Below are 144,179 nucleotides of genomic sequence, written 5' to 3' on the forward strand. Positions count from 1 at the left end.
TGTGTGTGTGTGTGTGTGTGTGTGTGTGTGTAAACAAACGAGGAAAATATATATGTCAGATGGTGATAAATGTAAAGAAAATAATGGGGATGGGAAGGGGGTTGCAATTGGAAATAAGACAGTCAGGTGACGTTGAGCACAGACTTGAAGAAGATGGGGCAGGGGACCTGAGGCTGTTGGGGAGCAGTCGGATCTGAGGTGGAGGGGGGCCTGGCTTGTTTGAGCCACCACAGGGACGTTAGTGTGGCTGGAGAAACGTGTGAGCAGGAGAGTAGGAGGGCAGAGGTCAGAGGCTAACAGCAGCCAGATTGTAGGGGCTTTAGATCCCTGCGAGGACATGGCTTCCTTGCCCCATGTGATTGGATTTTGAACTGCTTAACCAATGAAATGCAGGAGGAAGTGATATTTGGTCTTTCCAAGCAGCAGCTTTGAGAACCAGGGTGCGCTTCTCCATTTCTTTCTCTCTGCTCCAGTGGTCTAGAAACAGGTCATTTTATAAACCTCGTGTGGTATGAAGATAAACTGGAACGGAATTTCTGGCTACCTGGTAGATATGTAGTATGAAAGAGAAATAAACTTCCAGATGGTCCTTTCCCCAGCCTGTTTCTGGGTTGGGGCTTGTCCTGGAGCTATATTTGCAAAGCACTTTATGGAATATTTAAAATATTCCATAAATCATCCATATAAAAAAAACTGAGCTGGGGGAAGCTCATGGAAGAGCTGTCCACTCACCTCCTCCTCTGTAGCCAAGCCTCCAGTGCTGCCTTAGCCTCCATTACTGCAGTCGCTTTCTCATCTGTCTTCCTGCCAACCTCTTTGCCTTACTGATGCCGAAGTAATTTTTCAACTTGCAAATTTAATGTCTGTTCCCTGTTTAAAGCTCTTCAGTGGAAAAGCACAAAAATATATGTCGAGTCTGAAAAGACTGTGCATCAAAAGTACCCAGAGGAGATTCTTCACAACGTTATCGGCAATTGTTTCTAGGTGGTGGAATAGTGGGTGATTTTAATTTTCATCTTTGTATTTTTCTATATTAAAAATACTTTTTAAAACCTCATATAATAAAAAATAGTCCTTTACTGCCTCCTTAATTCCAGTTGTGGCAGATTCAAGAGGGCCACAAATTCTTTGATGCTCCTTCTGTTGAAAGATTGAGTTCAGTTTCCTTCTTCTTGAGTCTGGGATGACCTTAGTAACTTACTCAGCCAAGAGACTGTGGTGGGAGTGATGCTCTGGGACTTCAAGGCTAGTTCATAAAAAGCCACGCAGTTTTTGCCTGGCTCTCTTGGGAAACTCACTCTCTCTAGAAGCCCTGAGCCACTATGGAAGACATTTGACACCCTGAGACCTACACTTTGAATATTTGTGCTCCATTTGCCCTCCCGCCCCCACCAAATCTGGATTTCTGCTCTTATTTAGGTGTCTTCTGATCCTGATATTTATCCTTATTCATATTTAAACATAATTTTATTACAAGTTTATTATTGTGCCCCTTCAGTCCTTTTGTAAGCATGTCTGGGTATAAATAACAACATAGGTTACAGTTGGTGAGGATCTAGGGTGAATGGAGGGAGATAAGTCAAAAAGATAAATTGGTGTCAGGCACTGGGTTCAGTCAAGCTCAAGCAAGCTGGTAGATGTTTCCACCTTTAAAAAAAATAGCTGCAAGCCAGCTAGTTGCACTTCTCATGCCCTTGCCTCTTGCAGCCTTCTTTGGGATCCTGGCAGCTCCCCACTCATTTCCTGGAAACCTGGCAGTTGATCCTAATTCCATCCCATGCCTCTGCCCCTCGCTTCCTGGACTGGCTCTGAGGTCGGTTGGCATCTTCTCCTAGTGTTGACTCCCAAGCATCCTCTGTTTCAATCTTGTTACCAAAGAACTCTCTGGCATCCTCTGACCTTTCTAAAGTGTATCCCTGATCGGGTCCTTCCTCTCCTTAAAGGTCTTCAATTACTCTTAGGTGAAAGTCCAACTTCTTTAACTGGGCTTTAGGGTCTTGGTTCCACCCAGCTCCGCCTTCTCCTATCTGCATAACTTGGGCAAGCTACTCAACTCCTCTCTCCCTCAGATTCCTTATCTGTTAAATGGGAATAACAATCATACCTACCTCCAAAGGTTGCGGTGAGGATTGGATGAGTTAGTGTATGCAAAGCAAGGGAACAGTTCCTGGCATAAGGGAAGCACTCTATGTATGTGCTATCCTTAGTCTTAGGAATTCGTCAGGCCTGTCTTTTGCCAATTTCCCTCCTAGTTTCTGGTCCCCAGTGTTCTGAATGATCTGCAGTTCCTGAAATGTCCCACAGCCTGCATCCTCTCACCATTAGGTATTTTGCACATTTCCTCTGCCTGAAAAGTGTTCTTTCCCTCTTGTCACCAACTCTTTCTCCTTTTTCTTAGCTCGGTTTAGATGTCACCTCCTCTGGGAAGCCATTCCTGTCTACTCTCCATTCCACCATGCATATTTTCCTGTCCTTTCTCTCAAGACCACCTGTAAGCTCCCCGAGAGCAAGGACTGCATTTGGTTCCTCCTTGTAGCACCAGTGCCCACCACAGTTCCTGGCACAGAGCAAGCACAGGTTAAATTATTACTGATTGAAGGAAAGGATGACTGCCCTGGTCAACCCAAGGTAATAGTTTACACAAAAAAAGTATGAGCTAGAATTATGCGAATTTGAAATAAGGTCGTAGCCATGCAATTTCAAAGCTGGAGTGAATCCTAAATTTTGTTCACACTGTTGCCACTCGGTGGCGCTACTTCAGCTGATAAACAAAATACCCATCATCCTTCTTCAGGATTAGTCTTAAATTATGAGAGTTCCTCAAGAATTTGTGCTTTGCATAAAATGCTAACACTTTCTACTCCCAACTAGGGCTGAAGGACACTCTTTGATACCAGCTCTGGGTCATAGGAGAATGGGGCAGAGCAGGAGAATACTGGGACAGGAATTTAGACGAGGTCAAAGGGATAGGAGAGTAAGAAAAGTCTGTGAGAACCTATGGTATTGGCCAGGAAGTCAGTTACAAATCCAAAATGCCAAAGTGAGTTCAGAGGATGGAGATGTCATGGAGGCAGGAGTTAGAAATTGAGTGGGGAGAGGGATACGAGGAGGTAGGAACAATTCAGCAATAAGGGTTAAGAAAACATTTGGAAACTGGGCACCAAATTCCATTCTGGGATTCAATTCTAGGGGCACATAGGGCTAGGACAGCAAGTCAGGATTCAGTCCAGAAGGGCCAGTCCTAAGAGCTGTTTGTTAGGGCTCACCAATGACCACCATTAAGACTATCCCATATAGAATAATTATTTCAAAGTGTAAAAAGTATATAGAGTTTCTCAGTGTGGGTATTAGAAAGTTCTCTGCAATTTTGTTTAGTTTACACTTAAGTACTGTTTGTGCTGGTCCTTTCTAGTTGAGACAACTGCTGTCCTGTAGAGCGATGAGCATTAAGTGATGAACATTAAACAGAGCTCCCTGCTCTGGGTAGCCGCCATCAGATGTGGGTGGCCCAGCAGTGCTAAAAGTGTGACTGGCCAGCCCGGGTTCTCCCTGCAGTTGTGACTTTTGACAGGCTGACCATTGTCACCCTCTCACGGTCTTCTCTTCTTGGTTGACATGAACCTCACATTAACTAATAGGTTACTTCCTGATTATCCAAACAGGTGCCTAGAGATTTTTATATTATTATTATTATTTTTTTAGGACGGGATAAGGGACTTAGACGAGCCAAAGTTCTTATTTGTAAGCAAAGAAACAAATCCTAGGTGACATAATCAGAAAAGGAATTTATTGAACGTATGTCGGGTAACTGTCAGAACTCCTGAGAGGGATGGGAACCAGGTTTGGGGTTGTGCCAATTGGGAACAACACTCAAAATCATCCTGCAGAAGTGGTTGGGTGAGGATAAGATTGAGAATTTGTGCCATGGGATATGAGTAGAAAAGCAGTTCATGAAAACATTGCAACCTGGACATTCTCCATACTCCCAGTGTCTTTTGATACAAGTTTCAAATGAACGTTAAGCAGCATATCAGCTTCACGATTATTTATTCTCTGATCTCTTATTGGTTGGTCGATGCAAATGAGTTCATGTGGAGAACCATCTCCCAGTGTAGTCCCTCCCTGATGGTAGATCAGAAGTATCATTTGGGATTCCACTCTCTCACGTGTGCTGTGATTTGCCCTGACTCTTCATTTCTCACTTGTTCTCTCCGTAGCATTTGTTCCTCCAAACACTTGTTTTCCTCTGCTTCTGTGATCCCATTCTCTCCTACTTCGCTGCCTACTTTCTCAATGTTGCTTCTGGGTCTGCTTCCTCCCTTTATCCTCTCATTGCTGAACTTCCTCATAGTTCTGTACTCTGTCACCTTTTCTTCCCCTTTCTTCCCTCTCAACCCACCCTCCTAGAAGGGATTTCATTAAAGTCCAAGGCTTTGCAATCAATATGCTGATGATTTGAAAAGCCCTTAGCTCTCTCTTGAGTTTCCGACCAGCCAGCAAACGGAGGCTCCACATGGATGTCCCACAGCCCCTCAAACTCAACGCCTTCCAATCTGAAGTCGGTACCATCTCACCCACCCTTGCTGTACCTCCTGCGTTCTCTGAATCGGTAAATGGCAGCAGCAATGATTCATTGCCTGAGTCAGAATCCCGGTGTCATCTTTGAGTCCCATCTCTCCTTTATTATCCTCATCAATCACAAGCGCCAATCACCTGCATGGAAACTCTTTTTTACGTTTCAGTCACCACTATTCCTCACTTGGAGCATTGCAACAGCCTCCTAACAAGTCTCCTTGCTCCAGGCTCCCTCACACTCCCACATTCCCATCCTTGCTTGATAATAGAGTGATCAAGTGTATACTTGGCCACATCTCTTCCCTGCGTGAGATGGTTTGATGGATCCTCGTAACTCTAAGAAGAAAATATGAACTTCTAAGGCAAGGGTCAGCCAACTGTGGCCCATGGGCTGAATCCAGCGCTCACCTGTTTCTGTACAGCCTACAAGAAAGAATCATTTTTACATAAAAAAGAATGGGATATGTGAAAATTACGTGAACCTTAAATTTCAGTGTTACGGAGTTTTATGGGACGCATCCACTTCCATTCATTTACATAGGGTCTATGGTTGCTTTTGTGCTACAATGACAGAGTTGAGTAGTTGTGACTGAGACAAGATGGCTGGCAAAGCCTAAAACATTTGCGATTTGGCCTTTTACAGAAAGAAACGATTGCTATCCCCTTGTCTAAGTCATACACAGCCCTTCCTTATGAGGCTACTGCTTACTTCTCCAGCCTCATCCCCACCATCTATCCATCTTATCCTTCAGCCATGCTCTGTCTTGCCCATCAATTTCCTCTGCCTGAAAGAACAGCCAGGTATCATGGGTACCACTGGGTCCCAGGTACCTCTTTTGGGCAGCCCTCCATGACCCCAAAAGCCTCCATTAGCCACCCCTTCAGTGTACTCCTTTAGCCTCCCCCCCCTCCTGGTAGGGCTTCTCTATTGATTACCCATATCCTTAATGATCCCCTGAGACTGTGAGCTTTAGTGGGTGGGGCTGAGTTCACTCATCTCTGCATCCCTGACACCTAGGGCCCGACATATGGATCTGCAGGAAATATATAGTTTTAAGGGATTCTATGTCCATGCATGGATAGGCTTTAGGATCTGAGAATCCCCTGAGGTGTGTTTAATTGTGCATATTTTCTGGGGGGAAAGCCCATTGTTTTCATGAGCTTCCCAAAGGCTACTGTGTTCGCCCCCCCCAAAAAAAAAAAAAAATATATATATATATATATATATATATATATATATCAAGAATTTCTGGAAGAGATACAGGTACGTGGTCAGTAAAGTGCTAAGAGTGGTGAATTAACAATATTCGTTCACTTTGTCAGTTCAACGGAGACAAATGAATTTCTGTATCCTGGTCAATGATCCTACTATCCATGACAACACTCAAAAGGTCTGTGTGGGTGACAAACCCGTCACTATATTTTTTAAACCTCAAATCCACTCACAAAGGGTTAATATTGGTTTAACAGTGTAGGCAAAGGAGCTCGATATCCAGAGGAATAACATTTTAATATAGATTCTTACAAATATTTGAACGTGACTTGATTCACTCTCTCTTTCTCCCGTTGAACATTGTAGGTTTAAAGATACTATCTGAGATGAAGATAATTTTACTTGGAACACTCTTTAGTGTTAGACCCCAAGATTGTCATCCTTCTGGTTTCTTGGTTAATGTTTTCAGCTAACAATTAAGATAATCCACTCCTCCTCAGTTTAGATAACCATTTGCCAGTGAGAAAAGTAAGAAGACTTTTGGCATCTGAAGGTTTCCTGGAATTGGATTATGTTTAAAGCCACAACTTTGGGTCCCATGGGAAGCATAAATACTCAGTACCACTGCAGTCTGCAAATAGGCAGGCAGAGCAAAAGGTTCTCCATGGAATCTGAAATATGTGGCTCTGTCCTTAGTCCATGGAAACTTTAAGCACAAGAAACACTAAGAAATGGGCCACCAAAGTGGTCTTTCCTTTTATGTTCTAGTTCTCTTTGTTCCACTTCTGCTTACTAAATGTTCCACTGATGTGTATTTTCCTTAAAAATTTTCTTTGCTATTGTTGCACAAACATGCTAACAGCAATTAAAGAACTTTGTTTAACAGAGAAAAATTTATTTACAACCCCACCACCCTGAAAATTTATTTTTTGAGTTCTTCTGGGACCCTGGCCAATGCCTTTGAATCTAGGGCAGAAGGCCTCTGGAGGAGAGGGAACCACACAGAAAGGACAGTGGAATAATTGTAATTTCTGAAATGTAATTTACAAGTTGGTACTCTCCCAGAGGCACTGAAAGGACATTCGCGCCCTTTGGAACTGACTGAGGCAGTTTGGTTTTTCAGAGCAGCTGTCTCAGTGAACTCTCCCCAGGCGCAACCACCTACTGCCCGTTTCCCTTTTTGTCTTCTAAAGCCCTGGCGTATGAGGATGTGGCAGCTGGAACAAAGTTGAGCTCCACTGACACAGGAAGCAGCTCGTGGCTGGACAGGTGCCTGGATGCAGCTGAATGGGGACACAAACCCAGGCCTTAGCAAGGAAGCAGCTGTCACTCAAAGCACCCAGTTCAATGTCACCACTTTGCTTCTTTCCTTATTCTAAATGTCTTGACTGCTTCAGGAAGGTAACATGAGCAGTGGGGGCACAACCCAACTGTCTTAACCTTGTAGTTTGGGTACCTCTTTAGGAAGGGGGGAAAGAAGTGGGAAGTAAACTAACATTTATTTAATGCACCCCACACTTGTGCGAGGCACTTTATTTATATATATACTGCAAAAGGGGGTGATGAAGATCACCGCCTGGGTTTGAGCCACACTGTCAGCACAGATTTCAGCAAGTCATTTAACCTCTCCATGCCTCATGTTTCTTCCGTTACAATAACAATTCCTATGTCACAGTAGAATTATGAGGATTAAATCAATTATTATTTGTAAAAGCACTTAGGATGGTGCCCGGAAGTTAGTAAGTGCTACATACATGTTTGCCATTATTATCTTTATTAGTTAATTTTAACGCAGTCCTGCTTATCCTCTTCCAATTGAGGAAACCGAGGCTCATGGGGATTAAGTCAATTACTGGAGATGGCAGAGCTGGAGACCAAACTCAGATTTATATGGCTGCAATGTTTTCTTCCCAGAACATGACTGGGCCTGCTCAGTGCTATCGAATTCCCCCTCCTGTTTGCCAGCCCAGAGTTCAGTTTATCAGCCTCCTCTTTGTACAGACAAGGCCAAAATCCTTTAAGACTGAAGCTTGGTCTTTAATGCCCCATTCCGCCCACCCATGCAGTTATATCAGTACCTGGAAAAATATCAAAGGTTAACATTGGGGGTGGGGAGGGGGAGAAACTGCCCCCCTGCTGTGGTTGCCTTCTGATGTTGCCTCTGTTCCCCCTGACCATCAGAATGTAGGGGACAACCATAACTAAATAAAATATGCAGGCCAGCTGGACTCTTACAGCCTGGTGGGCTTAGGGGAGCTGTTGGTCTCCTAGGGCAGTGCTATCTAGCAGAAATAAAACACCAGGCACATATGTAATTTAAAATTTCCAATAGCTACTAAAAAAAAAAAGCAAAGGTGAAATTATTCTTAATGGTATTTAACCTAATATATCCAAAACATTATCTTTTCAACCTGTACTCAATATAAAAATTGACATATTTTGCATTTTTTTTTGCATTAAGTGTTAAACATGTAATGTATTTTATACACAGAGCCCTAGAGTACAACAGACCTCAACAAGACAGTTGGATTCAAGTCCTCGAAGAACCATCTTTATTTATAACAGCGACTTTATACATCTAAACAGTCTCTTGTCCCCATTTTCTTCCACCATGGACAGATGGAAAGAAATGGCTGAAGGAGTAAAGAAGTCGTTTTTTGCCTGAATTCCCGACGATGAGGGTAGTGTTTGAGGGCAGCACACATCTCTTGTGTCCTCATTGAGCGTTTGTGACAATCTGCACGGCTCTCTTTCTCACCGTGTGGGGTCTGGCACGATAATGGGGAACATTTCAGATTCTGGAAGGTTCTTGGACCCTGACAAAGTCCTTTTTTGTGCCTTGTGTCCATAGGGACGATGTGGCCTCCACTGACGACAGCGCTTCTGGAGGGGACAGCAGGCCCAACAGCCAAGCAGAGCCCTGGCAGGGCTCTGATTTCCTGGACCGGATGGCGGGCCGGACCCCGGAGCCCCGCGGGGCGCTGGCCGGGCACAGGATGCACGACTCGGCTGCGCATCCCGGGCACCCGCCCGCGCTCGGCCCGCGGCGCAGCTGCTGCAGATCCTCCGGGGCCGCCGCCTCCTCCGGCGCCTGGAAACGGCAGGACTCTCCCCGCCCCCGGCCCCGCGTCCTCCTCCTGCAGGGGCCGCGGGGCGGAGTCGCCCATCTGTCATCCGAGACGCCCCACGTGGGTCGGTCGGGGGTTGAAGGGAGGGAGAAAAGGCAGAGGCGTCGAGGAAGGTAGGAGTGAGGGAGTGGGGAGGAGGAGAGGCGGGGAAGATGAGAGGAGGAGGAAGAGAGTAGGAGACTCAAGACAGCCACGCGGACCGGGAGCAAAGAGCAGAAGAAAGAATAAAGGCGATCTGAGACATCCAGAGAGGAACAGGTAAGGAAGGGCAGGTGAACAGGAAGGAAGGAGGAACTGGACTAGAGCGAGTGGGGAAAGGGGGAAAGGCGAGATTGAGGAGAAGGGCTGCAGATAAAAGATGCAAAGAAGTGGAGCAAAAGGGGACCGATTCTAAGGTGTGGAGGGACGGGAGTCCTTCAAAGCGGGGAAGGGGAAGAACAGGGGCCACTGCGCCTTTAAGGTTGCCAAGGCGACGGCTCTGGCCAGAACGAGGCGCATTGACGACAGCAGCCAAGCGCTGATTGGCTGAGGCCCGGTCGTTTCCGGTGGCGCTGCAGCCGAGTCGCTGTCTCTGCGCTGAGCCAGGCTGGGAGGGAAGCGGTGAGGAAGCTCGGCGCGCCTCAGCCTCGCATCGTTAGCTCCGTACCCGCTGCATCCGGTCCCCAGGTGAGTCGGGTCGCCTGGGAGTCCCGGCGTAGCTCGCTTCGCCGCCCCGCTGCCCGTTTGGGGACGCTGGACCAATCCAAGATGGCGTCACGGGGAGCGACCTGCAGGGGGACGGCCGCACCCCCCTGCTCCTCCCCGGCAGGCGCCTCCCCGGAGGCCCTGCGCCCCGGCCGTGCCGTTGTCTCCCATTTTGCATCCTCCGGGGCCCCAGACAGCCGGGGCGTCGGCTGGGGTGCTGGGCTCTGCGGCCGCCCCGCCCCCCGCCTGCGTTCCCTCCCCCTCCGCGGCGCCCCGGCCCCGCAGCCCCCGCCATCCACGGCTCTCCTCGGCCGTCGGCGCTCCAGTCGCCTCCGCACCCCGCGGTCTCTTCGCTCGCCCTCCCCCGTTTCCTGAAGGACAGCAACTCTATTTTACCGGAATCGGCCATCGTCGTTTCCCCCGCTCTCCAATTGTGGCTGATTTCGGGACTGGGCAGTTCTTTTCATTTCCGTCTCCTTCCAGCTTTGCCCAGCAATCGGTTTTCCTCTCGTTGCCAGTGTGAGCCCCCACCCCCCACGATGAGATAATCGTAGTCTGGCTCATAAATTTCCTTTTGTCTCCCTTCCACCTCCCTCCCTTTCTCGATTTTTACCCGTGAGGCCATCTCGATACCCCGACTCGAGTAGGTTGAGAGGTGGTCCCCAATTCTTCATTTTGTGGTCATGATCGTGGTGGTATAAGTGAAGCGAAGGGCACGTTCTTGGGCCTTCCCTTCGAAAATACGCGATAACCATTAACCCCTCTAGCTCATTTGTTCGTGTGGTGCCACGAGAGAGAGAGAGAGCTTTTCAGCAGAGGAAGGAAAGATGACCCCACGAAAGTGTCTGAGGGAGTGCGGTCTGAGTCAGGAACAGTTTTTCAAAGTGGTTTAAATATTTCCTGACGTGTAATCTTTCTGCAACTGAATTTTATCACAGCTCAATTTCCAAAAGAAAGAGCTGAGTGTGTCCTTATTAGTCAAGACGTAGTGTATGTTTTATAATAGTTAAAATAACGGAGTGGTTGTGGTGGTGAAGTTGTTGGGGATCTTAAAAATAAGTATAAATACAGAGTTAATGTAGATATCTTACGTTAAAAATATTAAGACCGTGAAATTTGGATATTCAAGGATTCACACGTTGACTGTATTAATCTTGGGGCATTTTCGTTCATATACTACTTTATTACTAGCGTGGTCTTTTTGGTCTTTTTAATACATTACTTTGTTTCAAACATAGAGAAATGCTTTTACCTGTTGGACCCGATTCTCTCATCTCTACCAGCCAAAGACCTGATCTTTGAATTAACCTTCTGATCAGTTGAATAGATGTCTTGGTATTTCTGAAATGCCTGAATGTTTTGAAGCATAAAAGGTTTGATTTATCATTGTTCTTGGTGGCCTTCAGAATTATTTGAAATACAGAAAATCCTACTGAAGTGAATTCTCAGTTATATGATTTGACCTGGAAACGTGGCTGGTATAAATCTACCCTAAAATAAATACACATCTGTGTTTTTGTTCTCGAGTATTTCTGAAGTAGTGGCAGGTTGTTGTTCCATGGCCTTTAATTTATGTGCTTGTCATGGAGCCACATACTTTCTCATGGTCTGTTAATTAATCTACTTGTTAATTGACCTTTATCATGAAAGTTGTCAAAACAAAATGAGTAACACTGTACCACTTGAGAGTAGGTCTTACTCTGATATTCCTTTCTCCTTTTACATTTACAGTTGCATACCAGTAGTTTTGTGTGCATTATAATTGGAAAACTCCGATTAGTATTGAATTCAGTTGTAGAGTGGAGAGGAACATTGTCTAATCTTAATTGCCTAGTAATTAGGGGGTGGGAGGAAAACAGTTTATGACCCTGCTGTTAAATTACTGAGCTTTTGATTCCACAGTAAGCTGCTCATTATTTTACATCAAGGTAGTTCAAATCCACTAAAATTAATTAAATGTATTTTGTTAACTGTTTATGTAAGGTTCACATTTACACAAACATTTCAGATGAAAATGTTTTGACATTTTCTTGTCTAAATTTTTTACAGTTTATTTGATAAAGTTTTTTTTTTTTTTTTTGATTGCTTTAAAAACTCATCTGGTATTCCTTTTTAGTTTCTAGTGTATTAAGATAGGTAGATGGAAATACCTGAATCTGTTGAACTGTAATCCAGTAGACCTTATTTTTGATGATGAGTGTATAACTATGTAGCTTTTATTGTGTGATTGTGAAAACCTTGTGACTGATACTCCCTTTATCCAATGTATGGGCATATGCATAATAAAGAAAAAAATATCTATAAATAATAGGAGGGGATAAGGGGTATGGGATGTTTTGGGTGTTCTTTTTAATTTTTTTCCTTATTTTGAATTAATGAAAATGTTCTAAAATTGATTGCAGCAATGAATGCACAACTATATGATGATACTGTGAGCCATTGATTCTATACTTTGGATGGATTATGGTGTATGAATATATCTCAATAAAATTGCTTTAAAAAACAGTTTAAAAGAAACTCATTTAGGGTTCCTTTTGTGTCATTAAAAATTTTGATTACTCTAGTAGTTGGCTAATCAGATCCTTTGCTCCAGTGGTTTGCTGTGTGACATTAGGACACTCCCATGGGATAGGAGTTGTGTGTAGGGAATGTCAGATGTTCTTCATTTTGCTTACTTGCTCTCACTTAGAGTAGACTTGTGTGCCCTTGTAACTCTCTGTCCTGTTTACCATTTACACACTTCCTGCGTCATTATGATTCCTTTTGCAGGGGAGAACTGAATGAAATTCCCTTAAGGGCCTGCCTCCTCAGCAGCCTGCCTCTGCAGAGGATAGTGGCTCATACTTCCTCTTAGGAACTAAGGCTATTGCCTCTTGCTGTTGCTGTTTCAGAGCCCAGATTCTGCAGCAGGAACCAAATGAAACTTTTTAGAAGAATGCTATAATTATCTACGTATTTTATTCCCTAGTCTGCATGTAGCCCCTTAAAACTATATATATTTAGTGGGAAAAAAAATCTCTGTGAATCATTTGCCTAATGAATTTGGCAGGTCAAAGGTCAAATTGGCATTTGCTCTTTGTAAGTAATTTACATAAGCGTATGTATGTATGTTTTTTGTGTTTTTTGGTAGAGAAAACCATGGCGTCTGGCAGTACTTCCGCCAGTGAGGAGGAGCGCAGCCTCCGGGAATGTGAGCTCTATGTCCAGAAGCACAACATTCAGGCCCTGCTGAAGGATTCTATTGTGCAGCTGTGCACTGCTCGGCCTGAGAGGCCCATGGCGTTCCTCAGGGAATACTTCGAGAGGTTGGAGAAGGTAAAAAATAATGTAGAGAGGTGATGAAGGGCTGTGGAAATTGTTAAATTTAATACAGTAGAGTGTCGTTAACTTTCTCTTTTAGGGGAAAAGGAATTCTAACTGATGAGTGGTCTAAAACAGAATTTCAAATAAGAAATACAGTTAAGACATCTGTAGTAATTTAAAAATTTAAAATCAGTAGAATTTATCAGAAAATGAATTTGTATGCTAAGCTAACTTGGCTAACAAAGAAATTTCAATCAGTTCCCCGTAACTGTTTTAATTAACAGATAAAACTAGCAGTTAAAATTGATTAGAAGTAGTACAGTACAGTACAGCAGTTAATAAGAAATGAGAGATTCTGGGTACTTGAAAGCAGGTAATGCTTTTCTCTTGTTCAACAAATCAAGTAAGTTTAATAAGCCTTATCCCACCTTTTAAACAAGTGTAATGAGACATTTGAATCCAACTTGTAACAGATATATAAGGAATTCTGATTAGTGAAATCTCTTACTGTACAGTATATCTCACATGAATTGACTGTAGAGCAGAGATGTCGTGATTGATGGGTGTCAAAAATTTGCTCTATAATTTTGTCAGGACTTTTTCCTTATTGAAAAAAAAAAGTAATCCAGGTTTTAATTTTTGTTCATTATCATTGTGAAAATGTCATGTGATGTAAGTATATGATACATGCTTTTTTAAGCAAACACACAACACTTCAGTTTGTTTCCCTCATGAAGTAATGAATGAAAAAGCCTGGGTTGCTAAATGTTTTGAATAGTTTGAGTTGTTTATTTGATTTGTTTCTTTAAATCAGCAGGATAAATTTATGGGTTTTCTTGTACATACTGAAATTTTGAGGTGGTTCATAAGGATTATGAATCAATTGGTGGGAAAATTTTTAGGTATATGATCATTAATTATCTTTATTTAAATAAAACTTTATAACATTTCCCATTGATTTGGACAATTTCTTAATCAGAATTTATTAGAAAAATAATCTATACTAAGTTTTAAAAAATGTTTGGGTGGCAGTGATTAGATATTTTCTGTTTTCTTGAAAAGCTCTTTGTTAAATTTGGAGTTTAGTATCATGATTAGAATAATTAAAAATAAAAAATTAACCAGTTACAATGAATGTTGCTTTGCTGTCTTTCAGTTATAGTAGAAATTCTGGCTTTTTCTTATTTAAATAACTTCTGTAACGGTAGTGAAAGTACCATAGAGCCAGGACATGGGTGTTCCCTGTTGTGAAATAAAGTGTGTTCCTGGAGATCTGTTTCTGAAATGGGTCACTGTAAGATGATCCCTCTTCTCTTTGGACATCAATAGAAACCATCAAATGAGGGGCTAAAATTGGTGAGACATTAAGTATGTGTCTTTTTATAGGGGGTGTTGAATGAGTGGTGCTAGTTTCAAAGCCTGTACTTAACCATACACTGTTTAAACACTAACCAAGGTGGAAAGCCAGAAGTAATTATTAAAGTAGTTTCTTTGCAAATGGGTTTTTAAGATTTAATGTGTGTTGACTTCTTTATCTCCTATTAAAAGTCACCACATTACAAACTTTTCCCTGTAATTCAAGGGTCTTGTTCATTTGTATACACTCCGTTGATCAGGGTTGACTATAGCTACCTGGATTTTTGAGTAACTCTAGATTTTTAGCTTTTAACAGGTCATTGTTCTACGTGTTAGGTGTCAGGTTTCTATGTCTGAAAATATGCAATCCCATTCAAAATCAGTATTTTTCCTCTTCACCTTCTTCTCTGTGACCCAGAGTTCATATTTCTGGTTGCTTCAACCACTTATTAGGAAATGTACCAAAAAACTCTCACAGTTGGTCCCTTGAGAGCTTTTGCACTTTACTTCAGACTGTCATTTGGAATTTGAGACTTCTTTTATGCTTGTATTTATTAGAACCTAGCCTGTATGATAGAGCAATTATAATGGCTATGGCCAGAGACTGTCTGCTGTGTGCCAGGAACTATGTAAAGCATCTGACATATAGTAGCTCATTATTTCAGATGTGTGAGGTAAATGATTATCACCATTTTACAGAGGAAGCATTTAAAGCTCAGCTAAAGTAAGTAACTTGAGTATGGTCATACAGTGCAGTAGTCAGCTTTTGCTGGAACAGCAGACATCCCCCAAATTTCAGTGGCTTACTAGGACAGATCATTATTTCTTAGTCATCCGCAGCTCTGTTGGGCTCAGCCCATCTTGTCTTCTCCACTTCACATGCCTTGTGGGGTGAAGTGGAAGCAGCAGCCACTAAGGCATAGTATTCTCAAGGCAGAGAGAGGACAGAAGCTCAAGAGGGCAGAGCCAGACCATACAAGCAAACGTAGTATGGCATGTCAGCTTACATTCCATGGCCAAAGCAAATTATACAGCCAAGCCCAAAGTCCAGGATTGTGGGAAGTTTACTCCACCTATGGGGAAGAATGGTAAGGGAAGAGAGGGAATGAATAATTGTGAAAACATAGAAAGTGATGGGGACAGAATCTGAACCGAAAGACTCTAGACCATGATGCCTTTAACCATTAAGTAGACTGGGGTTTTTGTTTTTGTTTTTGTTTTTGTTTTTGTTTTAGTTTTAGTAAGTGAAGGAGCTTAGGAGAGGGTACTGAGAGCAGAATGACAACAGCATTAGAAAGGGTATAAAATTTATCACAGTACATGTTAGAAACTGATGGCTTCAGAAGTGGCTCTGAGTCATCATGATAAGGTTATATTCAGATTGCTCTTTGAAAAAGGCTTGCAAGAATCAGTGAAAAAGTGTTAAAAATCAATGTTTTTTGGTACCTCAAAATTGTCTTAAAAATTCAGTCCCAAGTGAGATGTTGCTTCTGCTTTCCCTATCCCCCCAAAACATTTTTGTGAAATGCCAATAACAATTTTGGGGGTAGGGTTTGTCTTTTCATTTATAATCATATACTTTGGGGAGACTTGAGTTTTATAGTTCTCTGTTGATATGGCATGGGAATGGAGTGGGAAAACCTTAACTGGGTTTGGAACTACCAGAATGAAAATATGAAATGAGTTTTCTAAAAAATGTATCTTTTTAATGGGTTATATATTCACACTTAAATCAGATTTCTGTAGGTATAGAGGGGTGTAACAATGAAAAGTCTTCTTCCTACCCCGTGCTCTCCTTGAATGCAGCTAGTATTCCAGAGATAATCTGTGCATTTGCAGACAAATTCATATGCAAAAGAGCTTCCTTATTCTTTTCTAACCTGTCCATGGCAATCCATTGTTATGGATGTAGTATAATTTGCCATCTAGGCTGTTTCCAGTTTTTCACTCTTAAAAACTGTGATGCATTGAATACCTTTGTTTGTATGTCATTTCACACATATGCATGTCCTAGAATAAATTCCTGGAAGTAGAATTTACTGGTTCAAGAAGTAAATGCAATAATAATTAAATGTGTATTAAAAAACTGGTCATTTTTGTTACATGTTTTTCTCATTGTATTTTTCCTTAATTGAAGATGAGAAAATCTAGAGAAGTGCAAAAAATAAAGATAAACTTGCCCCCTCTCAAAAAGAAGAAAATAAAAATCAGGCAAGATTTTACTAATAGGAATACCTTAATGATTATCCTTATCCTTCTAGACTTTTCTTGTAGCATACATAAGTTCTTGTTTTTATTTTGATGCCCAAAGCAGGGCAGAGTACCATGCAGGAAAAAAAAAAGAGACATTTCCTTAATTTCTTTGTTATCCTAAAATTTTTGACAAATGTTAAATTCATTTAGAATTTGAAATGAATTTGAAAGATGGCTTAGAAAAATAATGCAGAACGGATCACATGAATGAGAAAGTAGTAGACAACATGTTTTTCCCCTCTTCAGTCAGGATTACTTACCCAATTCTTTATGGTAGTTCTGAGAGGAATTTCTTTTTAAGACCCTAGATTTGAAAAATAAAAATGTTAAGTAGTTTGTCTCAGTTTTTATTTAAATTGGCCCAATAAGAAGTTTTTAAAAGCAGATAAATTCTTTTTTTGTTTTAACTTCAGGTGTAAGACCTTATAATAATAAAGTATTCTTCTAAGCTCTGCTGGGAGAAGTTCTGTCAGATCTGATTGTATTTAAATTCTTGGTTATCACATCATTTCTTTATTTGTTAATGTCCAGTACTCCGGCTAGAATGTGAACTCCACAAGCTCAGGACCCTTTTCTATTTGTTTTTATATTCCATTACCTCTTAGAATTCTTGGAATGGCAGATCCAGGGAGTGCTTATTGAATTAATGAAATAACCCAGTAATCTAGACATTCTTTGGTCACTTTCTATGTATGAATTGTTCTAGATAACATTCTTTTTGGGGTGGGGTGGGGTGTTTCTTATTATCTGCAGTAGCAGCATTAAAAAAAATCTTTGTTTTGTAGTTTAGTACTGTTGTGTGGTTTACAGGTCATTGTCAGTGTTTTGTTATTCTGAATATCTTATTTTTTCCATAATATTATGTGTCCTTGTACTAATGGCTTTAGTTCATTAATAAAGTATGGCAGCTCTTATCATATGAGAAACACTGTGGTCCTTTGAGAGTGTTTCTTTTCAAACTTTACTCTCCATTTTTCCCATTTAGAATTGGCCTTTTCCCCTTGACTTTCACACTGGTAGTAGAAGAGATTTGAAGTGACTGTGATGGTTGTGATTGTATGAGAATACCAGCTTTACATGCTGAAGAATTTCATTTTGCAAACTTGTCATTTCTTTCAGGAGGAGGCTAAACAGATCCAGAATCTGCAGAAAGCAAGCACCCGTGCAGACTCGCGGGAGGATGAAATTTCTCCTCCTCCACCCAATCCGGTGGTGAAGGGCCGGAGGCGAAGAGGTGCTATCAGTGCTGAAGTCTACACGGAGGAAGATGCGGCGTCATATGTTAGAAAGGTAGTTTTGATACCTAACATTGGGAAAATGTTTTTGGACCCATGTGGTGGTCATCTGTTCTCATTCAATGAAAGCATGCAGTATTTTGAATAGTATATAGAGCATAAAACAGGGTAAATCCTACTTCATCCTGTATAGAGCACAAAACAGGGTAAATCCTACTTCATCCTGTACAGTCTTGGGTACTGGAGAAGAAGTTTCTGTAATAACATGCCATCACGGAAAATTACCTATGGTAATGACAAACCAAGGAATAATGGCTTTGGGCAGGGCTCTGTCTTTTCCTTCCTGTTGTGTTGCAGTGGAAGGAGCAGGTAGCAGTAGCACTCATGTTTCTCTGGAACCATAGTGTCTGTTTTTTGACATCCTGTCTTCACGTGGAGGCTTTTAACCTTTTGTCTTACAAGCTTCATTCATCCTAATCTGCTCTTCCTTACAGCTGGCCTGTCATTTCAAGTTATGCTATTAGCCCTAAGGGATACCAGAATTGTCCTGGCACTTAAGGCTCATGAATGTAATAGTACATGATCGCAGTTTAAAAATGACTAATTGTCATGAAATAAAGACTTAGTTTTGCTTTAGAATAATGACCTTGATCACGGTGTATTTGTTTATTTCTTTAGTTGTTAACTGGAAACCAAATAGTAGCCTTTAAATTTAGAACTAGCTGTGTAGAAGGGGATAAATAGTCAATATTTGTTGAGTACTTTGTGGATCAAAGATAATACAGGTGTGTTGTAGTGCAAATATTTAACTCAAAGCAGTCTTGTTTAAATACCATAATGTAGGCTGACATTTAATTGTAATGCAGGTTACAATTAACAAACATTTTTGGTTTATAGAATCATCATTTGACCTTCAATTCTTTCATAGGTTATACCAAAAGATTACAAGACAATGGCTGCTTTAGCCAAAGCCATTGAAAAGAATGTGCTGTTTTCACATCTTGATGATAATGAGAGAAGGTAGGCACAGATTTTTTCTTATGCATACTATTTTTCCAGAAAGGCTATAGTCCAAAACTATTCTCATTGTTGTAAATGTCAAGGGTCTTGATAATCATTCACCCAGTGACTGTGGGACTGAGAATCTGGCAGCTTTAATTCTAAGGTTAATGTTTGAAATCCAGAGAAAAGACATATGTGAAATGTAACCTGAGGCCTTCTCTCCTTTGCAGTGATATTTTTGATGCCATGTTTCCAGTCTCTTTTATTGCTGGAGAGACTGTTATTCAGCAAGGTAAGGGCTGCTGTTTCTGTGCATGCAATATTACAGAAGAGAAGATGAGAATGTAGGATTTATTTTTTGTTTTGTTTGAGGTTTTTTTTCCCCTCTCTTTCATTCTACTTCCATTTGTTATATTATATATGACTTTTCCTGTTTCTTTTTTTGAATTAAAATCCTCTGAGCTAAACTGCAGTTTTTCCCTAAGGGAATAATAATTCTCGCATCAAATACAATTTTGTTTAATAATAACTGTTAAAGGAAATTCTTGCCTTTCAATTTTGAATGTTGTATGGAATTTTATAGCAGTATGTCTCATAAATCCTTTTATTGATGAATAATCATTTTTAAAATAAAATAGATAAGCAAAATATACTTCATATAGCCTATCTGTAAGGTTCCATGCCTTCTATTGATTCTTTTGTTTGTTTTTTTAATTCAATTTTTTGAGATATATTCACAAACCATACAATCATCAACATTGTACAAGCATTCACAGTATCAACATATAATTGTGCATTCATCACCATAATCCATTTTTGAACATTTTCATTACCACACACAAAAAAGAATAAGAATAAAAATTAAAGTAAAAAAGAACATACAAAACATCCCATACCCCCCATCCCTCCCTAGTATTCATTTACTTTTTGTTCCCATTTTTCTACTCATCTATCCCATTCACTGGATAAAGGGAGTGGGAGCCGCAAGGTTTTCACAATTACACAGTCACACAGTATAAGCTGTATAGTTACACAGTCATCTTCAAGAATCAAGGCTCCTGGCTTGCAGTTCAACGGTTTCAGGTATTTCCTTCTAGCTATGCCAATACACTAAAAACTGAAAAGGGATATCTATATAGTGCATAAGAATAACCCCAAAATGACTTCTCAACTGTTTGAAATCTCTTAGCCACTAAAACGTTAGTTTGTTTCATTTCTCTTCCCACTTTTGGTCAAGAAGGCTTTCTCAATCCGATAATGCCAGGGCCAAGCTCATCCCCATGAGTCGTGTCCCATGTCATCAGGGAGATTTACAGCCCTGGCAGTCATGACCCACGTAGTGGGGAGGACAGTGATTTTGCCTGTAGAGTTGGCTTAGAGAGAAAGGCCACATCTGAACAACAAAAGAGGTTCTCTGGGAGTGACTCTTCAGGCACAATTTTAAGTAGGCTTAGCCTCTCCTTTCAGTAACAAACTTCATAAGTGCAAGCCCCAAGATCAAGGGCTGGGCCTTCTAAATTGGTAATCCCCATTGCTTGTGAGAATATCATTAATTCCCCAGGTGGGGAAGTTTAATATTTCTACATTTTACCCCAGTCCCTCAAGGGGGCTTTGCAAATACATTTTTATTCTCTGCCCAAATTACTCTGGGGTGTATCAGGGCTTCACACTAACCTGTAAGAACCAACCAGATTTCACTCCCTATTCAGAGTTCCATGTAATTATTACGGTGTTTAAATAAACTGGCCATACAAGTTAAATTATATAGTGTGTTACAAAAAATATAGCTTTTTCACCCAATAAACATCTCTTTTGTCTCACATGGAAGTTGAAGTTTTAAAACACCATCAGTATTGTCCTTTACCCTTTAGTCTGATTTACCTTAGTCCTAACCAAGTCCATTTCGTTCGTATCTCTAAGTGAAGTCTGATCTTTTTTTCAGACTCTTTAACATTTGCTATATGGGGTAGTGCTGACGTTCATAGCTGCTGGACTCTGGCTCTGAGTCTCAGTTCTCACATATCCAATGTTCTAGGGACTGACCAGGTTATGCACAAAGAGCTCAGCATCTCAGAATTTAGAAATAGCTATTACAACTCAGGAATAGATGTAACGGCTATAAGAGCTTACAATCTAGGAACTTTTACCATTAGCCTTCCCCTGATAACCTGTGCTCTCAGATTCAGTTCTCAGAGTTTGCACATTGTAGTTTATCCATATTAGTGAGGTATTATAATGTTTTTCTTTTCATTTCTGGTTTATTTCACTCAACATACTGTCCTCAATGTCCATTCACCTCACAGCTTCATTCTTGTAGCAGCTCAATAATCCATTGAATGTATACACCACAGTTTGCTCTTCTGTTCATCAGTCGATGTATCCTTCGGCCACTTCCATCCACTGTGAATCGTGAATACTGACACCATAAATCCCATTGTGCAAATGTCCATTCATGTTCCTCTTCTCAATTCTTCTAAGTATATACCCAATAACGGGGTTGCAGGACCATATGGCAACCCCATGCTTAGCTTCCTGTGGAACCACCACACTGCCCTCCAGATGGGCTATACCATTCTACTCCCCACCAGTGGTGATTAGGTACATCCCTTTCTCCACATTTTCTCGAGCACTTGTATCCATCTGTTTAATTTTCGGATGGTTTTATTCACACACCATATGTTCTGTCCTAAGTAAACAATCAGTGGTTCCCTGTATAATCAAATAGTTGTGCATTCACCACCACTATCTATATGAGGACATTTCCATTTCTTCCACAAAGAAAGAGGAAGAGGCAAAAAAAAAAAAAAAAGAAAAAGAAAGAAATGACAACTAAAAAAGCAACAGCAACAAAAAATTAAAATACAATAAAAAGTCAGACACCATCACCAATGCCAAGAATCCCATACCCCTCTTTTATATCCCCCTCTTATGGACATTTAGCTTTGGTATATTGGCTTTGTTACAATTAATGGGAACCTATTACAGTGCCACTGTTAACTGTAGACCCTAGTTTGCATTGATTGTATTTTTCCCCAATACCATCCCATTTTTAACACCTTGCAAAATTGACAAACTCATGTAAAAACATTCTTATATTTGTACATTTAATCACAATCATTGACCACTCTAGGTTTCACTAAGTTACACCATCCCAGTCTTTACTGTCTGTCCTTCTGCTGTCCTACATGCCCCTAACCTTCCTCTTCCAACTGTACTCAGTCATCTTTGTTTAGTGTACTTAAAATGTGCTACCGTCACCCAAATTGTGCTATCCATTTCTGGATCTATATAATCAATCCTGTTGAACATTCTGTACTCTTTCAGCATCAGATGCCCTATCTTTACCGTCTTTCTTTCCCCTGGTATCTTGATTTTTACACTCTTATCCAAACCTTGCTGTCCTGTCTTTTCCTGTCTGTAGCACTCCCTTTAATATTTCTTGCAGAGGAGGCCTCCTGTTTACGAACTCTCCCAGTGTCTGTTTATCTGTAAATATTTTAAACTCTCCCTCATTTTTGAAGGACAGTTTTGCCGGATATAGAATTCTTGGTTGGCAGTTTTTCTCTTTCAGTATCTTGAATATATCATACCACTGCCTTCTCCCCTACATGGTTTCTACTGAGAAATCCACACTTAGTCTTATTGAGCTTCCCTTGTATGTGATGGATTGCTTTTCTCTTGCTGCTCTCATAATTCTCTATCTTTGACATTTGACAGTTGGATTAGTGTCTTGGAGTAGGTCTATTTGGATCAATTCTGTTTGGGGTACACTGTGCTTCTTGGGCATGTAATTTTATGTCTTTCATAAAAGTTGGGAAATTTTCATTGATTATTTCCTCTGCTATTCTTTCTGCCCCCTTTTCATTCTCTTCTCCTTCTGGGACTCCTATAATATATATATTCGTGTGCTTCATGTTGTCATTCAGTTCCCCAAGCCCCTGCTCATATTTTTCCATTCTGTTCCCTATCTGTTCTTTTGTGTGTAGGTTTTCAGATGTCCTGTCCTCTAGTTTCGTAATCCTTTCTTCTAAAAGTCTGCTGTTGAATGTCTCCACTGGTTTTTTCATCTCTTCTGTTGTGCCTTTCATTCCCATAATTTCTGCCATTTGTTTTTTCAAACTTATGAATTCTTCCTTATGGTCATCCAGTGTCTTCTTTATATCCTTCATTTCTTTTGTCCCATTTTCTTTCAACTTGTTGATTTGATTTAGAAGATTTGTTTGAACATCTTTAATTGGTTGGTTCCAACTCTTGAATCTCAGTTGAGGTGTTAGTTTGTTCCTTTGGGCCATATCTTTGTGTTTCCTGGTGTGACTCATGATTTTTTTGCTGTCTAGGTATCTGGTTTTCTTGATTAGTTTATTCTGAAGGTAGTTTTCTCTCTTTTGCTTTGGGTTTTCAGGTTACTTTTCTTTGATCTCTGTATTTCTTTGTTTCTCTTGCTGGCCAGTTGTCAGATTGGCTCTGCCTCCCAGTCTTTCCCCCAAATCAGGCACCCACTGTGGCCTGCCACAGGGGTGCGAGGTAGGCATTGGGCACCCCAGCAAGTTCACTGTATGTGGTAATACAAATCTGCTGGCATCCAGTGCTCTGTTTTCCGCCAGTACCAAGACCTGTGTTTGTTTTAGAGCCCAGCTTTGACAGTTGGGTTGTCCGTATTTCTCAGTGAAAACGGTGCTGGGTTTCTGTGCAGGGCATGTAGACCAGCTCCTGTGGTCCTAATGAAAGGTCTGAAACATATTTTAAAAGTGGTTCAATTCCATTGCACTTTCCAGAGCGTCCAGCAGATGGCGCCGTTCGGTAACTTAATCATCCTCAGAGGCAGCTTTGCCTCTGAGCACAGGCTGCGTCTACACAGGTGAGCTTAAACTGTGGGATTCCTGTGCCCTCACTTTGCTGGCCAAAATCTGGTTTAATGTGGGGCTACACCTGTGGCAAAGTACTCCCTCACCTGACCCAGTACTCCAGTCATCCCCAAGGCGAGGAATCGATGGTCGGCTGTTATTTCCCTCAAGGGTGGGGGTAGGTTTTTTAGACCCAGGGCTGGAAACACGTCTCTGTCCATGTTTTCTCAGTCTCTTTGTCCCTCACTGACTTGGGCCTTGAAATGTCCTCCCATATCCCCTGGGTCTTCAGACAGTGGGGGTGTGTCTCACTGCTGTGAGAGATTTTAAAATCTGTCCCTGGTGGGAGGGGTCCTCTCTGCTGATTCTGTGCCTTTCCCGTACTGAGCCCGAGTGAGAGGGAGGAGGGAGGACCATCTGGTCTGGGATGGAAGATTCCTACCTGATATTTCTTCTCTTTCTTCAGTTCAGCATCTGCAGGGTCCTTCTCCAGTCTATATCTTCCTCCAGAGTTTTCAAACAATTCAGAATTGTCCTTTCTTTTTTGGTTGAACCTCTAGAGAGGAGTTTTCAGTAGCTGTTTATGTTGCCATGTTGATGACGTCATCCTCCTATCGATTCTTATATTTTTGCCTACTTAGGCTAACATGGATCTCATCTTTTGGTTATCCTCTCCTTTTTTTTTTTCTTTGCTCTTGACATTTTCCTGGGTATTCATAAGCCATATATTTTCCCATTTAGTGGCAATCTGATATTTTGCTGCTTAATTATTTGAGATGTTTCTGGTTTTTTTTGTTGTTGTTAGAGGTGACATAGCAAGTAGTATCTTTGTACACATACATGGCTTCTTTTTTAGTTATTTTTTCCAGAGGTATTCTTCATCAGGAGATGACTATAAAATTATCAGTTTTTTGACTTTTAAAATACAGTACTGGATTTTTCTTTTTGAATGATTGCATTAATTTGTAATTCAGTCTTTCATAGCACCACTATAAAATGGGTTTGTTTTAATTAATTGGATAGTTTTGACTTGTCTTTCTTTAATTTGGAATATGCTTCTAACTTTTTAACTTTCTTTTAGGTGATGAAGGGGATAACTTCTATGTAATTGATCAAGGAGAGATGGATGTAAGTTTTAATAATAACAAAAAATATGTTGATAATTTTCAAGTCATTGAAATATCCTTCTAGGATAGTGTTTCTGAACAGCTAAATGTTATAGCCTTGTGTTTCAAATTCCACTGGTACTTGCAGCCACACTTTTACAAAGTATTTTAATGACATAGAGAAACTTTGTGAAGATAATTTCTCTAGCTTGACATGCATTTCAAAAGTTGTTGGAGTAGTGGTTAAGAACTGCATACTCTGAAGTAAGACAAACCTAAGTCTAGACCCAGCTTCTATTAGCTATGAGACTTAGCACAACTTTCTTAATTCTGTAAGGCTTGTTTACAGTGAAATAGGGATAATAACAGCATTGATCTCACAGGATTATTAGAAAATTTGGTGGCCTCTGTAAATAAAATGTTTAGCACAATACTCTGTAAACATGTATGATTATTAATGCTTAAACTTTACTCCTGGCTATCCCTAAAGAGTACAGAGTACCTTTTTCCTACTAGATAATTAAACCTAGTAGGTCCCAGGCACTTTTAACTTCTTTAACTCATTGTCACAAGTCAGTCGTTTTGCTTGCTGTATACCGAACACATGTATTTTATGTTTTTGGAGCGACGTTCAGGTTTTTGACCCTTTAAAAATGTTTGAGGGCTTTTAGTTCCATGTGTTTGTGTATATAGAAAAAACTAATTATTTTATATCGTTTGCATTTTAGGTTTATGTTAACAATGAATGGGCAACCAGTGTTGGGGAAGGAGGGAGCTTCGGAGAACTTGCTTTGATTTATGGAACACCTAGAGCAGCCACTGTCAAAGCAAAGACAAATGTGAAATTGTGGGGCATTGACAGGGACAGCTATAGAAGAATCCTTATGGTAAGACATCGTGGTTTTTTGGAGTCTGATTTAGAATTCCTGCCTGTGTAACTAATGTTTGAATAACATTATCACCAAATTTAAAAGAGAATGTTACTTTTCATAATCACATGTTGTGCTTTAAGGCTAATTTAGCTTTGTTCCTTATACCATTTGAAGACAGGGATTTTTTGAAGTAAAAATTTGGTCAGAAATAACATGGGAAACAAAATTTGGTCTATATGATGGTCAGCTCATGGTTGAAAATCTATCCATTTGCCAGTAGGCACATCTTAACTGACCTAATCCTAAGCATCACAGATAGCCTAAGTGCACATTTAAGTGCCTAAAGTGATTTAGGACTTCCTTAAACTGTGAAAGGGTATTAAAATGCAAGTGTCAGTGTGATTGTGAAGACCTTGTGGATCACACCCCCTTTATCTAGTGTATGGATGAGTAGAAGAATGGGGATAGAAACTAAAGGACAAATGGGGTGGGATGAGGGGGATGATTTGGGTGTTCTATTTTCACTTTTATTTTTTATTCTTGTTCTGGTTCTTTCTGATGTAAGGAAAATGTTCAGAGATAGATTGTGGTGATGAACGCATAACTATGCTATCATACTGTGGACAGTGGATTGTATATCATGGATGATTGTATGGTGTGTGAATGTATTTCAATAAAACTGAATTTAATAATAAAAAAAAATGCACGTGGCATATCCCTTCTCACTAAAGGTGTAACAAAGTAATAAAGCATGGGAACATTCTGCTGATATAGTCCAGCTTTTTGAGAAGTTTGTGACAAGTTTTTAGGGTAGCTTTGGAGGTTTAAGTCCCAAGTAATGGCTTCAGTCTTTCTGAATGGTTTTCTTAAATTTGTACAGTGCCTCTCTGGTTTGAAAGTATGCAATCTGATGTACTTTGAAAATTTTTTGTTTTTTGAAAATTAATGTATATATAATGCTAAGACAATTCAGCAGGTGTAAGAAATGGTTATTGTAGTGGTCTGTGTGTTTCTCCCTGTTCTTCCCCAGATATATTTAAAAGTATGCAAATGTGGCAACTTGGTTAAATTTGGGGCTATGGCCCGTGGTTTGTTGTTGTTGTTGTTTTTGTTTTTTGTTTCTCTTAAATGGCAGCGGTTTATTTCTTTACTTCTGTGGGGGCTGGGGATGGGTAAGGACCCTTGGCTGGGAATACATTCAGCTTTAATCACATATCACATATCTTACTTGGTTGTGTGGGTAGTTTTGTTTGTTTGATTTTTTTTGGGGGGGGGGTGATAACTGTGATCATTTGCTTATTTGGAATTTCACTAATTGGTGGTGCTAGGAATGTTCTCTGGCTATATGCCAGGTTTTCCTTTTAGGTGCAGTTTACCAAGAGCCTTTTAGAGCTGAATACAGGGGCTCACCATCTTCAACATGAAGAAAAATAATCTCACATCAAGAAGAAGCAACAGCAAGCTTTGACTTATTCTGAGTTTTGTTTTTTTGAAACTTAATATTTATTACTTTACTGCATTATGTGATACTTACACATTTTTGGGTGTGATTTTTGTTCTGTTTATAGGGAAGCACGCTGAGAAAGCGGAAGATGTATGAGGAGTTCCTTAGTAAAGTGTCCATTTTAGGTGAGTTTTGGAAGATTGCACAGAGAACTGTTAAAATGAAAATGTTATTGATAATTTAAGCAGAACTATTGTTTTGTAAAAACTGTTCTAGTTATCATACTCATTTATACTTTTTTTGCTAATAGAATGAAAAATATGTGGAATTTTTATTTGACAGAGTCAAAGCTTTGACTCAGAAGTAATTTTAAAGGGTTTTCTTTGCTAATATATCACAAACCTTTTAATAGAAATTATTGGACTGGGGAAAGCTTTCTGGACTTATATGTGCTACTTATTCCTCCTGAAAAGACAGAAAGGCTAAAAGGGTCCTCCTTCTGACTATGGACAGTTACAGTTATTCTGACTTTTGTCCTTGTTCCTCCATCATTGAGTTCATTTGTTCAGAAAAGTATTTCCAAGAGTGCGTTTCCTCTGTGGAAAGATTAGGTGTCATTTGGTAGCGTCCTCTGAAAAAATAACTGAAGTTTGTTGAAATTGAGAATAAAGTAGGTTAATTGAAAGTGTTTCTGTGCTTTTTGTTTCTGTGGCCTTGGAGACTTGTTAGAACCTGTTCTTCTTAGGAGGGAGATGACCATTTTTATAAGGTTACAGTTATCTGTCCTTGTTTTGCCTTTTCTATGGAATGGTTACTTCTATTTAGTGTCTTAGATGTTAGTTTTGGACTTTGGGAACAAGAGTTATTTTCTAGCTCTTCATTTAATAAATAAATTCAAGTGAGGATTTAAAGAGGGAAGTTATTTCTATGAATTGCTGAAGTAATGTGAATAATACGGTAAGTGGCAGTATTACTTTTGGGTACTGTGTTGCATTGTTGGCAGTCATTAGGAAAACTTGAAAGTTGTGTTTTCTTATTCCTTCACCAGTGAGTGCAGTTGGTATTAATTAAACTGGCCCCTGGGCTACTAAAGGAAGGATCTGAGGGTCGTCTGTAGGTAATATGAGACTACGGTAGAGGTCACTGAAGACAGGTGCCATGATTAATCTGAGACACTGCTGGTGTGTTGAATGGACATGGCTATTTGGTTGAATCTCTTTATACTTTATGTTTTAAAACATTTAGCAACACCAAATAAGGTACAACAATACTTTTGATTCTTTCAGAATCTCTGGACAAGTGGGAACGTCTCACAGTTGCTGATGCATTGGAACCGGTTCAGTTTGAAGATGGGCAAAAGATTGTGGTGCAGGGAGAACCAGGGGATGAGTTTTTCATTATTTTAGAGGTAAAGAACCCTGCATTTGATACTTTAAAAAGTTGTACACCATAAGTGCGTAAAAGGGGTTAATTCTGATTTATAGCTTTAGTTTTTTTAATATTTTTTTTGTTGAGGTGAAATTCACATAGCATAAAATTAACTATTTAAATATATACAATTCATCGACATTATGTGCTTTCAAAATGTTGTGCAGCTGCCTCTTCTATTGCGTTCCCAAAACATTTTCATCACCCCAAAAGAAAAACTCCGTATCCATCAAGCAGTCAGTTCCCATTCTCCCCTCTCCCCAGCACCTGTTAACCACTACTTTCTCTCTGTCTCTGTATTTACCTATTCTAGATATTTCACATAAATGAAATCATACAATATATGGCCTTTTGTTTCTGCTTTCTTTTATTTAGCATATTGTTTTCAAGGTTCATCTATGTGGTAGCATGTATCAATATTTCATTCCTTTTTATGGCTTAATAATAATCCATTACTTGGACATGCCACATTTTGTTTATCCAGTCATCCATTAATGGAGATTCAGGTTATTTCCACCTGTTGGCTATAGTGAATAATGGTATTATGAACAGTTGTATACAAGTATATGTTTGAGTACCTGTTTTCAATTCTTTTGCATATATTCAGGCATACCTTGTAGGTATTGCGGGTTTGGTTCCAGACCACCGCAATAAAGCGAATATTGCAATAAAATTAATCAATGTTTTGATTTCCCAGTGCATATAAAAGTTATGTTTACATTATACTGTAGTCTAAAAGTGTGCAATAGCATTATGTCTAAAAATAAAACAGCCTATATACCGTAATTAAAATGTGACACAAAGACATGGAGTGAGCACATGCTGTTGGAAAAATAACATTGATAGAATTGCTCAAAGCAGGGCTGCCACAGACCTTCAGTTTGTTAAAAATGCAGTATCTGCAAATGCAGTAAATTGAGGTATGCCTCTACCTAGTAGAATTGCTGGGTCATATGGTAATTCTATGTTTAACTTTCTGAGGAACTGCCAGACTGTTTCCACAGTGGCTATACCTTTTTAGAATTCCCAGTGTTTGTTTTTCTCTACATTCAAGCCAATATTTTTTTTCCCCTATTTTTTGGATTTTAGACTTTCTAGTAGCTATGAAGTAGTATCTCATTGTGGTTTTGATTTGTATTTCCTTATTGGCTAATGATGTAGAGCATCTTTTCATTTGCTTGTTGGCCATTTGTGAATCTTCTTTAGAGAAATGTCTATTCAAGTCTTTTGCCCATTGTGTAAATTGGGTTGTTTGCCCTTTGAATTGTAAGAGTTCTTTATATGTTTTGGAGACTAGACCCTTTTTAGATACTTGATTTCAAATATTTGCTCCCATTCTGTAGGTTATCTTTTAACTTTCTTGATAATTTCCTTTGGTGCACAAAAGTTGTACATTTTGATGAAGTCCAGTTTATGTATTTTTCTTTTATTGCTTGTGCTTTTGGTATCATAGCTAAGAATCCATTGCCAAATCCGAGGTCATGAAGATTTTCCCTTGGTTTCTTCTAAGAGTTCTTATAGTTAGGTCATTGATCCATTTTGAGCTAATTTTGTATATAGTGTGAGGTGGGGGTTCCAGTTTTATTCTTTTGCATGTGTATATCCTGTTGTCCCAGCACCGTTTGTTGAAGGGGCTGTTGTTTCCCCATAGAGTGGACTTAGCATCCTTGTTGAAAATCAAGTGGCCATTGATGTACGGGTTTATTTCTATACTCTTAACTCCTTTCTATTAGTCTATGTCTATCCTTATGCCAAGTACTGCACTGCTTAATTACTGTAGTTTTGTAGTACTTTTGAAATCTGGAAGTGTGAGTTCTCCTAATTTTGTTCTTTTTCAGTAGTGTTGTGACTTTTTGAAGTTCCTTGCAATTCCATGTGAATTTAAGGATCATCTTTTCCATTTCTGCAAAAAGGCTGTTGGAATCTGATGGGGATTGCATTGAATCTGTAGATCACTTTGGATGGTATTGCCATCTTAACAATATTAAATTTTCTAATCCATGAAAATGGGAAGATTTCCCGTTTATTTAAGTCTCAAATTTCTTTCAACAATAATTTTTAGTGTTTAGTGTATAAGACTTTCAGTTCTTAGGTTAAAATTTATTCCTAAGTATTTTATTCTTTTAGATACTATTGTAAATGGAATTGTTTTCTTGATTTTCTTTTTCACATTCTTCATTGTTGTTGTTTAGAAAACATCACTGCTTTTTGAATGTTCATCTTGTACCCTACACTTGCTGAATTCATTTACTAGCTCTAATAGCTTTCTTGTGGAGTTTTTGGGATTTTCCCTATATAGGATCATTTCTTCTGATCCTAAATGTCAAAAGAGATAGTTTCACTTCTTCCTTTCCAATTTGGATGCTTTTTATTTCTTTTTCTTGCCTAATTGCTATGGCTAGAACTTCCTGTGCAGTGTTGGATAACAGTGGTGACGGTGGGCATCCTTTTTTGTTAGCTTTATCTTTCATTTTGAAATACTGTTGTTCGGTTTTCTGCCAGGCAAGCAGATTTTAAATGAATTTGAGTTAAAATTCTGGAATGACTCCAGACCTAAACCCTGACCTAACCAAATGAATCCTCACTATGTAAGTCAAGGAAAACTCAACCATTTAACATAGTAAGCCATGATGATTCTACACTGTCCTTGTTTAAATGCCCGTGTTTGGGCTATTTGGCAAATGAGGATCACAGATAATTTTTAAAATTTAAAAAGTTACCATGTTTTATATCTTCACGATTAATGGAAATATATAGCAGATCATCTTGTCTGTCAACCATATTTGAATAGCAGATTGCTGCAAATGTGGCTCAGTATTTTCTAATTGGTTTTGTGTGAGCCAGGGTTCCAGAGATTCTTTCTGCCTGGGGCCAGATGGTAAGACATAGGCTTTGTGGGCCACAGGGTCTCTGTTGCAACTACCCAACTCTGCTGTTATAGAGCAAAAGCAGCCATAGAAGATATGTAAACAAATGGGCGTGGATATGTTCTAATAAAACTTTATATACAAAAACAGGCCTAATTTGACTCGGGCTGCAGTCTGTTAACCCCTGAATCTAAACTTTTTTGGTATCTTAGATTGGTGGGAAGAACCTTCAGGGGATGGGAACGTGGGGGCGGAACACATGCTAGCTAAGTAATCAAAGTTTGTAACTTTTCAGTCATCTTTTATTATAGGAAAATGGGTTTTGAAATAATCACTGAATCCCCTTTTTTTTTTCCTTCCCCTAAGTGGCTAATGTTGCTTAGGCTATTTAAAATGTCACTCTGGATTTGAAAGTATTTTTGTTTTGTTTTGTTCTTGGTGACTTTGTTATAGGGTTCGGCTGCTGTGCTGCAACGTCGGTCAGAAAATGAAGAGTTTGTTGAAGTGGGAAGATTGGGGCCTTCTGATTATTTTGGTATGTGTGTTTCCTCACTATAAATAATGAAGTTTCTTTGAGTCACCTTTCAGTGAGATGTTGTAGTCTTTTGTAACTTTGTCTTTTCTTCTTCTGAATTTCATTTTTTAATTGCAGTCTTTTTTGGTTTTTAGGGAAATAGTGTAAGATTTTGACCTTTACTCAGTTAATAATTAAAGTTGATTGTCTTGTATCTTTCAGTTGGGTTCTTTTTTCTTTTTCTTTCTTTCTTTTTTTTATAAGTTCTGGTGTGGTGTAACCTGTACTAAGTTATTAGAGAAGTAAATATTTGTTTTCTTTCTCCAAAGTGAGCCTCTAAGAAAATGTTTTCCATAGAAGTTGACCACTCTCATCCTTCTCCTTTTCCCTTATCCAGGCGAAATCGCACTGCTGATGAATCGTCCTCGTGCTGCCACGGTGGTGGCTCGTGGCCCGTTGAAGTGCGTTAAGCTGGACCGACCTAGATTTGAACGTGTTCTCGGTCCATGCTCGGATATCCTCAAACGAAACATCCAGCAGTACAACAGTTTCGTGTCGCTGTCTGTCTGAAATATGCTTCCTTTGCCTCCCTTTTCTCCTCTCCACAATCTGTGCTTCATTCATGCAGGCGGCTTTATTTTCCCTCTTTGCAGCGCCAAATGGCCACTGGCATCGCAGCTTCTTGTCTGTTTATATTAAAAGTTGCTTTTATTGCACTGTTTTTAATTTGGAGCATTAACTGAATGCTCATACACAGTTAAATAAATAGAAAGAGTTCTGTGGAGACTTTGCTTGTTACTGCTTCTCTTTGTGCAGTGTTAGTATTCAATGTGGCAGTGAGTGCCATGCTTTTTGGTGAGGGCAAATGCCAGCACCAAATGAATTACCATAGAGTAATGATGTAACAGTGCAAGATTTTTTTTTTTTAAGTGACACAATTTTCCGGTTATCATAAGCATATGTAAGACTGTGGCCGTATATGCTGTATTTCTTTATAGAATAAATGATTTCTCATTAAGCTCTAAGGTTTCAGAAAACTGGATATAGAAAAATCTTAGTATGGTAGAAAGACATCCATCTGTATTTAAACTAGTTTAAGGGTGGAAGGATGCCCATTTTTGCTAATTATCAGATGGTTATGATCTGTTCAGTTTTTCCTGTTTTTAACCAGAATTTTTGTTTGTCAAGCTAATTTGCCTGGCTTTCTTGTTATTCGTGTTTTCTGTCCAATTCTTAAATATTTCTAGATGTGGCTATCTATACCTGCCTTTTAAGTTTCAAACCAAATCATAGATTGCAGATATTAGGTTATGATTTAATTACATCTGCCTCAGCTCACAAATTCTGATTAGACCTTTATTTATCCTGCTAGTGCCAAATATTGATCATCAGATGCTGAATTGAGAATTAGATTTTGAGCCCTACACTCTTGGTTGTTAGTTGAGAGCTTTTAGTTAATGTACATCCCTCAGTTGACTCCAGTGTAATCTCCGATGCTCGTTAAACACTGTGATTCCAAGAGATTGAGTTTTCTGGGAGTAGATACAAATGAAACAGATGTCATGACAGAAAAATGGAAGTGATGTGCTAAAGAGAGAAATGTCAGGTGGGCAGAGTTCAGAGGGGGACAAAGTTCATTGGGGTGTGAGGCTTGGGAAGTATTATTTTACTGTAGTTTAACCATTTTTTCCCCTCCTTTTTACATCAGCTAGAATATATGGTGATTGGGGATGGGATGGGCTGTATCTGTTGTTTCCAATTGTTCTAAAAGGCCATCCTGCTGAAGGTCTTGCTTTCCTGTCCAGCAGTTGTTTCTCTGGCAAACATTTTTTTTCTTCAAGTAAAACTTGTGGTTTGAGTCTTAACTGTATTTCAGTATTTTCCAGCCTTGTGTGTTACATTATTCCACGTGCACCAATGATACCCAACAGTTTATTTTTATTATTGTTATTTTTTAAAACAAATTTTCACAGTTCCATAATGTAGGCACTTTTATTTTCCTTGTGATTTATATATAATGTAGGGTTATGTTTGGGAGTGACTGTAAGCATTTTTCCATCTGTGTGCAACTGGCTTTGATTATTAATCCTCTTTCCTACTCTTTCCCACGTAATTTAAATTGGTCATAGTAGATGTTCATAGATTTGAACACTTTTTAGACTGTAACTAAGTATGGAGTGTAAGTGGGAAAGAGATTTTATTTACATTTTAGTGTGGGGTAGAAAGTTACCTTGTTGCAAATATTTTTATTTTACAAAAGTCTATATTGAAGGGTGGTTTTCTGATCTGTACTTGTCTTTTTGTTTAGCTACCTTTTTATATTTAAAAAGTTAAAAACAAAACTTATGTTCTTATTAGCTTAAAGCTTGATTTGATCTTTGTTTAAATGCCAAAAATGTACTTAAATGAGTTATTTAGAATGCCATAAAATTGCAGTTTCATATATGTATATAATCATGTTAATGTATGTTCAGATACATATGATGCTTTCTAAAGTTTAACTCTAAAATCATTTGGCTTGCTGTTTACTCCCTTTTGTAGTTTTTGACCTAAGAAATTTTAAGCTAAGTCTAAATTTAAAAATTACCACATTTAAAGCTTTATCTTTGTGCAGTCCAAGTACATGCAAGAAATCACAATTGGCATAGTTTGTCTTAGCTGATATTCAGGACTTTAGAAGTCATTTCTGGCCTTGGTAAGTGAATTTATGAGTTTTGCTGCCCTAGAAAGTATAGTTGGCCAAAGGACCATTCTGTATTGTTTCCTGGTTACCAGTCTGAGTATATTGTATGCGCTAATATATGCTACTTTTTTGTTATAGATTGTCTTAATGGTAGGTCAAGTAATAAAAAAAGATTAAATAATTTAAATTCTTAAATGTAATCAGTTTTTCTTCCCTTTCTCCTTTTCTTCTCTTCTCTGTCCCTCCTCCTCCCCCATCTCCTTCTCTGGTGGGCAAGAATGGAAAGTGAAAGGGAATTATGGAATCAATGTAATGCATTTATTTTCACTGATTTCCAATTCAGTTTGTCAGACAAAGAATGGGTCTAAACCTTGCTTAAAGGGTAATTGAGATGGAGCAGATTTGTTTATCTGCTGAGTCACGGAAGGAAAATATCAAATCAGAAGCCAAAGATTTCCTTTTTATTGAAGACAGACTGGTTTTGTAGCCCTGGAACTTGCCCAGACTTACTGGGGAAACATCATTTCTGGCTTAGCATACTCTTTGGCTTAAATCTAAAATATATTTCGATATTTAGGTGTGCTTTCATATGCAAAATAATAAAGCCTTATTTCCAATGCCTAGTCCTAAGATTTCTAACACAGGTGTTAAGTTGTGCTCATTGATGTGTTGGTATTCATTTTTTCATATCCAGTGAAGTTAGAGATAGATTGTATTCTGGAAGACTGTCCTTAATGTGTCCTGCTTTGCAATATGTGTTCTTTGTCCAGGTTCCGTAATCCTTTCCCCCAGCCCACTGGAGTTGGCACCTCTAGAGTAACAATAAAATATAACTAAAGAATATTTTCCTGGATTGACTGCTGTGATTATAGTTTAATTCTCCCTCTAAAATAGTGGCTCATGTAGAATCATTTTTTTTTGTTGTTTTTTATTAACTTAAGTGTTGACACTTTAAAACTGAAGTAGCATGACATCAGTTTTCTTATACTGCTTTTTCTCTAACCCCAAACTTACAGTAAATGAACGCTTTGTGCATTTTTCTTAGACCCTGGCAGTGTGTTTCTGGGTGGACTAAAACAGCATTAAGGAGCAATGGCTAGATAACCATTTCTTAGTTCCCAAGGTAGCCCTCAGTGGTTACCAATAAAGGCTGTAGCTGTGGGAATTTAAAAGGAGGAACCGCTCCCTTCTTACTATATGGAATTTTTATGTAGAAACTAACGTTGTGTACATATAGAGCTAAAACTTGTTGACGTAAGTTCAGAGCTGTGACATCATTCTGACTCCACCTGAAAACAAAGCCTACCAATGAGTATAACTGTTCATTTTGTAAAAGTTCTGCCAATTTAGCTTAAGCAGCTTTGTGATTTTAAAGTTCACCACTAGATGGAGAGCTTTTTTATCATCCAAGTTAATAGATCTTAAAATTAGTTCTTTTTTGCAGTTTTTTCAAACTCAACAAATTGCCCTTAGTCTGACTTTGGGAAGGCTAACATGAATTCCCTTTCCCCACTAATTCATATACTATACAATCCCTTTTCATTTTTTAGATTGCTGTCAGTAATAACAATAAAAGGTTTTACATAGAGGAGAATTTTTATTTCGTGGGAAGTTAAGCAACAGTTCCAATATGTTGGAAGAAGTTGATAGTTCCAAGAAGGAAATCTTTTGTTTTCTGATATTTTTGACAAACGATAGAGCCTTAACTTTGTAATTAGGCAAAAAAATAATGGAATGTTAAATATAAGTGAATTAGTATGATGTTGAGGTATTCTACATGTTGTGGTCAGATTCAGCTCTTAGTCACTTCAAGATTGGTTTGGGGGAGGAAGGGAAAAGGTAACAGTTAATCCTTAGTTTCTGTTGGATGGCATTGTGTCATTGATTTGTTAGTTTTTCTTTTGGTCAGACTTATTGCTGTCATACAAAAAGTGCAACAAAATTTTATTTGGGGGCATTTAAAAGCGAGTCCGTTAGGACAGAAGTGACTGGGTTTGAGACGGAGCTGTAGCTTACCTTCCTGAAGTCCTACAACTTGGAAGTCCCAGACTAAATGGCCATTTTGTGCAATCTTGTGAACTCTGCACTGAATATTTTTTACCTTTTCTCAGTGTGATTTCCTGGTCCCTCCTCCAAAGGGCAAAGCTGAAGTAGGAGAAACAGTGGGAAGCCCTATGCATCAATAGAGTCACCTCAGTTAAAGAATTCTCTGGGATTAAAAGTTCCTCTAGTAAATAGTTGATTTTTTTTAAAAGCAAATAAGTATAAAGTGGTTGAAATGCTGTTCTTTTTTTTTTAATTACAGTAGAAAACACCTTAAAATTGTGTAATTTCAGTTAAGCTCTCTGAGCTTTAGTTTTCTTCTCTGTACAGTGGCAGTAGGGGATTCTGTCTGGATGTTTGGGAGGACTGGAAACCTGAATGTTGATTCTGAAATGCAGGTAAAACTGCACATGGGAGGAACTCAGTGAATGGTCATGACTTTAAAATTGTGGAGATACACGTTCAGGGGCAATGCGACAGGAAGGTGGGGTACTGGCGTGGGTCAGATATTGATCCTTTCAGGGCTGTTTTTGAACACACTGCAGAAGTCTTGAATGACATTTCTAGTCCTTAACCTTGTTTCAAATTAGGGTAGAGAGTAGACTTGCTTTCTACTCCCTTCACACTCGTAGTATTTGAATCTCTGGCCTTTATCAGAAGAGAAGTTGATCTGATGAAATCAGACATTTTTACTTGTTGACCAGTTAATAACATAGTATGAGTATGTTCCTATCATTTGCATTTTCTGTCATTAATTGTGGAATGAGAAACAAAGCCCCCTATTAAAGGAATTTCAGATGCCACCAAGTCAGTAGGGAGGTCGAAGAGGCTGGGAATCCCTAATATTCTACTTTCAAGGGAGGCTTGGAAAGGAAGCTTGCCTTAGTCCCTTTTGAGCAAGCAGCTGTGGGGAGGGGTATTTAAAGTGTCCTCTCTCTCCAGATAGCCCCCTACTCCTCTGGGAGAATGAAACTGCCTCTGGTTATCGGGAGTAGGTGGGGGGCAGTTCCTAGGATTTTATGGGAAAAGGATTGTGGTTGATGGGGCCCCAGCTTTCCTCTCTCTGGCCTTGGTACATGCTCATCTCCGTGATGGGCCTGTTTCCAGGCTGCTCCACCTGACCTTCCAGAGACCTCCTCAACTGGCACCCCCCCCCCCCTTCTCATTTACCCTCCATTGAACTTCCTTCTGTTGTTCTTGGATGTAATTTTTTTTACTCTTCAATACACTTGATATTATTTTAGTTGATCCTTAATACTTTTCAGATTGAAACACCCCTTTTCTGATATTTTGAGCAAATCCCTATATGTTTCTTTTACCTCTTACCATAGCATTTCTGACAAGTTATGTTAAGACCTATCAGTAGAGAATATTGTATTCTAATTGGGCCCTAATGACTGGAATCTAAGTAGAAAGTGTAAAATCTCATTTAAACCAGTCTAAGTATTAGTGGTTGCCAATTTTTAGCCTGCTGGTGATATACCTGGTCTGGGGAATTATCCTTGACTTGTAGATATAATAAGAATCTAAAGGAAAGTTAGGTAACCACTTGATGTCCTTTTATTTTATTCATCATGGTTAATACTCTCCTAGGACTGAGGCTTCCAAACCTTCCAAGCCTGAACCATATCCAGATTTCCCAGTGGGCTCAGAGGATAGACTGTGGCCTTGATGAAAACAGTGCTTTCTGGGAAAGAGGGAGCCAAGGCATTTCACTCTAGACACAATGCACCAAGAGATACAGGTTCAGTGGATCCCACTTATCTTGCTGTTTCAGAACAATCCCAATGCCCTCCATCCTTCCTGAGATCGAGACCTCCAGCAGCCATGGGTGAAGGTGAAGGTGAAGCAGCAGTGGTCAGCACTTGGGGAGTGCACTGCTGGCTCCTGGTGTATTTTCTAAACGTCTCTTCCTGCCCCTAGCTGGTCACTTTGGCCAGGCTGAATCTGGGGCTGATTGTTCTCCTGGGCTACTGGCTATGACACTCTGCTCTCCATGGGCCTCTAGGCACCCCTCCACTGTCTTCAGGATGATTTGCAGTCTCCGATCCAGGGCAAGGAGGTGGGGTTCTGTGAGGACTGGGGTGAGCTGGTCGTCTAGCAAGGACTCCCGCATAACATCACTGAGTCTGTAGTCTGGTTGGGCCAGCAGCTGCAGGTGCAGAAGTGTTTTCCTTTTTATCCTGAAAGCACAGAATCATAGGAACCAGATAAGCAAATATAAAGAAAATAACTTGGCCCGAGTTCACTTTTTTCCCCACAAGCAGCTGTTATAGCTTGTGTTCTGGGAGTTTTCTCTCCTAGTGTCTTCGAAGCACATTTTATTGAGAACCAGATAAAAAGGGATTGAATGAATGGTGACTTTACCCAGTATTTTCAGTCTTTTTCTCAATGGCCTTTTGGTCAAGGGCCTGTTGAACTATCTGTAATCCAATAGTTGTATGAAACACATTGTACCAGGCCATGTGTGCTTGCTCTGACACTGCTAAGGGAATCAAAAAGTACAGTGATGCTTATGATTCTCCAAGGAGATTTCAACTTAATGGAAGAAGTTTTTAGGAGGTGAACTGATGAAGCTGCTGCCCTCTCAAAAGCCCTAGGTACTGCCAGTCTCCAAACTTGTTCCTTGCCAACTTTTTTTTTTTTTTTTTTAAATCATCATTTTATTAAGATATATTCACATACCACGCAGTCATACAAAACAAATTGCACTTTCGATTGTTTACAGTACCATTACATAGTTGTACATTCATCACCTAAATCAATCCCTGACACCTTCATTAGCACACACACAAAAATAAGAAGAATAATAATTAAAGTGAAAAAGAGCAATTGAAGTAAAAAAGAACACTAGGTACCTTTGTCTGTTTGTTTGCTTCCCCTACTTTTCTACACATCCATCCATAAACTAGACAAAGTGGAGTTTGGTCCTTATGGCATTCCCAGTCCCACTGTCACCCCTCATAAGCTACATTTTTATACAACTGTCTTCGAGATTCATGGGTTCTGGGTTGTAGTTTAATAGTTTCAGGTATCCACCACCAGCTACCCCAATTCTTTAGAACCTAAAAAAGGTTGTCTAAAGTGTGCGTAAGAGTGCCCACCAGAGTGATCTCTCGGCTCGTTTTGGAATCTCTCTGCCACTGAAGCTTATTTCATTTCCTTTCACATCCCCCTTTTGGTCAAGAAGATGTTCTCCATCCCACGATGCCGGGTCTACATTCCTCCCCGGGAGTCATATTCCACGTTGCCAGGGAGATTCACTTCCCTGGGTGTCTGATCCCACGTAGGGGGGAGGGCAGTGATTTCACCTTTCAAGTTGGCTTATCTTGCCAACTTTATAATATTTAATTGTCAGATTCTAAAATCAGAGGGATAGAAATAGGATGGGACCAATGTCGACTTTCGGATTTTGGTTTCTTTTTGTAGGAGAATCTGACTTGGACTCAGATGTGTAAGCAGCTTAATTGTCGATCTTTTGGTCACTGCTCAGGTGGAGAAGAAGGGAGGCAAACGGGGAAGCATGTTGAAATTAACCCAAGATGTTAAGAATATTCATGCTCTGAATTTCCCAGCTGGAAATGAATGAGATGGTTTTGCTAGGTGTGAATCACATATTTATAATTAGCTCTGGATAATGCAGCTGAGCAGGTGGACGATTTTACAAGGCTGGCTAAAACACTGGAGAAGGATGGAAGTAGGTTAGAGGGTCTCCAGAGAGAAAGGGTGGCCAGGCGACAAGCCTTAGTATTTTCAATCTGACATGGGTTTATGGGACTTTAATAAGGATTTTGCTTAGCTGGTGAGCAAATAGGAATATTTATGAGCTTAGATTAGTGCTGTGCGAAGCAGGGGTCTGATTAATAATATCAAAGACTGTCGGGCTCTGCAAAAATGGGTGATTATCTGAGTGGGTTAAAGATTAAAGTTAGTGATTGAGAGGTTTAAAAGATTAGTTTCTAATTCATCCTGTGCCGGAGGAGGAAAAAGTCTGAGATGTTGCTGGGGAAAATTCTGTAGTTGTATAAGAAATGAGGTAATTTATGTTGTTATTCTACCCACCCATATCCTAGACCAATGAAAATTTGATTAAGACCTCCCGAGGTTGGTTGCAGGCAGGATGAAATGTCACAACTGTTAACTACCCATTAACTGGAAACTTACATGCAGCACTGGGAGAGAGGTGAGAGGATGGATATTTCATCATGGGAGTGTCGTCCGAACCTAGAAGAAGAAACAGTTTTTCATGGGTGGCAAGCTATTATCTCTCATTTCTTTAATGTTTTCTCTCTCCTCTCTACCTCAACCTTTTCTTGAATCATAGCTCCAAATGTAAAATGCTAGTGATCATGGCAGCTGACTCTAGCTCTCTTCCAAATCAGGTTACAAAAGCCTCTGTCCAAAGATGTTAAAACCAGGCACTTCCTTTGGTCATTCATCCATTGGTTCATTCATTCATTCATTCATTCATTCATCAACCACAAAGGGCCAGCACTGAATGAGCCAGGTTCTCTGCCTCTGGGAGTATACCATTTAGCAAAAAAAATTACGGAAAGCCTCAATCTACTTCACTTGGGCACATGAGTGCTCTCAGGCTGAAGGAGAACCAGATGATACTTCTCAGAAATCAAGAGAAACAAGGAAATGGAAGGAGGGGACGGGGAATGTGACAATGGGACCCCTCATTCTTGGGGCCTCTGGTTTCCTCTGAGCAGCTGCATGGAGGCGTAGGGCTGCGGGACACAGGAGGTAACACTTACCCTCTGGCATTGTCAAGGTGAATAAGGAACCCATCATCCCCAAATTTTGTGAACATCTCATAATGGTGACGGTCCATATTTCCTGTAAGGAAGGGGAGAAATTGGAGGTAGGGCCAATCAGCCTGGGGGACACAAGCTCCTGACTGAGTTCAGGAATGGAGGCCTGTTAGCAGACTCTAGGGCCACAAACTGTCACTCCCTCAGGGTATTTGTGAAGTTGGGGAGGGGGAAGAAAGTTAAACAAGCAGACCCGAATATGGACTGTTTTCAGATGTAAGGCTTTCAGTTCCCTCCCTCTGTTCCAGACCCTGCTGGCGATTCTAACTCAGGCACCAAAGTGGTATTTTTGTGACTCCTGTATGATGGATGCCAGCCTTTCTAGGCCCAGAGATCCTCAAATGAGGTCCTGCTACAGCACCCAGGAGGTAACTCCCAAAAGGAATGGCAGTGAGCTGGGCTGGGTACTGTCTGATTGGCCACTCTGGTCCCTTGGGGGACTTGAAGGTGGGCTTACTAGTCCCTTGGGCCTGTGGCCTTGCACTAGACGCCCCCACTGCTCCGCAGTTACTGAACACCTTCCTATCTTCCTGCTGGTCTCCCCTCACTTAGAAAAAGCAACAACTAGCTTCACATCTGAAGCCCATGCAGGCCTTGTGACATGGTTGTATGCCTCTCTTGTGAGTGATGACCCCTTCAGTTTCTCCCCATTCTTTGAGAGAGGAGAGCGTGTTAACTTCTGTCCTGTTGGACCTCCGCCACTCCTGAGCACGTGGGGGGTGCCGTGTTCCCTGAGTGGGGGGACCTACCTATCAAGAAGTCAAAGATGGCCATGTCGATGACATTGAGGAGCCGGTTGCTGCTATTGTAGGGGTAGATCTGTTTCACTGTGTCGCAGTAAAGTGGATTGACCTCCCACCTGAGGGTGAGAAGAAGTCCTGGGGCTGGAAAAGCCAAAATGGCAAGTTGTTGGGGTTGGGGGCCCACCCTACACCTCCCCGCGAATCTCTGCCTTCCCCCAGGCTGGAAGCAGCTCCTCAGCATGGCAGGTGGTAGCTGGTACATTCAAGAAGACCCTGGCCAAAGACAAATGGGAGGTGTAGATTCCAAGTGGTAAGAAGGTTCTGGGTTCTTTCACCATATGTTTTCTGAACACCTATGTGCTGGGTGCTCTACTGATGGCTGGGATACCACGTGCCAGAGGGGAGTGATGGGGCAGGCAGGGGAGGGGCTGGTGAAGTGCTGTTCACCTGCATCCTTACAGCCTCTTTCACCAGGCCCCTTGGACTTCGACCCTCCAGTTCTGAACCTTGTGTAATCCCCTTTGAGCTATTCTTCATCATTTTGCTCTTATACATAATTCTTTGCCTTGATTGCCCCCCAATGCACTTTTTTTATCTGGTTGGCTCTTAGCCTTCATAAGGCCTTCGAATCTGACGTGTCTTCTAAGAAATTTTTCCATGATTACTTCTCTCCTCACCATGCAGCAGGGTGACTTGATTGATAGACTGAGTCATTCTGTCAACTAACATTAATTGAGCACCTACTGTGTGCCAGGGACTCTGCTAGGCACTGTGGATACCACTATGAACAAGGTCAGGTCACGGGGCTGGTGAGCCAGGTGTTCTCCCACGGGCTCCTCTATGATAGCAGTTACTGCACTGTGTTGTAATAATCTGGTTATTCATCAGTCCCTCCGACTAGACTATGGAACTGTGTCTTCTTTTGTATCCCCTAGACCTAGGCTTGGGTACGTATTAGGCTCTTTATAATTGAATAAATGAACTAAAGGAAGAGAACACACAGGCCAGCCAGTCCCACAGCCAATATGAGATGGGGCAGAGGAGAACTGAGGCAGCCTGGGGGTGCCAAAACAAGGTTAGGCCAGGTCGTTGGGACAGTGGCTGCAGCCACTCTCAAGGACTGGGCATGGCCTTGTGGCCACAGGGCTAACTCACTCTTCTTTCCCCGCCAGTGAGTAGGAGCGGATCCAGGGGTTGGGCACAGACAGCCTGGGGGCCAGGTGGAGGGATGGCAAGAACGCAGAGAGGGAGCCCTCCAGCAGGTGGGGGCTGCCACAGACAGCGTACTCGGTCTTGCACATATATGGACACTTGGCGAAGAAGCACACGTTGCTGGCTAGAGGATGAGGGGGGAGAGAGGAGAAGGATGAGAGGAGGGTTTTGGAGGCCTACCATCTTCCCGCCCCAGAAAATCCTTTAGGAAGGCAAGGAGACCCTGAAATCACTGTTTGGGGAAAGGCAGAAGAAGAAAATATTGCCTTTTCCAGATGTAGGGGCAATGAATGCTACTGCACTGAGCCTTCTGGGTAACAATTTCCATGTCTCACAGCAGAGAGAGTGTGGGGCTCAGGTTCACTGCATCCTCTGCTACACAATTAGAAGGTTCTTCATTAGCCTGGACGGATAACATCCGATTCCAGGGAGGGAGGCCAGCTTGCAGTTTCAATTCCCACACAGGCTATTAGCATCTCATACAAAACCATTCCCGTTCACAGTTATGTTGTGTTATTCTCAGGCAGACCACTTGGGAGGGTAGGATGACAGCATCTTCCCATCCCAATAACGGACGGTCCTCCCGGGAGGGGGTCAGACCACAGCGGAATGTAATGGCAGGCTCGCTGGCCTACCAGGTACTTAGACTGGAATATTGCTTTGGCCAGTACTCTACCTGGAGAGACAAAGAAAACACTTTGCAGGATTTCATTCTTGGTGACCTCCAGGATTTCCCTGGTGACGTTTACTAGCCTCCCCACTGTTGGTGGCACCCGTCGGAAGTCCAGAATCCTGAAAGAGAGAGGGCCCTGTCAGATCTGAGGGAGGTTCAGAGTGGGAGGGAATCCTGGCTCCAGACTAGCGCACCTTAGGAAAGGGCTGACGTTCCTGACCACACCCAGCAGGGGGGAGTCTGAGGGGATGTCTGCAGGGGGGCGGCTGAGGGGGCGTCTGCAGCACGGAACTGGAGAGTGCCCAGGGCAATCCCAGGTCTAAAGGGGTGGAAAAGGAGTCCTTCTTCTACCAAGTCCCCTGGGCAAACCTTCCCACCATCCAAGATGTGGTCTAGGTCAGTGCTTCTCATCCTTTAACGTGCGTGCAAGTCTCCTGGGACGCTTGTTAAAATGCAGATTCTGATTCAGTAGTTCTAGAGTGAGGCTGCTATTCTGCATTTCCAGACAAGCTCTTGGATGCTGATAGGCCACGTGACCACACTTTGAGTAGCAAGCACTGACTAGACCAGTAGGAACTATGAAGTTAAAGAATGTACTTTCCTCTTTTAACATCATAACCTTAAGCCTCCTCGCACAAATGGGAGTGGGCACAGTCTCCCTGTTTTAAGATCAGGAAACTAGAAGACAGTGCAACGTTATGACCGAGATGGCAAAGTTAGGAGAATGGCAAAGTTAGTGTTCTTTAGAAGTTACTCTTTTCATTACATAAAAAGACCTTGTGTTACTCAATCCATGGGGTTGGATGGGACATGTTGGGTTAGAAGTCATCATTGAAAGATGAAGCAGAGAAAGAGCCAGAAGGGAGAAATGTCAGGGAGGCCCCACCTGGTCTCCCCAATGCCCCCTCCTGGGACTGGCTCGTGTGGTCACTGCCGTCTCCAGGTAGGGGACGAGCCCTACCTGTCCAGATGGAAAGCCGCGATCTCCGCGTTGTGTCTCTGAAAGTCAATGAAATAGAAGAAGTCCACGGGCGTCTCCTCATCTCGCTGCTGTCTGGAAGGAAGGAGGGATTCACGCCTCGGACTCAGACTCAACTGTGAGCCTGAAAAGAGAGCTGGTAAGATGGCCAGAGAGAAAGGGAGCGAGGCTTTGATGCTTTCTAGGCACACAGAGATGGAAGGACAAAACAGGAGTGGCCTGGGCCTCCCTGAGCTAGGTGTAGACATGCAAATTAGGAGGAGCCAGGCTTCTTGCGAGATACTGTCCGATATCTCGTACCACCAATACCAAGTTGCCTACCTGAGTCCTTGGTGACAGGGGCTGACCAGAACAAAACAAAACAACACACCCAGCAGCTGAGAAGGAAGAACTAGATATTCTTCTACAGTTAGAGGCAGAAGGGAGGGGACTGACGAGCGGAATGAGAGTTAGTAAAGACCCAAGACGCCTGGGACTAAGAAAGAAGGAGTGAGACAGGACTCCATAAACTGAATAGTGCCCTAGACGTGCCACTTAGTATATCTGAAGTTTGAAGAACAGGGGAAGTTCTGGATCTTTGGGGGATTGAGAGGAATAAATGGGACCATCTCCTACAAGAAACCTCAGCTGGGTCATGGGGAGTGGACCTAGCCAGGGGGCTGAGGGAGGCCCGTGTAGAGGTCAGGGACTTAACACATTCTTAAATCTCTAACGGATTCCTGGAAAGCGTCGGCTGAGTGCGATGGGGCCGGCAGAGTGTGCGTGTTCCCTCCAGCAGATCCCACTACACTGAGGGCACCGTGGCACGACCTCTGGCCCCAAGGTCGACTTTGCCTAGATGCTAATAAACATGGAAGAATTACGACCTTCGAATAATTTTATAATCCACTGCGTGGGACTATACAGTGACTGCAGAAGCAATTTAGATGTAAATAAAAGTAATGTGGCATAAAGCTGTGCAAAAACAGCATTGGCATTTGAAACAGTGTTTGCCAAAAAACACAAGCTAGTCTTGGGACCCGCAGCTAAGTCCTGCCAAAAGCAGGGGCTCTGTTTTAAAAGGTACAGCCGTGCTCAGGCAGCCCTGCTTCTCCTGGTTAGGATCATCCAATGGCTAAGCCAGGAAAGAAGCTTCCATGCTTCCCAATCTCATCTTCACTCCCAAATTCCTTTCCTAAGAATATAATCTCTCAAACTCCCTTAAAAATTTTTTGAAACATCATTTCCTCATTTTGTACGGCATAGGATACAAAAGTGATTTTAAATTAGAAAATAGTTTTTATTTTATGTCAGCAAAATATTGCATATCTTACATTAAAAAAATATACTCTTTAATTTCATTCATAATGTATTTTATCCAAAGGTAACTTTTTACTTTCCCTCTTTAATAAGGGACATGTTTCTTTAAATTACCTGTAGTAAAAGAACACATGATTTTTCAAGAAATACATTTTAAAATGATACTATGTTTGGTTTTGGACTATGTTTTGTACAAAATATAGATTGGATGTTGTGTTATGGCGTAAAAATAGGTAAAATTGCTCTTGGAACCTAATGTTGGAAATTTTTGCATTATATTTGGGAAAATACTGGTTAATTTTAGCCCTTTTTGTATTTCGATTCTAATTGATAAGGCAGAGCAGAAGTATTAGGTGTTATCTCATGCATGTTTCTGCAAACAAAGACTGCAGATCCAAGTAGTTTTTCTTTCTTGATACACGAAAAGTGGAAGCGGAGCTCAACCACTCCATGTTAGTGTCTAGCTTTTAAAACTTAGAGCCATCCTAATGTGCCAGAAAAGGCACATGGAAAACAATCAGTGGATCTGGAGATTTGTTGTGAATTTGCAGGTTTATTGTTATTTTTATGCTTCTTCATTAACTTCTGGTGTTTCTGCATCAGTGTTCCTATGCTTCCTCTCTTTAACCAGTTCTCTTATGAATATGCATTAAACATGCATGACTAACCAAAGCAATCATTGAAAACTACAACGGGTGAGAACCACCCGAGGCTCGGTGTTCAGCTGAGTGACACACCAATGGATTGAGTCACGTGCCAGCTTGTCCTACCTGCACCGACAGCCCTGTGTGCCCATGGCTATGCCTCTCTTTTAAAAGGCACACAATTATATTTTAGTACTTTATATGTCTGGATATTAGATGAGATCCCCTCCTATAATTAATCCTCAGAAATGGACTCTCTTTATATTTAAGTCCTTGCACAGACTCTCAAATCACAGGGCCCTTTCTCAATGACTGAGTTTGTCTGGGGCAGATATGTTAACCTGAAATGACATCACCAAGATCTGGTTTTGTTATGCGAGAGAAGTGGCTACAAGAGCTTGGTGATGGTGGGAAATTTGACACGGATGACCCCAAGTTTTACTGTCATGGGGATGATGACCAATGTCAAAAAGTTTTGACAAATGAAACATGAAAGGGGAGGGCAATATTTCTAAATCTACATATTGTTTTATGCAACTGGCTTTTAATCAATAAGTTAAGTAAAAGCAGACATTTGATTGTTTCAAGCACATCTCTGAAAAGTTATGTATTTAAAGGGTGAGTTGATGATGCTTCTGGGCCTAAACTCAGGGCTGTGACCCTTTGTTAATTCAGTAGACACAGCTGGCTTCTTTTCTCTTATTTCATACAACCCTAAAGACAGCTATGGAGAGTGCATCTAGAAGCTCAGACCATACAATTAGGTTTTTGGATTTTCACATGGGAAAAATGGGGACTCTCCTTCCATAGCAAGGGTTCTCAAGCTTGGTGGGGTACTGGGATCCCAGGGGGGCCCCCAGACCACTCCTGTCACGCTGTCTGGGGGACGTTCCCAGGCATCAGGATTTTGTAAGGCTCTCCCAGTGATTCCAACTTGCAGCCGATCTACTCCAGACCCCTTCTTAAAGGGGTGCTTTTGCCAAAGAAGTGCAGGGACCAGTACTAAGTAAGCTGAGTGACCCTATAGCCAGGACTCATTCCACGGAGCCAGCCCACCAATCTCATTGCTGGGCCTTTCAAAAGGCCTCTTCTCAGTTGGCTGAAGGTTTGGAATCTAAGTCAATCTAATTCGATTCCACTGGAAGATGGTGCACTCTGGAGGAGACCATGACTTGGCTAAAAGAAACCCCTCTTTTCTCTTGTGCATGACACCTCTACTTGGAATATCCACTGGGTTGAGGTGTTAGGGTCTTACTTCAGAGGTCCCCAACCTGCACTCTGCAGACCTTTTGGGGACCAGAAATCCATACTTACTCTAAGCTCTATTAGACTGAATACATAATATTTTGCCCATATATAGTACTACAAAATTTAAAGCATGTTGTTGTGGTTGTGTTGAGCAAAATAAAATTTTTCAATGTTAAAAAGAAGGTTCTAACCCTGTAAAAAATTGGGGACCCCAAGAGTGATAGAGTGGGAGCTCAGCAATCCAACTGCCTGATTTGAATCCCCCTCCTTCCACTGCCTGAGCCAGCTGTCAGACAGGGGAAGGTATGAACATGGCCCCTGGAGGGGTTCTTCTTACCCAAGTCATGCTCTCCGTCAGAGCAAACTGTCTTCCAGTGAAAGTGAACTAGATTGACTTTTATCGACTTAGATTCCAAACCTTCAACCAACCCCTTGGAACCTCCTGGTCTTCATCTGTAAAGTGAAGGTTGGAATCATACCTGGCTCATAAAGTTGTTGATGACACGAAGACACAGTTCACATAAAGTGCATGGCATAGATGCTAGCAAGGACCTGATAAAGATTACCTATTACTATTTTAATTATTATCACTGACCCAGTTATATGTTTGGGCAGGTTGCTAAAAAAGAGAGTTCCCTGATGATTGGCCTGAAGATTTTAGATCACATTTCTTAATTGCTGGGGTGAGCTTTGTGGCTAAAACTCCCCCCAGGGCTGCCACAGCTGGGCTTGGAGGTGAGGAACGCGGTCACTTACCTCATGGGTTTGAACATGGCCTTCCCAAAGTCTGCAAACCTCAGAACCAGCTTCAGGTGGACCCCACTTGGTTTCACAACTGTGATGGGCAGAAGAATGAATTAATGATACCGCTAGCCCTTTGTTAAGTCAATAAACCAAGCCGGCCTCTTCTCTTTTCTCTTACTTAATATGACCCTATAGGCCAGGCCTTAGGATTTGCTTTACAAAGCCTGCAGAATAAATCTCCATGGTGTTTAGCTTGGAGAGTGCGTCCAGTGGTTCAAGATAATATTTTTTCTGCTGGTGCAGGAAAAGGACCAAAAATAAAGGTTTCCCCAGATTGACACTCATTGAAAACCCAAGAGAGTGATTCTCTAGGAAGAACTGACTCCTTCTTCAACTGGAGATTATACCCGTATAGATTATTATCATGCTTCTGTTATATTACATTACCCTGGTTTGGTAATTTCTGTGTCTCCCTACTAAAGTCCGTATGCCAGGGCTTGGACTAGGGGAAGGTCCATGAGGCACCCAGGGTGTACTTGCACGACCTTGAAATGTCTTCTGACATTTTGCCTCCATTTGCCTCTCCTGTCCCTGCCTGGCTGTAAGGCCCATGATGGCCCAGAGGCTATCTCACTTGCCTTGGTGGCCAAAAAAATAGCAAATGGCAGGTGCTTAAAGAACAGGGAAGCCCCAGGCCCTCCATCTCTGTGCTTCCAAACCTCGGTCATGTCCCAGTACACGTAGAAAGTTCTGACGCGTATTTGGCATGCTGGGGTCAATGATGAGGCTACTCCTGACTGGCATTGACTGGCTGGGTGGTTCAGGGCCCAGGCCTGGCCTGGCCTCTCTAAAGGCCGGGGAGTTCAGTGTCCAGGTACATCTGCATCCATTTGTTGCACCCTTGGAGGGGGCTCTGTTGAACCCCATTCCTCTCCTATTGATTCTGTTCAGCATTTACCCCAGTGGATCACAGTCTTGGCTTCATCAGAGTCACTTGGAGAGTTTCAAAAATTTTGATGTTTGTTCCTCACCCTCTACAACTGACTCATACACCCTGGGGGTGGAGGCCAGGCATCAGCACTTTTTAAAGCTCCCCAGGTAATTCAAATATGTTGCCAGGGTTGTGCATCACGGTCCTGTACAATGGCTTCTCAAATTTGAAAATGTGCTCCAATCCTTGGAGGATTTTGTTAAAATGCAGATTCTGATTCAGAAAATCAGAGGTGGAACCTGAGAATCTGCATTTCTAACAAGCTCCCTGAGGATGCCAAGGATGCTGGTCCCTGGACCACATGTTGACCAGCAAGATCTCACCCAAGAGGGTCTCAGAAATGCCTTTTCTTCTTGTGGGTGGATGGACGGGAGTGGTGGTGGGGTGGTGGTGCATGCTGGGCCCTTGGCATTGCTGTTAGGTCCTGCGAGGGGTCCGGGTGGAGGTGGGCCCAGGTCACTTACTCTGGCTGCAGTCACACGCCCCGAGCAAGGCTTTCTCGTCCTGACTGTAGTCTGTGAAGGAGAAGGTGGTGAGAACCTCCAGCCACGTCCCATCCTGCCACATGGGGCTCTCACCTCTGGCTCAGGCCACCAGAGGGGGAGGCTACGATGTGGCCTGGGGTCCTCTGGAGTTGGCTGCAGCCTCCCACCCTGCTCCAAGCCCGGCCCCCTGCTCACCAGCCCTGAGATGGACCATCTAGCAGCACCTGCCAGTGCTGTCTCCAGCAATGCTAGTTTTATCTCAGGTAATAAAGCACCAGTAACTTGGACGGTCCTGGTGCCTGAGAGCCCAGACCTGGAGCCTGCTGGCCTGCATTGGAGTCCCAGCTCCACCACTGGGTCCTTGGCCAAGTTACTTAACCTATCTGAGTCTCAGTTTTCCCATCTGCAAAATGGCAACGATAATGTTCACGCCATAGGGTCACTGGATGAGAGAGAATGCATCACCTGATTCTAAAGAAGCACCCAGTAAATGGAAATGATCACCTTCGTTAAGTCTGCTGAACACCTCCTTAGGCCTCCTTTGCGGGGTTGTAATGAGATTATAGTTGCAGGGTCTATTTCATAGGGAGAAAAGGACAATGTCTATGTTCTCATAATTATTATTCTATCTATCAGGTGCCAGGGTCACCCCTTTACTATTCCGCCCTGGACCCTGGTCCGAGGTGGTTTACCGAGCCTCTCTGGGGGGAAAGCAATCCACCTGCCCATCCCAGGATCCTCACCTGCACTGACGGTGGGAGAGAGCCTCATGTCCTGCAGGAGCTTGCTGACGACAGGGCTGGCCAGGGAGTACAGCCCGCGGCGACTGATCCCCAGGTGGAACTGGACCCAGCTGGCCTCGAGCTGGAGCTGCAGTGGGGGGCCCGGGGAGGTGAGGTTCAGCTGCTCTCTGTACATCTTTTGTCGCCTGAATAAGTAGGAAGAAGTTTTTAGTTGGAGGAATAAGAACGCACAGTCCTGCTGAAACTCCTTGCCTGGATGCTCCTTTCATTCTTTCGTTCATTCAACACGTGCATTAAACACCGAAGATACATCAGGCTTTGTGTTGTGCTTAGGATACTGTGGGGCACAAAACAGCCACATGATCCTTCCTTACCTTCCTAGGGCTTACAATCTCGTGAGGGAAATATGCAAACCGATATACAAATTCTCAATTAGGGACCTCAAATAATTTGGGACCTCAGGGAGTGTTCCCAGGCCTCTCTGTGCACTTTTCCATTCAAAATCTGTATTTTACGTCTCCCAATATTTTATATCCTAAGAAGTCAGGACATAGGGAAGAGAAGGTAACTGGTGAGAATGAAAAGATGGAGGGTGAGGATCCCTAAGTGGAGCTGGAAGCTGATTTACATTAGCCAATATGTCAAATGGGAAAAGAAGAATTAATTAGCCAGTTATTGTTTGTCCTGCTCGGTATCCTTTTCTGTAAGGATTAAAAGAAGTAAAACAATGCCTTTGCTGTTTAGAGGCTTAGAGTCTAGTTTGGGAGGTAAATTGTATTAGAGAAAAATATAAGGTGGTTGAAAATCAGATGCTAGACATGTGGTTCAGAAGGGAAAGAGGATTATGCGATGCAGAGGAAGACTACAGTGGGAGAAGGGGGACTTCAGCTGGATCCTAAAGAATGAATGGTGCTGGATGGACAGAGAGAGGCGGAGGGCACCCCTGGACTGGGAACAATATGAGAAGTATGAGAGGCAGGCAAAAGACGGGGTATATCTTGGGATTAGAGAGGAAGACATGGAGGCCTTCTGATGGGAAGCCAAGGCAAATTAGTGTGACGTCATCTGGCTAGGTGGAGCTGATTGTGGGGGTTGGGCGGGAAGATGGGGTAGGGTTTGGGTGTTCCTATGCACCCATATTTCTCAAACTATGATGGCATATCTCCAGGATATGTGTTGGGGTGAATAACAAAATAAACAAAGCCGGCCTTCTTGGAGTGTTAAATTTTCACATTGGTAAATAATTTATAAAAACAAAGCAAAATGAAAACAAAATAAACAGTAAAAAAAATTGTTTCAAATGTTGAAAAAGCTACAGTGAATAAATATACTCAAAAAAGAAATGAACTAGACCAAGAATGCAGGAGCATTCAAAACAGTGGCACAAATAGCATTTTGAAGGGGAAACATTTTAAACGACAAAATGTCAAAGAGTGATTTAGTTTGTGGGAACCTCAGTTGAACAGCTAGGGAAACTATTCTACCCAAAGTTCTGGGGAGAAACTTTGGTACTGGATAAAAATACTAAAATCCAAATATCTCACATAGTATTCATTGCAATATAATGTCAAATAATGTTCAAAGGCTGATAATTTTTGTTCTCTGAGCTCTATTCCGTGAGCTTAAGGAAAAATAAAATAAAAGCATATTCCTAAACAAAAATTACATTTGTTAAAATAAAGAAAGACATATTACAGGGAAGAGAGCAAAATTCACAATCATTTTAAAGATAAAACCCTAGTTATCAAAGAAATTTTCACTCGGTCATTTTGGACTATACCTCCAGGGTCCAGACCCGGAGTAGCTGGCGTGCTTTCAGCACTGCCCCTAGTGGAAGAGTTTGGGAAGTGCTAAAAACCAAGATGGGTCCAAGAGTTCTGGTCCACAGAGGAACTGAGCAGGCATCTGGGAATAAATTGAAACAGTATGGCTGTCCTTTGCTTGGGGTTTCCTGTCTTGGGAGAAAGTCGACTTGAAGAAGAGGCTCAGTTTCATAAAGTGATGTGAAGGGATGGAGGTCTGGGGGCTTTTGGTCCTGGTCTTCTTGGTACTTGCTCCAGGGCCTTGCAGCTTCTTGGCTCTCCTACTTTTGAAGACCTTCACTTCGTATTATACGGAACATGTTAAAACTCATCCCATGGCCCAGATGCCCAGACAAATGAAAGCAGGAGCCCAAGCGGCACCAGGAGCCCTCCGCGCACTCACCCTCGCCAGCCGGACAGCCCAGAATGTCAGCTCCATGGCGATTTCAGTCTGCTTTGTTCAACACCCAGTATAGTACCTGATGCATCACAGATATTCAATGGAAGAAACTGAATCCTAGAGAGGAAGCCTAAAAAACTGGCTCAAGGTCACCAAACTGATACCAGGATTTGAACTGAGATGGGAGTCCAAGCCCTAACTTTTGACTACTCCCAGATGGATAAATTTTGGGAAGAAGTCTAATACTGAAGCATCAGCCTGCTTGATATCTTTAACAGTATAACAAGACCACTCATCACAAATCTGGAAAATACAGATGAAGGACAGTGCTCAAAGCCCAAGCAAATGATTTGTTGGAAGTAATTAAAAACAGAGTATTTTCTCCCTAAGAGAGAACCACAAGAAGCACATGAAGACAGTGTGGCTGTTGAGACATTCTGGGACTCAATAGATAACTGCACTGTTGTCCTAAAGTGAACTCCATTTGTTCAGTACCAGAACCAGCCTGGTGTCTGGGGGATGAACTGCATGAAGAAATCACATTTGAAAAACAAAAATACAACTCAATTAAAAAATGGGCAAAAGACTTGAATAGACTTTTCTCCAAAGAAGATATACAAATGGACAATAAGCACATGAAAAGATGTTCAACATCATTAGCCATTGAGGAAATGCAAATCAAAACCACAATGAAATACCATTTCACACCCACCAGAATGGCTATTATTTAAAAATGGAAAATAAGTATCGGCAAAGATGTAGAGAGAAATAGGAACCCTCGTACATTGTTGGTGGGAATGTAAAATGGTGCCGCTAGTACATATCCAAAATAAATGAAAGCAGGGTTGTGGACAGATATTTGTACACCTGTGTTCACAGCAGCATTATTCACAATAGTCAAAAGGTGGAAGCAATCCAAATGTCCACCAACAGAAGAACGGAAAAATAAAATGCGGTCTATCCACCCAATGGAATATTATTCAGCCATTAAAAGGAAAGAAGCTCTGATACATGCTACAATGTAGATGAACCTTGAAAAACATCATAATGAGTGAAAGAGCAGACACAAAAGGACAAATACTGTATGATTTCACTTATATGAAAGAAATAGAGTATGCAAATTCATAAAGACAAAGTAGATCACAGGTTACCAGGGGCCAGAGGTAGGGGAGAATGGAGTTAATGGTTAATTGGTACAAAGTTTCTGCTCTGGGTGATGAACAAGTATTAGTAATGACGGTAGCACAACATTTGGAACGAAATTGATACCACTGAATTGTACGCCTACAAGTGGTTAAAATAGGAAACGGGATATAGTATATATGTGTTATTACAATAAAATTTAAAAAAAAGAAAACTCATCCCACACAAATGTGTGGTTGTGTTTTTTTGCATAATTTTTAAAAGTTTTCTTTTATAATTCTGAATTCTGTTCAGAGTCAAGTATTCAATTTTATAAACTGTATAAGTTGGGTCACTGTTTACTTGTCGGTTTGTAAACATTTAATTCTATATTAATTTTTTTCGAATTTGGATTTTTCTTGTTTTTTGAGCGAATATATTTTTTGTTCAGGATTTGGCACCTTTTAAAAGCTTGTGTATGACGTAGGCAATGTGTCCAGAGTGTCTAGTAAGCAAAGGACCCTGATCTGTCCCCCACCATCTTTTGCTTCTAACCACCAGGCAGGACCACCCTAGAAAAGGCCAGAGGGTTGGGAGTGAGGTGGCGGGATGTAAAGGCAACTGTACACAGCTAGAGTTTCATATCTGAGCACATTTCCTCCCACCCACAAAATTCAATTAGCATCCCCTCTGCTGGACAGGGCTGATGATTTTCATTCATTCTTCCATCAGCTCCTCTGGGGACTACGTATGTGCTAGCAGTACCTGCATTCTATTTTCCCATTCCCAGCTCATCTGCAGAAAAAAATTTAACATGCAAAACATGATTTGAACAGTTACTGATTTGAGGGATTTCAGAAACAGGTGAGGATCTTTTCCCCTAAAAAATTAAGTTTGGATTTCAGACAGTGAACTACTCTTGACCAGTTAAAAGAAACTGAGATCATTACTTACTTGAACTATGAGGCAGAACATTTCTTCAGCTAAGGAGGGTGAAAACAAAGCAAAGTGTGACATTTGTCTCTACCTGTACAATAATTCCCCAAATGGAAAGGAAAGCCATGGGAACAAAGAAGGAGACCATTATTATCTTTTACTTTCACGATAGTAATTTCCTTAATTGTTCAAAAAACTGAGAAAAGGCAGAGACAAATCCTTCTGGTCTTTGAACTGGCAGGAAGAGCCTGCCTTTGTAGTCTGGGAACTAGTTACCTGTCTCTTCTGGTCCCCCCGCTTTTTGGCAGGTGGACCACACATCACTTACCAGAAGAACCCAACTCGACCTTCTGGCCCAGTCTTCACTCTGGGAGATACTACATAGAGGGATTTTATTTCAGTATTTCAGTGTCAAATTAGACTTCTCACTGGGTACACTCTTTCAGTGTCAAATTAGACTTCTCACTGGGTACACTCTGACCCATAAATCAACCTTTCTTTCAGCAGTCAGATTTTTGATCTTTGGGGGCATTGTTTCAGTGATCTGGTTTCCATCTTGTTGATGTCTGATGCAGGTTTCCCGAGCGTTTGGGGATTAGGATCTTGACATGCGATGTTGAATATTTACCTCGCGCCCCTTTGCATCTCCACCTTTGCATTCTTTATGGATGTTTGAACTCGAGGTCTATTTGATCTTCTGCCAGTTGTCTTCTCACATGGTCATTAAATATCTGCTGAATTTCTAAGCATGTGTCTGTTTCATTAATACTGGTCTTTGTGATCTGTCTGCTCCGTTCCTGCCTGCGTTGGAACCCAGGACCCTGCGCCATCCATGGATCTAATTTGAGGGAACCTGTAACCTCTCTGTTTTCTCTTTCTATTTATCCTCTGGTCTCAGCTCCTCCTTCCATGATTGGTCCTAAAGCAACAGCTGGTAAGTCCTTCTGGAACCACCATTTCTTCCTCTCTTCAGCCTGCCACTTCATATTTTTTGTTACTCAAACCTTGATTCAGAAAATAGCCAACTGTAAAAAAAGACTTGGTGAAGCTGAATTCCAAACTGTGACATTCAACTTCACGGCTGAGAGCAGGGATAAACATATCAGGTAGAAGAGATAAAAATAGAAGGTTTTGACTAAAGAAGCAATTGTAAAGGAAGCCAAGACTGTTGCGTAATGACCTGTGGTTTGGAAGGCACACGAAAGACCATCCAACCCAACTTCCCTCTCACCTGTAACATCCCTACCGATCATCTATATTATACTTAACTGGCTACAACAGAGGATGTACCACATCCAGGGTAGCTCACTCAATCAATCCGGCTCTGGCTATCAGAAAGCAATTTTTAACTGAGCCCAAATATTTTCACACGTTCCATCAATGAGCCTTACTTTTACTCCCTGGAGGTATTCATAACAAATCTCTTTCTTATATCATGGACTTTTCAATATTTGAAGCTGGCGGTCAAGTGACCGTGGCATTGTCCCATCTTCCGGTAAAGTTTCCTGCAATCCCTGCATGATCTTGGTTATGCTTATCCATTTCCCTCCTATTTCTGACACCCAGAGCGAAATGCAATACCCCTGAAGTGGACTGCTCCTGCAGAGTACTCTAGGACAATCACCACCTTCACTCCAGATACTTTCCTTCTATTAATGTAGCCAGAACTGAAGAATTTTTGGAAAACCACATCATATATCTCTGAGAAAAATATGAGAGATTTTAGAGAATTCTAAAATTGGTGCCGAAGATTCCACACTCTCTTACCTGGAATCTCGGACTATGATCAGGTGTCACTCCCTTGACTATGTTCCATTGTGTGGCACAGTGGACCTAGATGGGGAGATTATCCAGCTGGGCCCAAACTGGTCTCACGAGCAGAGAAAGCAGAGCAGCCTCTCTGGCTGGGAGCAGAGGGGGAAGTCAGCAGTTGGAAGCAATGGAAGGACGTGACACACAGGATGCAGCTCCCAGCTGACAGCCAGCAAGGAAAGGAGGACCTCGGTCCCTCAAGTGCAAGGAATGAGCTTGTCAGAGCAGTGCAAGCTCCAGATGAGAATGCAGCCAGCTGCCACTTTGGGGTTAGCCCGTGAAACCCTGGTAGAGAACCCATCATGCATCCCAGGCTTCCGACCTCCAGAACTGTGAGGTAATAAATGGGCATTGGTACAAGTCTGTATGTCTGCGATAACTGGTTGCACAGAAACAGAAAACTAACACAGGTTCTCTTCACAGGGGGGCTAAAATGCTAATTGCTTCTGTTTTCAGCAAATGTTTTTTATTTATTTTTAAAAATACATGTAAGTAATACTTGCATCTTGAAAACTACTCATATAAGTTTTAGAGTTTTATTTGGTTATGAAAGAACTTAATCAGCTTTAGGGTGGTACTTTTAGTTCTGTGTTCTCCAGGGTCACACAACAGAAGAGAAGAAGGCTGCTAACTTTTCAAACCAAGGCTGCGTAACTATCAGGTCAAGAAGACTCACAGACTTAAATACCTGCAAAAACCAGGCAGGTACGTAAATGAGTGATGAAGACAGGCTGAAGGACAGTTAGGAATGGTGGGGAGTGTGGCAAACTGGAGAGCACACTCCCCATCTAAAGGGGAACAACTGCTACTAAGTCTCAGCTGACAGTAGTCATGTCCTGTCATTGTTCATTCATTGGTCCATTCATTCATTCATTCATCAAATATTTGTTGATTGCCAGACACTCATCTAGGAAATCATTTATTCTGAGTTTTTAAGAGAAGCCAGAAACCCAGATTCTGATCAGAATTTGGAGACTCCTTTTCAAGAATATTGACTCAAATTTAAAAAAAAGTTCTTACATGAGCCAAACAACTATAAAATCTATGCATAGAGGAGACAACACAAGGTGAGGGTGCTCTCTATTATTTTAAGATTTGGGTCTCCGAAAGTGGTAGAAAGATAGGTGGCTGGGCCTTTCCCCAAGAGAGCAAGTCCTTGGCCAGCCTTCCGACTTAGGGGTCAGTGATGGGTGGGAAGGACTGGAGCTTTCCCCTCTTCTAAGGTCAACAGCAGGTCCACAAGTCCAGCTACCCCCTCCCCACCCAGGGAAAGGAGCAATTTGTACTGTTGATATAATCATTTAAAGTGACGAATGTTAAACTGCTTCAGACCTAAGGTATTAGGAAAATCCAAGGAAAGGACAAATTGTTGACCAGGTCTGCAGACCCACTGCCAGCTTTTCCTTACTTTATTAACATTTAGTTTTATTTTTAAAAATAGTTGGGCCAGGCTGCAGTTCCCAAAGTTTAGCTATGTGGCAGCTGAACTCTCTTGGGAGTCTGGTGGAAGGAGTGGAAAGTCTTTAGCTAAGTTAGTCACCCTGAACTAGACCAGCTCAGAAAATAAGTTAGAAGAATGAGAAAAAAATAAATCATCTGGCTGTGCTGGATTTAGGGAAAGGAGTGGGGAGGGCGTGGAGTTTCCTAAGTGGAACCGATAGCTGATGGGTTCCAGCTACAGCAGACGGGGATACAGCATCCAAATCAAATTACAAATGCAGCAAATTGACCGTGACTTCTGAACTAGGACAGAACGCTCTTTAAAACGTTCACATTTACTGTTGGTGGGTAAAAGTGGTTTTCTGGTTTACGCTTCTGCCCTGGCCAGAGCCAGGGTCCTGCCTCAACTTGGGTGGGGAGGGAAGGGGCAAGAAAGGGTGCCATTGTTTCCTCTCCGCTGTTGTTTTAGTGGTTAACATTGAGTGGGTCAAGAGGAGTTTCTGGTAAGAAACTCTGCCTGGAATTAGAGAGCCCTTTGCTCCTGGGTGGGCCACCAGTGGTGCCCCGCACAGGCGGCTTGAAATTGGACATGGCGGGAGGATTTACACCATGGAAATTGGCAATGCCACAAATCAGGGCTTTTTTTTTTTTTTTTTTTTTCTTTTTAACCCCTTAGGAGAGCTGGTTTACCAGAATACCACTCACTGGCCTGCTTTCTGATTATAACTGTGTTTAACGGTTTAAAAAATGGTAACAGAGAATTTGCCTGCTTTTTTTCCTGCTTTTTATGTTTATGGTGTGTGTGTAGGGCGGTAGATTTGTAAAAAAGCAGCTTGATATGGCAGCAGTAAATATCACACTTAAAAATGGATCTATATAGATAGGTACAGTATCAGGCAAGATAATTTTGATTTTAAAGCTAGCCTTACTTTTTTTTTTAACATCATTTATGTTTGTTGGATGTAGATTTTTTTTTAAATTCAGTTTTATTGAGATATATTCACATACCATAAAATCATCCATGGTGCACAATCAACTGTTCACAGTACCATCATATAGTTGTGTATTCATCACCCCAATCTATTTTTTGAACATTTTCCTTACACCAGAAAAAGCAAGAATAAGAATAAAAAATAAAAGTAAAAAAGAACATCCAAGTCATCCCTGCTCCTACCCTACTTTTCATACAGTTTTTGTCCCCATTTTTCTACTCACCCATCCATACAGTGGTTAAAGGGAGTGTGATCCACAATAGCCTTACTTTTAAAGGAAAATAAAAAGTTTTGGTAATGGATGGAGGTGCTGGTAGCACATCTTGTGAATGTAATTAATATCACTGAATTGTATACTTGAAAGTGGTTAAAATGGGAAACTTTATATTGTATATACATTATCAGAAAAAAAAACACCATAGAACCGTACAACACAAATTATGGAGTATAGGAAATAATATAATTATGATTATATTGGTTTATCAATTGTAACAAAGGTACCACACTAATGCAAAATGTAAATAATAGGGAAAAATAGGTGTGTGAGAGGGACGTACGGGAACTTGGTATTTTCTGCATGAATTTTCTGTAAACCTACAACTGCTTTAATAAAATAAAAAAATAAAGCACCGAGCATTGATGAATGTTGCTTACATCCATAAAAATGAAATTTTACTCACAAATCATGTGACCTTGGTGATGCGTGAAGATCCTTTTGCTCCTTACCTTCTGCAGTGCTGGAGTTTTCCTTGGAAATTGTTTGGAAAAGGAGCAGTGCCTCTCAGAAAAACAGCATTTTAAAATATTTAATTTACTTATTTATTTTTGAATAGGAAATACATTCACAGGGTTTGAAAATGTTAAATTACAAAAACCTTCCCTCCATGTCTGTTCCCATTATCCACTTCCCCTCTCTAGAGGCAAATGGATGTCGCCAATTTTTTCTTTCATTGTTTCTTTCCACCTTTCTTTTACAGGGATGGTAATATACAACCCACACTGTCCTGAAACTTGCTTTATTCTCTTGAAAATAGATTTTGGGGATTGTTCCAAGTCAGAACTCCTCCTTCTTTTCCAGGGCTGAGAGCGGTCCAGGGTACGGAAATCACCTGCTGTAATTAATCTAACCAATTCCCTATTGGTAAAGATCGAGGTCGTTCCTGGTCTTTGGTTATGAGAAGCAGCGCTGTGACATTTAACCTGTACTGATGATGTTTCTCAGGTGTGGGAGTGTATCTGTATGATAAATTCCTAGAGTGTTACTGATGGGTCAAAAGGTAGGAACCTTTGTAATTATTACAGATATTGTAAACCGCCCTCTGCTGCCATCAATCCCCCCTTACACCCGCATTGTATGCTGCTATTTTTGCAAACAGTGTTCTCACACTTACTGGTCTTTGTCAATATAATAGGTGAAAAATGGTATCTCAGTGTATTTTAAATTTCTGTATCTATCTTGCTGTGAACGAACTGAGTAGCTTTGCATTTGCATTTACTTTGCCCATGTCGTACTTGGTTGTTAGTTTTTTTCCTATTGATTTTATATATTCAGAAAATCAGCTTTTTCTCTGTGAAAAGAGCTGCAAATAACTTTTCTCCAGTTTGTTGGGTGTCTTTCAACTTATGGTGATTCTGTTTTCATTTTTTATTTCTATAAGTTTGAAATTACCAATCCTTTCAGTTATGGCTCTGATTTCTAAGCTATTACACTTAGAAAGGCCAGCTTACAAAATGGTATGACAAAAATACCAAACAAAACCTAACTAAACCATGGTTTCCTCCAGTTTTTTTTTTTGTGGTTTCCATTTAAATATCTGACATATCTGGAATTTAGTTAGGTAAAAGGTGTTAGGTATGGATTCACTATTTTTTGTTTTTCCACCCAGATGGCCGGACAATTCTCTCAAAATCGTTTATGAAACAATCCAGTTTTTTTTATGCCACTGATTTGAAATGTCATCTTTATCATATAATAAATTGCCATTTATATTTGGGCCTATTTCTGGACTCCTCTCTCTATTTTATTGTTCTGTCGAGCCTATCCCAGTGTGACACTGCTAGGACATTTTTCGCTTTATGAAACACGTTAACATCTGGTAGGCCTTGGCCCCATTCAGAGCTCTTCTTTATGAAGAGTTTTCCTATATGGTCCAATTTGGGAATTTATCCACATGAATTTTACAATTACAAAATGCTTTAAAAATGGAAACCTTAAAAAGAGCCTTACACAGTCCGTTCTGGTGGCATTATTACAAGGCTTTCTTGCATTATTGATGAGAGTGCAATTGGCACAATCTCTGTAGAGGGTGATTTTTCAGGATATTTCAAAATTTATAATGAGCTTACCCTTTGACTCAGCAATTTCATTTCTGCACCTTATTCTATGGAAGCATTTGCGTAACTGTGCAAGAAAATATGTTTAGAGATGTTCATTAAATGTCATTTATAACTAAAAATGGAGAAAATGTAAAGATCTCTGGTAGGGGTATTTATGAGATGGCTTTATTTGCAATAACAGAAGGAGTTTGAATTGTAGAATAACACATAGAGCAGGTCCCTTTTTTGTTGTTAAAAGTATCATTTGCATACATTTCTTTTGTTTTTTTCTTCTAATATTCATATATTTCTATAGACACAGACACACATACTTGTACTTGGTATGTGTGAAAAAGAGTGCATACCACATTGAAATATGGTTAGGCTTTGGGGGTGACAATAGTCAACTTTCACCTTTTACTTTATATACTTCTGTAATTTTGCAATAAAACATGCACCACAAAGAGATGCTCTTTTACATTGCTCCTTCCCTCCTCCATTTGTCTCCTGGCTGGCATCCCTCTCCATCACTGTTTCTCTGCCTGGCATCTTCTCATTTGAACTGCTCCTGCCCAACCTGGCAGACAAGCTCTCCTTGTATACAGGTGGGCTGTGACCCCCACTTTCGGATCCTAACGCCCCATGCCCTTGGCTCCAGTGGTTAGTTCAGGGATGTGCAAAGGACCCAAGCTAGTCCAACCTGAGGATTTCTAAAGACTCTTTTTTGGGATACCGGAGAAGAGGTGTTCCCTTTTTCTGGGGTTACCAGCTTTAAGGAGACCATAAATGAGGAGCTGCTGGTGGCTGGAAAGTCTACCTAATAGTGGTACCATCGAGGAAAGCAGGTGAGAGAGGGAGAGGGCCTGAGGCTGCCTAATGGCCTCTTTTGAGTGCTTGGATGCAGCCATCCCGCTTGGATTTCCAGTGATCTGAATGCAAAAAGTCTTTTTCCTTTAGCCAGGATCACATTTCTATCCCTCGTCCTGAAAGATGCGAATCCTGCTGCTGACATGCCCCTACCTGTACTGATTTGGGAGACAGCATCATCTCCCAGTCTACAGCCACACCTCGTCTGCCTAACAGGTTCCCAGCAGGACTCTGAAATTCACTGTGTCCACAATTATTAGGGTCTTGAATTTTCAAAACTTTTTTTTTTTTAAATAAACAAAACCACTTTCTTAATCTCCTCTTATGTGAGTCAACATGACAGGAGAAGATGCCACCAAGTGAATTGCCAAGTGACAGAAAAGCCCAGGGCCCGATGATCCCTGGCAGCCAACCCCAGAACAGCACGGTCTTTGAGAAGAAAGCATCACCTTGTTGGCACCTCAATTTTGGACTTCTCCTTTCCTCCAAACCAGGAGCCAATAACTTCCCATTGCTTAAGCCAACCCATTTCATGGTAATTGTGATAACGGACTGGAAACCAAGACAGGTGCCTCTCTCAGTAACCTTTCATTTATCATTCGGCATCCAATTAAGCCCTAGTTACCTCTCCAGACTAAAATTAGAGTTGTTATTTTTTTCTAAATCACTCTAAATCTTTTTTCTTGGGAAGCTTGCAGGACTTCAGTCCACTCTGATAGCAGTCCGCACCTTCAGGATTCCTTTAGGGGCCGTCTCACATGCTCCCACCTCCAGCAAAAACCTTTTATTGACTCCCAAATAAAGGCTAAATGACACAAAAGCAAAACATGGGCAACAAGGGCGACAATGACATAGTTCTACGCCTGCTGGAATGAGGCGAGTGAGTCACAGAACAAAGAAAGGCATTAGTAAGCACAATGGGTTTTACAAGAACTAATTTGGAGTAGAATAGTGGAAACAGACACAGGTGTTGTGTCACAAAGACCTAGTTCTACCCCTTCCCAGCAGCGTGACCTTGAAGATAGTGCTAGGTGCCATTGCCACACCCTTAACATCCCACGAGATAGTATTCGGACCCCCAATTTGCTAATGGAAAGAGCGAGGATAAGGTATGGCCTTAAGTAATTTAAGCCCTCTGTGTCTTGGTTTGCCTGTTGGGTAAAATAGGGATGTTGACACCTATCTCCTTGCATGCCTTAAGAATCAAAACGTGCTATAATATCCAACAGCCAAGCGGGCATCCATGAATGGTTGCTATTTTTAATTATTACTCTGACTGTTTATGGAGACTGAGAGACTAGAGACCAGGTGCATGATGAGTTTTCACCAACAAGGTTCTACTTGGTAACTAGAAACAATCAGCTCTGCGAGCCAGAGCAAATTCCCTTGGATCAGCTCATCAACAAGGGATGGACATGTGTGTCACCCTGTGGCATCAGACACCACCGTGTACATGCCTTGGCATCTCCGTGAGGTCACGGATCATCCACGGGATCTCGGAATCTGCTGTAACTTGTCTGTGGTCCCTCCATGGGCCAACAAAGCCCTGGCCAAGTAAGTCATCCAGGCGTTAATGGAACTGCTGTTTCCCATCCTTGGAATGTTCAGGCGGGTCTGGGCTTGGGACAGCGGTGTGGGAGTCTATTGGCGGGGTGAGGGGTGGGAAGCCTGGAGCCCGGCACTTCAGCTGCTCCAGGTGGACCATGTGGGAGCCTGGCCTCTCACTTGCCGCCTGGGGTGTAGGGAGCTGAGACTGCATGGAGGGTGCCAACTGGTGCCGTTTCCTTCTGAGATCCAGAGGGTGGAGTCATTGGTATGAATTCCTCAGGTTCTGGAAGTGCTCCAGGCAAGGCGGGGGACAGCTGGAATTTGGAGAATTCAGGAAGGATGGGGAAGGCTCTCATAGGCTTGGTGGGCTCCCCATGCTCTGAGTCACATGGCCCCAGTTCCTTGAAGACTGACAACCCTGTTCATGTGTTTCATTGCACCATCTACCTCCTCATGGCACACCTTACAGTTACAATGTCACGTTTGTTTGTGTTTATCTACCCCAAGCACCAAGAGGGTAGAGTCTCTTTCTGCTTTTGCTCACTGTTCCGGTTTACTAATGCTGCCATTATGCAAAATACCAGAAATGGATTAATTGGCTTTTATAAAGGGGATTTATTAGGTTACAAATTTACAGTTCTGAGGCCATTAAAGTGTCCAGATGAAGGCATCAACAAGAGGATAGCTCCACTGAAGAATGGCCGATGGCATCTGGAACACCCCTCTTAGCTGGGAAGGCATGTGGCTGGCATCTGCTGGTCCTTTGCTCCCAGGTTGTGTTTCAAAATGGCTTTCTCCAAAATGTTTCTGGGTCTCTCTTAGTTCCTCTCTCTCAGCTCCTGTGCACAGGGCATTTCTCTCTAAGCATCTGGGGGTCCTCTCTTAGCTTATCTGGGGCAGACTCTCTGGGCTTCATCTATTAGCGTAGCATCTCCAAACATTGTTCTGTCTACATCTCCAAGCATCTCCAAGCATCAGCATCTGTGTCAGCTCTTGAGCTCCCTTAAGTAGTCCAGTGAACTAATCAAGACCCACCCTGAACAGGTTGGGTCTACACCTCCATGGAAATAATTCAATGAGAGTTATCACCCACAGAGGGGTGAGTCACATCCTCATGGAAACACTCAATCAAAAGATTCTATTGGGTTAAAAGATCATGGCCCTTCTGGGGTCCATAACAGTTTCAAACTAGCACATTCACCATTTTATACTTAGTGTTTGGCACATAACAGATGCTCAATATATATATTTGTTGAGTGAATGAATGAATGTGTTTTTTTATCTCACCGATAGCACATGTGAAGCTCTATGAGAATTAGCCTCAGTATTTTTCTGGAAAGACAGTTCATGGGACTCATAAAAGGGGAACAGGATTATTCAAGCCCAGTATAAGAGAAGTTGGCTTGGCTTGCATGCCTTTTGGATGTCACATGTTTGTCATAATGTTAAAATTCTCAGAAATCTCACCTCCCATCCTTCCTTTTTCCCCACTGTGTCATCTCTTAAACTGTTCCATCTCCTGAGTTAGGATGAACTAAACCCATCTTGGGAAATAACGTTTCCCTCCTTTCCACTGAAATAACTAGTTTCCCTTTGGCTTCTGGCCATGAGTCTCCTCAAAACAATGACGTCAAGTTTGCTCAAGTATAGCTATTTAAATTTCATGCCATAGAATTTATATTTTGCTAAATTCCACTGGTTATGAAGCTGTCATGAGAAATGACACTCTCTTTGTTTTAAGAGCTCACACTGAGGTCCCAGGGGGTAGTGGGGTGGTGGTGGTGAATTTGGTGATAATCCACTAATTATTTTCTCACTGTTTGAACCCCTGCTCAGTTCCTGGAGCTGTTCGTTCCTAAGCAATTCTTGGAGGGGCCATGCGAGGTGGAGAGGAGTGATGGGGATCCTGCAGAAGCTCGTGGCCAACCTGCTTGCAGTGGGGCTGTCGGACACTCAGGCAAAATTCTCTTTGTTGGAAACTTAGGTTACTGCTCATCCTGCCACAGTATCACAAGAGAGACGGAGCAACCGTTAAAGATTTCAGAGGTACGTGTTTTCTTCCCAACTAAACCCTAAGTTTCCCGAGGGCAAGGACCTACCTTGGATTTCTTTTGCAATCCCGAGTATTGGTGGCAGGCGATCTGCACACAGTAAATGCTCTATAAATAACTGATTCTTAGATGCCTGAACAAATTTGCAGCTGCAGAAATTCCATCACACTCCAAAACACCAGTACTAATGCTTGGGGGAAAATTTTTCTTGAATATGGGAATTACACTAGAACTTTGTTAAAATAGAATTCATAAAGTTGATCTTACTCATTTTATGAATTTCCTAAAGCAACCTGTTATAAAGACAGAGCCTCTATGGTATTTGGCTTTCAAATTAAATCTGTGCATCTATTTCAATGTTCTCGTCCTTGACACTGGTTTTAGAAAGAACATTTTCTCAGAGTTGGTGTTTACAAGTTTGAGAAATCTTCCTTTGTGTGTCCTATTTCTCCTGTGATCCAGAAGGACCCAGGTCTTTGGTTATACAATTTGGGGGGCCCTCTTTAAGAAAAAGAGTACAAAGGTATGAATAAAAAATTAGGTATGAAAAGAATAGGCAAAGAAATCAACAAACTACTGGTGCCTTGAAGATTTAGGTCCTTTTCTTCTGAGATTTGATTGGTATGTAGAAAAAATGCTTCTTGATTGCAAACTGGCTCCTCTCTCCATCTAGAATACTCTATGGCTCCCAGCACTTAGTCGGGGAGTGAGGAACCCCAAATGGGAAGCTTTATTGGCTTCATGGTAAATCTGCCTCTGGCAGGCAATTTTGCAATTTGCAATCTAGAAATATTTATGATATGCCACTTTTAGGCACATTATTTTAGAGTAGTCAGAGGCCTTATCTAATGGGCCTTCTTGACTCTCCCACCTGGTTCCTAAGTGGGAGAAGACTGTAGCAATATTATCGAATAGAAGCAATTGGGGACAAGAAGGGCTTTTGGAAATGACTCGTCAGCATTCCCCATTTAAATGGACTTTATTTCTGAGACCCAAGCATTGAGCTCCTGCTGGCTGTATGTGTTCACTATGGAATGACCAACTCTCCCCGAAAAATGCCCCTTCAGCTGAACAGGCTGAATCACCATCAAAATGCCCGTGCACGTTGTCCTAGACAGGCCGCGGAATGCTGACGGCCGTCTCCCCACCGCCTCCACTCCCAGGACGCAGAGGTTGCATGTTTCCGTCTCCTCTCTGTCTGTCATTTGGCCCCCTCACCGGTTTATCTCTGGGTCCTGGAGGCCAAGGGAAGTCCAGCTGAAGCTGCTGAGCCCAGCAGCAGAGATCTGCCGGCCTCCAAAGCAAGTTCCCCAATTGCTCTTCATTTCTTCTCTTTGCTTCCCAAGAAGGGGGAAGCTCCCTTCTGAGTCTGACTCTTGGTCCTGAAGGATATCTGGTTTGGTTAGTTCTCAAATTAAAGCTTGAGTTTTAGGGGTAGGTGACAGGTGGCCATGCTGCTGTATCTGGTGAGGGGTGGCTGGGGTAGGCAGCTCCCCACCCTGAGTCTATGCCACTCAAGGCTGTCTGACCTAAGAAAAGTTAGACAATGCCTCCACGCCTCGCCCCATCTGAAAGTCTTATGGGATTTCAGTGAGGATTAAAATGAATGAACATGTGTTCATGTGATTCATTATTACATGATTTCTGGGACTCATGTGAGGAAGGATGATGAAGAGTTATTTGCAATTCCTGCTAAAACTCCCAGTTACCTGAGTTCTGCTTGCTAGGGAGGAGGCAGGAGCTTGTTTCACAGTTCCTCGGAGAGGCCCTGTGGTGGGCTGAGTAATGGTCTCCCCAAAAAGACATCCATGTCTGAATCCCTGTAACCTGTGAATGTTCCTCTATGTGGCAAAAGGGATTTGCAGATGTGACTAAGTTAAGGAAGTTGAGATGGGGAGATTATTCTGGATTAAAATAAATGTGGGCCCTAAATGTAATCACAAGTGACTTTATAAGAGGGAGGCAGAGGGTGATTTGTCACAGAAGGGGAAAAGGCAACGTGATGACAGAAGCAAAGTTTGGAGTGAAGGGGCCACGAGCCAAAGAATGCAGGCAGCCACCAGAAGCTGGAAAAGGCATGGAAACAGATTCTCCCCTGGAGCCTCCAGCAGGGATGCAATCCTGCCCACACTTCTGGCCTCCAGAACGGCAAGAGCATAAAATTGTGTTGCTCTTGTAGTAATTTGTTACAGTGGCCGGAGGCAATGAATACAGGCCTGCTAGGAGCTGTTGATAGTGAAACAGTGTTTTGCCATGTCTCAGATTAGAGCTGAAAGAAACTGTGCTGTGGCTACGAGGTGTAATTATGTATGGTTGCTTCCCCATCTGAACCTCGGGGGTTTAAATTCGTGGCCGAGGTGTGTTCCGCGTGGACACCGCTGGGGCTGTTCCTGGGGGGGCAGGCCTGGAAGGGTGACTCCGAGGTGCCCAGGGATGCCATGGGAGAAAAGACGGCTGGCTGCAGAGCTTGAATTGTTCAGGGGTGCAGGGGTTTGAATGGCAACCCTCTCCCTTCCCCCCAAAAGTAGAAAACCCCCCATCCTGATCCTGGTTACCTGTCAACATCACCCTTGATGGCAACCAATTAAGTTAGAGATCTTGGGAGGGGGAGCTTATCCGGATTATCTGGGTGGGGCCTAAATGCAGTTCATGGGGCCACGCTGAGGAGAAAGCACACGAGGGGGTGGTGACGTGACAGGGATGTGCCGCAGCGACAAGTCAGGGAATGTGGGGACCTCCAGAAGCTGGAAGACGCTGAGAACGGATTTTCCTCTAGAGCCAGTGGAGGGGCTGCAGCCCTACACACCCTTGATTTCAGAATTCTGTTCTCCAGAACCGGGAGAGAAGAAGTTTCTGTTCTTTGAACCCCCCGGTTTGCAGTTCGTTAGGGCAGCTCTCAGACATTGGCAGCTGTAGCTGATGGAGCCATGGAACAGACTCGTTGGGGGCACTGCTGTCACAGAGAACCAAGTCCAAGGGGAATCTCCTAAGGAGCCACTTTCCCATGCCCAGGAGCACAGGGGAAGTGGGTGGTATTTGGCTGGAAAGAGAGTATTGCTGCTCGATCCCATCCCAAATTCTGAAAGTTGGCTGCAAACTGGACACTTTATGTGACTCCAACTGGCCAACCTCCCACAAACCAATGAAAGCCCAGTGGCAGGCAACGCCTGGGTGCTCAGCTGGATTCAGCTCTGGGCTGCTGCACCCTTTCTCTCTGGCTCCTGGACCGTGGGCCCCTTAACCCCCGCCCCCTGTCATTCCTGTCCCCATCACTCATTGTTTCTGTCCTCCTTGCTCCCTCACACCCATTAATAATGGATGACATTTTTGGAACTCTTACACTGGGCCAGCAACTTTTTTAAAGCAGTTCACCAGCACTAGCTCATTTAATCTTTTACAACAACCCAGCAGGCAGGTCCACTGTTCCTTTGCAGAGGAGAAAACAGACTTAGAGAGATTTGAGAAGCTAGCTCAAGGTCAGCTGGCTGGTAAGTGGCAGCCTCAGAGAAGTGGTTTGAAAAGCTTCCCAGCCCCGGCTTTTCATCACCACTCAACACGCCTTTCACAACCTGGTCCATTTATGGCCCTCTGGCTCCTCACACTGGAGCCCTGAGTCAAGTTTCCCAACTCTTGCCCTAAGCAGCAAAAGGCTAATGAAAATCACTGGTTCCACACAAAGAAATTTGGAAGGAGCTGCAAAATCTAACCCCTCTTATAGAATCACAGTGTGAATGAGGACAGTAAAGGTTCTGAGAAGTCCCACAGTCAAGCCTCTTTTTCAGAGAGCTTCTCTCAAACCTTCCTTTTACAGGGCACATGCCAATATCCACTGGAATTTGTGTCACACATGTTTTTGGAAACATTAAATATTAGCCCTGGTCCAAGGAGCCCCTCAGCCTGATTTTGAGCAGGGGTCCCACAGACGGAGACAATTTCTTTCCATAGGACTTTTGCCTCCCCAGTAGTGCAGGCGAGTGGTTCTCAACCAGGAGCCATCTCACTCCCCAGGGGACATGTGGCAATGTCAGGAGACAGTTTGGTTGTCCTAGCTGGGGGAAGGGGAGGGCTAGGGGGTGCTGCTACAATTCCTACAATGCACAGGACTGACCCACACAATGGAAAATTATCTGGCTCAAAATATCAATAGTGCGGAAACCTTGAGTTTGAGCCACAGAATCATGAGTAAATAAAGCCCTTGATGCTCTGGCAATGACCTGAAAATTGCTCTGATGGATTTTGGACTCTGTGCAATTTTATACTTGCCATAGACAGCAGAAAAAACTTCCCCAGGGCCTCTTATGTGGTTTCTATATCTTCTGTGCAGCCAAAAAAAAAAAAAAAGAAATGTTATTTGGTTGGTTAAAAAAGTCAAAGTTGAGTCAGCAGTCATTTCCTTGTCAGACTCCTACCAACATTTTGATAAAACACTAACATGTGTTAAACTTGCAAAAGATGCAATATTGATCCATTCAAATGTCACAATTTTGGTTCTTTTCATTCTCCAACTACAGAATCTTAAAACAAATACGTTTTACACACACACTATTAAGAAATGGCATTGACATTGGATGGATATGTATCTGCTACCATTTTCTTGAGAGCGAAAAGCAGAAATGTGGCCTAAAGGTAGTGATCAGAGAGGACCAAAGATAAAGCAGGGGCCTTAAAAATCCATACCCTGGCTCCTCTAATAATCAAAGGTTTCCTAGAATATATTTATGTTTAAATGTGCTTGAACTTTGCCTTCCTGCCTGTCACATAGGCATCGACATGTGGAGGTGAGAAGGACGTGAATTCAGGGGCTTGTCGTAGGGGTCAGGCTGGGCCCACGTGTTTTCACAGCTCATTGGCCAACTTCCTTGTGACTCATCCAGATTAAATTCTCTCAAGACCTTGGTCTGTGAGCTAGTGCTAATTTGCATGGTGTTTTTCTTCCACCTGATTTACAAACAGAGAATGATTGCAGATTTTGGCCTATTTTCCTTCTCAGCATGAGCAGTCACCCATGTGGTAGGATAATTTATTGAGATATGAATGTGTTCTTTTTGTTTTTTGGGCATTTAACCACCCCTGATCTAAGAAGGTAGCTGGGCTTTTATGTTTCCTCATCTCGGGGTGTTTATGATCCAGAACTAAGCAGAAGTTTAGACAGGCTCCCCCCTACAACCCCACCCCCAACCCCCTTTAAAAAAAGTTTAAATTCACTGAAGGAATATGCTAAGCAGTGTGGAGTGGGGAGTTGACAGAGAGCAGGGAGTGCATAAAGAAGCACATACTTTTGGGGAAGTGGGCAGATTCTCCTAGATTAGAAAAGGAAAGTTGGCTTGGGGTCCTGTGCCTGGCTTCTTTCCTGGAGTTGACCCAAGGGTGACTCAGCCACAGGGAGAAATGGCTGTATGGTGTGTCTAGGAAGGCAATTTAGGGCTCCCGAAACTCAACCTCAGCAAATCACTGTTATATTTCTTTTACAAGTGAATTTGTGAAGCAAAATCCATCTGTATTCATTTGGCCCTTGTGCTAGTCAGGGCAGATCAGGGTCCACTACAGTAACAATCTAATCTTGAAATCTCAGAGGCTTAATCAATGCTTAATCAACAAAGGCTTATTTGTCACCCACGCTACTTGTCAGCAAGGATTCTGCTCCACGGAGTTACTCAGGGACCTGGCTTAGCGGACACACAGAGATGCCAACACATGGTCTTCATAGTCATCAGGCCAAGGAAAGAGAGAAACTGGAGGGTAAGTTCTGGCTCTTAAATGCTTTGCCAGGTTAGTCACACAGGTGACTTCCACTCACCTATGGCTAGGACTGGTGCTGGGACACAGCAGAGAACATGTAGATTTTGGGGAGCAGTACAAACCTCTGCCAAAGCTTCTTGGTACTTACTTAACATAGGATGTATCTTTTCATTCAATGCTACGAATAATTTGCATTCATGCAGTGCTATTACAAATGCATTTTTCAGGTTCTCTCCACGAACTATCCTATTACAATCCTCTCAATCTCTGTAAATGAAACCAAGTTCCACAAAAATACGTTGAAGTAACCTAGAAATAATAACCTACTAAGAGGAAAAGGAAGACTAAAAGCCAGGTTTTCTGACCTGAGCCTTTTCCGCTCCTCCCCAGTGGCTGCAGAGACAGCGATGCTTTGTGAAGGAATTACTTTGGATCTTGGTAGAACCTCCTTAGAGATCAGGGTAGTTGTGGTGGGGGGTAAACACTGAACCTACTTATCTGTTTGCTGTTGAGAAACCACTGACTGTACCAAGATTTTAGTGAGATTTTGCCACATGGACTAGTTCCCTGATACAAACTCATTTCCTTCTGGTTAAAATATAATCGCTTTCTCCTCTCTGAGATGGTCTCATGATGTTGCAATAGACAGCTTGTTTGCTCTCTGGCCTAACTGGGTTTCCCAACTCCAATCCTATCACTGGGCGCAGCCCCAGCCCGGAGGTTGAGTAAGATCCATCCAGAGAGTGTCGTGGGGCTTCCAAGGTGGAGAGGAGCCCAGAGGGGACCCGCATGAGAAGGGGCCTGTCACAGGCCATCCCAGATGGGGGAACCACACCGAGTTCCATCCCAGGGAGCAGAAATCACAACTTCAAGAGCAACCAGTGATTCAAAATGGGTCTATTGGTCTAGAATAATTAGGAAAATAGTTAACCCTTTTCTAGCACTTACACAGCACCAGGCACTGTTCTAAGAGCTTTGCAATTTTAACTCATTTAACTTACAGCAACTCCCTATATGGATTCCCATTTTAAAGATATGGGAAGATACAGGCAGCATAAGTGACTTGTCCAGGTCACACTCACTGCTCATACACAGCAGAGTTGCAACTCAAACCTGAGTCTGAAATCAGGATACGGCTGGGAGATTCTACAAATAATGACTTTCCCCCCCTGATTATCAAAGTAAAATATTTTAGTGTAGAAAACTGGGGGGAAATAAAGTAAAATAAACAAACAAAACACAATAACCTATAATCCTACCCCATAGAAAAAAAACTTCTGCCCTTGTGGCAGTTATCAACTCATTGCATTTCAGCTCCAAATCCATCCTCATGGCCTGCTCTGCAAAAACGGAGCTGGGTTCTTTAGCTATTTCTCCTTTGCTGCTGGCCTGATGTTAAGAATTGTCAGTAAAGGGTGCTGGAGGGAACCCTGTCAGAGGGAGGGTTTCTTTTTCTCGTCTTGGTTTTGGGGCGCTCCTCTTGCCAGGCTCCCACGGGGAGCAGCTGCTTTAGTGCCTGGATCTGACAGTGAGTGGCAGCCAGAGGCCAGCAGCTTCCCTGGCACCCCCTTGGAGGGCTCTGCAGCAAGTCCTGAGGTGTGGCACCTGCATGAAAATGGTTCCCCCACCCCCACCAGCACCCCAGAAGGCGTATTTCCAGTAAGTTGCACCAGCACCTTCTCCGCCATGCAGTGACCTGTGGCCATGCTCTCTCCGACAAGAATTTCAGACCTGAGGGAGAGGATCTCTTCCTTGGGTGCCTCATCTCAGCCCAAGGGGTAGTGGCTGCTCCTTACACCTGTGATTCTGTATTCTTTGGGGTTCTCTTCACTTCTTCCTGATCAATCCCCCCATATTCCAATCCCTGTTGTAATGAATACTTCTTTATATTAAACTTTCCTCAAATTACCATGTGGTTTCTGTCTCTTGGTTAGACCCTGATACACACCTATAAAAAAGTGAGATCAAACTACATGCTATGCATGAGATGTGCCTTTCAGTTAAGAGTATACCATGGGTATTCCCAGACGCCCCCAGCATTCTTCTAGAACACGCTTTTTATGGCACTGTGGTGTGCTGTGCAATATGGCTTAACTGGTCCTGTGCTATGGAACACGGAGATGGTCTGTACTTTTCCACTGAGATGGAAGTTTTTGCACATAAATTTTGGCATGACACTTAGTATTTCCTTAAGATAAATTATTTGAAGCAAACATATTAGAGTGATGAGTTGGACTATTTTTAAAGCTCTTGATGCTTATTGCCAATTTGCCTTCCAGAAAGTCTATGAATCCATACTCCCAGAGCAGGGCGTGAGAACACCCAGTACACCTCAGCCTCCTCACTAGGTTCCATCATTTTTCAAGCCTTTGCCAATTTGATAGTAAAAGGTTATCTTGTTTGAACTCTGAACTCTCCTTATCAGTAAGCTTAAACTTTTTTTCACTTTTTTTTTTTTTTTTTGACTATATGCATTTCTTTTTGTTGCCTTTTGGGTGCCACTCTTTTAATAATTTGTAAGAACTTTTAAAAAAGGTGTTAATTCTTTGTCTGTTTCATATGTAACAAAGTATTTTCCAAATTTATCAGTTGGCTTTTAACTTTGACAGTATTTTGGAAATTCAAAAGTTTAAAATTTTTAATTAACTCTATCAATCTTTCCACTAATGGTTTCTACCTTTGATTTTCCCATCCTTTTTATCAAATAAACATTTCACTTACCTATTTTTTTAGTACTTTTATTTACAAACATAAATCTTTAATCCATTTGGGATCTATTTTGGCATATGATGTAATTTTTTGCCAAACTTTAATAATATTCCGAATGGTTTGAGGGAGGGGTTGAGAGAAAACCTGGATTTGTTTTTTAAATTAAGGAATGTTTCAAACCTTCTTACATCAGACAAACGGTTTGAAGTTTTACATGCAATGCTCAAAAAAATGAATCAAAACGTTTTCATTTGTTATATAATTCAGTTGACATAATTACTAATTACCTACCATGTTAACTGAGATTGTTACATAATCCAGTTGATGTAATAAAGCTATTAAGTATGATTTTCAAAAACTGTCAGTAACAGAGGTAGGAGAAGATTGATAACTGAATTATAGTGATTTTTGCCCCTAAAGAATAAGCACTTTGGAGGTCAGGGTCCAAGGGCCATCATTAGTGTTAAAAAAACAAGTCCAGAAGAAGTAAGAATAACTTCATGTTTTCTCTTTCAAAATCTTGCTGAAAATAGTTATTTTCCACATAAAACATCCTTACATATATTTTTGTACTCACTCAGTGGGGCTTCTCCATGTGTGTCTGCTCTGCTACGCATGGAGACAACAAGCACTGAACTGCGGCTCAAACGACACCACGTGTCTGAAGTGGCTGCATGATGTGTTCAGTGTGATTGTCGAGGGCAAAGCCTGGACTTTCTATTTCTTTTGGGACCCTGCTAGCAATGCCTGAACCAGCTTTCTGCTTCTATGGGCTGGTGGAAGGAGGAAGACCTCAGTTAACAATGACCTTCCTTCCATGCATTCTGTTGATCCCTTGCAGCTTGTCTTGTCCTTATTCTTCTTTGGAGAGAGTCTTTGCTGGATGTTCTGATTCTACCTGGCCTTCACTGAGAAGATGGTTCCCTCATCTCGGGCAACAGACGTTTAGAAAAAAGTTGCAGGTTTTATTTTAGAGAACATGCTATAGTTTACTCCTTCACTCAACATGTGTTGAGCTCCTGGTGCCAGGCCAAATTCTGGGGATTTCAAGATGAACACGCCATGATCGTGATCTCAGGACGGCCAGGCAGAAATATATCTGCCTGGGATATTAGGTTGGTTCTGGGTTTATTTCCAACCCCTTGTGCATCCTCTGTTGCTGGAGTGCTGGCTATACCGGATGTTCTAGTGGACCACCCAGCCTTCCCCACCCCTCAGGACCAAGGCACTCATCCTTCCAGCGGTACAGGGTGTTGCCGCTCACTTCCCACAGCTGGAATCTTCTCCTGGAATTGCTCTCCGCCAAAGCTGCTCTCTGCCAAAGTGAGATGCCTCATACAAGTTTATGCCCCTCCTGGGGCAAGAGGGGCGGGGCACCCACACCCAATGATTGATTTACGTGGGGACACAAGGGCCTGGTTCCCTTGTCTCAATTTGGGACAACTCTGCAGCTCTTAGAGTCTGTTCCAGGGACCCCAACTTAAGAGAGCTGGTGCCAGGAGTGGTGTGAGGAAGCAGATTCTAAAATAGGTTATGGAGCTGCTGGCAGCTGACAATGAGGACCCATCACTGGTAGCAGGTGGAGTACAGAGAGCACCCAGTGTACTGTGTGTGTGCAATTGTTTAAACTTTCATGGTCGATAAACTGGGATGGGAATGCACCGGTGCATTATCACAGGCAGTTGTGAGGAAGGTGGTGGGTTGTGATTTTTAGGGACTAAAGAATCAGATGGCTGTCACTGGGTACTGCTGATGTTCTGGTGAAAGACAAGGGAAGGCTGAGGGTGACAAGTCACCGAAGTGAGCTGAAGTGTCAAAGCCAGAGGCCTCCTCCGCAGTGGATAAAGACTCGCCTCCTGCAGCCAGAGGGCAGACAAAACTGAAGATTGGGCTTGGGACTTAATTACAGGGTAGGAGAGCTCCGGAGAAGGTTAAAGGCATGGCTCTGGGAATCCTGCCATGCCCAGGCCTGGCTGGGCCTTGACTAGGAAGGGGCGGCCCCCCGAGAGCAGCGTCCAATACGCCTCCGGCCCACAAATCTCATCTCAGATGTTTCCAGGACCCGACCTAAGAGCAAGAGAAGGCTGAGCTCAGGGATGAAGAATTTGGGCTCCCGAGTCAAAAAGACTTGCATTTGCATCCCAGTCTCTTGTGAACCTCTCCAAGCCTCCTGCCTCGGCTGAAAATGGGGGTAGTAGCAGTATCCATCCTACAGTGTTGTTGAGAGGATTAAATGAGATAGTTGTGACATCATAGGACATGCCTAGTCCAGAGAAGGTGCTGAACAAGTGTCAGCTTTCATCAACGTCACCAACTCACAAGCGACACAGTTGGAAGGAAAGGTCTCTAGTGAGCAGGGAGCAGCCTGTTAAACTGGCTTAATAAATGTCTTGTTAAAAAGGGGGGGGGGTCTGATACATGTGACAACATGCATGTACCTTGAAAACATCATGTTGAGTGAAATAAGCCAGACACAAAAGGACAAATACTGTATGGTCTCACTGATATGAGATAATTAGAATAAGCAAATTCATAGCGACAGAAACTAGAAAATAGATTACCAGGGGCTTGGGTGGGGGTAGGTAACAGGGAGTTAAATCGTACAGAGTTTCCAATGGCATGATGGAAAAATTTTGGTAATGGGGTTGTGATGGTAACATAAAATTGTGAATGTGATTAACAGCACTGAATTGTATATTTGAATGTGGTTAAAAGGGGAAATTTTAGGTTGTATATATGTTACTAGAGTGAAAAAACAACATAGTACTGTACAACACAATGGGGAACCCTGATGTAAACCGTGGACTAGAGCTAACAGTACAATTATAATAATATTCTTTCACTAATTGTAACAAATGTACCAAAGTAATGCAATGTGTTAGTAATGGGGGGTATAAGGGAACTCTGTATACTCTGCATGATTTTTCTGTAAACCTACAACTTCTCTAATAAAATAAAGGCAGGGGTTATATGCAGGATACACACATTTTCAAGCAAAATACTTTGGGAACATGGGCTGACTGATTTTTGCATGGAAGTGTTTGTGCCAGGGCTGTAGTTTCTGAAACAGGTGGACTAAACGCAGACTGATCCAATTCTGTTTTTTCCCTGTTTGCAAGCACTTGGTGTCAGATGTCGAAATGACCAAGTGGAGATCAATATAAGTATCTTCTCTCTCTCTAAGTGCCAGATGCGGGTAAGTCAAACAAGGACAAAGCCTGTGCTTGAAGCACCAATGATTTTTCCTGGCAACTAGAGACAACAAAAGCTGTTTCTTCAGTGTCTTCAAACTAAGTACCAAACATAAATGGATAAGGCTGGATATCGATGGGTGTCAAATAACCCCCATGGAACAAAAAAGAACATGCAACGAACGGTCCTTCATGTACTGATGAATCAGGGCTGTGGACACCAAGCACCACACGAGGTGTGTAACGTGCGTGCCCTCACTCCACCCTCCCACCCGCCCCCTGAGGTTGGTATTACCCTCCTCACTTTAAGGACAAAGAAATAGAAGCTTAGGCTTTAGACCCAGGTTTGCTCAACTACAAAGCCTCCAAGTACCCCCTTTTATTCATTTGTTTAGCAAGCATTTATTGAACACCTACTATGTGCAAGCAACACTTTAGACACTGGGGTTACAATGCAAAAGCCACCAACAAGGTCTCTGTCCTTGGGGAGCTTTGTTAGACAACAGGCAAATCAACAAAGAGGACGGTGCTGAGTCGGGTTAAGAAATGATGAAAATAAAGTGGGATATTGGTGAAAGAGTGTCTGGGGACCCTTTAGGATGGTGGGACAGGAAGGTCTTTGTGAAGAGGCAGCTTTGAAAAGGGGACCTGCAGGACAAGAAGGGGCTAGCTGATCATCCCCAGCGTGCCCAACAGTTCTGGCCCACCCTTTTTAAATTTATGTCTTGATAAGTCAATAATACATTCGGATGATTTAGGCACAAGACCCCCTGGGAAGACAGAGACAAAGAAGCATTTTCATATATGCAGATGAAATGGTTTTACTATCATAAACCAGAAGCAGCCTTAAGAGACCACTGGCTCCGTGACTGCCAAAAAGAAGAGCTGCAGATCAATGGCGATAAATCCAGTTCATTGTTTTTGGCTGACTTCCTCCACCTTTTAATGTGTTTACAGCTAATAATGGAACAGAAGAGTCACCTCATTCAGGTACCTGGTGTGCGAGTTTAACCTGGCGGGGACACAGCTAAGTTACACTGTTCAAATTACGCGTCTCACAGTTGCTGTATTGATGGCTTTTTAATACCTAAGGTGGGCATTTGGTTATAATCTATTTTAATATTGTCCCAGCCACAGCGATTGTAGCCATATTCTATGGCATATGGCTTCCAGCTATTGATGGCTCATCGGTCCCAGCAGATTAAAAAGTTCTGTCTGAGGAGAATGGAGGCCGGTCCTCAGGTCCTGCTCACCTCTGGACAGAGGCTGGTGGCTTGGAAGCCCTCGTGTATGCCGTGTGACTCCGTGACCTCCATCAAGAGCCTTTGGTTCCTGCCTCCCAGTTCAGCTAACTGCAAAGTCCATTCCTCTGCGCTGCACGGCAGCCCTGAAATGCTGCTCTCCAGGTGGGGCAGGGAGTGTCATCTGAAGTGCATCACCGCTCGAGGATGAGAAGCTCTGCAGAAACAGCAAGATTCACGGAGGCCGGCCCCAAGGCTGTGCCTCCAGCCGCTGCTCTAGAACCTCAATTCTTTGAATTCTCGCCCTGGGTGAGGCAGCTGCCCGCCCGAGTGCCTGCATGGCCGGGCGTGGGGCCCGAGAGGGGGTGGTTTTATGGGCGTTTTCCGGGCATGGTGCCATCTGCTTATTCTTCGGGATGTGCCTCTAAGAAGCGTGGAGGATGCCGGGCCTCACTCCGCAGCACCCTCTCTGGGGCGCAGGGAAGACACATCTCCCCGAGTCGGGGCAGGAAATAAAGCATTCCTCCTGGGCTGGTTTGTTTTTCTCTTATAGACATGGCTAATGTTTCCTGCAAGCAGAACTAACTCCGCGTAGAAAGGATTTTGTGTGTTTGAGAAGCACTTCGCTTCCTGGCTCCATCGGTTATGTGTGTCCTTGTTTCTCCTTTGCCCATTTTTCTCAATTATTTTACATTTATTTCATATTGAGATACATCATAATTGTCTTTGTAATATATTGAAATGATTACTTAGCAGATAATCTTTTACTAACTTTTATCCAAAAGATACAAAATATCTTATTAAAAAAATGAAAATAAAATGATTCCTGTGTGGCCTTTGTATTTGTAACAAAACACAACTGTGACAATCTGAAAGGCGGCTCCCCAAAATATGTGCATGTCCGTGTCCCCAGAACCTGTGACGGTGACCTTATTTGGAAAAAAGTCTTTGCAGATGCAATTAAGGATCTTGAGATGAGGCGCCCATCCTGCATTACCCAGGTGGACCCCAAAGCCACAGCCATGGGTCCCTGTAGGAGGGAGACACAGGTAGGCGAGGAGGAGGGGAGGTGACTGCGGAGACGGGAGGGACGTGGCCAGGGGCCAAGGAATGCTGGCAGCCCCCGGGAGCTGGGAGAGGCAAGGAAGGAATCTGCTCTCGAGCCTGCGGAGGGGGCGTGGCCAGGCCCATACCTTGGCTTCAGATCTCTGACCTCTAGAACGGTGAGAGAAGACATTTCTGTAGTTTCCAGCCGCCAAGTGGGTGGTGAATTGTTACAGAAACAATGGGAAACTAACGCAGTGACTGAATTCCCTTTTCAGACCTTGCTCAGGAAATGCCGACAAGTCTGATGGCTCCTGACATACAGCTGCCAAGAAGTGTGACGTCTCAGGCACCCTAACCCAACCTGTGCAGCCCAGAGGGTTCTCTGCCAGGCATTCCAGGCTACTGAGGCAGAAAAGCTTGTTGTAGAAAATTCATCCTTGGTGATATATCTCATTTTCTCATAGCCAACGATCCTAGAAGATCCATTCTCAACCTCTCATTCTTACATTACAACAATATAATGACTACAGTTATAATAAAGATGTGCACACATTTTTCCCCGTGTTGCTTTGATGACATCAAGTGGCTCAGAGGGTGTTTTTATCTGGTTCTCCCTTTCGACGGGGAGCTCTCTGAGAGGCTCAGCCTCTGCAGGCTCTCAGGGCAATGGTAGCACCGGAGCTTCCTGCTGAATGGTTTTATCAGGGGCCTTAAGTGGAGGCCACTCGGACAACTGACGCCCAGTCAGCCTGGGATGATGCCAAAGAAAGCTGCTTTATAATAAAATACTCACTGGCTGGAAGTCCTTCTGCTCAGGTCAACCTTTTCTGGCTGTACAGACTAATCCTTTTCAGTGGTGAACTAATTACAGACTGTTTCAAAGAGCTTCAGGAAGGACTCTATCCATTCACAGTGTTAATATTAACAGCCATTATCACAAGTGCTGCTTAGCTAAATGAACAGATAATGAATGGTCTTTGGAAATTCATTTATAAACTATAGGCTTTTATGTACCTGATAAGGAAAAAAATCTTCATTATTTTTCTAAGTATTATGTTGGTTAATATGAAAGGAAGTATATAAAATTTTATAAAGCAGTTTTAAAAAATCTGTGAGATGATATCATGTACCTGACCCATCCAGCCACTGGGGGTGGGGTGGGGATTGTTCTAGGAGGAATGTAAAGAGAGATAAAGAGCCAGTTTTCAGCTTTTGACCTCAAAAATGGGCTCCAGAGGAAGAGGCACATAAAGTCTATTGTAAATAGATAGATTAAAAAGAGAATAAACAAAAGCATGAGATACTCTACTTTAAGGAGAAGATAGAGGCTGTCTTATCTGGGAGTCAGGGAGGCTGAAGAGGCTTAAAAAGGGAGGCCAAGGGGCCCGTTAAAGCTGGAAGGACCATATGGGGAAGAGGGAGACAATTTCAGAGCATGGCTTTGCCTCCACCCCAGGGAGCCAAGGTGGAGCCAGGTAGGCTGCAGATTGTCCATAACTATTTCAGCAAGTTAGCCTGGTTGGATTTTTGAAGACTTAATATGAGATTTCTTCATCATTGAAATGTGGGAAGGGCATCTTGCCACTGACAGCTGCCTATACACTGCTGGACAACTGACCAGCAGAAGGGACTTTCCTTGAGCTTTTTCAATGGCCAGGAAGCCAAAGTCTCCCCAGATGGTCTGTGACCTACCTTGGCCAATTGAATGTGGCAGAAATGACATTTTGAGGGTTCTGGACCACAAGAGACCTTGCACACATCCACTGTCTTCCTGTCTCAGAGCCTTGCTGCCACAGTGTGAACAAGCCTGGATGAGTGGCCGGGGGTTTTAGGCACATCAATTTTAAAGAAAGGAAAATAAGAAGATATCTCAATTTACATATATTCCAGATCATGGTTTCCAAACATTTTCTTGAAATGAAACCCTCTTCTCAGAAGAAATCTTCCACAGAATCCCCAGTATGTAAAATAGATAAAATTCCTAAATTATGGCTATAAATCCAATTATATGGAAAAATATGTAAAATTATTTTTAATGAGAACAGTAGGAATATTAGGATTACTAACACAAGCATTCAAAATCAGGGGTAACATAAGACAGGTCTTGTTTTAGCATCCAATTAATTTCTGCATGTTGCTTTGGTGGCAGAGTATTAAAAAACATCCTGAGAAATACACCTAACTGGAAACGGTTTTCAACAGCTCACTCTGCAATTCTAGGACACTCCTCAACTAAACAGAAAAGGGAGGAGAAGTTATCTGTCAGCCCAAGTTACCCGTGGCAGGCTCGGTGCTCTACCACGGTATATCCAATTGGGTGTGGGTTTTCTCTTATTCCATCAATGTTAGCTGAAGGCATACTTGTTTAAAATGAAAATTCAATCAATTATTTACAGAACCTGGGAAGTACCTCCCAGATCCCTGGCAGTTCATGAAGCACAGCTTGAGAACGACGACTCCGTATTTTCACTTGGACGGACTTTGAAGAGGAAGTCCTGGTCGAGCATGAGCAAAGCTTGGAAGCCAGAGCTTGGGAACTCAGCCTCTTCACTTCACAATGAGGAACTTAGGCCTGGAGAGGGTACGTGTTTTTCTCAAGATTAACACAGAGGTATCTTGGCTTCTAGCCAAGCTCTCTTTCTCCTAGTGCAGATTCTTTAGTGGGCCCAAGACTGAGCTGGATTTTAGGCTCCATGAAGAGAATAAGGTCAAATTAAGTGATGTCCAAATAAATAAAAATTTCTACTTCCTTGGGGGGATTTTAATGGTTGACATCAAAAGTTTGCATGTGTTGGGGATTTATGAATGTATTTGTTTAAAAATAAATCTTATTAAAAGTCCAGAACAGTGGCTGGAGTCAGAAACTACAGCAGACGTAAGTTAAGAAACTTCCTGCCACAAGGGTTCCTTCAGAGTCTTTGTGGCCTTCACTCCTAACCCCTCTTGGGGAACTTCTATTCCCCACACTGTGCCATGTGGGCTGAATGGAAAGCTGCCATGTCTGAGGACTCCGCCTCTCAGCATCAGCGATGGATTGGGGGATGGGCACTGACTTGGGCTGGGCAGTCATCACCCGCCACAGCCCGGCTGCATTTCTGCATCTGGCCAATCAGTGTCTTTGTACAGGAGCTTTCTTTTTGGAAATGGGAGGAACCCTCTTCCCTCTCTCTGGTCCTGGGGCTGTCAGGTGGTGATGTCTTGCCACAGGAAGGGCTGCAGCTAGGTAGATGAGTTACAGAGAAGGAGACTGGAGACAGAGAGAGTCCTGATGGTGTTCTGGAAGCTGTTTCTGGTTGCCCCAAGGTCAGCTCCTCTTGATCTTACTGAGGTTTGGTCACCAGGTTCTCTACACTCCCTTCCCCACTCATGTTAGTAGGAGTTGGGTTTCTGTTGCTCGAAACCAAAGTATTCTGATGAAGGTAGGGAATATTTTCCTGTTTCCTCGGAAAATAAACATGTGCACAGAACGCTCATTTTGCATAAAACTTCTGGGAAATAATGGACCTTATCACTTGAACTCAGGGGGTTCCGATGACCCCAGTTTACATAAACCCTCCAACGAGACATTGTTGGTTAATGAGAGGCTTGATTTGATTACAGAGCTGTGGTTTGTCCATCTGACTTTCTCTAGTATCTCTGATTGCTCAGAGGAACATGGAATTCATAAATCAGCAGCTATTGGTTGTGTGTAATTCTTAACTCAGGGTAAAAGTGCATGAGCTGAGCTGCGAGAGCAGATACATACACTTTCCCTTTATGATTTGTAACTACTTAGCCACTGAAGAAAATCAGCCAAAAGTATAAAAATCCCATTTCAAGTGACAAAACTGAGACCCCGTGGGGCCCTGCAATTGGTCAGGAGGGACAATTTGTCTCAGTTACCGTTTTGGTTAGCATCATCAAACACATTTATCTCTGACCAATGGAGCATTGAATCAGGTGCTGCCAGCTGAAGGCAACCTTGCTGTCTGAGAGCTGCAGCTGACTTCCCAGGGCTGAGCAGTTCTGCTTTGCCTTTGCCAGTGGAGGTCTTTTCGAGCCCACCAACCTCTCTCACGTTTTCTAAAATCCTTTCCTTACCAGGTGTGCTGGTTTGGATGTATCATGTCCCCCAAACACCATTATCTCTTATGTAGTCTTGTATGGGCAGGAAACATATTGGTGTTGATTGGGCTGCAGACTTTTGATTGGATGTTTCCGTGGAGATGTGATCACTGAACTGTGGACAAGATCTTTCCCTGGATAATTTCCATGGAGGTGTGACCCCACCCATTCAGCACGGGCCCTGATTAGTTTACTGGAGCACTATATAAGCTCAAACAGAAGAAGCAAGCTTGCTACAGCCAAGAGGGACACTTTGAAGAATGCACAGAAGCTGAGAGAGTAGCTGCAGATGAGAGACAGTTTGCAGATGGCTGTTGAAAGCCGACTCTTGCTCTGGAGAAGCTAAGAGAGGACAAACACCCCAAGAGCAACTAAGAGTGACATTTTTGAGGAACTGGAGCCTAGAGAGGAATGTCCTGGGAGAAAGCCATTTTGAAACCAGAACTTCGCAGCAAACGCCAGCCACATGCCTTCCCAGCTAACAGAGGTTTTCTGGACACCACTGGCCATTCTCCAGTGAAGGTACCCGATTGCTGATGTGTTACCTTGGACACTTTATGGCCTTAAGACTAACAGTGTAACCAAATAAACCCCCTGTTATTAAAGCCAATCCATTTGTGGTGTTTTGCATAATGGCAGCATTAGCAAACTAGAATACCAGGTCACCTGATTTTTTCCAGTCCAGCCTTGCAGTGCTCATGCCCTTGTGCCAATGCTTCTCAAATCCTCTTTTACTCTCCATATTGTGCTGAATGTTATTATAGGTGCTTGGTTTCTTAGGAACCAAAGTCCTCTGCTGTTTTCTCTTCCCGGTGGCTTCCCAAAGTCATTACTGGTTTATTGTTGGTGACTTCAATAAAATAAGCCCTTTCCAGGGACCTAACCTTGCCTGTTGCTCAAGCCAAATTCTACTGGCTGCCCTAAGAGCTTATTCAGGGATTCAAAGTCCCAGCCACTGGCATCTCCAAACTGAGGTCTGTTTTCCATTATTTGTTCCACAAATATTAATCCTGGGTCTACCCCATAGCAAACCATGAAGCAGATGCACAAGTGTGTGCATGTGCAAGCTGGATGTCATTCATCCTCATATGAAACTCTAGACAGCCACCACGAAGCTATAGCTGGACCGAGTGCACAGCCATAAAAAATAATTCGGTATAAAACAGAGAGGATGTGTGTAGTCAAGGTGGGATCAGAGTGGGTGGGGGTAGATGGAAAAGCTTTTCCAGCAGAGAAAAGCTAGGAAATGCAGGCATCAAAGGATGCAGGGTGGTGGAGTTGAGAATACAGATTCTGGAGCCAGACCCTCTGGGTACAAATTCTGCCTGTGGTTTGCTGGCTGCCTGACCTTGGGCAAGTTCCATTACCTTCTCATCCCCAGTTTCCTCTATAAAAAGAAGTAAACAGAGTCCCGTATTTATTTTCTATTGCTGCGTAACACTTGACCACAAACACAGTGGCTTAAAAAAATACCCATTTATTAGCTCCCAGTTTTGTCGGTCAGAAGTCCTGCGTGGTGTGGCTGGGTTCTCTGTGCTTGGTCTTAGAAGGCTGAAATTAAGGTGTCAGCTGGGCTGAGTTCTCACATAAAGCTTTGGGGGGGTGGGGGGGATATGCCTCCAAGCTCATTCTTATTGATGGCAGAAGTCACCTCCTTGTAGATCTGAGGCCACTTTCCTTTGTTACCTGTCAAATGGGGGGTTACCTTAGCTCCTAAAGGTTGATCGTCTCCCTTGCCACGTGGCCCTTCCCTTTGGTCTTCAAATTATACTTGGAATCTCTTACTTCCTCTTTTTAAAACAGCCAGTGAAAACTCATTGCTTTTAAGGGACTCGTGATTAATTCAGGCCCACCTGGATGACTTCCCCATCTCAAGGTCAACTGATCATCTGGGACCTTAATTACATCTGAAAAACTCCCTTTACAGCAGCAACTAGATTAGCATTTGATTGAATGACTGGGAGAAAGGGAAGGTATCCGTCTTGTTGGGCTGGGCATCTGGGGTGGTGATCTTAGGATTCCACCCACCACCAGTGACCATTTCGAGGGACGCTGCGAGGCCTACACTGACAAACGTATGTCAAGTGCCTGGCACATAACCAGCACATTTCAGGTAGGGGGATTCACATGCAAACAATCAACCAGTTGGGTTGTCAGGGTTGATGAGAAGTTCATTGGGGTGAAAGGAGTGTGTCAGGGGTTGGGAGCAATGGAATAGCTGAAAATCACTCTCCAGTTCTTGGCTGACGAGTTTCATTTTGGTCCCTTTGGACACAGACGTGCCCATCCTCCTCGGACGAGCAAGCCTGGTATTCTCCCTGATTTGGGTCCCTGCTGTGGTCATGGCAGTGAGGCCTGGGCTCTGGAATCAGAGAGGAAGGACCTGGAGATGGCCTTCTGCATTAGCCTCTCGGAAATCATCTGTTCAGAGTTTTCGATGCTGAGAGGAGCAGAGCGGTTTTCTCCAGTTGCACATCCAGGGATTCAGAAACCACCAAAATAACAGCTTTTCCAAAACCAGCCAAGCAAGGCTCTAATTGGGGAAATGGGCAATGGCAGTCAGGATTGCTAGTCTCTCTGAGAACCACACAGAGGCCATGGTAGAGGCAGTTTGTCCATTTTCAACTTGCAGAAGGTCCTTTCCTTTCTTAGCCTGGCATCCTTGGCAGAAGACTCAGATAAGGGGCCAAGACCCTGTTGACTCTGGGAGAAAGGCAAATGGCCACCATCCACGAGTAAGAACCCGGACTTCTACCTACGCTGTGGGTTGAACTGCCTGCTTTCAAGAAACCTATGTTCCAAACAATCTGGGGCCAGCAAGAAGTAAGCAGGAAGGGGATAAAAAGGTGGGGATGAGGGGAGAAAGAGGGGGTGAGAATAAACAGATCAGCATTTTGGGGCACTAACATTCCAGAGATGCCACGATGGGAAGGAACTTTTCTTTCAAAAAACTTCTAGGCTCGATAATTCTCATTTCCAGCTGAATTCTTTTTCATCTCTCCTGGCTTTCTCTCCCATCTCCCTTCTCTGCCTCGGCTTCTGGATCTTCTCAAAGCTACCCCCAGAAAAACTTCAGCCAATTCACTATCCTTTAGCAACTGTGATTTTTGAAAAACTGCCCAGTCTCTTTGCTGTGATTTTCAAAGAGACTCAGGGCTAAGTTTTTCATGTGGTGACAGCAAATAGGTAGGGGAGAAGGGATGGCAGGAGCTTCTGATGAGGGAGAAACAGATACACACACACATATACCCACACATGCTTCTGAGAAATGCAGAATCTACAATCAGAGGAAAATGTAACCTTCCTGCCATCTGAGGAAGATGTCAAAAAAAAAAAAAAAAGCAGAGAAGAGAGAACCCATGATTGGGCTGTAGCTGCTGGAGTCTCTCGACCAGGGAGCGTGACCCTGTTTGACCTTGACTGCCAAGACTAGAGAGTTACAGAGGAATTGACCAAAGATATCTGGGATAAAGGCCAGGCCAAGCTGCCCAGTTCTGACATATCAAAGGACAGACGCTGTCTTCTTGGGCAGCTTAAGGCCAAGGAAGAAATCCCAGGCTCAGTCTCTGAGGATGCAAGGAGAGTGACAATGGGGACCCTTACCTGTGCTCCAGGTAAGCCCTGCCCTACGTCATCAAGTACATGATTACTTGTAAGGAAAAGGAAGAAGAGCAGCACAATTCTGGGAGCAGCAGGGAGCAGTAATTCCAGGAGCAGCACAGCCTCCTTGCTGCCTGTCTTCACTATTGCAAACAGGTGCCTCGTGCGTCACTGTGCCTGCTGCTGGCCCTCTTGCTGTGATCTGCCACTGACTATCTGACAGAAGCACTTTCCCTGATTACATTTTAAAGTTGGATTGTGCCACACTTACTTACATCTTCAGGGGAAAAGGGAGGAAGGGCAGGATGGAAAGCAGGTTGAGGAGGTTTACAGGAAGCTTGATAAAGAGCATATTGATGGCCTGTCCTGTTGGGATGTGCATTTTGCATTTCTTAATTAAGATCAAATGAACACATATCGACTGAGCACCTGAAATGTTGAAAACCATGTACACGCTCCATTTTCTACTATGTGAAATCAAAAGGGAATGTGCAGGGACAAAGACAGGCCATCACCTCCCTCCTAGTGCTAATGAGCTCAAAATGCAGACAGATTCTTTTCGATTTCATAGCATTTCTTATTTGTGTGTCTGAAAAAAGAATCACCCACTCCGAGAGACTAATGGTCTCTTCCGGGCAAGTGGTAAAGAATGCTGATTTGGTGTATTTTTTTTACTGGTGCATCTCCTGGCATAGACGACGGTTTGCTGATACAATTATCCGGATGGCAGTTAATGATAGGTAACTATTGGCATGGTGGCATTCACATACATCTATAAATCACGAGATTTTAAGTAATTGCCTCGGTTGTAGCTACCAGCAAGGAGGGCTACTAACTGTGCAAGAGAAAAGCAATTAGCAATGCCACTCATTATCTCTTCTGCTGTTGTCCATTCCAATCATTTGCCTGTGCTAAGGTCTGGAGCCTTCAGACACGTGGGCTTTGTCAGCACTTCCATATGTCCTCATGTTGCATCAGGGCATGCTGTCACGTAAGGTAACAAATGACTATCTCTCACAAGGGAACTCTAAGCATGATTCATATTCACACTGGTTAATTTTTGTGTTCCATTTTTAACCTCGACATTAGTAACAATGCATATGCTTGGTGTATCCAATACAGTTTGTGTGAAGTAGGGTGTTCTCTACCCCTAGGTCCAGTTTCAACATTTGTGGGTGTCACTGACCCTCCTGATAGAGCTGTTAGAGCCCACCAACCTTGCCGGTTGTCTCAAGTACTGGAAGACAGTGACAGATATTTATCACAACCATCACATCCAACCAACAACACAAAACTACTCTATTACCTCTGAATACTGCAAGGTCACCAACACCCATTGATTCTCTGTTAAAGGACCAGGATCTTTCCTGGTCAGTAAATGTGTTTTTATGACTCATATCAAACTCAAAAGCGATTGTAGGATTGCTCGGTGATAAGGATTTTTTTTTTCTTTTTTGGCAAAATATTCCTCTGGAATTTTTAGTGGGGCCAAAGTAACCTAAGGAAGTTTAAGGTGACAGAAAAGTGACTAAATGAACGCTGATCTACATTTACGAAAGCGAGTCTGCAAGTGACTTTACCAACAATCCCTCACCCTCTAATCCATAAAAGACATATAGATAATTTTTCTGAGAGCAAAATTTCCTAGTTCACTGATCTAGATTCTCATGTTATTGATGACATAAAGGTAATATTGAAAATGACAGTGTCTGCGAAGCAATCTCAAACTGCCTTTTTATTGCACACAATTAGCAATGGAATGGAGAACCACTTTCTTCCTAATATAAAATCATCAGCCATAGAATTGAAATTGAAATTCACCACTGTAATTTCAACCAATAACTCTGAACTTCTTCCTCTTTTTTTTTTTTTAACTTTCTGAAAGTACCCCCCACCCCCCCACCCCACCCCAGCCAATCCCAGCACTAGAGTAATGAGCAAACAGTTAAATTGGGTGTCTGACTAGCATAGAGTTTCAACAGTGATTTATGGTCTATTCATCCTCCAGAGGGACTATAAAACCGCTGATGACATCTCATTTTGAAATCTCTTGTATTAAGAAAAGTGATGGGTGTGGTGGTGAAAAACAGAACTAAATATCTGTAAGTGTTATTTAGACAAGCTCCCTACTTCTTTGGAGCCTCCTTAACTCATAGAGGAAGGAAGGCTGGCTTTCTGCCATTGGCTGGGGGAGGGGGGTGAATCTCTGCAGCGACTATCCTGCCTTCTCCAACACCCCCACACTTGTACAAAACACCCTTCTTAATTTTACTCTAAATATGCAACCCCTCCCCCCATATTTTGCTTTGGGTTTTAAAGATTCGCAGGCAGATTTTAATCTTCTTTACATCAGGTCTCAGATCAAAATCACCACAATAATAAAACTGCCTTCAGGTTGTAACACTCCACAGGGAGGGCAAGCCACGTTTTAAATAGGGACAAAGAGTGGCCGTGTCAGGGAACCCACCTCTACTTCCCCCCAAGCTGACCTCTTTGGGTCTCTGATGCCCTGCAGAGGAATAAGGGAATGAAACGCAGCGGGGGCTTCTAGGGCATAGCACTGCTTTCCGCACCGCGCCCAAGTCTGCCCGCAGGGCCGAAGTAAGTTCTGAATTCAAAGCATCCCTGGAGTTGGTCTGCTTGGGAACCTCATTCTGGAAAACCGAAGCCAGCAGCGCTTTCCACACCAAGACAAGGAGAAAGAGGGGGAAAAAATGGATCAGGGACGAGGAGTGGAACTAAGGAACCAACAACCCGTAGCTCAAGGGGAGGGAGGGCCTGGAGAGCGTTTCTTTGCTCGTGCTGCTGCAGAGAAACTTTCCCTCGCGCTGAGATCTTACTCTGGGGCGCGCTGAGATCTTACTCTGGGGCCGAGCTCTGAGGTCTGCAACAGCTGGTGGGGTTCAGGTGGGGACGACCCCGGGCAAAGTGCCGGGGCTTAGGGGCCGGGCGAAGCCGCCGCAGGCAGCGCCGGGAGCGGCAGGCAGCGCGCGCGGCGGGCGCGGGGAAGTCCCGGGGCTGGGGTGGGCGGGCAGGGTCCTCACCTGTTCCAGCGGGCCACTTTCCTCCGGTAATACCGCAGCGCCTCCTGGCTGGCCAGGAGCAAGTCGTCGGGGCCGAGAGGCGGTTCCTCCGAGACGCTGTACAGCGGGTGGGCGAAAAGGGCCTGCAGCTTGGAGCCGGAGCCGGCCTGGGAAAAGTTGTGCACTGCGGGGCGAGGGTCCCGGGCCGGCGACGAGCGGCGGCCGGTGCAGAGGCAGTCGCGCGGGTCCTCCCGGAGCCGCAGCTGGCGCCGCACTTGGGGCCAGAGGTGGAAGTAGAGGTCGGCGGAGAGCAGCGCGCCCAGCAGCAGCAGGGTCAGCACGCGGTCCCGGCGCAGCCCCGGCATGGCCCAGCGGGGGCTCGGGGCGGCGGCGCGCGGGCCAAGGTGGGCGCCGGGCGCGGGCGGAACGTCTCCGTGGACCCCGGAGGGTGCCTGGGCGCAGAGGGGTGACGGGGGCGCAGGTCGAAGCGGCGCCTGGAGTCCCGCGGGCCGGCCGGGAGCGACGCGGCCGAGACGCACAGCGCGCTGGGAAGCACACTCTCCAGGGGTGTAGTCCCTGAACTTGGGGACTGGGTGCAGAGAGCGCCCGGGCTCGCGGCGTTGGCGGGCGAACCTAATCCGTGCAGAGTGGAGACGAGGGGTTGGTGTCTCCCGAGCGCCCGGTTCTCGCTCCTTCTCTCCGGGCGCCCGCTGCAGGTGAAAAGCCCCGGGGCGCGGGTCCTGCTGCCAGCCGCGGGCGGACGGGTGGCGGGGCAGGGGGCGACAGCGAGGAGCAGCGGAGCGAGCAGGCGGCGACGCTCAACCCCGGGAGGAGCCAGGCGGCGGCGGAGCCCGGGGCGTCTCTCCGGAGGATGCTGTCGCCTAGGCTGCTGCTGCGACTGATCTCGCAGCTCCTTCTGCGGGCGGCGGGGACGCCCGTGCACCGGCTGGCGCGGGCAACGAGACAGGGGAGCCGGCGAAGCAGGGGCTCCGGGGCAAGCTTGTCGGTGCGCCGGGACTCGGAGAGGCAGAGGTAACGCGGTGCCTCCCCGCGCCTCCCTTGGCGCGGGCACCTCCGCCCACTCTCAGCTGGCACCTGCCTCTGGCGCAGCTCTCCAGCCAAGTCCCGGTTCCTCGGCCGGCTCTGCCCTTCCACCTTGTCAACCAACCCACTTCTCACGCCACCCCCTCGCCCGGGGCCTCCCACTTTCCTTGCTCAGAGCTCAGTTCAGGTACTTTGGGGACTCAAGCGAGGGGCCACAGGACTTTTATTTTCATTTTAATGCTTTAGAAAAAAGACAGAGCCCCTTAATAGCCTCTCTCCTGCAAGCCTTGCCAGCTTTTTTTGTTGTTGGGGTGGTGGAGTGTGTGTGTGTGTGTCTGTGTGTGTGTGTGTGTCTTTTCTCTCTTTATATCCTCCCACAGAGTGCTGGGCGCCTGCGAGATTCACAACTCCAAGCCACGTGCCTGGCGCGTAGTAGGCGAGCAGGAAACATCCACTCAGTGAAGGAAAAAACTTGACCTTTAAAATTGAGGCACTAGTTTTACCTAGAATCTTGGTGATTTCCTGTTTAGATGGAGTTTCATTCCAGCTGGGCCTGTGCTTTACAAAAGAGAACATTTTTCTTTCACTGAAGAAGGGAGGGGCCCCCGATGACCCCACGCCGAACTTTTGAGTTTAGCTTGGTGTGAAAATAGTCCACCCAAATGAATCACTGGTATACACGTGTTAGGCTTCCTATTGCTATCCTGGGAGGTTAATTTGAACTCCCCCACCCCATTTTCCTTTTGAGGAAGAGGGAGGGGAGGTGGCAGCCCCACCCTGACCTCCTGGCCCCTTGGTTTACAGCCTGGGAGTACAGTAATGCGCAAATCTGTTGGGGGAGAGGCCCCCACTCTGCTGAACAGGGAAATGCGTCTTCCCCCACGAGCTGCTTGCCTGGGCAGCAAAGCTTCCTATTTGTGTTAATCCTACTCTTCACCTTCCTTCTCTTACTGGAGTCAAGAACCTTCAGACACACTTTGATTTGTGGGTTCAGACCAGTGTTTTACCTTCCGTAGTTCAGCTGGAGATTTCTTTGGGTCCTTGTCACCCCCTCATCTGTGAATGAAGGTAAGAACAGAACCTACTGGTGGGGTTGTTGTTAGGCTTAATTGAGTTAAGTATATAAATTGCTTAGAAAAGCATCTAGCGCAGGCTAAGTAAGTGTTGAGTATGTGTTTGCTTTAATTATGATAATTTGGCTCCTCTCATACACTGAGTTAGGTTAAGATCATGCCTGGGTGGGTCAAAAATAGAAAAGTATGGAAAAGGAAAATTCTGTAATGGAGAAATTAAGAATTAACAAGTAATTAGGATAACTGAATCATTACATAGATGCCTTTTTCCTATTTTCTAGTATATTATAGAATAGGTAAAAGAAAATTCCTGAAATTATGGAAACCCACTGAACAGCTACCCAGATAGATGCCTCGATCTTTGATAATGATGGTATAACTATATAACCTTCATCTTGTGATTGTAAAAACATCATGACTGGCCCCACTTGTACCTTTTTATCCTGTTTTACAAATTTAGAGTCTTATGATTACAAAGACAACCCTCTAATGTTTATTAATGAAGGATCTTGAGTCAGCCCAGAACTAACCCACCCCAAGACCAAAGTTATCTTGATAACTGAAGTTGGATTTAATCAAAATGGGCCCACCTGACATGGGCAGTAGCTTAGACTTTAACCTTTAAGTGGCATTTACCTCATTATAATAAAAAATCACACCCATCACCATATTAAGGCTGCCATTTTCTTTACATACGTTTTGTGACTAAGCATGTAATCAGTCTGCACATGCTCAATAATTAAATCACCTCTAATTACAGCATCTGGGGCCATTGTGCCCATTGTCCTAAAAGCTGCCCATCTTTTGATACTATATAACTATCAGAGTTACTGCAGTTCGAGGAGACAAATTTTAGGCCTATAGATCATCTATTCTTGCTTCACATAGTAATAAACTCTTTCTCCTTTTGAAACCTTGGTGTCAAAGATTGGCTATTATGCACATCAGGCAGAGAACTCCATGTTCAATCTGTTGGGACATAAGGAATAAACAGTCTGGCTGCCCAAAGTTCTGGAGCCCCGGGAGGACAGGTAAGCACGGTAATTGAGTCTTTTGCAGCTGCCTGGTCCCTGTTGATCTAGAGGCTCGGCAGCTACAGTTTTCCTGCCCTGCCAGCACCCCAGGCTCATTGATGCCTTAAAACTTCAAAGGGAGAAACAGTTCCAGAGTTCCAGGTCCCCACATCTGACTGGGTGAGCAGGTCATCAAGGTGGAAGTGGATCGGGAAGTTAGTATGGGGTTTGAGGCCCCTGGACCAGGATTCGAGGCCCTAGCTCCTGCTTCTGGAATGATCCCCCTTGCTCTGACATGTACACCTTTCTATTTCCTGAGTGCCACTCTGGCGTTTGAAGTCCCAACCTGCGTCTGTTGAGTATACTTCTAATATACATATTGTAAAATAAGTAATCTAACAGTTAATTAATATTTAACAAAATGAAGTGTTAAGTATCCATTTAACTTGTTAATTGGTGTATTATTGCATTTGTATTATTCAAGTGTTCTTAATCAATTACTGATTACTGACATTCCTTAAAATGGGAAGTTCTAAGTCTAATACCATTCCTAAATGTAGCCCCTTGGGCTATATTTTGAAAAATTAGAATGATTTTAGTTACAAGCCTATGAAAAAGCAAAAAATAGTTTATTCTTGAAACATGGTCTGGCCTCAATATAATTTAGAATCAAAAGAGGAGTAGCCTGAGAATGGTTCTATAGAAAAGAATACTGTGTTACAGTTAGAGTTGTTCTGCAAAGGAGAGCAGAAATGGGATAAGATGATGTATAGTTCTAGTTTGCTAATGCTGCCAGAAAGCAAAATACCAGTGATGGATTGGCTTTTATAAAAGGAGGTTTATTTGGTTACACAGTTACAGTCTTAAGGCCACGAAGTGTCCAAGATAACACATCAGCAATTGGGGACCTACACTGGAGGATGGCCAGTGGTGTCCGGAAAACCTCTGTTAGCTGGGAAGGCACGTAGCTGGTGTCTGTTCCAAAGCTCTGGTTTCAAAATGGCTTTCTCCCAGGATGTTCCTCTCCAGGCTGCAGCTCCTCCTCAAAATGTCATTCTTAGTTCCTCTTGGGGCATTTGTCCTCTCTTAGCTTCTCTGGAGCAAGAGTCTGCTTTCAATGGTTGTCTTCAAACTGTCTCTCATCTGCAGCTCCTGTGCTTTCTTCAAAGTCCCTCTTGGCTGTAGCAATCCGGCTCCTTCTGTCCGAGCTTATATAGTGCTCTAGTAAACTAATCAAGGCCCATGCTGAATGGTGGGGCCACACCTCCATTGAAACTATCCAGTGAAAGACCTCACCCACAGTTGAGTGATCACATCTCCACGGAAACTCCAATCAAAAGTCTCCAACCCAATCAACACCAATAGGTTTCCTGCCCACTCAAGACTGCATCAAAGATATTGGCGTTTGGGGGCATAATACATCCGAACCAGCACAATAGTCAATCCTTTATTTATCTCTCTCAGAAGTCAGTGCTAATGAGAAAATATAAAATTTTACCTGTAAGGACTAGCAGAGAAAAGAAAAATGTCCTCCCTGATTCAAGCCTGGAGGATCCAATAGAGCTTTTGTTAACTCCTCCTTTGTTTTTGTTATCTCCCTTTACTGGAGATAAAAGAGCTGAAGATAGAAATAGTCTCCCCCTCCTATACCTATTAGGGTACTCAGTTCACCCAGGGCTGCCCTCTAGGACCAGCAGCTGAGCCCCTGGCAAAACTTCCGCCCCTCCAGCGAGTGCCTACAGGAGTAGACAAAACAGGGAGACCCAAGAAGATTAATATGTAAATACCCCGTTCTCCACATCAAATTTATGTAACTGGGAAAATTAATACCCTACTCTGTAGAGAAGACCCAAAGAAAACAGAAAGCTTAGCTGCTTCGGTACTAGCAACCAAATTGGGCTAATATTTAGACCTTATTAAATACCTTAATTACAGGAGAAAAATGTGAATAGTAATAGAAAAAGCAAAAGGAGAAAGGTTTAAAAACAAAGAGAAAATCCTGTCAACACAGTGTATGCTAAAGCAAATTTAGCAGCACCAGGAAGGGATCCTCAATGAAATCCAAATGATGCTGATGACCGGGCTAAATTAGAGCATTATAAAAAGTATATTATTGCAAATCTGCAAAAAGGGGTCCCTAAACCTATAAATGTAGAAAAACTAATAAAACAATACAAGAACCAAGGAAAATCCCTCAACTTTCTTTGGAAGAATTTATTCTACTTACCAGGAGTATATTAGTATAGGTCTAAAACGTCCAGAGAATGCCAGAATTTTAAGTATAGCCTTTACTACTCAGAGTTTTCCTGATATAAAGAGAAAGCTACAGAAAATAGATGGAGAACCAAGGGGACTTATCTCCAAGTTGACTTTAAAGTTTATTACAACAGGGGCCAAGTTAAAAAAAGACTAGTACTTCAAAAAGCAAATAGCACTTTTAGGGGCTCCTCTTAAGGAAACACCACTTCTCTCAATCTCCCTCAGGTGATGATACAGATGTGAAAACAATTAATTGAATTTCTTATTAATACAAGAGATTAAACAAAAATCTAACAAGATTTCAAGCCCATCAGCTAATAACAAGAGTATCCAATAAAAATGCAAAAAAAAAAAAAAAAAAAAAAAAAACCTAAAGAAACAAAAAAACCAACAACCCATTTCTACGGCTGCTAGACTGCTTAATTAAAACCAAATATTTAAAGCATAGCTTCCTGTACATACCCAAAGTGTCCGGTTCCCTTGCTGGGGAAAAATCTGTTAACCAAGTTAGATGCCAAATAACTTTTTTTTTTTACAGATTGTTTATCAGTAGAAGTGCCTTCAGGATAAATTTGTGTGTTACAAGAGGTCTTGCTGTTCCCTAATAAAGATAAGCAAATCACCCCTATCCCAGAAGAAATCTCAGAAGCTATAAAACTGCAGACATAAGCTGATAGAAAACCTGGACGTGCAAAATAATAAAACCAACTCAAGTAAAACTCTAGGTACTGTTCATTATATTAAACAACCACTGTAACTAAAATCCAGAGAAAGAATTATTCCTCTAATACAGTATGTGAATGAAATCTTAATTATGTCATACCAGAAAAATTATAGTTCAAATTCATGAATTATGTATTTCTCTATTTCTGTTTTTGTGTATCTAACTTTCTATTTGTGTTTAGCTGTTTGTTCAATGCATGTTTTCTTACCTCTGGATAGTAATACCAAATCAGCAAACAAAAATTCTTAAAAGAGCACTACTCTAATTGGTTGACGATAAATAAGTGCTTAAATATATAAATTAGTGCTCCTGGAGTCCAGAAATGAAGGAAACCGAGCTTCTAGCGCTCTTTAAACTCCTTCTGCCTTCCGTCTCCATGTCCTGGCTTAACCTAACTCCCAAATACTACTGAAAACTCAGTAGATTTTAAAAGATTTCAATCTTCTCACTCAGACCTGTAACCCTGAATACTCAGATCTTTTCACTCTAAGCCGGGAAGATTTGGGAGGCCGTATTGTGCAGAAGTTTTTAAGAGTCTGGGCTTTGAAATTCAAACTATTTAAAAGAACAACTGAAAAAGAAGAAATCCTCTACATTCTAGCTCACCTATCCCTGTCCACAGGTCTTCTCCTGAACCTTGACCAAATTCAAGTAGAAATAATAAAAAGTAAACCAGTCAAGGCAGCTATAAGGGAAGGCTCTGGACAGGGGATGTAAGTTTGGCTTACAAATTCTTTCTACTGTGTCTGGAGATTAAGAGTGATAAGGATAGAAAGTTCCTTATGGAACAGGCCATGTTTTGAGTAGTTTGTCCTATAATTCCCCAATTTAGAATTATTTTTTCTAACAATTATATTTTCCAATGCCTGATAAGCAGTATGCTTTTAATGTTATTCATAGTTTGAAAATATTGTAAAAACTAAGAAGTGTTTAACCTCCAATGGAGGAAAAATAAAAAAAAAACAACACTTTTTTTTTGCATTAAGAAATTACTAGAGTACTGTTATGAAGAAAGCTGTTTCAAAAAGTTACCCATAATATATCTCACTAAAATACTGATACAATAGTAAACCAAAGAAAGCAGTATTTCTGGAAACCACTCCCTCTGAACTATCATTATTAAACATACAATTTTATTCTAGTTGGGTGTGTTCTCCCTAATTTTATACAAGTTTACTAATAAAATAAATTAGCATTATATCATTAGATCTTTTAGATAAAAAAATGTAAGTTTGTGTTTAACAAAATTGTTATTTGACAAATTTTATTTAAAAAATAATTATATTTTGTAAAATGTTTAAAGACAGTCCCAAAAATCTTTTTAGTAACTTACAGTATTTAAATATGTAAAGCATACAGGGTGTGCTTTGTTTAAAAAAAAGAGATGTAGTTTTGTCCTGAAGTAGAATGACTAGTTGTCACAGAATGAGAAGCAGGAATATATGACAAGACCTGAATAAATTTAGAAATTTGTAGAGAGTTTATAAAAGTGAATTTTGTTTGTCATAGTTAATGCTGACTAAAATTTAATAAGCTTATTTAATAGTGGGGTTTTGTCCTAAGGTAAAATAAGTTTTTTGCAAGATGTAAAAGAAGAATGTATAGAGCAAAATCTAAATGAATATAAAAGGTTATAAAAAGGTTTAAGGAAATGACTTTTATTTGTTGTGGATTTATTCTTTCACCTTGTATAAAGTGAGGTGCTGAAAATAGTTTGTTTCATTTAATACATTATGAGTTGCATAAGAAGTGTTTGGGAAGTATTATGAAATTAAAAGGGATTTTCTAATTTGTATAGGTGAAATGTTATTCATATATTTAGAAATTGTGTAATATTTTAAAGACTTAACAAGGTTCTCATTGTTAATATTATGTCCGAATACTGATCTACATAATGTTAGACAACAGTATAGTGATATTAATCATCACTTTAGTTATTTTAAAAAATGTTATCTGTCACAGAAATAACCAAATTTCCTTGGCAGTTACATTGGTTTACTCTGATTCTTCTCTAAAAATGCATGTAATCAGCTACAAGTCATGGCTTCATCTTCAACAAAAAAACTTTAAAAGAGAAGCAAGGAAAATGTATAAATTATGTTCTACCTGTTAATTACCATAAATGTAGTAAAAGTGTAAGGATAAAACAGAGCAAAACTTCAGCTGCAGTGTGTAATTAATAACTGCAAAATAATTTAATTATCAAATGTTTTTTTTATTTCTAGAAGTTAGGGTCTAGATTGTAAGCTCTTGCAGCAGTCATATTTGTTCCTAAGCTTTAATTATTTCTACATTCTGAGATGTTCAGCTCTGCCTTTGTAACCTGGTAGCTCCCAGAAACTTTGGGTGTCTGTGTGACACCTGAAACTCAAAAAAGTTAAGTTTCTCCAGCTCTAAAGATGCTAAAGAAACAGCATTAATTCTAAAAGGATAACTCCTTACAACAACTGTTGAAGAAGCTAAAGAATCAAACTTCAGTTGCAGAGGTGAATGGGATTCATCTAATTGAAAACGGTGGTGAATCAGAATACAAGATAAAAAGTAGTAGTATCTGAATTTTTAAAACTTTAATTTCTGTGAGGGACCAAAAAGGAGAAATTTATTTTATCAAAAATTGTTTTAGATTTTCTATAGCACACTAATTTAACCTGACCAGACAGTTCATTTAAACAACCTAACTCCGCTTTAGTTAACATAGAACCTAAGATAAAGAATAAGATCTTAGTGGTCTGCATATGTTAATATATACTTTTTATTTTATGTCTGAAATACTCTGATACATTTCAGAGTGTTTTAGACATAAAATAAAAAAAGTATTTGCAAGGTCCCTTGTGGGACGGGAGAAGGGAAGCATGAACCTATTAAACATCTGCATCTTGGGGAATTGCTGCTAATCTCTCAAGCAATAAAGAGCTCCCAATTTACTGAAACTGTAGTCAAGGAAAGTTGCAAGATCTAAATCTAAGATTCACTCCTTTTAAAAACAAACAAACAAACATAAATTATCCCCATTTAAACTTATAGTAGGGAGACCTATGAAAATAAACTCTAAAATATATGAGCCCTTCCTCATAAAAAGGAAATATGCTAATAAGCTGAGCCCTCAATTTTGAGGCTTACACTTATAAAACTTATTTCTGTGATGAAGTAATGCCTAAGAGTCACCCCCATGAAAACCTCTTTGTGGCCTTTGGTCTAAACCAAATTTTGCAAACGAATGCACAACCTTTCCCCCTATGTGGGACATGACTCCCACGGGTGACCTCCCTGGCACCTTGGGGCTAGTGATGCTTGCTTTTTTTAAAAAAAAATGCAATTTTATTGAGATATATTCACATATAATACAATCATCCAAAGTACAATCAGTTAGTTGATCATGGTATCATCATACAGTTGTGCATGCATCACCCACAATAGATTGTTGAACATTTTCATTACCCCAAGAAATAAAAATAAGAATAAAATAAAAATAAAAGTAAAAAAGAACACCCCAAACATCCCATCTCCCCCCACGCCCCCCATTATTCATCTACTTTTTGTCCCCATTTTTCTACATCTGTATACTGGATAAAGGGAGTATGAACTCTAAGGTTTTTGCAATCACATGGTCACACCATATAAGCTATATAATTATACAGTCATCTTCAAGAATCAAGGCTAATGGGTTGCAGTTCAACAAATTCAGTTATTTCCTTCTAGATGTTCTAATAAACTAGTAACTAAAAGGGATATCTATATAATGCATAAGCATAACCTCTAGAATGACCTCTCAACTCCATCTGAAATCTCTCAGCCATTGAAACTTTGTTTCATTTCTCTTCCCCCTTTTGGTCAAGCAGGCTTTCTCAATCCCACGATGCTGGATCTGAAGTCATCCCTGGGAGTCATGTCCCATGTTGCCAGGGAGACTTACACCCCTGGGAGTCATCTCCCACATGTTGGGGGTGGGGGGAGGGTAGTGAGTTTATTTGCAGAGTTTGGCTTAAAGAGAGAGGCCACATCTGAGCAACGAAAGAGGTTCTCTGGGGGTGACTCCTAGGCACAATTATAAGTAGGTTTAGCCTCTTCTTTGCAGTAACAGGCTTCATAAGAGCAAGCCCCAAGATTGAGGGTTCAGCCTACTAAACTGGTAGTTCCCAATGCTTGCAAGGATATCAGGAATTCCCCAGGTGGGGAAGTTTATTATTTCCACATTTCCCCCCAGTCCCTCAAGGGAACTAGCAATTCTTTCTTGATCCGTGTAGAGAAAAGAAATAAAACAAAATGAAGTTTCAGTGTCTAAGAGATTTTATATATAGTCAGGAAATCATTCTGTAGGCCTCAACCAGATATTGTGAACACTGTTCCTGAAAACCCTAAGGAACACACCGGATTCTGTCTAAAAATCTATAAAAAGATTATTTCCTCAATATAACATAGGTATAAATCACCTAATCATAATCCTTCTACTCCTTTTATTTAAACCTACAATTTTCAATTTACTTATTAAGTTTGTTTTTCAGAGACTTAAAGCCTCCAGATTGTTTCTATTCCAGTTAAGCCCTGAAATCCAGAGGTACCAGTCTCTCCAGGAACAACAAGTTTCATTCCTCTACCCCATAAGGATGATGCTCCTTTTCAGTAGGAACAAATTGGAACAGTCATCACCTATATTTCTCTCAAGATTGAGGAATGGACAAAAATAAAATAAAAAGGGAGGAATAGTAACCAAGAAATTAAGAATTAACAAATAATTAGGATGGCTGGATATACTTTCCAGTATATTGTATAATAGCCAAAAAGAAATACCTGAAATTACTGAAACCCACTGAACTATGACCCAAATGCCTTGATTTTTGGTGATTATATGACTATATAACTTTCATTTTGCTATTGTAAAATCCTCATGACTGGCCCCACTTGTACCCCATTATCCTGTTTCACAATTTCAGAGTCTTATGATCACAAAGACAGCCCCCTAATATTAATGAAGGAACTTGACTCTGCCCAGAACTAACCCACCTCAATTTCTAAACTATCTTACTAGATTAAGCTTGATCTAACCAAAATTATCCCACCTGACATGTTCAGTAGCTTAAACTTTAAGTGACTTTCACCTCATTATGATACTAAAAATCATGCCCATGAACATATTAAGACCACTGTTTTCCTACATGTATTCTGTGACTAAGCATGTAATCAACCTGTGCATGCTCAATAATTAGATCATCTCTAACTTCATCATCTCAAGCCATTACACTCATTATCCTAAAACCTGACCACCTTTTGATACTATAGAACTATCACAGTTACTGCAGTTTGGGGAGACAGATTTTAGGCTGTTAGGTTATCTGTTCTCCTTGCTTTGTGTAGCAATAAATTCTCTTTTTGAAACCTTGGTGCCATAGATTGGCTGTTATGTGCATGAGGCAGAGAACCCCATGTTTGATTGGTATCAATTCCAGAAAGGGATCCTCTTCAGGAGCACAATAATGGCCTGAATGCCCAGTCCAAGGGAGAAGCCCTATAATGGACACTGGTCATGGATGCTTCACTCACCTGGGTGTGGTGATGGGCATTTTGAGAGTTTCTAGCACCATCTCTTTCTTTTTAACTGGAATCAAATTTTAATTGGTCTCTAGTTTCTGAGAAACCTGCAACTTCTGGGATGTCTAACTAGGTTTCAAGGCCAGATTTGAAAGGGACATCATCTGCAATCACTGTGTGACAAGCTGCTTTGCATTTTTCTGGGCTGGCAACGGGACGTGGACATGGAGACATCACAAATCTTAGGAGTTCAATTCTCCCCCCACCCAGGGGGGCCCATGTTCCCTTGATAGATCTTTTATCTGGCACCAATTCAAGGAACAAGATTCCCAACTCACCTGGAGATCATTTAAACCCATTTTCCCTGTCCGGTAAAGGTCAAGGAAAAAGCTATTGTCAGGTATTAAGGGTGAGTGAGATTAGGGTGGGATAGTGGAAATCCTAGAGTCAGGATTGGCCAGTCAGATGCCACCATCCTCTAGATTTGCCTAAAATCTCTCCTATCCCTTCCCAGAAATAAGCCTTTCCCTTCTGCTCCTCTTCAGACCTTCTGTGCTGCTTTGCCACCAGCCTCATCTACATCCCCTCAATTCACAATGAAGTTATATATCTCAGTTTTCTAGGGCTGCCATAACAAAGTACTATAAACTGGTGGCTTCAAGCAACAAAAGTCCAAAATCAAGGTATCTGCAGGGCCATGCTCACTCTAAAACCTGTAGAGGAGGATCCTGCCTTGCCCCTTCTAGCTTCTGATGTTTGCTGGCAATCCTTGGTGTCCTTGGCTTGGGGTTACAGCACTTCAATCTCTGCCTCCATTGTCACATGGCCTTCTCCCCTGTGCCTGTCTTTCTCTGTGTCCAAATTTCCCTCTTCCTATAGGGACACAGGTCATATTGGTTTAGGGCCCACCCTAATCCAATTTCATCCCGTTTTAACTAATCACATCTTCAAAGACCGTATTTCTTTTTTTTTTTTTTTTTAATCATCATTTTATTGAGATATATTCACATACCACGCAGTCATACAAAACAAATTGTACTTTCGATTGTTCACAGTACCATTACATAGTTGTACATTCATCACCTAAATCAATCCCTGACACCTTCATTAGCACACACACAAAAATAACAAGAATAATAATTAGAGTGAAAAAGAGCAATTGAAGTAAAAAAGAACACTGGGTACCTTTGTCTGTTTGTTTCCTTCCCCTACTTTTCTACACATCCATCCATAAACTAGACAAAGTGGAGTTTGGTCCTTTTGGCTTTCCCAATCCCGTTGTCACCCCTCATAAGATACATTTTTATACAACTGTCTTCGAGATTCATGGGTTCTGGGTTGTAGTTTGATAGTTTCAGGTATCCACCACCAGCCACCCCAATTCTTTAGAACCTAAAAAGGGTTGTCTAAAGTGTGCGTAAGAGTGCCCACCAGAGTGATCTCTCGGCTCGTTTTGGAATCTCTCTGCCACTGAAGCTTATTTCATTTCCTTTCACATCCCCCTTTTGGTCAAGAAGATGTTCTCCGTCCCACGATGCCGGGTCTACATTCCTCCCCGGGAGGAAAGACCGTATTTCTAAAGAAGGTTACATTCACCAGGACGGGGGTTAGAATTTGAACACATCCTTTTGGAGGACGCAACACAATCCATAACATTAGCCCAAACTACACTTTCCTAGGAGCTGCCATTCTGTTTCGAGCCTTCCATTTCAAATCCTTCGCCTTTCCATTTCTATGCTCTTAAATGTATCCAGAGGCTCATCATTTCTTAGACTCTTACAAATAGGCTCCTAACTGATCTTCTCCTTCCAATATGGCCCCATTTGGTGCCTACCCAGATTCTTGCCAGAGTGAACTTTCTAGCACACAGGAACAACCTTCTGAAAATCCCCCATTGCTTCTTTATTAGCCACACATCCTGGCATGACTTTTTGATAATTTCTTGAGTGCTTCATGCTTTCAAGGATGTGCCTTTAATCAAAAGCTCTTTCCCCTTTCCTTTTCTGGAGAAGGTCCATTGGTCACTTGTCCCATTTTCTCTGATGCCGTCCTCCTGCCCATCAAGCACAGTGACATGTGCTCTCAAGTGCCCCCGCAGCTCCTTTTGTACACTACTATTACAGTGCTGATCATGTTGAGTTTAGTTGCTTGCACACAGTCTCGGCCTTCCTGGACCATGGAACCCTTAGTACAGCAGGAAAGTTTTACTTATCCATGTGCCTAAGCTCTGAGAACAGGGCCTATCACTTGGGAAATGCTCAAGAAATGTTGAGTGATTGAAGGGAATCAGGGATCTTGTCCACCTCTGCAACTGTAGCATCTCACACAGGGCCTGGTACCCATCAAGGGCTTAAGTGTTGGTTACATAAAAATGATGTCATTTTGGACACCTTAGGAGACACAGAAGAAGTGTAAGACATGGCTCCTGCCTTTGAGCATCTTTTTGTCATCAGAGAGACAAGATGTGTCTGTACATATAAGACAATTGAACAATAGGAGGCAGCCCACTCAGCGGGTTAGGGAATCCCTGACACTGCCTGCATTAAGGGGAGCAAAGGCAAAGGGTCTTGTGTTTCCTTTCAGTCTAGCTCAACACCAAGCTCTTCACATCTAAGAATTAAATCATGAAAACAACAAAGAGTCAAAGTGTAAACGCCAGATTCCCTTGACCTGTGGATGTGTGACTCTTTTTTATCTTGCACATGTTCACATGTTGCTTAAAGCACGTCTAGCTGTTGTTGTGTTTGGTTTTCTACATTCGTCTATAATTCCATGAGTGCAAGGCCCACACGTTTTCAATCTCTTTTTGCTGGCTTCATAAGATCTAGTCGATAGTAGGTAGGTGCATGGTAAGAATTGACAAATTCCTGTAGGATAAATGGTGTTTGTGTGCGTGGGTCTGTCTCTGTGTGCTCGTGTATGGAGAGGAGGGGTGGTTTGGAAAAAGATATTTAAAATAAAAACCTGGATTTATAAATTCTGGCTCCAGATGAGTGTCAACTATTATATTTAGTAGAACATATAAATCGCAGGAAGTTTAATGGGCCTATTGAACGAGTAAGAGGTAAGGTAAGAGACATAACTATGCTAACAGTAGGCATCTAAGTCCCTCAGAGTTTTTATTACATTGCACATCTGTGTGAAGACAATGCTGCCTTTACCTGCCAGCTGTTTCGGCAATCAGTGAGGGAGGAGAGGCAATTAAAGCCATAATGAAAGGCAGGTCCAGAATGGAGCAAGCTTAAGAAAACGGCTTCTTATTTGGAGTTGTACCAAGTCCTCTTCTTTTATTCTGAGTTAGCAAATCTAGACTCTTCTGTTCCTGACAAAAACGTAATGCCTAAAATTGGCCAGAGATTTCTCAAAATGCAGCTTGTGGGTCAGAATTACCTGAGGTGCTTATAAAAATGCAAATTCCAGGGCCACACCCTAGATCTAACAATCAGAATATTTGGAAGTGGGTCCAGGAATGTGCATTTTCAGCCAGCTGATCCTTATCAGTTTATAAGCTTTTGATGCATACTGAAGTTTGATTCTGATTGCACTGAAGTTTGAGAGCCAGTGATTGAGAGGATGCTGCTAACGAGAACAGAGTCCTGATTCCAGAGTCTATCTGTGATCCGTGCCTGGCCAGGCCTGGCCATCCACCTTGTGTCGCGGGTCATAAGGAGCCTAGAGAGACAGTGTGTTTGGCTCATCACAGTCCACTACTACTGGGGAGCACAAACAAACAAACAAACAAAATGCCCAGTGCCTGTTCTTTACAAATGGTGGACCAGATTACTTAATGCTTCAGAACTTTGTTTTCCTCACAGGTAAAATGAGTACATTGAGTTAGACGATTTCAAAGTTCCCTTCCAGCATTAATTTCCTTCAGGGGTGAAGATGAGATAAAGACATTCTTAGAAGAAAGAAACCTAGGAGAACTTGTCACCAGCAGACCTGCTTTAAAAGAAATTCTAAAGGAAGGATTTCAGATGGAAGGCAAATTATATCAGAGAGAAATCAGGAACGTCAGGAATGCAGGAAAAGCAACAGGGATGGTAACTATGAGAGATTATTTTTCTCTTCTTAAATTGTTTAAAATACATGTGATGGTTGAAAACAAAAATGTTAGTATTGTCTGATAGGGTTCAGCACATATGACCATAACAACACAAAGGGAAGAGAGTGAAGGGGCTGATGTGGTAATAAGAGCTCTGCATTACACTTAAAGTAGTAGAATGTTCATTTTAAATTGACTGAGAAAAGTTAGGTTTGTATATTTTATTCCTTAGAGCGACTACTAATAAAACTATACTAAGAGATATAGTGAAAACTCAGTAATAGATTAAAAGGGAGTACTGAAAAGTATTCAAATAAAGCAAAAGAAGTCAGGAAAGGGGAAAGAGAGGGGAAAAAAAACAGAGGGCACAAACAGAAAAGAAATAATTAAATGGTAAACCTAAATGCAAACATATCAATAATTACATTAAATATATATATGGTCTAAACTCACCAATTAAAGCTGGAGAGTGTCAGAATGTATTAAATTAAAAAAAAGAGACTAAACTATATGCCATCTACAAGAAACTCATTATAAATATGATACAGGTGGGTTAAAAGGAAAAGGAAAGAAAAAGATATACCAGGCAAACACCAATCAAAAGAAATGTGGGGGTAATTATATTAATACAGAAAAAGTGCACTATAGAGTAAAGAAAATACCAGGGATAAAAAAGACATTACATAATGATAAAAGGGTCAATTCTCCAAGAAGATGTAATAATCCTAAATGTGTATGTCCTTGATAACAGAGCTTCAGAACATGTGAAGTAAAACTGCTAGAACTGAAAGGAAAAATAGACATATCCAGCAACTATAATTGAGCATTTCAACACTCCTTTCTCTGTGCATAGTAGAGTAATTGAAAATCAGCAAGGATGTAAAAACTGAACAGCACTATCAGCCAATTGGATCTAACTGACATTTCTAGAACACTCCATGGAACAACAGCTGAATACACGTTATTTTCAATTGTACATGACCTTCATCAAGATGAAGTTATGAAACAAACATTGACACATTCAAAGGAATCAAAATCATACAAATTATGTTCTGCAACCTTTAGAGAATTAGACTAGAAATCAGTAACAGAAAGATGACTGGTCAATCTCCAAACACTTGGAAAGTTAAACATACACTTACAAATGACCCAGCAAGCCCACTAGGTGTTTGCCTAACTGACTTGAAAGCTGATGATTGCGCACAAGCCTGTATGTGAAGGTTTGTAGCAGCTTCATTAATAATTGCCGAAATTGGAAATAACTCCAATGCCCTTCAGTGGGCAGGTAGATAAACAAACTGTGCATCCATAGATGTAATAATACTTAGCAATCAAAAAGAAAAAGTATTGATTCACACAACAAGCATGGATGAAGCTTAAGGTATTACTTTGAGTGAAAGATGGTCTCAAAAAAGTTACATTCTCTATTATTTCATTTATATGAGATCCTGGAAATGGAGAAACTATGGTGACAGAAAATAGATCATTGATTGCCAGGCATTTGGGTTAGTGGCAGAGGTGTAACTAAAAGGAGCAGCGGGAGGTGTTCCTTTTGGGCAATGGAACTAGTCTGTACCCTCTATGGTGATGGTCACATAAATCCATACATGTCTTAACACTTGCTAAACCTGTCCATTTAAAAAAGGTCAACTCCTTTGGCCATTTTGGTTATAATTCTATGTTATAAATAAAAAACAAAGGATGCCTACACCTATCCACAAGAATTTTTACTGCAGCCTGGCTTATAATGGCAAATAATTGCAAAAAGGCCTAAATACCCATGCACAGGAGATTAAGTAAATGTGGGCATACAATGGGAAATAGCAGTTGAAATGAAGGAAATAGAACTACATTTTCCCACCATGGATACATCTTCAATTTGCAAAAGAAACTGAATAATTATATATGATATATATGATATGCATATATTTATGTATGTGTTGGTGGGTGTGTGTGTAGCAGTATGCTATCATTTAGGGAAGCTTCAAAACTGATAAAATAATTCTTAATGTTATTTACAGATAAATATATATGCAGTAAAATTATAAGAATATACGCAAGAATGACAAACACCAAATTCAGCATAGTTGTTACATATAGGATTGAAGTGAGAGAAATGGGATTGTCAGAGATTATGCATGCGCTGTCAGTAATATCTGAAATGATTTATTTCTTAAAAAAGAGATCTGTAGGTTGTATCACAAAGTGTTAAAATTTGACAACGTTAAGTCATGAGTATATAGACATTGGTCATATTATATTCTTGGCACTTTTCTGTTTCCTTCAAATGTTTCATTAAAACTTGATTTATTTTATGGACTCATAACCCAGATTACTCTATTTTCCTAAAGAGACAGTTAAGATAAAATGTTAGGCTTTGATGTTAAGATTGTTTCCTTGTTTGTTATTAAGGTCAGGAATCAAGGAATTTGCACCATTTTTTTTTTTTTTTCAAGGAGATACAGGATAGAGGGCAAAGAACATGCATAAGAACAAACTTGGCTTAAATTACCTGTATTATATTTTAGAATTGGAAGAAATCCACACATTTATGGGTTGCTACTTTCAGATCATGCAACTCTTGTTCTGGCAGTGGCCCTGTGCCTATTAATGCAAGCTTTAGAGGTCAGACTGCACGAGAACTGCATGCTCTGTTTCAGTTTTTACTACCTTGACAGCACAGCTATTCTCAGAAGTTGGGATTTTGCTTTTTTGTTTTTTTGGGGGGGCGCCTTTTGAAAGTTATGCCTTAAAGTGTTTTAACTGTTGTCTAGCAACTTCTAATCAATCATATGAATTCACAGCTAGTGGGTGAGAAAAACATTAAACAAATGGAACACAAATAAATATCTTGTTCTGGCTCAAAGTTCAGCTTCAGAACATCAGTACAGCTAAAACAAATACAAAGGACTCTAAAAAGCTTTGAAAATTAACATGGGTCTTACTGAATAACTTTTGAAGGGATGGAGAAGCAAGAATTACATTACTGACATATACTACATTTAGTATACTTTTCTAAACATCCTTCCTACATGTCTCTCTCTCCACAGATTCCATGCTTTATGGTCTCCCTTTCTTCCTCTCCCACCTACCACTCCCACAAACTCCACTCCACCATGCTGGCCTCTTCTCTTTACTCCGTCCCACCCCGATCCTTTTGTGTGGAGGGTGATCTGCTCTGCTTCTACTGGCTGCCATTTCTCTTTCCATTTTCTACACCATTCCACCCAACAGAGGCCTATTAGCTGATAGGGTAATTAAAGCACCCTTCCTTCTTGGAAGGGGAATTGCAAATATTTATAACACAATATTATAATAGTTTAGCCCTGCCAGAGAAAGAATCTTAAAATTATGAATTACAATTGTGATACGTGCACATCTTAACTCTCTTCACGCTGCTTTTATTTTTTTATTTTGAAGCAAAGATGAAAGGTGTAAAGGATGACTAATTATTTTGGAAACAGAATGATGACCCTAGCCCATCCTTGTGCTGAACTCATCATCCCCTGTTCTCTCTGGGTTAGATTAATTCCCACATTTCACACACTTCAACTGTGTTCACCTGGTAGCTAGGAAAAGGCAAGTGGAAGCTGTGGCCTCTGCACTCTTTCTTCCTCTGCTCCCCCCAGATGTATGGTGACCGTATTTTATGAACTTAAAATCCGGACTTGGGGTCCTGCAAGTGGTTTTAGGCATGCTCTTAATATCAGTACTCTCCTACCACAGGAAATACGGGAACACTGAACTCCATGACTAGGCACGGCTGCCGAGCCCTCCCTTCCTTCCAGTGTTTCAGATGCATGCTTAGAGGAATGAGTCAGTCGCCAGGAGTGGAGCCTGTGGTTGCAAGTCTAGATAAGCCGTTTCCAGAGCGGATTGCTCAGCTCTGCTAAAGAAGGCATGCCTCTAACTAGTAGTGTGTAGTCAGAGAGAGGGCCCAGCAGCACCTTGTTTTCATGATTTATTTTTAATTATACAAATAATAAATGAATATTTTCTCTCTGTAAAACATTCAAACTATATACATGGTTTTAGAGTAACAAGAAAATCCCCCTTCCTTCTCCCTCTTCTCTAGCCCATTTTAAAATTCTTATGACTCCTTCTAATACAACATATACTCATATAGTTTTTCCTCTACCTTGCCAGTAATCAAAGAAACACAAGTTAAAACAGTTGGCAAGGGGTCATTTCTCCTTATCGTAGTCTCATTGCTAAAATCAATGAAAATATCCATAATTGATTAAGACTTGGGGCAGGAGTTGTAAATTGGAGCAGCCGTTCTGGAAGTTAACTTGGTAATGCATGTCTGCATTATATCAGTCATGGTCTGGTCAGGAAGCAAAAATCACACCAATTATTTGAACAGGAAAAATTTAATAAAAAGACTTGTTAACTAGTCAATGTGGTAAGATCTTCCCAAGAGATCTAGAAGTACCAGGTGCAAAAAAGTAGCTACTACCTCTAGGCTGAGGACAAGTGGGAAAAAGAGGAACCAAGGGCTAGAAGGGCCCCCCTACCCCACCAAGGCTGAGATTTAGACCTCTTTGAAGAGGGTGTGTTCACCCCCAGAAAATCCAGCCACTGATGGTGAAGAACCTTGCCAGAGATGCTGGCCAAATTGAGCCATAGAAGTGGCCCATGGGAGGGGGAGATGGTTGCCTGTGTCTGTGGCCACCGGGTGGGGAGAGAGTGGCCTGAGAGTATGGTTGGAGCTAGTGCTGCTCCCATGCTCCCACGCTGAAGAAATGAAATGGAGGACCGGAACCCAGAAGAGAAGTGTCTTCCTGCCACTACTGCTTTGCTTTGTTCCTGCAGCGCCCTCTATTGACAAAGCCTACAATTGTGCCAGGTGGAGAGGAGAAATATTCACAGCTCCAGTATCACAAAGCAGGGGAGAAAGAAGGGTAGATTTGGAGCTGAGAGACAATACATTGATAACTAATGCCGACTTTGATGTCCAAATTCCATTTCTAAAAACTTAAGGAAATAATTAAAGGTATGTATATATATTTAGATTAAAATGGTTTTTGTGGTATGGAAAAATATTGAAACAAGTTCAGTGTTTAAAATTTGAGAACTGCTTGAACAGAATAGTGGTTTGTATATAAGATGAAGCCATATTTATTTATTCCCATTAAAAGGTGTCTTATTATTAGGTGAACAAATGCATTAAATAATAACTTGGATATTAAGACCCATCAAAATATATTTATACATATATTTCTATGTATGCATAAAGAAAAACTTTGAAACGTTTGGTGTATTATTCACCAGCTTTGTACAACACCTGGCTCATAGTGGTTCAATTAATATTTATTGAAGAAATGTATGAATATTTATGTATATATATAGACATTTGATGGTGATTTCTTTAGGTGCTAGGACTTATGGATAATTTTAATTCTATTTCTCTGCAAAAAAATATTATTTTGAAAATAAAAGAAAAATCAAAAAGTACTTGGCATAAGAAAAATGAGGGACTACATTGGAGATGTGTGATTTCATCATATAGAAAAAGAGGTCAAACCCATGGTTCACAAAAACCAGAGTAATTGTGCCTATATAGAAAAGAAAACAGTAAGAAAAACCAAAAAAACTCAGCAAGAGGGGCCAAATCATCACAGAGAGATTTAGGTTTGTTTATGCTCTAGAGCAAACCTCAAGAGCTCTCAGTTGGAAGCTGGATACAGGGACATTGGGAACCAGAAATCTACACTCAGTAGAGAGGGCCTTTTTCATTTGAGCAAACTTGTGGTCTGCTCACCCTAGAACAGCAGATCAAGTTTGGAATATCCCTGTATGAGTGTTCTCTCAGTGCAGACCTCCCTCCCCCACCTCCCACCTGCCAGCTCCTCCTCATGCCATGATGAATTCCTAAGAAGATTTTGCATTATTAAAATGGGAAGATCTGTGACAACAAGGGATCTGAGGATGCAAGTCTTGTTTTAAAAGGCTGTCATCTTCTCTTATTCAGATAGACAACTTTTCCAAAAGGATAAAAAGGAAAACATGGTAGTTAGGGCATAATTACCTTTTTATTTCTTTTAAAGCTGTTGTTTGTCTTATTTCCAGTCTCTTTTGAGGACTGATCTCTTTTGTCCTAAAGCGTGAAGTTTAAACTGCTAGCCTAGAACATGGCCAAATATCAAGAGCTGCACTCAAAATTTGATGTGTCTTTTGGGGTAGAAGGTAACTTTTTTTTTTTTAATTAAATTAAAAACATTAGCCACCTAATAACCAAAGGAAAAGGAGAGCGTGCCATTATGATCTAAAAGAAAAGAATCATTTGATTTCAGATTGACAGTTCTTGGCAGTGATGTTAATGTGTTAAGATGTCAATGAAATGAATAATAAATATCTGAAATGTAAGAACAGGCCATGTTTTTTCTATTAGAACAGGGGTTGGCAAACTTCTGTTGGAGGATGAAATAGTAAATGTTTTAAGCTTTGTAGGCCAGATGTCGCTGTCACAGTGCCTCTGTCATCGTAGTGGGGAAGCAGCCAAGGACAACATGGTGAACTAATGGACGTGGTTGCTTTCCAATAAAACTTCATTTACAAAAATAGGAGGAGAGCAGGATTTAACCTGCAGGCAGTAGTTAGCTGGCCCCCTAACAGTGGCTATCTGGATTTGGGGAAAGATTTTCAGCTGCCTTGTTGCTTTCCTTGTAAGAAGGAAACACCAATTTATTTGCAAGTAGAGGTGCTTTTCTTGGAAGATTAGTTTGAGGTCAGTGATGATTGATGTAAGAGAGAGAAAGAGAAAGTGAACCTTTGTGAAATAAATGATTGGATTCCCAGAAACCCAAGAATCTTTTAATGAATTCCATTGGCAATACTTCCAGCCATTTTGTTCTGGGAACAGGTTTAATGCCTGCTTTATAGGTTACTCTCATTATATGGAGTTCTTACCATATGGAGTTATGTGTTTGTTGTGATTGTGATTTGTGCCACAATATAGCCTCTTGGTTTCCTCTGTGTCAGGGATTACCTACAAATTGATAATGATTTGATGTAGCAATTAGGATTATGTTCAAGAGCATAAGACATAAAATCACATGAAATCTAAATAACAGTAGCTTGGTTGTAAAACAAGCCTAGAAGTGCTCAGTCCAAGGCTGGCATGGGAGCTCCATGGTAATCTTGTCTCTGGAATGTCAAGTATAGAGAAAACTTTACAAGTTTAGCATAGAAACTAAAAAAAGCAAAACAAAAACAAAAACTCCTGGGAAATTAAATTTGATGATCAAAGGGAAAGGAAGCCAGAAACCTAAAATTTCCCTGAGAAGAGAAAGATTCACAGAAGACGACAAATTGACATGGAAAATCCATTTTTGGTTTTTCTCAACCCCCTACTGTTTGTGAAACAACAAGTGATGATTCTGAAACCCCAAATGTTTCAATTTCCTCAGCTGAAAGTTGCCATGTTACTGTTATACTATTTATAAAGTAACGCTTTGTTTGCTCAGTCATACTCAGGATGAGCAAACTGAAAATAAATCTCTGGGACGAAATTCAAGTCAATTAAATCAAACACACATACAGAGTACACATAGTATGTAAAAAATATTAGATTTGAGATGACCTAAGAAATAATACTCCTATAACTGCCTTAACTGGAAAAATGCAAATTACACATAGGAATCAGACAGATGGAGATCAAAATATCACCTCTCGTATATAAAGCTCTTTATTGGACAGTATGGCTTAGATTTGGCGAATAGACTTGCTTACACTCTCTGGATCAAACTTACACCCCTCACCCAAATGGGAAGTCTCCCTTGCAGGAATGGTCTTGTCCCAGTCAACTTTCCAGATGGCCAAGAACAAATAAGAATACAGTGAGAGCACAGGTTTCTGGTAAGTGTCTGGCTCCTCCAAGAAAGAAGAGAGAGAGGGCTGAGGTGGGCAAATTTGGATTATTTTGCCGAACTCAAGAAACAGATAAGTCATCTCCACCTCTCCTGGGGTAGGGGGTGGAATCATTGAGAGGGGAGAGGGGAGAAAAAGGGTAAGGAGGAGAGAGAGAGAGAAAGAGATAGTGAGAGAGAGAGAGAGAGAGACCTGAAGTATAACTCTACTTGATGGCCCCCAAATGTGATACTGAATAAGGCTAGGAACACAGGGAGATACAAAGATAAGTGAACAATAAATAAAACAAGTCCTGGGATTCACGGAACTTACAATCTAAGAGAGAGAAGGAACATCATGATGCGTAAACAGAAACACAGAGAGGCAAAAGTGTGGGGCATGAGGTTTTCAATCTAGTTGGAGGAAAAATGGAAGAAGTTGAAGCTGTAAGGGGCTAGAAAGTGGAGGACTTCACAAGCTGTACTGAGAAATTTGGTCTTTATTAGGTAGGAAATGGGAAGACATGGAAAATTTCTGAGTAGGAGAGTGAACAACTGGATTTTAGAAAGCAGTGTGTAGGATGTGCTAGAATGGAGGAGAGGCACAAGACGATGAAGACCTAATAAGGCAGTGTTCGAGAGAAATGAGGGAGAACTGCACTGTAATATAGGATTGGATCTGGGGCATCAAAGTACAGGTGGCAGTTAAGGATTTTCTAAGACAAATGAGAAGTCATTGGGGAGGAGACAATGAGTTTGCGTTTTGATAGGTTAAGTTTGATGGTTTGGAAAGATCCACCTTTTTCTAGCAGGGAGTTAGAAATAAACTCGCTTAGACAAAGGCACATAAATGAGCATTTCCTATGTGGTGAATCCTGCTCTAGGGACTGGAAACACAGTGGCAAAGATGCCATACCTGGTCCTTGGCCTCAGACAGCTTTGCAGTTGTGCCCAACTAGTCCCACCCATGAGTGGCAGGGCCTCAGCCCTCAACCCAATTATTTCCCAGCAATTTAGGGGAATCTCCGAGTGTACAGGCTCAGAAACCAGTCTGTCTCCTGCAGTTGCCACATTGTATCTGTCCCGCTCATATTCTCTTACTCCAGTCCCACTTCTCCGTTCTATTCCCACTGCCTGAAAAACCAGTGTTCATGAGCGCATCAATTTCACGGGCAAGAGTGAGACTATAGGCAGGGCTTTGTCTGTCCTTTGTGCTAACCAAGAGGTATTTTTTCTTGTGTTTCCTAACAATTCTCATGGTTTCTACACCTAGTGTATCCACATGGAGCTCCAGAGGGTGGGGGTGCACGGACATTGTTTTCATTCTTTTTGTGTCCTTTCTCACTTCTTTGGGTATATTTTCAAAATTTCCTCTTTCAAATACCAGTTCTGAATAGAAGAGTCTCCCATGCATATGGATGGAGACAAATAGTGGTGTGTGTGTGTGTGTGTGTGTGTGTGTGTGTGTGTGTGTGTGTTGTTTACATCGACAGTGGGTAACCCCAGATACTTTGTTACTTGAGTAATTGCAACAAAGAGGAATGATTGCTATGTGACCAGAGGTAACAGATGATAGGGGGTGTAACAGCCTAGGGGCAAAGATTCCCCAACTTTCTGAGCTCACAGGGCCTTTAGCATCTCATTCTTTCACAGCTCCCTAGGCAGCAAGGAATATTTAACAGTTCTGTTTATTCAGAAGTGAGATCCAGACAACTTAATAAGCACTCATGTCCTAAAACTCAGTAGCTGTCTAAAAAGAACACCCATAAATAGACAAAACATTTAAATTTTATTCTTAAACAGCCGCAGTTACTTGCTAATGATAAGCAAGTGCCTGTCGGGCACAGCTTCTCAAATCTTGGAATCAGATTGGACAGCACCACCTTCATTTCCTTTGCTACACGGATTTTCTTGTGGAGCTTGCTTTTTTTTTTTTTTTTTTTTTTTTTTAAATCACATCAAAACTCAGCCTTGCCAAGAAATGACGTCATTACAAAGAATGGAGTGATCTAATGCTGAAACTGCAAATTACTTTGAGCTAGGAATTCTCAGTGTCCAAAAGATGCTACTGTTTCAATTTCCCTGGAGAATTTACAATATCCTGCAGTGCCCATTGTGAGTTCACTGTGGTGCCCCGGGCAATTCGGGCAAGGACAGCCTTGGGGTAGAAGACATCAGTGAGGAGCAGGAAGAGTCCAGGCAGAAGAGTGCCTGTAAGAACCTTCCAAACAGGAGACAAACATTTGGGGGGAGTCTGGTTGGTGGAGGAATGTGGTGAGTTTGATCAACTTATTTGCATTTTCAGAGTACTCATCACTCTCTGATTACTTATGGATTTGGTTGCTTGTACATTGCCAGTCTCCACTACTAAAAAGAGGGCAGCAATTTTGTCTTGTCCTCCACTGTACTCCCAATGCTTCACACTTAGCAGGCACTCAATGAATAGATTGTAAATGGTTAACTTAAATAAATAGATATAAACTAAAGCTATCAATATAAACTAAAATTTATTTAAAATGGAAATATCCTTCCACTTGTGAAACGGGGATGGAAGAGGGTGGAAAGGTGTTTTACTGCTGCTGAAGGGTGAGGGGGTTTGAGAAAGGGAGTTCCTTGGCCATGAACCACAGAGAGTCCCCAGCTGAGGCTGGGAAGCCTGGATTTGTAGCAGAGCCAATCGGTGGGTTTAGAATTTCCAGCAATATTTGGCAGCCTGGGAGCAGGAACTGAGAAATTGGATGGCAATATTTATTCAGGGTCAGGAGTTGGTTGAGTAGAGGTGGCATTAAATCAAGGGGTTGTGAGGACTTAGAGCTTTCACTGTCTTAACCGCAAGGCATGATTTATACCATGGCCCCGGGGGGAGACATTATTGGTGGAGAGAGGCCTTCCAGGCTCCAGCAGGAGGCTTTGAAATCAATTGATGATTCTTCCCCTGATTTGCTGAGGTCAAGTTCACAGATCTGAAGATGAAACTGCTCCTTCTGCAACTTTATATCATTGGGTAACCTGTGGTCTGTCTCAAGCACGGAGACTTCCAGTTCCCTGGGATTTATCTTACTCAAGGAATCACACTGGTAGATTTGCCAGTGTTCTGCCAATTTTTGTTTAAAGAAACAATGGCATTACAAAACCTTTTACTCTGTAATGTTTGCTTTCATTTTGTTCATATACACATATATTTCACATGGTTGTAGGCAGCTTCTAGAAAGGGCCCCAGTGGTCTCTGCCTCCTGCATAATTCATCCCTTCCTGCCCCAAGGGTGAGCTGAATGAGTGACAAGTCTGATGTTTAGAAAAATGGCAAAAGTGGTGGAATCTCATTTCTGAGCCGAGGTTATAAAAATTGTGAGTTCCGTTTTACTTGCCCTCTCTTTCTTGCTCTCTTGCTTTCTCACTTTGATGAAGTGGGCTGCAAAATTGTGATCTGCTCTATGGAGAGGTCTATGAGGAAAGGAAACAGGGCACCTCCAGCCAATCAGCTGTGAGGAATTGAGGTTCTCAGGCCAACAACCCCCCAAGAACTGAATCCTGCCAATGACCAGTGAGCTTGCAAATGGATTCTTCCCCATTCGAGTCTTCGGATGACCATCACTGCAGCATGTGAGAGGCTCTGAGACAGAGGACCCAACTAAGCCATGCCTGGGCTCCAGGTCCACAGTATCTGTGAAATAATGAGTGATATTTTAAGCCACTAAGTCTGGGGAAATTTGTTATGCAGCAATAGATAACTAATACACATACTTTATCAAGCCTAAGAGGCCATCAGATTTAAGGTAACCATTATTTTATGTTCTGTAAATAAGAAACAGCACTACCAATATGATCTTCATAAGGTCAATGACACATTGTTGGTTGTAGGACACAGTCTAATTCCAGGGGTATTAGTTGTCTGAAAATGTGCATCTTAGAATGAGTGAAACTATGGTAGTTGTAATCATCATCATAAATCTTACTTAATAACTTTTATTTTCCTGGATGTTTTATTATGAACATAGTCCCTGGTTCTATGTGATATTTTCCCCATCCATTTTCATTTAAACTGGCAAAGCATACACATGCAAAACATTTAAAATAATACATGTATCTTTCCTCCCCTCCCCTCCCCTCTCCCTCCTCCCCTCCCCTCCTCTTCCCTCCCTTCCCCTCCCCTTTCTCCTCTTCTCTCTTTTAACAGAATTGGTAGCACACTATGCACACTGTCTGCACCTTACCCTATTTACTTAACAATATATCTTGGAGATAGTTTCATAATTATATGTAAAGGTCTTCAATCACTGTAACAGCTGTGTGAGAATTGTGAAAGTCTTGTTCCATTATTTTCTATGCCAAGTGTTGAGGTAGAGAAGTCTAACACTATCGTGATTCCCTCCACCCTTCTTTTTCTTTAAGAGCTTTACACCTGATTTGTAAAATTCTGTGATCATATGTCTTGATGTAGGTCTGTTTTTATTACTGATGCTGGGTTCCTAGTATGCTCTTTCAATCCAGAGGCTCCTATCTTTCAGTCCTGTTCATGTATTTCCTGCCTTCTGTTTTTTGTTTGTCTGGACTGGAACTCATATTCCTACTATTTCTCTGTTAGATCTTCTGGATTGGTTTGTTTTCTCATATTTATAAATTCTTTTTTATGGATTCATTATCTTCTCATATCTCTCCAAGTATTTTATTTGGCAATGTTTGATTTTTTAAAATTCCTGCATTATCTGTTTCCCTCCCTCCCTTCCTTCCCTCCTTCCTCCTTCCTTCCTTCCTTCCCTTTCCTGTGACAGTGATAAAGATGACTATGACAATGATGATGATGAAAGGGTGGTGATGACAATGGCGATGATGATGATGATTGTGCTGGTTTGTATATATTATGTCCCCCAGAAAAAGCTATATTCTTTAATGCAGTCTTGTGGGGCAAATGTATTAGTGTTGATTAGTTTGGAATCCTTTGATTGAGTGTTTCCATGGAGATGTGACTCAATCAACTGTGAATGAGATGTTTGATTGGATACTTTCCATGGAGGTGTTACCCCGCCCATTCAGGGTGAGTGTTAATTGGATCACTGGAGTCCTATAAAGGAGTTCACAGACAGAGGGAACTCAGAGCAACTGAGAGTGACATTTTGAAGAGGAGCTTCAGCTCAAAGACACATTTTTGAAGACAGCTGTTGGAAGCTGACACTGACATTTTGGAGAAAGCCATTTTGAAACCAGAACTCTGGAGCAGACACCAGCCACGTGCCTTCCCAGCTAACAGAGGTTTTCCGGGCGCCAGTGGCCATCCTCCAGTGAAGGTACCTGATTGTTGATGTGTTACCGTGGACATTTTATGGCCTTAAGACTGTAACTGTGTAACCAAATAAACCCCCTTTATAAAAGCCAATCCATCTTTGGAGTTTGGCAAAATGGCAGCATTAGCAAACCAGAACAATGATGCTGATGATTACAAGACTGACTTGAGAAACAGGACAGTGTAGAGGTTATGTGCTCTGACTGTTGAATCAGTTGAACCTGGAGTTGAATATATGTTCTGTCTCACTGGTTGTGTGACCTTGGGCAAATTATTTTATTTTATTTAATCAAGCTGCAGCATCCTAATCTGTATAAACACTAACTATTCACAGGGCTCTTGAAATAAGATGCTGCATATGATTAATTCTAACATTCATATTTTTCATATTTTAACATCTCTGAAATTATATATGGTGTATCTTGCCATTATAGCCAGGCAAACAGAGTAGAAATTTGATATTTATGAAGGAAATATTTGTCATTGGAGGAATGGCCACAATGCCATGTTTAGTTGCAAAACAATAACTAACTGTTTCATGGAACCTAAGAAAGATATTCATGAGTAGATGAAACTGTTATTTGTTTTTTTCCTGGAATACACACAGGAAGATTTCTTATCCCATGCCAAGCAATGTAATTGAAGGCTGGGGAAATTGTGAATTTCCACAGAATAAAATGAAAGAAATTTCAAAACAATGAAAGGCTGTTGTGATCGACTGTGGTAAGATCAAGAAAGCCCTAACATCAAAACTTGCAGAACAGGTGTCATTATGTGCATAGAAAATCCCAGAGGAGCATCATCGATTGCATGAAAGATGGTTTTGTGTGAAAACACATGGACATTGATGACTCTGATTTGAAAAGTGATTTAGAACATTCAGATTCAGAATGTTTTGTTTCTTTTATTTTCTTTTCCGCTAAGGCACAAGAGTGATATAAGATAAAAATTAATTACTTCAAGTAAGTGTAAAGCAGCTCTTTGAATAAGTACAAAATAAAAATTCAAAGTGATAAGAAAGCATCACGTCACAATTTAATTGGCAGTGTTTATTTATTAGAGGTTCAGAAAATAATGGTATGTCCTTCAGTTGATGGCATTTTAAATTTGATGCAGAGCAGTGATATATTTAGAACACTTTGCGCTGTGTCATAGTTTCTCTGTTTATGTATTGTTCCATCTTGCCTCAGTAAGATTAAAAAGAACTTAGAAAAAAACTATACCTGTGGTGGCCTTCAAGGAGGTCCTCCTTGGTCCCTGACTGCTGGACCTCATGCCCTGTGTCATCTTCCACATTGAATAGAGTTGCCTTGTGTGACCAATAGGACATTGCAGAAGGTAGAGTATGACCCCTGAGGTTAAGTCATAAACCATTGCTGCATCCGTCCTACTCTCTTAGATCACACATTCTGGGGGAAACCAGCCTCCATGTCAGGAGGACACTCCTGCAGCTCTAAGCTGGAAGTCCACGTGGCGATGAGCTGCATCCTGTTGCTAACAGCCGGCAAGGAACTGAGGCCTCCTTCCGAAAGCTTTAGGAGGGAGCCCTTTTGTCAGCAGATCTTGCAGCCCCCGTCAAGCCTTCAGATGACTGCAGCCCACCAGCAACTTGGCTGCAACCTTGTGAGAGATCCTGCGTCTGAATCACTCAGCTAAGCCACTCCTGCATTCCCAGCCCAAAGAAACTGTGAGATAATAAATGTTTATTGTTTTAAGCCAACTAAGTTACGGAATATGCAGCAACGGATAAGTAATGCAATACCACACAGTGAGACTAAAAAGTAATAATAAGGTAAGAGTTCTAGGAAAAAGAGAAATAAGATTAAGACAAATAAGTTAAATCCAGTGTTCTGGGAAGTACCCAAAAGGCATGCTGTGGGATTCTGCATACATACTAAGGGTAGGCCCCCAAGGGTTCTAGTTCATAGTTTTCTTGGAAGCCTTGGCATTTATGGAGTGTGTTCCAGTTCACTAATGCTGCTGTTATGCAAAATACCAGAAATGGTTTGACTTTTATAAAAGGGTTTTATTTGGTTACAAATTAACAGTTTTACAGCCATAGACGTGCCCAGACCAAGGCATAAACATGAGTATACCTTCAATGGAGAAAGGCCATTGGCATCCAGAAAACCTCTGTTAGCTTGGAAGGCACATGGCTGGCATCTGCTTGCTCCCGGGTTGCATTTCAAAATGGTGTTCTCCAAGCATCTCTAAGTGTCAGCATCAGCAGGTGTCTGCTTTCAAGGGCCACGTCCAAAATGTTGCTCTAAGCTGCAGCGCCAAGCCCCTTCTGTCTAAGCTCTTATAGGGCTCCAGTGATTTAGTTAAGACCCATGCTGAATGGGCAGGGCCACACTTCCATGGAAATAATCTAATCAAAGGTATTACCCTCAGTTGGGTGGGTCACATTTCCATGGAAACAACCTAATTCAAATACCCCACAAGATTGGATTAAAAACTCATGGCTTTTTCTTGGGGGACATAATATCGCCAAACCGGCACAGAGTATTACCACAGATTCAAACTTAGAAATAACCCTCTCTCAGTAGCATAAGCTTGGTTTGGAGTTGAAAGTCACGTGAACCATGTGTATCATATTGAAACCCCAAATACAAAGAAGCAAATACCGCAACAGAAAATTTGGCTGAAGATATTATAGGTAATTTGTAAAAAGAGAAGTACTAACATTCAAGAAACGATGTTCAAAATTATTGTTATTGGGAAGAAATAAATTATAACTTTTTTTTTGAATCATCAAATTAGCTAAGATGAAAGAAAAAAATATGTGCCTTATATCAAAGTGTGGAGAGACCCTCTCATAAATTGTGGATGGGATTGTAAGTAAATGGTTCAATTTGTTTTTTATAGAATTTTAAAATCAAAGTAACACATGTACATAGTTTAAAAAGTCCAATAGTGCTATAGGAATAAAATGAAAGAAAACAGTCCCCCACCCCACTTCTCCTTGCAGCAAATCCTGCTCCCCTTAACCAGCTGCTGTTGACTCTTTTGGCGGTTTTTGTTTGCTATTTGCTTCCATATTTAAAAATAGTATGCTCATCATGCCCTTTCTTGATTTTTGGTTTTATATATTACTTATTGAGGTAGCTCAGCCTTAGTTTTTGTGCCCCCGTCCAAAATCTAGCATTCCTAGATAAATGCAGGATACCCATCTAAATTTAAATTTCAGGTAAACAGTGAATCAATTTGTAGTATGTCTCAAATATCACATGGGACATACTTACACAAAAATGTATTTTGTTACTTATCTGAAATTCAAATTTATCTGGGCATCTTATATTTTTGTTTGCTAACTCTGGCCATCTTGAGCAAAACAGATCTTGAGATTAGGATGTGGGAACAGTCAGTTTATTCACGAGGCATCCCCAGGAATCACAAGTGAGGGCACAGAGAGAGTGAGTCTGAGAAGGAAGACGAGCCAAAGGTGAATTCAATGTGTGAATTTTCACTGTGGACAATTTGGGCCCAGTTCTGCTGGGGAAACCTGTGGAACAAACCTCAGAATTGGTTCCACAAGGGGACAGCGAGGCAGAGGCATCGAGCCCCTGACTCTAGGCTTCTGGGGGTTCAGGGCACCCCTGGGGAGCTTTGGCTCACTCACCGTCTGGGTTGCACCTTACACAGTACCCACATCCTTTCTCCCCTCCCATCTCTCCTTGTTGCTTAAATTAACATAGTCTATTTATACTTTTATAATTATATAACTGTGATACACCCCTGAGCTGTGATTGCATTTCTCATACAACTTTTTATATTCCTTGGAATTAATAATTGCTCCCTTATCATTTGTTTAGATTTCTATGCACCAATTACTAATTCATCCCTATGCTTTCCAGGTGAATTGATAGTCTCCTGGGAATAGATTCCAACAGCCCCAGTATTCTCTCCGTTCCATTTTCTTTTCTTGGAGCCATCTCTCCTTGAGTCCTCGTCCTCCTATTCTGACATGGGCTGGTTGCCCTCTAGACCTGCCATCTTAGCCTATCTCTTCACCACCAAGACTGGGAATTCCCTCCACCTCTCCCCTAACTGGAGCCCTTTCTCCAACCTCATATCCTTTCTTTCTGGGTTTACTTTCTTGTTTTGATGGAGCACATTTCCTAGGAACTTCCCAAGAAAGAGTTTACGAGATGTATCCTTGGATGTCTGAGAACGTCTTTATTTAACCTTCTTACTTAAGTACATTTTAGCTTAATATCGAATTCCACGTTGGACCTCATTTCTTCCTAGAGTTTTGAAGTCTCTGCTCATTGTCTTCATGCCTCCAAGTTGCAGTTGGGTACTCTGATGCCATTCTGAGGCCTGCTCCGTTTCATGTGAGCTCCTCTTTTTTTCTTAGGAAACTTCCCTTTGTTTTGAACTTTTGTAGTTTTTGAAATTTCGTCATCATGGGCCTTGTAATATGTCCTTTTTTTACTTCCCACTACTTACGTCAGACACTTGATGAAAACTTTCAATCTGGAAAATCACGGCTTTTATTTTCTTCAGTACTTTTCTCTTTTCTGTACAGTTTTTCTGGAAGTCTTTTTATTTAGATGCAGCCTACTGGGTGGATCCACTAGTGTTCCCATCTTTTGAGATATTTTCCATATTTTATCTTCTGATTCTACCATTTGGAAGATTTCTTTTTTTTTTTTTTTCATTTTTATTGAGATTGTTCAGATACTATACAATTATCGAAAGATCCAAAGTGTACAATCACTTGCCCCTGGGTACCCTCATACAGCTGTGCATCCATCACACTTAATTTTTGTTCAATTTTTAGAAACTTTTCATTACTCCAGACAAGAAATAAAGTGAAAGATGAAAAAAGAAAAAGAGAAAAGGAAACTCTAATCATCCCTTATCCCTAACCAACCCCCCTCAATTGTTGACTCGTAGTATTGATATAGTGCATTTGTTACTGTTTATGAAAAAATGTTGAAATACTGCTAACTGTAGTATATAGTTTGTAAAAGGTATATAGTTCTTCCCTATATGCCCCTCTATTATTAACTTCTAATTGTATTGTCATACATTTGTTCTGGTTCATGGAAGCGATTTCTAGTATTTGTACAGTTGATCATGGACATTGCCCACCATAGGATTCAGTTTTATACATTCCCATCTTTTGATCTCCAACTTTCCTCCTGGTGACATATATGACTCTGAGCTTCCCCTTTCCACCTCATTCACACACCATTCGGTGCTGTTAGTTATTCTCACATCTTGCTACCAACACCCCTGTTCATTTCCAAACATTTAAGTTCATCCTAGTTGAACATTCTGCTCATACTAAGCAACTACTCCCCATTCTTAAGACTCGTCCTATATCTTGGTACCTTATATTTCATGTCTATGAGTTTACATATTATAATTAGTTCCTATCAGTGAGACCTTGCAATAATTGTCCTAATGTGTCTGGCTTATTTCACTCAGTATATTGCCCTCGAGGTTTTGTCATCAACCCATTTTTTTTAATATGGTTTTGTTTACTCACCATACATTCCATCCCAAGTAAATAATCGATGGTTTTCTGCATGGTCATACATTTATGTATTCACTACCTTCACCACTATCTATATAAGAGCATCTACATTTCTTCCACAAGGCAGGAGAGAGAGTCAAAGAAGGTAGAGAGGCGAAAGAAAGAGGAAAAAAAAATGACAGCTAGGAAGCAGCAAAAGGAAAAATAACCTTAAATCAAAGTAGAATAAAGAATCAGACAATACGACCAATGTCAAGTGTCTAACATGCCTCCCCTATCCCCCCCTTTTATCTGCATTCACCTTGGTATATCACCTTTGTTACATTAAAGGAAGCATAATACAATGATTCTATTAGTTACAGTCTCTAGTTTATGCTGATTGCATCCCTCCCCCAATGCCTCCCCATTTTTAACACCTTGCAAGGTTGACATTTGCTTGTTCTCCCTCGTAAAAGAACATATTTGTACATTTTATCGCAATTGTTGAATACTCTAGATTTCACCAAGTTACACAGTCCCAGTCATTATCTTTCCTCCTTTCTTGTGGTGTCTCACATGCTCCCCACCTTCCTCTCTCAACCGAATTCATAGTTACCTTTGTTCAGTGTACTTACATTGTTGTGCTACCATCTCCCAAAATTGTGTTCCAAACCACGCACTCCTGTCTTCTATCACCCTGTAGTGCTCCCTTTAGTATTTCCTGTAGGACAGGTGTCTTGTTCACAAAGTCTCTCATTGTCTGTTTGTCAGAAAATATTTTGAGCTCTCCGTCATATTTGAAGGACAGCTTTGCTGGATACAGGATTCTTGGTTGGCGGTTTTTTCTCTTTCAGTATCTTAAATATATCACACCACTTCCTTCTTGCCTCCATGGTTTCTGCTGAGAGATCCGCACATAGTCTTATTAAGCTTCCTTTGTATGTAATGGATCGCTTTTCTCTTGCTGCTTTCAGGATTCTCTCTTTGTCTTTGACATTTGAAAATCTGATTATTAAGTGTCTTGGCATAGGCCTATTTGTATCTCTTCTGTTTGGAGTATGCTGCGCTTCTTGGATCTGTAATTTTATGTCTTTCATAAGAGATGGGAAATTTTCATTAATTATTTCCTCTGTTATTGCTTCTGCCCCTTTTCTCTTCTCTTCTCCTTCTGGGACACCAATGATAAGTACATTATTGTACTTTGTTTCATCGTTGAGTTCCTGGAGACGTTGCTCATATTTTTTCATTCTTTTCTCCATCTGCTCCTTTGCGTGTAGGCTTTCAGGTGTTTTGTTCTCCAGTTCCTGAGTGTTTTCTTCTGCCTCTTGAGATCTGCTGTTGTATGTTTCCATTGTGTCTTTCATCTCTTGTGCTGTGCCTTTCATTTCCATAGATTCTACCAGTTGTTTTTTTTAACTTTTGATTTCTGCCGTATACATGACCAGTGCTTCCTTTACAGCCTCTATCTCTTTTGCAATATCTTCTCTAAACTTTTTTTTTCTTTTCTTTTTTTTTACTCATCATTTTATTGAGATATATTCACATACCACACAGTCATACAAAACAATCGTACTTTCGATTGTTTACAGTACCGTTACATAGTTGTACATTCATCACCTAAATCAATCCCTGACACCTTCATTAGCACACACACAAAAATAACAAGAATAATAATTAGAGTGAAAAAGAGCAATTGAAGTAAAAAAGAACACTGGGTACCTTTGTCTGTTTGTTTCCTTCCCCTATTTTTCTACTCATCCATCCATAAACTAGACAAAGTGGAGTGTGGTCCTTATGGCTTTCCCAATCCCATTGTCACCCCTCATAAGTTACATTTTTATACAACTGTCTTCGAGATTCATGGGTTCTGGGTTGTAGTTTGATAGTTTCAGGTATCCACCACCAGCTACCCCAATTCTTTAGAATCTAAAAAGGGTTGTCTAAAGTGTGCGTAAGAGTGCCCTCCAGAGTGACCTCTCGGCTCGTTTTGGAATCTCTCTGCCACTGAAGCTTATTTCATTTCCTTTCACATCCCCCTTTTGGTCAAGAAGATGTTCTCCGTCCCACGATGCTGGGTCTACATTCCTCCCCGGGAGTCATATTCTACGTTGCCAGGGAGATTCACTCCCCTGGGTGTCTGATCCCATGTAGGGGAGAGGGCAGTGATTTCACCTTTCAAGTTGGCTTAGCCAGAGAGAGAGGGCCACATCTGAGCAACAAAGAGGCATTCAGGAGGAGACTCTTAGGCACAAATATAGGGAGGCCTAGCCTCTCCTTTGCAGCAACCGTCTTCCCAAGGGTAAAACTTATGGTAGAGGGCTCAACCCATCAAACCACCAGTCCCCTATGTCTGTGGTCATGTTAGCAACCATGGAGGTGGGATAGGCGAATACCCCTGCACTCTGCACAGGCTCCTCAAGGGGGCACTACATCTTTTTTTTTTTTCCTTGTTTTTCTTTCTTTTTTTTTTTTTTTTAACTTTCCTTTCTTTTTTAAATCAACTGTATGAAAAAAAAAGTTAAAAAGAAAACAAACATACAATAAAAGAACATTTCAAAGAGACTATAACAAGGGAGTAAGAAAAAGACAACTAACCTAAGATAACTGCTTAACTTCCAACATGTTCCTACTTTACCCCAAGAAAGTTACATAATATAGCAACATTTCTGTGAACTTGTTCCTACTATATCCATCAGAATTTAACAGACCATAGTCATTTCTGGGCATCCCCAGAACGTTAAATAGCTTATCTGTTCTTCTTGGATTATTGTTCCCCCTTCCTTAATTGCTCTCTACTGCTAGTTCCCCTACATTCTACATTATAAACCATTTGTTTTACATTTTTCAAAGTTCACATTAGTGGTAGCATATAATATTTCTCTTTTTGTGCCTGGCTTATTTCGCTCAGCATTATGTCTTCAAGGTTCATCCATGTTGTCATATGTTTCACCAGATCGTTCCTTCTTACTGCCGTGTAGTATTCCATCGTGTGTATATACCACATTTTATTTATCCACTCATCTGTTGAAGGACATTTGGGTTGTTTCCATCTCTTGGCAATTGTGAATAATGCTGCTATGAACATTGGCGTGCAGATATCTGTTCGTGTCACTGCTTTCCGATCTTCCGGGTATACACCGAGAAGTGCAATCGCTGGATCGAATGGTAGCTCTATATCTAGTTTTCTAAGGAACTGCCAGACTGACTTCCAGAGTGGCTGAACCATTATACAGTCCCACCAACAGTGAATAAGAGTTCCAATTTCTCCACATCCCCTCCAGCATTTGTAGTTTCCTGTTTGTTTAATGGCAGCCATTCTAACCGGTGTTAGATGGTATCTCATTGTGGTTTTAATTTGCATCTCTCTAATAGCTAGTGAAGCTGAACATTTTCTCCTGTGTTTCTTGGCCATTTGTATTTCCTCTTCTGAGAACTGTCTTTTCATATCTTTTGCCCATTTTATAATTGGGCTGTCTGTACTATTGTCATTGAGTTGTAGGATTTCTTTGTATATGCAAGATATCAGTCTTTTGTCAGATACATGGTTTCCAAAAATTTTTTCCCATTGAGTTGGCTGCCTCTTTACCTTTTTGAGAAATTCCTTTGAGGTGCAGAAACTTCTAAGCTTGAGGAGTTCCCATTTATCTATTTTCTCTTTTGTTGCTTGTGCTTTGGGTGTAAAGTCTAGGAAGTGGCCGCCTAATACAAGGTCTTGAAGATGTTTTCCTACATTATCTTCTAGGAGTTTTATGGTACTTTCTTTTATATTGAGATCTTTGGTCCATTTTGAGTTAATTTTTGTGTAGGGGGTGAGGTAGGGGTCCTCTTTCATTCTTTTGGATATGGATATCCAACTCTCCCAGCCCCATTTGTTGAAAAGACCATTATGACTCAGTTCAGTGACTTTGGGGGCCTTATCAAAGATCAGTCGGCCATAGATCTGAGGGTCTATCTCTGAATTCTCAATTCGATTCCATTGATCTATATGTCTATCTTTGTGCCAGTACCATGCTGTTTTGGCAACTGTGGCTTTATAATAAGCTTCAAAGTCAGGGAGTGTAAGTCCTCCCACTTCGTTTTTCTGTTTTAGAGTGTCTTTAGCAATTGGAGGCATCTTCCCTTTCCAAATAAATTTGATAACTAGCTTTTCCAAGTCTGCAAAGTAGGTTGTTGGAATTTTGATTGGGATTGCATTGAATCTGTAGATGAGTTTGGGTAGAATTGACATCTTAATGACATTTAGCCTTCCTATCCATGAACATGGAATATTTTTCCATCTTTTAAGGTCCCCTTCTATTTCTTTTAGTAGAGTTATGTAGTTTTCTTTGTATAGGTCTTTTACATCTTTGGTTAAGTTTATTCCTAGGTACTTGATTTTTTTAGTTGCTATTGAAAATGGTATCTTTTTCTTGAGTGTCTCTTCAGTTTGTTCATTTCTAGCATATAGAAACATTACTGACTTATGTGCATTAATCTTGTATCCCGCTACTTTGCTAAATTTGTTTATTAGCTCTAGTAGCTGTATCGTCGATTTCTCAGGGTTTTCTAGATATAAGATCATATCATCTGCAAACAATGACAGTTTTACTTCTTCTTTTCCAATTTGGATGCCTTTTATTTCTTTGTCTTGCCGGATTGCCCTGGCTAGCACTTCCAGCACAATGTTGAATAACAGTGGTGACAGCGGGCATCCTTGTCTTGTTCCTGATCTTAGAGGGAAGGCTTTCAGTCTCTCACCATTGAGTACTATGCTGGCTGTGGGTTTTTCATATATGCTCTTTATCATGTTGAGGAAGTTTCCTTCAATTCCTACCTTTTGAAGTGTTTTTATCAAAAACGGATGTTGGATTTTGTCAAATGCTTTTTCAGCATCTACTGAGATGATCAATTGATTTTTCCCTTTCGAGTTTTTAATGTGTTGTAATACATTGATTGTTTTTCTTATGTTGAACCATCCTTGCATGCCTGGAATGAACCCCACTTGGTCATGGTGTATGATTTTTTTAATGTGTCTTTGGATTCGATTTGCAAGTATTTTGTTGAGGATTTTTGCATCTATATTCATTAGGGAGATTGGCCGGTAGTTTTCCTTTTTTGTAGCATCTTTGCCTGGTTTTGGTATTAGATTGATGTTAGCTTCATAAAATGAGTTAGGTAGTGTTCCCTTTTCTTCAATGTTTTGAAAGAGTTTGAGTAAGATTGGTGTCAGTTCTTTCTGGAAAGTTTGGTAGAATTCCCCTGTGAAGCCATGTGGCCCTGGGCATTTATTTGTGGGAAGATTTTTGATGACTGATTGGATCTCTTTGCTTGTGATGGGTTGGTTGAGGTCTTCTATTTCTTCTCTGGTCAGTCTAGGTTGTTCATATGTTTCCAGGAAATTGTCCATTTCTTCTACATTATCCAGTTTGTTGCCATACAGTTGTTGATAGTATCCTCTTATAATTTTTTTAATTTCTTCAGGATCTGCAGTTATGTCACCTTTTTCATTCATTATTTTGTTTATATGGGTCTTCTCTCTTTTTGATTTTGTCAGTCTAGCTAGGGGTTTGTCAATCTTGTTGATCTTCTCAAAGAACCAACTTTTGGTGATATTTATCCTGTCTATTGTTTTTTTGTTCTCTATGTCATTTATTTCTGCTTTAATCCTTGTTATTTCTTTTCTTCTACTTGGTTTAGGATTGGTTTGCTGTTCATTTTCTAGCTTCTTCAGTTGATCCATTAGTTCTTTGATTTTGGCTCTTTCTTCCTTTTTAATATATGCGTTTAGTGCTATAAATTTCCCCCTTAGCACTGCTTTTGCTGCATCCCATAGATTTTGTTATGTTGTGTTCTCATTTTCATTCGTCTCTATATATTTAGCAATTTCTCTTGCTATTTCTTCTTTAACCCACTGATTGTTTAGGAGTGTGTTGTTTAACCTCCAGGTATTTGTGAATTTTCTAAGTCTCTGATGGTTATTGACTTCTAATTGTATTCCATTGTGGTCAGAGAATGTGCTTTGAATAATTTCAATCTTTTTAAATTTATTGAGGCTTGTTTTATGTCCCAGCATATGATCTATTCTGGAGAAAGTTCCGTGAGCACTAGAAAAGTATGTGTATCCTGGTGATTTGGGATGTAATGTCCTGTATATGTCTGTTAAATCTAATTCATTTATCAGATTGTTTAGGTTTTCAGTTTCCTTATTGGTCTTCTGTCTGGTTGATCTATCTATAGGAGAGAGTGATGTGTTGACTTCTCTGACAATTATTGTGGAAACATCAATTGCTTCCTTTAGTTTTGCCAGTGTTTCTCTCATGTATTTTGTGGCACCTTGATTGGGTGCATAGACATTTACGATTGTTATTTCTTCTTGCTGAATTGTCCCTTTTATTAGTATGTAGTGGCCTTCTTTGTCTCTCAAAACATCCCTGCATTTGAAGTCTATTTTATCTGAGATTAATATTGCTACACCTGCTTTCTTTTGGGTGTAGCTTGCATGAAATATTTTTTTCCATCCTTTCACTTTCAGTTTCTTTGTGTCCCTGTGTCTAAGATGAGTCTCTTGTATGCAACATATTGATGGTTCATTTTTTTTGATCCATTCTGCGAATCTATATCTTTTAATTGGGGAGTTTAATCCATTTACATTCAGTGTTATAACCGTGAAGGCATTTCTTGAATCAGCCATCTTATCCTTTGGTTTATGTTTGCCATATTTTTCCCTCTCTCTATTAATATCCTTTATTGTACCCATACCGAATCTCTTTAGTACTGAACCTTTCTCCAAGTCTCTCTGTCCTGTCTTTGTTTCTCTGTCTGTAGGGCTCCCTTTAGTATCTCCAGTAGGGCAGGTCTCTTGTTAGCAAATTCTCTCAGCATTTGTTTGTCTGTGAAAAATTTAAGCTCTCCCTCAAATTTGAAGGAGAGCTTTGCTGGATAAAGTATTCTTGGCTGGAAATTTTTCTCACTCAGAATTTTAAATATATCGTGCCACTGCCTTCTCGCCTCCATGGTGGCTGCTGAGTAGTCACTACTTAGTCTTATGCTGTTTCCTTTGTATGTGGTGAATTGCTTTTCTCTTGCTGCTTTCAGAACTTGCTCCTTCTCTTCTGTGTTTGACAGTGTGATCAGTATATGTCTCGGAGTGGGTTTATTTGGATTTATTCTATTTGGAGTTCGCTGAGCATTTATGATTTGTGTATTTATGTTGTTTAGAAGATTTGGGAAGTTTTCCCCAACAATTTCTTTGAATACTCTTCCTAGACCTTTACCCTTTTCTTCCCCTTCTGGGACACCAATGAGTCTTATATTTGGACCTTTCATATTATCTATCATATCCCTGAGGTCCATTTCGATTTTTTCAATTTTTTTCCCCATTCTTTCTTTTATGGTTTCATTTTCCATTCTGTCATCTTCCAGGTCACTGATTCGTTGTTCAACTTCCTCTAGTCTTGTATTATGAGTGTCCAGAGTCTTTTTAATTTGGTCAACAGTTTCTTTAATTTCCATAAGGTCATCCATTTTTTTATTTAGTCTTGCAATGTCTTCTTTATGCTCTTCTAGGGTCTTCTTGATCTCCTTTGTATCCCGTACTATGGTCTCATTGTTCATCTTTAGTTCTTTGAGTAGCTGCTCTAGGTGCTGTGTCTCTTCAGATCTTTTGATTTGGGTGCTTGGGCTTGGGTTATCCATATCGTCTGGTTTTTTCATATGCTTTATAATTTTCTGTTGTTTTTGGCCTCTTGGCATTTGCTGAACTTGATAGGGTTCTTTTAGGGTTTGTAGACCAATTGAAGTCCTTATCTCTAATTTATCAGATCTACAGCTTCGTGGAGTACACTTTCTCTAACTAACCAGCAGGTGGCGTCCACGAGCCACCTGTTCTCCACAAGCCAGTTCTCCCCTGCTTAGCCTTTTTGGTGAGTGGGGGAGTGAGTCTTGTGGGGCCCAATTGGTGTACCAAGCTTGCGTGTGTAGTTGGTGTTGCCTGCCCTGTATGTGGGGCATGTTTCTGGGCAGTCGGGGAGAGGGGGTGGCCCTAACAATAAAATCTCCCTGGTGATCCTAGAGTTTTAAAGCTGGTGCAATAGTCTAATCCTTCAGTTCAGTCCTGCCACAGTTTGTCTCTGCCACTGACCCACAAGTCCTTGGTATTGGTGTATGGCTCCTGAGACTTGCAAGTGGGCCCCTCTTCCAGGCTGTGCACCCCGGGTCCTCTGTTGAGGGATGACTGTGCTATGTCACAGGTGAGTGCCGTCCCCCCAGGGCAGTTCTGGGCTGCTGGGCTGTGTAGGGAGGCTCCCAGTCTGCTCAAATGATGGCTGAGTGGGGCTTTGTTAATTCACACTGCTCCACCTTCCCAACTCTGGGACAATCAGCTGAGGTTGCAGGGAAGGCTAATGTCCACGCCCAGTTTTGTGGTGTGTGCCTGTTATTTGAAGCACTTCCGTCACACTGGGTTGTCTGGGGCAGCTCTGGGCTATGGGGCTGGCGATGGGCAGGAGTGTTTCCTGTCCACCAGGATGGTGGCTGTGAGCGGACACCCCCCTTTTCTTGGGAAGTTGTGGTGTTTAGTGAATTTTCTCAGCCACTGGATTATTGCGTTTTGTCTCAGAGCTCTCTTAGTTCTGCTCTTGACTTGACGTGCCCAAATTGAAAGTCTTTGAAGCTTTCTGTATTGGGCTTCTTAGAGTAATTGTTTTAGAAAAAGAAAAAAGGATTAAAAAAAAAAAAAAAGGGGCCCTCCTCAGAGATCTAATGGGTTATTGAAATGCTAATAGACAAAGCAACCAGGGCCATTAAGGAAAGGTCCACAGGGCAGAGAGATCAGCTTTTCTTCAGGATTTGCATATGCGCCTCAAGGCCTGAGCTCCGCCCTTCCCCTTTCTGTGTTCACCAGAACTCCAAAAATCCTCTGCTTTTATTTTGGAGTTTTTCGTGTTGTTTTTTTTTTTCTATGCCTGTCTCCTCTCTTCTGGGCTGGCTGCTCTCAGATTCTCTGGTGTCTGGTCTCAGTCTATCTATGGTTGGAGTTTGGATCAGTAGAATGAGTTTCCGATAAGGGCTGCCACTGCAGTTCTCCCTTCTCCTTCCCGGAGCTGACAGCCCCTCCTCCCACGGGACTGAGCCTGGCAGGGAGGGGCGCGGGTCCCCTGGCCGCAAAAACTTACAGATTTCGCTGATCTCAGCAGTTCGACATTTTCATGAGTGTTGTATGAAGTATGCCCAAAGACAGATTGCTCTGTGGTGTCCAGTCCACACAGTTCCTGGCTTTCTACCTACTTTCCTGGAGGAGTATCTAAAACAAACAGCTCACCAGTCTGCCATCTTGCCCCGCCCTAGTTAATTCTTCTCTAAACTTTTTGAATTGATTTAGCATTAGTTGTTTAAGTTCCTGTATCTCAGTTGAAGTGTATGTTTGTTCCTTTGACTGGGCCATAACTTTGATTTTCTTAGTGTAGGTTGTAATTTTCTGTTGTCTAGGCATGGTTTCCTTGGTTATCCAAATCAGGTTTTCCCAGACCAGAACAGGCTCAGGTCCCAGAGGGAAGAAATATTCAGTATCTGGTTTCCCTGCAGGTGTGTCTTAGAAAATTGCTCCATCCTTTGATGTCTCGGGTCACTATGCTTTTCTGCCCAGCAGGTGATGCCTGTTAGCCTATAATTCTTGACTGGTGTGAGGAGGTATGGCCGTGTTCCCCCAGGCTCTGGGGTCTGGTTCTGAATGGAAAGGGCCCCACCCCTTTCCTCCTAGAGAAGACAGACCCCTCAGGTGGAGGTCATTAGCATTTCAATGGTCTCGCTCTCTGCTTGTGCTGTCTCCACCCTTCCCAGAGTCACAGCTCTGGAAACTGAAAATGACTGGGGCTTTCTCCACTGAGCTGAAAAAGAAACAGATAGTCCCCTTCAGACCCAGTCCAAGGTGACCCTTCAGCTCTGCCAGGTCAGTTGTCACCCAAAGCCTCTGTTTTTTGGGGATGCGTACCTGTAGTGAGCAGTTCACACTCGCTACTTAAAACCCCAGTTGGAGCTCAGCTGAGCTATATTCGCTTGCTGGGATTGAGCTTCTCTCCGGCACCACGAGGCTTTGCAGCTCGGGCTATGGGGAAGGGGGTCTCATGACTTGGTTCCGCAGGTTTTACTTACAGATTTTATGCTGTGTTCTCGGGCATTCCTCCCAATTCAGGTTGGTGTATGATGAGTGGATGGTCTCGTTTGTCCCCCCGCAGTTATTCTGGATTATTTACTAGTTGTTTCTGTTTTTTTGTAGTTGTTCCAGGGGGATTACTTAGCTTCCACTCCTTTCTATGCCACCATCTTGCCCGAGTCCCATTTGGAAGATTTTTTTCAGCTTTATCTCCTCTCAAATATTCTGTCAAATTTGAAATTTTTGCTATTGTATTTTTAATTTCCAAGAACTCATTCTTATTCTCTAATTATTCCTTTTCTTAGCCTATCATTTGGTAGTAATATAACTATTTCTCTGAGGATATTGATTGTTGTTTTAAAAAATCTTCTGATGCCTGCATTGTCTTTATTCCCATAGAATTTTTTCTCTTGGCTTGTTTTCATCTCTTTTTATTTACGTTAAAAGCTTATGTCAAATGTCTGTCTATCCTTGACTGTCCATTTACTTTTATTAGTGAGACACTAAAATGCAAACTCTGCGCGGGTGGGTGAGGGAGGGTCTTGTCAGTTGGCGTCTTCGCTGTGGAGTGATCAGGGAGGAGTCAGGTATTTCACAGGCAGACTTTCAAATGTCAGGGTCCACAGGATTTTCTCTTGGACCACTCAGTTTGCCTAGAGAGAAATCTTCCAGTTTCCTGCCTGTATGAGTGGGTGGTGGTATGTCTGAGTGCTGGAATTCTTGAACCCAAGGGGAGGCAGAGCCAGGACCACCAAGAGTGAGTTCAGACCCAGAGGAATCATTTTTTTTTTTTTTTTGCCCCCACCCTCACCCCTGCCCCAGCAGAAGCAGACCTGCCAAAAATCTTTACATGGGCTTTGCATTGATATGGTGGGGTCCCAGTCCTCTTTCAGGCTATGTGCCTGGTGATTATTAATGGACTTTCTGGTCCATTCAAAAGCCAATATTGAACATTTATATCAAGGCTTCCACTTAAGTCCCTGCTTTTGTTACAACAAGCTGGGCCTGCTGCCCTGAGCCCAGAGCCTGTCTGCTTTGACCTCTAAGAGAGGAAGATTCTAGTTCTCAGTCTGGGTGGGATCTCCTCCCAACTGCTTTGGGAAGGGGTGGGCAAGGCGATGGGTGGGGATGGGGTGATATAAGGGTCTAATTACAATGTTTATTGTCTTTTCACCACTCTCTCCATCTTCTACTCCATCTGCAGAGGTGTCCGCTGCCTACAATCCCTGCGTCTTTCTAGGAGTCTCTGCAGGCTTTAGTTCCAGAATCTCTCTTTTGCCAGCTCAGTTGCCTCGTATTCATCCACTGCCCAGTTCCCGCTACTGTTGGTGTCTTTTCTTTGCTGCCCTCTCCCTCTCTTTCCGTTTCAACTTGGGGGTCATATTTTTTTCCCTCTGCTGTTAGTTTAGTGTGGTGTTAGGGAACACTGGAGATAAACATATTTTCCATCTGCCTTGTTTACCCGAAACCTTCACTCTTATTGCTGTTATCTCATCTAATATCTAATCCTTCTACAGGCCTTTGGAATTATTATCACCATTTTATGGGTCCAGAATGGCAGGCAGAAATGGAGTTGAGAGGTCACTCTGGAGGGTATCCTTATGTGCTATATAGATACCACCTTTTAGTCTTTACTGTGTTGGGATGGCTAGAGGGAAATACCTGAAGCTGTCGAACTGCAACCCAGTGACCTTGATTCTTGAAGATGATTGTATAACTGTGTAGACTGCACAGTGTGACCATATGATTGTGAAAACCTTGTGGCTCCCACTCCCTTTATCCAGTGTATGGACTGATGAGTACAAAAATGGGGACAAAAACTAAATGAATAATCAGGGGGGTTGGGGGAAATGGGATGTTTTGGGTGTTCTTTTCTACTTTAATTTTTATTCTTATTTTTTTTTTTGAGTAACGAAAATGTTCAACCATTAATTGTGGTGATGAATGCACAATGATGGTACTGTGAACAAGTGACTGCACACTGTGGATGATTGTATGGTATGTGAATATATCTCAATAAAATTGAATTAAAAAAAAAGAATGAGAGGCAGGGGGAGGGCCCAAGTCATAGCCATTAGTGGTGGAGCCAGGATGAGGCCTACGTCCATTTTCTCCACATTGTGAATCTTTTGCCTGTTGTATTAGAGGCAAATATTTCCCCCGTTCTCTCACATTTTTAGTAATTCTCTATTACTTTGTATCTGTTTTATTCCATTACACATACATCTTGGTTATTTTTATCTAAAATAACATGATTTTTTGATTATAATTTTGTAAAAAATCCTACTGACTCATCAAGAGTCAAGCGTTGCAGAACAGCACAAAAAAGACAGAAAAAAGGACCTGAGTTCCCACCAACCAGTGATAACTGCTCTTAATATTTTGGTGAACAGCTTTTCAGAAACTTCTTTCTGCATATGCACACATATAGATATATACAATTTTATATAAATTAGATCATTCTCCATACATTCTTCTATAACCTACTTTTTTAGATACAATAAATCTTCTGGATCTTTTCCCATGTCAGTAAGTTTAGATCATCACTGGGAATGAATGCAAAGTATTTCTTGGCAATATCTGTCATAGTTTTCTTACCAATCCTCTAGTAATGGATTTTTAAGAGTTCTAATTTTTTACTATTGCAAAGCATACAGAAATAAACATTCTCATGTAATTCCTAGCAATGTAACTGCTGAGTTAAAAGGTGGGCTCATTTATATTTTGATACATATTGCCAAACTGCCCTCTAGAAGTGTTACCTGCTAGATCTTCATTTTTATATAGTAATTTCAATTTCTCTTTACTTTTTGATGCCTTCTATTACTTCAAACTTTAGTAAATTACGTTTTCAAAAATCTGGCATAACTTTATGTCATTTTAAAAAATGTCATTTGATTAAAAAATATAAAACTGTAGTCTAACTGGAGCACAAAAGTTTTTGCTTTCCAGTTTTGATTAGAAATCAAGTGACAAATCTTTTCTTCAGGTCAGAAAGCAGATGTGGTACAGTCTATTCTTTTTTTTTTTTTTTTTTTTTTAATCATCATTTTATTGAGATATATTCACATACCACGCAGTCATACAAAACAAATTGTACTTTCGATTGTTTACAGTACCATTACATAGTTGTACATTCATCACCTAAATCAATCCCTGACACCTTCATTAGCACACACACAAAAATAACAAGAATAATAATTAGAGTGAAAAAGAGCAATTGAAGTAAAAAAGAACACTGGGTACCTTTGTCTGTTTGTTTGCTTCCCCTACTTTTCTACACATCCATCCATAAACTAGACAAAGTGGAGTTTGGTCCTTATGGCATTCCCAATCCCACTGTCACCCCTCATAAGCTACATTTTTATACAACTGTCTTCGAGATTCATGGGTTCTGGGTTGTAGTTTAATAGTTTCAGGTATCCACCACCAGCTACCCCAATTCTTTAGAACCTAAAAAAGGTTGTCTAAAGTGTGCGTAAGAGTGCCCACCAGAGTGATCTCTCGGCTCGTTTTGGAATCTCTCTGCCACTGAAGCTTATTTCATTTCCTTTCACATCCCCCTTTTGGTCAAGAAGATGTTCTCCATCCCACGATGCCGGGTCTACATTCCTCCCCGGGAGTCATATTCCACGTTGCCAGGGAGATTCACTTCCCTGGGTGTCTGATCCCACGTAGGGGGGAGGGCAGTGATTTCACCTTTCAAGTTGGCTTAGCCAGAGAGAGAGGGCCACATCTGAGCAACAAAGAGGCATTCAGGAGGAGACTCTTAGGCACAAATACAGGGAGGCCTAGCCTCTCCTTTGCAGCAACCGTCTTCCCAAGGGTAAAACTTATGGTAGAGGGCTCAACCCATCAAACCACCAGTCCCGTATGTCTGTGGTCATGTTAGCAACCATGGAGGTGGGGTAGGCGAATACCCCTGCATTCTCCACAGGCTCCTCAAGGGGGCACTACATCTTTTTTTTTTTTTTTTTCCTTGTTTGTCTTTTTTCTTTTTTTTTTTTTTTTTTTAACTTTCCCTTCTTTTTTAAATCAACTGTATGAAAAAAAAAGTTAAAAAGAAAACAAACATACAATAAAAGAACATTTCAAAGAGACCATAACAAGGGAGTAAGAAAAAGACAACTAACCTAAGATAACTGCTTAACTTCCAACATGTTCCTACTTTACCCCAAGAAAGTTACATAATATAGCAACATTTCAGTGAACTTGTTCCTACTACATCCATCAGAAATTAACAGACCATAGTCATTTCTGGGCATCCCCAGAACGTTAAATAGCTTATCTGTTCTTCTTGGATTATTGTTCCCCCTTCCTTAATTGCTCTCTACTGCTAGTTCCCCTACATTCTACATTATAAACCATTTGTTTTACATTTTTCAAAGTTCACATTAGTGGTAGCATATAATATTTCTCTTTTTGTGCCTGGCTTATTTCGCTCAGCATTATGTCTTCAAGGTTCATCCATGTTGTCATATGTTTCACCAGATCGTTCCTTCTTACTGCCGCGTAGTATTCCATCGTGTGTATATACCACATTTTATTTATCCACTCATCTGTTGAAGGACATTTGGGTTGTTTCCATCTCTTGGCAATTGTGAATAATGCTGCTATGAACATTGGCGTGCAGATATCTGTTCGTGTCACTGCTTTCCGATCTTCCGGGTATATACCGAGAAGTGCAATCGCTGGATCGAATGGTAGCTCTATATCTAGTTTTCTAAGGAACTGCCAGACTGACTTCCAGAGTGGCTGAACCATTATACAGTCCCACCAACAATGAATAAGAGTTCCAATTTCTCCACATCCCCTCCAGCATTTGTAGTTTCCTGTTTGTTTAATGGCAGCCATTCTAACCGGTGTTAGATGGTATCTCATTGTGGTCTTAATTTGCATCTCTCTAATAGCTAGTGAAGCTGAACATTTTTTCATGTGTTTCTTGGCCATTTGTATTTCCTCTTCAGAGAACTGTCTTTTCATATCTTTTGCCCATTTTATAATTGGGCTGTCTGTACTATTGTCATTGAGTTGTAGGATTTCTTTGTATATGCAAGATATCAGTCTTTTGTCAGATACATGGTTTCCAAAAATTTTTTCCCATTGAGTTGGCTGCCTCTTTACCTTTTTGAGAAATTCCTTTGAGGTGCAGAAACTTCTAAGCTTGAGGAGTTCCCATTTATCTATTTTCTCTTTTGTTGCTTGTGCTTTGGGTGTAAAGTCTAGGAAGTGGCCTCCTAATACAAGGTCTTGAAGATGTTTTCCTACATTATCTTCTAGGAGTTTTATGGTACTTTCTTTTATATTGAGATCTTTGGTCCATTTTGAGTTAATTTTTGTGTAGGGGGTGAGGTAGGGGTCCTCTTTCATTCTTTTGGATATGGATATCCAACTCTCCCAGCCCCATTTGTTGAAAAGACCATTATGGCTCAGTTCGGTGACTTTGGGGGCCTTATCAAAGATCAGTCGGCCATAGATCTGAGGGTCTATCTCTGAATTCTCAATTCGATTCCATTGATCTATATGTCTATCTTTGTGCCAGTACCATGCTGTCTTGGCAACTGTGGCTTTATAATAAGCTTCAAAGTCAGGGAGTGTAAGTCCTCCCACTTCGTTTTTCTTTTTTAGAGTGTCTTTAGCAATTCGAGGCATCTTCCCTTTCCAAATAAATTTGATAACTAGCTTTTCCAAGTCTGCAAAGTAGGTTGTTGGAATTTTGATTGGGATTGCATTGAATCTGTAGATGAGTTTGGGTAGAATTGACATCTTAATGACATTTAGCCTTCCTATCCATGAACATGGAATATTTTTCCATCTTTTAAGGTCCCCTTCTATTTCTTTTAGTAGAGTTATGTAGTTTTCTTTGTATAGGTCTTTTACATCTTTGGTTAAGTTTATTCCTAGGTACTTGATTTTTTTAGTTGCTATTGAAAATGGTATCTTTTTCTTGAGTGTCTCTTCAGTTTGTTCATTTCTAGCATATAGAAACATTACTGACTTATGTGCATTAATCTTGTATCCCGCTACTTTGCTAAATTTGTTTATTAGCTCTAGTAGGTGTATCGTTGATTTCTCAGGGTTTTCTAGATATAAGATCATATCATCTGCAAACAATGACAGTTTTACTTCTTCTTTTCCAATTTGGATGCCTTTTATTTCTTTGTCTTGCCGGATTGCCCTGGCTAGCACTTCCAGCACAATGCTGAATAACAGTGGTGACAGCGGGCATCCTTGTCTTGTTCCTGATCTTAGAGGGAAGGCTGTCAGTCTCTCACCATTGAGTACTATGCTGGCTGTGGGTTTTTCATATATGCTCTTTATCATGTTGAGGAAGTTTCCTTCAATTCCTACCTTTTGAAGTGTTTTTATCAAAAAGGGATGTTGGATTTTGTCAAATGCTTTTTCAGCATCTATTGAGATGATCAATTGATTTTTCCCTTTCGCGTTTTTAATGTGTTGTAATACATTGATTGTTTTTCTTATGTTGAACCATCCTTGCATGCCTGGAATGAACCCCACTTGGTCATGGTGTATGATTTTTTTAATGTGTCTTTGGATTCGATTTGCAAGTATTTTGTTGAGGATTTTTGCATCTATATTCATTAGGGAGATTGGCCGGTAGTTTTCCTTTTTTGTAGCATCTTTGCCTGGTTTTGGTATTAGATTGATGTTAGCTTCATAAAATGAGTTAGGTAGTGTTCCATTTTTTTCAATGTTTTGAAAGAGTTTGAGTAAGATTGGTGTCAGTTCTTTCTGGAAAGTTTGGTAGAATTCCCCTGTGAAGCCATCTGGCCCTGGGCATTTATTTGTGGGAAGATTTTTGATGACTGATTGGATCTCTTTGCTTGTGATGGGTTGGTTGAGGTCTTCTATTTCTTCTCTGGTCAGTCTAGGTTGTTCATATGTTTCCAGGAAATTGTCCATTTCTTCTACATTATCCAGTTTGTTGCCATACAGTTGTTCATAATATCCTCTTATAATTTTTTTAATTTCTTCAGGATCTGCAGTTATGTCACCTTTTTCATTCATTATTTTGTTTATATGGGTCTTCTCTCTTTTTGATTTTGTCAGTCTAGCTAGGGGCTTGTCGATCTTGTTGATCTTCTCAAAGAACCAACTTTTGGTGATATTTATCCTGTCTATTGTTTTTTTGTTCTCTATGTCATTTATTTCTGCTTTAATCCTTGTTATTTCTTTTCTTGTACTTGGTTTAGGATTGGTTTGCTGTTCATTTTCTAGCTTCTTCAGTTGATCCATTAGTTCTTTGATTTTGGCTCTTTCTTCCTTTTTAATATATGCGTTTAGTGCTATAAATTTCCCCCTTAGCACTGCTTTTGCTGCATCCCATAGGTTTTGGTATGTTGTGTTCTCATTTTCATTCGTCTCTATATATTTAGCAATTTCTCTTGCTATTTCTTCTTTAACCCACTGATTGTTTAGGAGTGCGTTGTTTAACCTCCAGGTATTTGTGAATTTTCTAAGTCTCTGATGGTTATTGACTTCTAATTGTATTCCATTGTGGTCAGAGAATGTGCTTTGAATAATTTCAATCTTTTTAAATTTATTGAGGCTTGTTTTATGTCCCAGCATATGATCTATTCTGGAGAAAGTTCCGTGAGCACTAGAAAAGTATGTGTATCCTGGTGATTTGGGATGTAATGTCCTGTAGATGTCTGTTAAATCTAATTCATTTATCAGATTGTTTAGGTTTTCAATTTCCTTATTGGTCTTCTGTCTGGTTGATCTATCTATAGGAGAGAGTGATGTGTTGAAGTCTCCCACAATTATTGTGGAAACATCAATTGCTTCCTTTAGTTTTGCCAATGTTTCTCTCATGTATTTTGTGGCACCTTGATTGGGTGCATAGACATTTACGATTGTTATTTCTTCTTGCTGAATTGTCCCTTTTATTAGTATGTAGTGGCCTTCTTTGTCTCTCAAAACATCCCTGCATTTGAAGTCTATTTTATCTGAGATTAATATTGATACACCTGCTTTCTTTTGGCTGTAGCTTGCATGAAATATTTTTTTCCATCCTTTCACTTTCAGTTTCTTTGTGTCCCTGTGTCTAAGATGAGTCTCTTGTATGCAACATATTGATGGTTCATTTTTTTTGATCCATTCTGTGAATCTATATCTTTTAATTGGGGAGTTTAATCCATTTACATTCAACGTTAAAACCGTGAAGGCATTTCTTGAATCGGCCATCTTATCCTTCGGATTATGTTTGCCATATTTTTCCCTCTCTCTATTAATATCCTTTATTGTACCCATACCGAATCTCTTTAGTACTGAACCTTTCTCCAAGTCTCTCTGTCCTGTCTTTGTTTCTCTGTCTGTAGGGCTCCCTTTAGTATCTCCAGTAGGGCAGGTCTCTTGTTAGCAAATTCTCTCAGCATTTCTTTGTCTGTGAAAAATTTAAGCTCTCCCTCAAATTTGAAGGAGAGCTTTGCTGGATAAAGTATTCTTGGCTGGAAATTCCTCTCACTCAGAATTTTAAATATATCATGCCACTGCCTTCTCGCCTCCATGGTGGCTGCTGAGTAGTCACTACTTAGTCTTATGCTGTTTCCTTTGTATGTGGTGAATTGCTTTTCTCTTGCTGCTTTCAGAACTTGCTCCTTCTCTTCTATGTTTGACAGTGTGATCAGTATATGTCTCGGAGTGGGTTTATTTGGATTTATTCTATTTGGAGTTCGC

General features: G+C 41.5%; 2 protein-coding genes across 4 annotated transcripts; one reads left to right on the plus strand and one right to left on the minus strand.

Annotated features, from left to right (window-relative positions):
• The first annotated feature begins 9,025 nt into the window (after positions 1-9,025).
• Positions 9,026-34,702, plus strand: PRKAR1A (protein kinase cAMP-dependent type I regulatory subunit alpha). Of its 2 annotated transcripts, none has more exons than XM_037808206.1 (11): positions 9,026-9,174; positions 12,731-12,915; positions 17,632-17,802; positions 18,676-18,767; positions 18,980-19,041; positions 24,675-24,721; positions 25,428-25,586; positions 27,140-27,200; positions 28,302-28,423; positions 31,764-31,845; positions 32,222-34,702. In XM_037808206.1, exons 2-11 carry the CDS (start codon positions 12,739-12,741, stop codon positions 32,392-32,394), a joined length of 1,146 nt encoding a protein of 381 aa, XP_037664134.1. In that variant the 5' UTR covers positions 9,026-9,174; positions 12,731-12,738; the 3' UTR covers positions 32,395-34,702. The 2 variants fall into 2 exon arrangements, with proteins under 2 accessions (XP_037664134.1, XP_037664133.1); XM_037808205.1 differs by lacking the exon at positions 9,026-9,174 and adding an exon at positions 9,344-9,582.
• Positions 34,703-35,961: 1,259 nt separating this feature from the next.
• On the minus strand, positions 35,962-92,412 carry FAM20A (FAM20A golgi associated secretory pathway pseudokinase). Of its 2 annotated transcripts, XM_037808204.1 has the most exons (12): positions 72,519-72,581; positions 70,678-70,730; positions 51,129-51,313; positions 50,365-50,415; positions 48,922-49,000; positions 44,957-45,049; positions 43,999-44,114; positions 43,266-43,446; positions 42,117-42,226; positions 41,311-41,392; positions 40,715-40,774; positions 35,962-38,733 (listed from the first exon to the last, which is right to left on the minus strand). In XM_037808204.1, the coding sequence occupies exons 3-12, from the start codon at positions 51,301-51,303 to the stop codon at positions 38,478-38,480; spliced, it is 1,203 nt and encodes a 400-aa protein (XP_037664132.1). In that variant the 5' UTR covers positions 51,304-51,313; positions 70,678-70,730; positions 72,519-72,581; the 3' UTR covers positions 35,962-38,477. The 2 variants fall into 2 exon arrangements, with proteins under 2 accessions (XP_037664132.1, XP_037664131.1); XM_037808203.1 differs by lacking the exons at positions 70,678-70,730; positions 72,519-72,581 and adding an exon at positions 91,090-92,412.
• Positions 92,413-144,179: the final 51,767 nt, after the last annotated feature.

Source organism: Choloepus didactylus, chromosome 18 (genome assembly GCF_015220235.1).
Source record: "Choloepus didactylus isolate mChoDid1 chromosome 18, mChoDid1.pri, whole genome shotgun sequence".
Taxonomy (NCBI): Eukaryota; Metazoa; Chordata; class Mammalia; order Pilosa; family Megalonychidae; genus Choloepus; species Choloepus didactylus.

What these genes read in the sequence shown, in the direction of transcription:
- PRKAR1A (XM_037808206.1), top strand. Translation starts at nt 12,739, where the DNA reads ATGGCGTCTGGCAGTACTTCCGCCAGTGAGGAGGAGCGCAGCCTCCGG. An exon ending in CGGCGTCATATGTTAGAAAG is followed by an intron (nt 17,803 to 18,675) that starts GTAGTTTTGATA and finishes ATTCTTTCATAG; the next exon opens with GTTATACCAAAAGATTACAA. An exon ending in TAGTAAAGTGTCCATTTTAG is followed by an intron (nt 27,201 to 28,301) that starts GTGAGTTTTGGA and finishes TGATTCTTTCAG; the next exon opens with AATCTCTGGACAAGTGGGAA.
- FAM20A (XM_037808203.1), bottom strand. Translation starts at nt 91,433, where the DNA reads ATGCCGGGGCTGCGCCGGGACCGCGTGCTGACCCTGCTGCTGCTGGGC. An exon ending in AAAGTGGCCCGCTGGAACAG is followed by an intron (nt 51,314 to 91,089) that starts GTGAGGACCCTG and finishes CTACTTATTCAG; the next exon opens with GCGACAAAAGATGTACAGAG. An exon ending in CCTCTCTCCCAGTGCTGCAT is followed by an intron (nt 38,734 to 40,714) that starts GTAAGTTTCCAG and finishes CTGTGCTTTCAG; the next exon opens with GATAAAAAGGAAAACACTTC.